Source organism: Balaenoptera ricei, chromosome 18 (assembly GCF_028023285.1).
Source record: "Balaenoptera ricei isolate mBalRic1 chromosome 18, mBalRic1.hap2, whole genome shotgun sequence".
Lineage (NCBI taxonomy): Eukaryota > Metazoa > Chordata > Mammalia > Artiodactyla > Balaenopteridae > Balaenoptera > Balaenoptera ricei.
In genome coordinates this window covers 63,822,263-63,966,441 of record NC_082656.1, presented here as the reverse complement: position 1 = coordinate 63,966,441, position 144,179 = coordinate 63,822,263, and positions in this window count along the sequence as shown.

The window sequence follows — 144,179 nt, the reverse complement described above, 5'->3', positions numbered from 1 at the left end:
TACTTCATGAAGTCTCATTGCTGTGGTGTGAGAGTGGAGGCTCAGCTTATCACCTTACTCAATGATACTACTCTAGTCTGGGATTTGTGTACCATCTATCAATACTTCCACAGGAAGATCAGCCCTCATTCAACCAGCCAGCACCACCCAGTGGGAGAAGTCTACTATTGCCTGCTTCTACCAAGAAAATGAGTAGGGTGGTCTGCTGCATGCTTAGCTTGACCAAATCATAAATAAGATGTGACTATTATTTTGGTGCGTAGATGTAGAATAGGGCTAGTATCACCAAAAGGTTTTCTGTTGTTAGGCCACCATTTTCACATACTTCAGCTCAGAAGAAAAAACTTTTCTTAAGGTTGTGTGTTTGTCTTTGTGTGTGTGTGTGTTGGTTTCAGGCTGCAGGATTCTATAATGTTCTGTCTAGGATATGTGGAAGGAAGAAAAATACCCAGGGGCTTTACTGTGTCACTCCTCAAGTCCCTAGGTCCCTAGGAACTCTACTTTCTTCTTTCCTACTTTCAGAGTCTTCCTATGCTTGTTTATTATGTTATATCCAGGACATCTTATTAGTAAGAGGGAGAACCTGGGAAGAATGGAGCTAATTTCTCTTGTTGGAACCAAATGTGTTATGTATTGAATTTTAATAATTCATTATATTGAATGAAATCTTCAAACTAAATTCAAATGACAAAATATTTATTTTGAATAAGGGGTTTTTGTTTTACTTTATAAAAATACTGTCAGGTTCCACATATTTTGCAAAACTAAAATAAAATCTCTCAAAATTCAAAGCTTGCAGTTTTGACACCTTTTCTAGCCTTGCCCAAATAGAAATATTACATGTGGGACTTTGAGAATATTAATTATGCCATTTTCTTCATTAATATTCTTGAGATCAACTCCTGCTGTGTTCTATGATTACTTTTCTGGAATTTAATGTCATCTATGTGAACTGATAAGACATCTTTAAATTTTTGTGTTGCCTTAAAGGTTTTGATATTTTATGGCACAGACATTAATACTACAATGAAAATGTACAGAGCTTTATTTAAATGTTTCAAAGCTTTTCAAAGAGTCATAAAAATGACAAATAAGTTCATACCGTGTTCATATTAATTTTTCTAATATTCCCTAAGATTTTAAAGCTAACTCAATTTTGTTTCAAATTTACATACATTTTTACATAAAAATTCAACCAATTCATATATTTGCTATTTACATGTATACTACTTTACTTCTAACCAGGAGCTGCCTAGTATGTCTATGCTCTGAAAACTTACCCAATTAAAATAATTGAAAAAAATGATGTGATCAATATATATTAATATATATGATATATATGTATTATATGTATGCTTACTTATCTTTCTGATGAAGTCAGATTATTTGTTAAAGAAAAAAGAAAGCAAAAAACATGTAAAGAGTGTGGGTGTCAAAGCTAGTTATTGGCCTTTCCTTTAATATAATGAGCAATATTGCACATAAGGCTTTAATGTTTTTATGTTTAAAACAGTATCTCAAACCCAGTGTCTCACCATCCTTGTCAACTTTTCCTCTCTCTTTTTGAAGTATGTGTGTATGTGAATGTGTACGTGATCATCTCTATTTTATAAGGATATAAATGGATACAATGAAAACCTGAATAAATTGATTAATGACTTGTCTCATTATTTCAAGTGACAGTATTTAAGAACTGTTGCAAGAAGCTTTTAAACTGTGATTTCTAGAGGAATTAAAACGGTCTATATAAGCCCACTGAATTATTCCATCTTAACATCGAGTACTTTACATAAAAACAAAAGAAGGAAAAATAAGAGAGATGAGAGATATTCATTATTGGGTGTAAGGAATAAAGAAAAAAATAGTATCCTATATTGGTCTATAATTGGACCCAAGGTAGAACATTTTCAAGATCTGGATCTTCTTCCTATCAAATAATGTAGCTAACAATGAAAGTAATAGTGGTGACTTTTTTGGGGCCATGTCTGATCTTCTGCAGGGTCTGCCTGTTTTCAGTGACTTAATCCCATGAAAAGAATCTGTGTAAACTATCAGAACATAACTCAACTCTGTGTGTGTGTGGTTCAGTACTCCAACAATACTCTCATAGATCAAACATTCTCCATAACTTTTCCCTATGAAAGCAGGGCCTCAGTTCCACAGAACTCTCTCTTTAATAATATTTACATTTGCAGTACTGTAAGGACTTTCTTACCCTCCTATCCTACATGAGCACTCACAATTCTCATTATTATTAACATATATGCCTCATCTTATTTGGGGTAACAAGTTTTTCCAATGCTAGGTATCAAATTATTCTCACGGACAAATCTTTGTTGTCCTGTACCAATCTCATTTATTTCTTAAAATCCCTGAATTTAAAATTAAAACTTCACAATATATTTATATTTTGACTTTTATATTTTTACCTTTTCAAAGAGGAAATAATTGTTAAGCAATATTTAGTGAAGAATGCCCCATATGCGTTAAACCTGATCACTTTTGCTGTTCCCTTAAATATTATCTTAAACATTAATAAATGTAATATAAGTAATTATATTCAGTTACATACCATTTAAACTATGGGGCTAGGATTCGAATCTAGTGGTCTTTAAACTTCTATTTCACATAAATCACATTATATCTGTCAAATAAATTCCCAAATCATAAAAAGCGCAGATATATTTCACAACTTTCAAAATCAGAGAATAAACACACCTTTTAAAAAATTGTATAAAGCATCTCTTTCCCTCTCAGTCTCTTTCTCCACACACAAACATTACATATTTTCTGTAATTGTGATTGCCTATTTAAACTTAATCTGATCTCTCCTTTGTCATTAAATACATTTAATGTATTCATATATACCAGTTGTTCTAAGTACCTAAGTATTAACCTAGATTACATACATTGTTTTTTAATAATAGCTACTCTAAATTAATGAGTTCTCTATTACAATTATGTAAACCAAGGTTGCTGCTGGAATTAATTTTATAATTTATGCATATTTTTATGTAACTAGATAGTTTTTCTTTTCCTCTCACACAAATAAATAAAACTTAATTTTCTCAATAACATATGGCTGTAGCTAATGTGGGAGAGAAGGACTTCAGTGTAATCAATCATAAATATTATCCTTGACTGATAGATGTCCCATAATAATAGTAGACATGGCAAAAAAGAAAGAAATTCTTTAAATAACTTTATTGTGTAAACCCATGATTTAGAGACTAATACAATGGAGCTTACTGTGCAACTTATTGTGAAATTTCATGATTTATTATGCAGTTCTTAGGGGCTTACTGAGTGTCCCTATTGTCACACTTCATGATTTACTGAGTAATACAGAAGAGCTTATCACATAACTTGATAGTGGAATTCTGATTTATTGTGAAATATTTGTTCCAATCTGTTTTTACAATGGGAAGAATTTATCTAATGTTTCCTAATTATAGACAAGCTTCATCAGACACTTCATTTTCAAAGCAGATAATATCTCTAAGAAAGCTTTGGATACATCTTTTGCAAGAGGAAAATTTCTCCCCTCAAAATGATCATTTATCCTAATTTCTGGAAGCTTTCAAGTCTGTAAGTCAGCCCTAAGAAAATGAAAGGTTGCTGCTACTTTATTTAATAATGTACTATGATAACACATCAACTGATGATATAGTTATTTCTCAAAAGACTAAAGTTCAATTTTTCTAAACACAATGAAGTCTCTATCTTTGAAAAAATTAAGTTTCTAATTATTTTTATAAGACTTGGCTTATCTCTTTTTCCCTCTTTCACTTGTCATCAATCAAAATCTTAAGGGATAATTCTAGAGTAAGCAGAACTGTAAATTTACAAATTTTTACTACAACTGTGAAGTGCTTTGGTAATATGTGTATTTGTGTGTGTCGGGCTCTCTGTTTTCTTGTTTTTTTTGCCTCGAATACATGAGGAAATTCTATAACATGAAACGATTTTCTGATTTGTAAACTGTGTTTCTTTTTGTTGAAGTTGTTTTTATATTTTACTTTATGTAAACTTAACAGCTGTTAATTATCTTTAATAAGGAACATGTGATTCAACCCTTGAATGAATATATAATTTTAATGTCTACTTTCACGTATCTGAAAACTAAACTAAGGCAGATGTAGTTTATTTTATTTAATCCATGCACAGGCATTGATGTAAAAGTCATTATAAATGTAGATAGTATCAAATTATGGAAATGAAAATATACTCAAATACAATGTTATTCATAATTTGTGGAATGCCCCCCAGACACCATGCAAGATACAGAGGCATAATTTAAAACATTTATATGTCTACAAGGAGCAAATCTTTCAGCACTGGGAGTAAAGAAAAAGAGAGAGATCTTCAGGGAAATTTTATAGCGAGGAATAAAAGCAGTAATTAAAAAGCAAACCAAAAATAATCAGATCCAAAGAATGGCATTAGTAACAGCTAATGAAGCCCCCAAAAATGCAGTATGTAGATTAACTACATAAGATATAGAGCCTATTAATTAATAATGGTATAGAAACTATAAAGTAGAACATGTATATGAAAGTTAGTACATAAAATAAAAATGCATGTATTAAAGGAAGAGGGGAAAAATTTAGTTTGATTTTTAAGAATTTGAAGTTATGACACCAGAACCCTACCCAGTAAAGCTGAAAATGGACTAAATAAAAAAATGTCTATAATTTCTTGAAATGCATTGTGGGATAGGGCAGTACTCAAGAAACAAGATGGTGGGAACAGGGATGAAACACTGACCAACAACACATCTGTGATCTCTCATGAATCCCTAATGAGAATATATTTGTGGTTTTAACCCAATCACGACCACATATTACATGTAGGAGTTTTTTCTAACAGAATGATTTCCAAATGCACTTACAATGCATATATGATTTTATTAGTTTGAGATGTTAATTTATTACTTGACATATAAGGGAAACTCCATTCCCCCAAAACACACAGATGCACACACACACACACACACATATTAGCTGACACTTTCACACATTCACACACAGTTCCTCAGCTAGAAACATTTAAAACATGAACTTTGATGTCTGAAATTCTCTACCTTAGTCAAGTGTTCAAGCAAGGTTGTATGGACACTTATTTATTCTACTTCATTTCTCTACAGTTTCTAGACATGCTGAAAGGAGCTGATATGCAGAGTACTCCCTATGTACTTTTTGTTGCATGTGATTTCAGTCTCATTTCATTCTCCTATCCCTCATTGATTGTTTATAATTACCTAAATGACAGACTAATACAGAATCGAAGAACTCTTTAGGAGCGTTTTGAGCCACGAGTACACATGCTACAAAGGCCAAACATGTTAAACCATTCTAAAATATAATTGCTTTAAAACCGGAGCCAGTTCAGGTCCCACTGAATGGCTCATTTTACAGCATCACTTATGATATGAATTCTGTCAAAGAATATCCCAACTCAATTTCAACATGTGATTCATCCTTTGTATACTGTGCATCAATGATATCATTCATCCTGTGCCAGTTATAGGAAAATAGGTTTCAATATAGGTTACCTTTTACTGTGTTTCTTTAATAAAGCTTTCAGAAATTATTTGTTTTATAATTTCAAATTATTGTGAATATAAAAGTAGGCTTTTAGTAGTGTGTTTATAATGAAAATAACTGCCTCAAAGGAATCATATGCTCAATAGCATTCAAGTGGGTTATTGAAAAAATAATGCCATTATTGTAATAGCAAACATAGTCAACTGCACAAATACCTTGTAATCTCATTTGCAGTATGCACAGTGCTCTATATCATGGATTTCTCTCACAGCAGAGAAGCCATGTAGGAGCTAAAACTTTAAAAGCTTTTCATGCCTGTATCGATAGATGATGCATTATTAGATGTGTATTAGAGAAGCATGTTTTCATGAAAAGAAATAAGTATTCTATTCAGCAGAAATGTCCTTCTGCTTCTCAGACGATAGAAGATGTTTGGCTTCCTGTGGTAGGCTTTTCAGCCAATTTGTTGGAGTCTTTCTAAGGACAATCAATATGAAACCAGAGGCTGGAGCATTTTAATACCTCTTTGAACCTAATCATTGCTGAAGTACTCAGAAATCTGCAAACTCACCAGCTCTCTTGTGGGCCCTTGTACAGTGTTGATAGTTAATTAATTATTCCCCAGTAATCAACTTTGCAGTGTAATGGCAACTGTTTATTTTATTAACTTTTATCAAATGTTGAATGAAATACTAACCTACACTATGTGTTCAAATGAGTTTTAAATTTTTTTCCAATTGTAGCAGAAATATATAGACACAAATTATAAAAATTTCCATCTGAATACAGATAGGAGAAAAAGGAAGTTTAACCAAAAGAACAGCCACAAGTACATTTAAAGATTCTTTTAACAATTCTATATATTTTGTATATTGCCTGAAAATCAGTAATAGAGTACATAACTCAATCTCTCAATAGCAAAAACCCAATTTTGCTATTGAGAGCCATGGCTGTATGACATAATAAAACAACATATTTTGTGAAGAAACAGAAATGTGTCTTCAATTTTATAAAGGAATATATTCACTAATAAAACTATGCTTGCTCTTTTAGATCTTACTAATCTAAATCAACTGCAAAGAAGTGTGCAGTCACATGGCTTCTTCTGATATAAGCGTATCATACACATAATTAAATGAGTAGATGGATGACAGTAGCCTCTGACACAGAAGTTGAGTCAGGGGAAACAGATATATCCTCAAGCACTTACTATGTGTCATGTTCTGACCTAGAGCTTTTTCATGTGCATGTCTTCCACTCCAATAAAAATGGCAACTTCTAATGGAATGATCTTTCTCTGTTTTGTTCATCACTCTTCTTATAGGCTCTTTCTTAGGATATAAGAATAAGAAGTAAATAAGTACGTAGATGATAGATTGATAGACAGATAACTGAACTAAATATTTTGGTGATTCAGTGATCTATGTTGTTTGGTCTTCACAACAACCCTGAAAGACAAACATTCTATTCAAATATTACAAATAAACAAAACTGTTTTCCTCCTCACAATAAATGTCAATCCAAGTTGTAAATTATCAACCCCAACCTTAGTATGTTCTTTTATGAAAACATACTTGTTTTGTTGTTACTATGTTTACACATATGGTACATGATCACATTCTACTTTAATAATATATTTACAGATATGACTATCGTTCATTGGACAACCATACTAATACTAGTCCCTCTCATATTTATAAGACATAAAATAACTCTACGTTATAAGTACTATTTCAATTGTCATTTTATATGGGGGAGAAATAGAGAGAGACTGAACCATGGAAAAGAAAATGTTCTGTAAATTGTCAAGGTCACAAGGATAGGAAATAGTGAACCTGGGATTTGAACTTATGAAATCTTTTCCAGAGCTTATGCTTTTAGTCACTATGGTCATTATACTCTACTGCCTCTCTGTGAAACAGATTTTTCAAGGTTAGGTAGCCAACAATGCAATGTTATCATACCAATTAATAAAGTAAAGAGAGGGCCATGATTAGAATACACAAAAAAAGAAGGATCTATAAAATAGATTATTTTTGAAAGAACATTTAATAACATCTGTACTAGTCTTATTTTCTTTCCCCTCAGCATCACTTCAAACAGAATATCTATGCTCTATTCAGAAATGTGAAGGGAAAAACCATAGTGTAATATTAGAAGAAATTAATTGCTTTGTTTCTTTTTCCATTGAAGAAGGTAAATATTGATAGGTTCTTTTTGGAAAGTAGAATATCAAAATTATCTACCAAACAAAAAGTTGGGGTGGTCACAGAAATGTTGGTCACCATCTCTTTTCCTATCAACAGAAAATCATTAATTCAAGCAGAAGAAAAGTTACCACAAATCATCTTTAGTAATAATATTGCACAGAAACATCTTTCCATGAAGGAGAATGTACTTTCAAGTTCTCATTTTGGTAAAATAAAAGAAAAAACATAATTCAAAATATTAAAAATCATTAATATTTTGTGCTGGAGTAATATAGCTAAGGCTAATTTAAAAAACCAAACTATATATAAATAATATAAAAGAACTGTAGCATATCATTGCCTTTTTACTTTCCTACCTAGGCACCTTACCATTTACAAAGTATTTTATATATCATTGGATTCCCAGTACTTGGAACAGGGATCATATACCTAGGACACAAAGTGTTGAGTAAATGAATCCCTGCATAAAATAATGAATCTATTCCAGCCATATACACTGACTTACCCATCATCTATTTCTTTCTATATTCCTAATTTTTCAGAAATTTACCTTTCATGTCACACACATTGCTTGGTAGTGAATGATATTAATTCCCAAAATATCTTTTCTCTCTAACTATGATATCTGATATTGTTCTCTCTCTGAGAGCCTGAAATTTCCCTAGAGGTAACATTCTCAAGTAGCTTTTGATCTGAATTTTATAAATTTCACAAAACATTTATGAGGGCTCAGAAACATTTAAAGCTTTTCTTGTCTGTGTGACTTTTGAAAATTTTAGATTGTACTTAAAAGAGCTCTTGAGAGGTCCTCACTATAAATGAAGGCGCACAGATGAATTTGAAAATAAATACTTTTACTAATATTATTAGTCTTCAGTGTGTTGCCAAACCATTCTACGTGAAAATTTCTATGCTTATACATCAGGTCTTTCTGAGTAAAAAATACAGGTAACATGGGTTAAAGGATAAGTGAGTGGCAAACAAGCCTTGGAATTTAAAGATAGAGACCTTCAAAGAATTGTACAGGTTTATGGCTTCTGAAGCCATTTGCTTACACTGGAGGAGGTAATCATCTCCTTTTCTCAAAGAGGATTTGTTTACATTAGAAAGCCATATTCTCTCTTTCTCCTTCTCCAGAGAGAAGGAGCAGCTACGCAAGCTTCTTTACATAAGAGCTGAGATGAATAATTCTGGAGTTCCGTTTACCTAGTACAACCCCAGCCCCTTCCTCCCATAAAAGCAGATAACATCTGCCCTCATCGCATTGCCCGGAGTAAGAACTGGAGCAAGAGGAATCAGCACTGAGGTATTCTGTAAGTAAATAATCAGTCTGATCAGTCTGCCTCTGAACCTGAAATCTGTGTTTTATATATATACACACACATACACACACACAATGTAGTTGTCCTTAACATACATGCTACATTTACACATGAGATCTCAACTTGAATTAAAAGCTAGAGAGTTCACACTTACCAAATTGTACTCTATCCATGATACATCAAAGTACCAAGTCTGCCTCAATATATGTTCATGTTTTTCTTTTTCTTCCTGACAATTGCTAGATATTGGATATTCAAGGACATTGTATCAATAAAATAACACATATCCATTCTCTACAGTTAATTTTCTGTGTTCCAGATATTCCCAAACATATTAGGAAGATTCCTAAGTCTTCCTTTTCTCCATATTTGAAAATATATCAGAAGCACAAGGCTAGATTACTTGCTTTCAAACTCTCAATATAAAGTTCAGGAAATATAAAGTAAACGAAACATAGCTACACAATATGTATATAATTACTTTATACTATACAATGTGTTCAAAACAAATATATGCAAAGGTGGTTTTAAGGGTCAGGAGGTTGACTCTTAAATATTCAAGGATAATTCTTCTTTGGGAAGTGACAAGTTTTACTTGCTTTGTGTAGAGAACAAAGTGCATCCAGAAGAAATAAGAGTGTGAATAAAGAGACAGAATATGCCATGCAGACAAGTAAAATATCGGCATGTGTATAACACATACACACATATATATACATACATGCACATGCATGAATATACACAAGAGCACACATATATATGTAAGCATGCACAGTACAGATAGTTTATGTGTGCATACATACATGTGTATGCCAACATGCATGCATACACACATGGGGCATTTCACTTGAACAAAAGCTCCAGGAGACAATGCATCTCCCTTGTTTTATTTGAACAGTGCCTGGTATTTTAGAAAATTCTCATTAAATATTTACTGCAGAGAGAACAGATGAAAACAAATATGACTGCATTAAGCAAGAACACAAACTCATATCATTTAATGCCACAGTTTATCTCTATTTATAACATAAAACCATCAAGAAGCTAGTGAAATATTTTAATTAGAAAAATGCTATAATCAGATTTATATTTTTGAAGCAAACTTTATTATAAACAAGATGACTATGTTAGAAGAGAGCATATTAGATACATAATAATTAGGAAACAGGATAAGTCAGTAGTATTTTGGGTGCAACGGAAAAGAAGCCAGATTTGAAATACCTTTGGAAATAACAAGTAAACTTAATAAATGTATAATGTTCAATCACAGAAAGCTTTGAACCAATGGGGAATGATCAGGGATACAGCTCCGTTCTCTGGAAAATCTGAACTAGAGAAATAAATATGGCCAGGATCTATTCATCTATACCCCCTTCCTCTATCTCTCCTTCTTGGTTTCTTCTTTACATGTTTCTTAATCCTAAATAAAAATGTCTGGCCTTCCTCCTTATACTGTGGAAGAAGACTGCTCAAGAAGCCCTTTTTATCTTTTGTGCTGTTTCAACAGGGACTACCTCAGCTACTTTCTGGTTTTATGTTAAAAAATCCCAGGGAAGTGATACTATTTGCTTGGCTTTTGTTAAATGCTGTCTGCTAAGCTAATCATCTGTAATCTGTAATTGATACGTGTAAATCACATTGCAACAGTTCTAAGCTCATGCTTTGAATATAAAAAATAAAAAGTGGAACGCTGTTAGTAGAAGGCTTGAAATGAATGCTGCATAAATAAACAAAATATTGACCACTAGTCTGGATATTTTAGTAATCACACCAATAAATGATAACAGTAAGCTCCCTAATGTAGACATATAAGAAATAAAGACAGCAAGATGAGCAATAAAGTGATGGACTAGTGAGCAACTAATCTAAGGAGATGAATAAAAAGTCTCCCCAATATTCTGTCTTGGGTGACTAGGAGGATAGATGGTTAATTACATCATGGACATACTGTTATTATGGGAAAACTAACTGGAGACGTCTTGAAGGTATTTGGGTACATACTTGGATTTCCTGAGTATAACCTTGCTTACAGGTCCTCTTTAGTTTTCTTCTATATTTGTCTAAGCAGAGATTCTGAAGAGGGAAAAGGGCTAGGCTGAAATGCTAAATGATAGGAGCTAAATGATGGGAGCAGAGGGAAATTTGTCTTCTAAGGTGACTATAATAAAAGGTGGAGAGAAAGAAAAGCAGGCTTAAAATCAAAGAAAAACAAGAACTTTAAGCATTTTAACATTCTAAAAATAGTCTAGATTAATATAGAAGGACTCCAGTAAGACGAAGACTGAAAATTTCTCCATGCATTTACCATTTAGGAGATCACTGTGGAAGCTGACATCAGCAGTATAATGAGGAGTTGGAGGAGGAGACAAAATTATACTGTGTGAAGCAGTGGATGAACTGAAGAGAGTACAGACTACTATGCCTGAAGCTTGGAAACAGGGAAGGAGTCACAACTAATGACAGACACAATTTCTCAAGAGTGCCTTTCTATTGAACCTATCTCACCTTTATGAGAGGTATAATACTCATGATTTAAACATCAGAAAATATAAAAATTTTAATATTTTGAAAATTTTCTCCCATCATTGCTTGGTTTAAATTTTAAATTTCTGTATTATTAAATATAGCACATACACATGCAGTTCATATAATTAAAATGCACTGCTCAGAGACTTATCACAAATCAAACAGTCATGTAATAATAAGAAAGTTCAAGAACTCCTCTGCAATCACTATCCCTCTATCCTTATCAAAGATAGCCACAATCTTAGATTTGTGTGTGTGTACATGTGCATGTGTGTGTGTGCACTGCCAAAGCATGCATGACTAAACTGAAGTATAATCTTACCTGTTTCAAATCTGTATGTAAATACAATTACAATGAAAGATCTCTGACAACGAGTGCAATCAGCTGGAATTTGTTGAGACTTGATTTATAGCCATATACAGGTAAATCTTTGTAAATATTTGATGTGTTTCAAAAATGCAGCTGGTTGTATGCACTATCTGAATATGAATATTAGGTTTGCTGATCACAGTTTTCAAATCTTCTATTTTTACTTATTCATTATTTTGTTTGGCAGTTTTCCCAGTTACTGGGAGGTTTATGTTATCTATCTCTCTGAATATAAATTTGTTAGTTTTTATTTTAATGTGACATTTTTGTTCTTTATTTTAAGTAACTTGAGATGCATATAAATTTTAAATTGTAATTGCTTCCTCACAAGTGGAAACTTTAACTATTATGAAATCTCTCTCTTTATCTTTAGTAAAGCTTTTTGTCTAAGGTCACCATTCTCTGATATTAACATAGCTTTCAGTTTCCTTTTGATTCATGTTGACATGATAAATTGTTCTTTACTTTAGAATTACTTTCCAAATTCTGATATATTAGATATTTCTGTAGTAAAGAGCATATAGCTAAATAAACTCTCATACTTGTAGCTCTAATATGGTTCACATGCTTTACCTTTTTCATTTTTATCTACTCAGATCACTTAAAACCTGTGTCCATACAACACAGTACATTACTTCATTTGGCCATCAATTCTTGTTGAATACCTCATTCTTCTTTGAAGGCATTCTTGTTTTTGCTCACATTAAAGCACTATTCTAAAGATAGATAACTTTGTGTCAGTGATGATAAGTGACATGGAGCATATACATATACATATTGGTCATTTGTATGTCTTCTTTGGAGAAATGTCTCTTCAAGTCCTTTGCCCATTTTTTAATTAAGTCATTTGTTGTTGTTGTTGCTTTTGCCATTGAGTTGTAGGAGTTCTTTATGTTGCATATTAACTTCTTATCAGACTTATGGTTTGCAAACATTTTCTCCCATTCCATAGGTTGTTTTTTCATTCTTGATTGTTTCCTGTGTTATGCTGAAGGTTTTTAGTACAAGGTAGTCTTACTTGTCTATTTTTGCTTTTGTTGCCTGTACTTTTAGTGTCATATCCAAAAAATCATTGCCTAGATCAATGTCATGAAGATTTTTCCCTATTTTTTCTTCTAAGAGTTGTGTAATTTCAACTGTTATGCTTAAATTTTTAATTCATTTTGAGTTGATTTTTGTGTATGGTATAAGATAAGGGTCCAATTTCATTCTTTTGCATATGGAAAGACTGGTACACTGAAGACTACAAAACATTGATGAAAGAAATTAAAGAAGACACAGGTAAATGAAAAGACATCTCATGTTCATGGATCAGAAGACTTAATGTTGTTAAAATGTCTATATACTAAAAGTGATCTACAGATTCAATGTAATCCCTATCAAAATCCCAGTGGCATTTTTTACAGAAATTTAAAAAAAAAATCTAAAATTCATATGGAATTCCCAAAGACCCTGAATAGCCAAACTAATCTTGAGAAAGAACAACAAAGCTGGAATTTTCCCATTTCCCACTTCCTCATTTCAAAATATATTACAAATCTATAGTAACTGTAGCAGTGTGGTACTGGCATAAAAACAAACATAGACAAATGAAACAGAATAGAAAGCCTAGAAATAAATCCATGCAAATAAGGCCAACTGATCTTCAATAAAGTTGACAAGAATACACAATACGGAAAGGGTTATTTCTTCTTGCATATAGTTTTACAAAGGAATGGCTATTAGTATTATAAAATTTCTTTTAAAATGAAGTTTAACTAAAGATTTTATGTAAAACTGAAATAAAACTAAAGAAATTTGTGTCTTGAATCTTTGCATTATGTTAAGTAACAATTAAAAATTTTCAACCTATTTGAATTACAATGTAAAAAGCATCTGTGAATAATTTGGAAGCTATTAAATGTCTATGTTGTTAGCAAAGATGTACCTCATCGAGCTCAGATTTTACATGATCAAGAATGAGTATACTCTATCTTATTTTTCATTAAAAATAATGTTCTCTCCAGAAAAAAATGGATACATGAAGATTATAAGATATATTTGCTAAGCTTATCAAATTATGAATAGCAATGATGATATTTAGCTTATCAAATTATGAATAGCAATGATGATATTTAGCTGTGCATAAGGATATTACTTTTAAATGTTTATTTGGGATGAGGGGGGTAGAAATAACAGGTTCTTTATAAGTTGCAGACATTATGTAATTTACCACATTGGATTGTGGGTGATCTGGGTCATAGTATTAAAACATTTTGTTTACAGATAATAAAATATACACAGGAATGCTAGAAACAGAGGCCAGTTCTGCTACGGCAGAATTCCTGTACAGACAATTCCTCCCATTGCCTACAACTAAAAACTCTGAACCAAATAATAATACAAAAAAATAATAACTATTTGAAGACTCTATGCAGGGGAATCAGTTTTGGAGAGGTGACTCACAAGGGGAAATAAAGGCCAAATTAAGACATTCTGTGATTAAAGAAATCTAAGAAGTCCTTTTATTTTGTTTTGTTTTGTTTATTACCAGACACAGTCTAGAAGTGCTATGAAGAACATTCCTTACGCTGCAGGGAAATTTCACCAGATGGAAATTCAGATCCTCAGAAAGAAATGAAGTGGTAACAACAATAATAGTAAATACCTAGATAATGTAACATATTATTTTTCACATTTAAATTGTTTAAAATATGTTTGACTGTTTAAAGCACAAGTTATAAAAGTGTCTGGTGACCTTTTCAACACATGTAGATGTAATTCGTATGAAAACTTAGACAAACATCAACTGGGGAAGGGATTAAAGAAACTATATGATTACAAGTTTTCTACATTGTATGTGAAGCACCTATTATTATAAGCCAGGTATATTGTTTTATAATTATATGTTATACAATAGTATATTATTATTATTATTATTATATAACCTATATACAGATCATGAAACATTAAGTAGTTACATTTTAATGTCTAGAATGACTAAAAAAGTACCAAAATAATGTGTCCACAAAGGTAATAGTTAAATTAAATGGAATATTGAAAATACTCAAATAATCCCCAAAAAAGGCAGGAAAAGAGCGGGAACGGGCAGAAAAACAAAAATAAAAAAGAAGACCACAGAAACAAATATTAAATGATACACCTAAATCTAACCTCATAAATAGTTACATTAAATTGTCTACACAATCAAATAAAGGCAGCGATTGACAAAGTGCATTTTAAAAAGTGTGACCTTGCTATATGCTATATACAATAGACACACTTTTTATTTAAATACACAGATAAATTGAAATGAATGGATGCAAAAGAATATACCAGGAAAACCATAAGCCTAGGACAACTAGAAAGGTTTTTTGAATATTAGATAAAGTAGGCTTCAAGACAAAGAGTGTTACTAGAGATAAAGAGGGATACTTCATAATGATAAAAGGAAACATTCATTCATAAATGCATGTGAGGTAATAACAGAGCCTTAAAGTATCAATATATGAAGCAAAAATTCACAGACAAATGGAAGGATAGTAGGAAATGGTAACATACATATTTCAGCAATTAATAGAATAAGTAGACAAAAATTTAGTAAAGCCATAAATTATTTGAATGAAATCATTCAAAAACTTGGATCTGATTGACATGTATAGAAGAGAGTGATCCATCCAACAACTACAGAATGTAGCTTTTTTTCAAGCGCACATGGTACACTCACAAAGATGGAACATTCTCTGGGCTAAAATGATTCCCAAGTATATTTTAATATATCAAAATCATATAGGTCATATTCCCTGACAACAGTAAAATTAAACGTAAAAGGAACGATAGTTTTTTTGAAACTCTAAATATATAGAAATTAAACAGTGTACATCTAAATAATTAATGGATCACAGATTATATCACAATGAGAATAACATACAGTTAAAACTGAATAATCATGAAAATGTAATATATGAAAATTTATGCAATACTACTAAGGTAGTGCTTAGCTGAAACATAGCTTTTACAGTTTAAAATAGCAACGAAAAATATCTAAAAGCAGTGGCCTAATATTTAGTCTTAAAAAGATGGAAAAACATGATCAAATCCCAAAATAGGCGGAGAAAAAGGTAGAGATAAGGAGAAATAATAGGAAAATTTATCAAAATCAAAGCTTATTCTTTCAAAAGAACATTTTAAATGGACAAAGCAATAGCTGGAGCAATCAAGAAAAAAAGTAGAGTGGAAATCACCCATATCAAGGATGAAAGTGGGGTGATCAACAGAGATTTTATAGATATTAAATGAATTATGAGAGAATATAACTACAAAAATTAAGACAAAAAGAACTACAAAAACTAAATATATTCATGAATTTAAATTTCTTACTAAAACATTTCCCCAAAAGTAAATTTCTGGCCCAGGTTATTTCACCACTGAGTTTTATCAAATATTCAAGAAAAAAAAGGGACCAACCTTACCACAATCTTACCAGAAAATAGATCTGAAGTTATCATTCTCCAACTCAATTATAATCCTAATGTTAAAATTCGACAAACACATTTTCTTGGATTTTTTTTTCTTAAGAGTGAGCAGTAGTTTTTCTTATTTTCTATCCATGTATCTTTTTCTGACCCCTATTGTCCAGCTGTTTCCTGTTCGTGTTTTTCAGCCTCTTCCCCCCACTCTGCTTCACTCTGGATAGTTACACTTTCAGCTCACTGATTTTTCTTCTGCAATGTTCAAAGTGCTGTTTAGCACATCCAGGGAATTTTCAACTTCGTTATTATATTTCTCAGCTCCAGAAGTCCCTTTTCTGTTTTCTTTTTCCTTTTTATGTTCTTTTGTATAGTCCATTTCTCAACTCTTTGTGGTTTTTCCTTTAAATACTTGAGCATATTTACAATTGCTCTAAAGTCTTGTACTATTCGTATCATCATCTCTGTGATATCTGGAACTATTTCTACTGGTCGATTTACTTCCTAGTTTGGGGTCATATTTTCCGGCCTTTTGGCATTATTGGATGAATTTTATGTTGCTGAGTCATGAATTTGGCTGTCTTCCTTTAAATACTTTTTTTTTCCCTCATAGGAAATTATTTATTTGCAAATCAGCTTAAGCTTTTTAAAGCCTGCGTTTAATCTTTGTTAGGTTAGTCTAGATTAACCTTTATGAGTAATTCAGCCCCACAACCAAAATCTGATACTCTGGAATCACTACTGAATATTCCGGGTGTTCAATGAGAGTTGTTACTTTGGCTGGTCAGAACTTAAATATATCTCAATGACTGGTCTTGTGGAGTTTCATCCAACGTTTGTTCAGGTTACAGTACAGCCAAAGATTTATGAGGATTCCTGTGCAGATTGCTGGAGACTTTTCTCTGTATAACTCCCTTTTTTGCAGTACTTTGCTTCACTAATTCCAAATACCTTAGTTTTCCCCATTTTTGATGTCTCTTTCACTCAATTAGAGACCAGTGTGGGCTACATTTTTGTTTCCTGAACTTTAGTCAGGAAAGTGACCCCAGGCAGAAATGCACAGCAATGGTAATACTCAACTGATTTGTTTCCATTCTGTCAGGAAAGCAGTTACATGATGTGCATTGTCTAATGTCTAGACAGTAGTTTTATTTTGTAATTCAATTTTCTAATTGATTTTAGTGGAAGGAAAAGTTAAGAACTAAGGAATCCATCATGGCTATAAAGGGAACTCCTCTGTTTTTCTTTTGACATTATTTCAAGGTGTCATGTTACTACTCTTCTAAACCTTTTAAAACTGCGAATACACTGTTCTAACTGGATAATATTATCAGTTATTTCCTTCCCCACTTGAAGTTATTTTTCTATCTAATGAGGCTCAATTACACCTCCCTCTCATGTTCAGAAGTCTTGAGTGTTCTCCTTTCATGTTTAAAATTAAACTTCAATTCTGTCCTCTGGTCTTTAAATTTCTACACTTACCTGGCTCCAGTCTCTTCTCCAACCATAGTCATTAGATGTTTCACACCTTGGTCACTATGCTCCAGTCATATTGGCCTGCATTCGTCCCTAAGAAGAAACCAAGTGGGTCTCTTTCTTCGGACTTTTCCACAAGCTGTTGTCAGACCTGAACCATTCTTTTCCTACATCCCCACAGTTCAGAATACTTTTTTACTTGTCAATATTGTAGAGAAGGGTAAAATAAGAAAAAGCACAAGTCTTAAGTACTACTCAATTAATTTTCATAAAGAGCACATATCTGTGCAACCACAATTTACACAGTATTACTAACACCACAGAAGCCTCTTCATGTCTCCTCTCCATCATTACTCCACAAAAATAATTATTATTCTGATTTCCATCACAATAGATCATTTTTCCTGTTTTTCAGTCTTATATAATACATACAATCATATGGTTTGCAAGCTTTTCTATCTAACTTCTTACACTGCCTGATTATTTTTAGTAGAGCATATTTCAGCTTAGTCAGTATGTTCTTAAAAATTCTTTCTTGTATACGATTAGCTCCCTTTTTAATTATTTCATGATTCTTTTTCTTCCTAGCCCTTTTCACTATCGGTCAGTCCTATCTACCTATTTACCTGTATTCACAGCTATCTATTTCTTTGGGACAGATATCTATGTATAACATAGTATCTAGACAGTGCCTGAAACTAGTAGTTACTCAGTGAAGATTGGTGGAGTGAATGAATAAATAAATTAATGCATATAATACAAAATTAATTCTCAAGAAGTCAGTATTTGAATCAGTACTATGTAATCCCCTGATCCAGTCACTTCTGCATTAAATTCCTTGTAGTTTGTGGCATTTAATGATGTCTAAATTTGTTTCCAGTTCTAGTACTAAGTTGCTACTTTATGACTTTTATACCTTGTGTTATTTAGATAAACTGGGAAATAGGGATATTAGGTAGGAGAATTCAATATCAGAGCTTATCTATAAGTCTTCACGTTTCTCTTGACTATTTTTCTTACATCACCCTTTCTCATTTGTCAAAAATGAATGTAAGACAGGTATGTAGCAACTCTGCCATGCTAGGAAAAAAAGTTAAAGAATTATAAGGCTTACATGTACACACTGGCCTCTGACTGCCTATGTATACTATGATTATCCACAGAAAAATGAAGGACACATGCTTGTTCAGTGAATTTCTATAAGCACTCATTCTGGGAAAAAAAATACTTGGTTTCCAAGTCTCTAGAATTAAATTTTAACGTATGCTAGAATAACAATTTAAAATGCAGATACCATATCATGGTATAAATATTAAAGGGATACTCAGGCAAAAGTAGAGTACATATAAAACTACTCTTTGTAAGAAAAGAATAACATGGGCCATCTTAAGTCACTCCATTCCATTAACCGACGTGTCATATTTTATGATGCATACAAAGCTAAGAGAATGAAGAAATTATTGTCTGTACTCTGAGAAAGTTCTCAAGCTGAATTATACTGAAGCAGAAAAACCATAAGTAGTCACTAGTGACAGTCTTTAAAATTTTAACTAGAAGGTATTGATATTCCAAGTAAGGATATCAAGTGATATAAGAATGTAATAGAACATAGCACTCAGAAATTTAAAAAAAAAAAGAAAGAAAAACTCCCAGCTCATAATGGAAAGAAAATTCTCATTCAATTTTTAAAGAAATAGCTCTATGAAAGATATTTTACTTTTATATATATATTAGCTTTTAAGATTTCACAATGATAGCATGTGACAAAATATGATCAGAAGGTAAAAATAATGTGAAGTATTTAAACATTACAAACCAAAAACTCTAGAAATTAAGAAAACAAACCCAGGCTCTTGAGTCTAATTTCATGTTGCCCTTTACTGCAGTCGGTACAATATAGTTAAGTATAAAACCTAGCAGAATAATGAAACTTTACTTTTAAAAATGTGTTCCATATATTATGAGATAACATACTTATTACTTTCTCTAGTGCTTTCTTAAACCTTGGATTTTAATCCCTTTGGTACTGAAATTTGGGTCTTCATCCAAGAATACAGACTTGCAGCTGTTGTTTATCCTGGACTATCCACTTTTATTTCTAACAGTCCATGCACAGCTGTGCAGCTGAAGGGATTAAAAAGTTAGAATATTGTTTTGCAGAAAGTTATGCACTGTCTACAGAAAGAATAACAATTTAAAACTCTTCAGAGTTTACAAATGTTAACTTCTATTTCCTGAGGTAATCCTGGTCCCATTATATATTCCTGGACTCTTAAGATGAGCGACATCTTACTTTTGATGTTGGAAATAAAGTATTTCTTGCCTTTAGCAATAATAAAATCTTTACAGAGAATGTTACATCCATAGACTCAAAGCAGCATACAAAATATAATTCTTTTAACCATGATCTAGTGCCTGTAGCACTTGAAAAGACTTAGGAACTAATATATAAGTTGTTCTAAATAAGAGACAGGAAGAAACAGAAAAAAGGTTTGAGCTCTTCATTTAGTTTTTGGATAATGTTTCTACACTTAGAAAGACATATGTTTCAACAATCAAGGCTTTCACAGGTTTGTTATTAAACACTTTGGTGTACCCAACACTGTTAGAAACCAAGCAAAATTAGTAAGAATGGCACCATCCATGACTGCAAAAGACTACATCAAAACCAGATAACAGTAATCAAAGCAGTATGGTAGTGGCGTAAAAATAGACACATAGATCAATGGAACAGAATAGAGTGCCCAGAAATAAACACACACACTTACGGTCAATTAATCTTTGACAAAGGAGGCAAGGAAATACAGTGGAGAAAAGACAGTATCCTCAATAAGTGGTGCTGGGAAAACTGGACAGCTACATGTAAAAGAATGAAATTAAAACATTCTCTAACATCATGTACAAAAATGAATTCAAAATGGATTAAAGACCTAAATGTAAGACCAGATATTACAAAACTCCTTGAGGAAAACATAGGCAGAACACTCTTTGACATAAATTGCAGCAATTTTTTTTTTGGATCCATCTCCCAAAGGAAAGGAAACAAAAGCAAAAATAAACAAATGGGACCTAATTAAACTTAAAAACTTTTGCACAGCAAAGGAAACCATTGACAAAATGAAAAGTCAACCTACTAAATGGAAAAAGATATTTTCAAATGATATGACTGATAAGGGTTTAATATCCAACATATATATATATATATATATATAAACAACATCAATAAAAACAAACAGCCCAATTAAAAATGGCCAGAAAACCTGAAAAGACATTTTTCCAAAGAGGAAATGCAGATGGCCAACAGGCACATGAAAAGATGCTCAACATCGCTAATCATCAGGGAAATGCAAATCAAAATCACAATGAGATATCACTTCACACCTGTCAGGATGGTGATCATCAAAAAGAACACACATAACAAATGTTGGCAAGGATGTGGAGAAAAGGGAACCCTCCTACGTCATTGGTGGGAATGTAAATTGGTGCAGCCACTGTGGAAAACAGTATGGAGCTTTCTCAGAAAACTAAAAATAGAACTACCACATGACCCAACAATTCCACTCCCGGATATATATCCAAAAGCGAAAACACTAATTTGAAAAGATACTTGCACTGCAATATTCATAGCAGCATTACTTATAATTGCCAAGGTACGGAAGCAACCTAAGTGTCCATCAACACATGAATGGATAAAGAAGATGTGGTGTACATATACAATGGTATACTACTCGGCCATAAAAAAGAATGAAATTTTGCCATCTGCAGCAATATGAATGGACTTGGAGGTCAGTATGCTAAGTGAAATAAATCAGACAGAGAAATACAAATACTGTATGATATCACTTGTATGTGGAATCTAAAAAATACAACAAACTAGTGAATATAACAAAAAAAGAAGCAGACTCACAGGTATAGAGAACAAACTAGTGGTTACCTGTGGGGAGAGGGAAGGGGGAGGGACAATGTAGGGGTAGGGGAAACGAGAAAAAGAGAGTTCTTATGGGATTATATGAAATCATATGTGTAAAACTTTAGAAAATTGTAAAGCACTATAGAATTTAAAGAATCTTTCATTCAGCTGAAAAAAAACAAAAAACAGATAACAGAAGTGGAATTCTATTTAGTAAAGGGATCCATTTCTGGCCAAACTAGAACTACCATCTAGCCTAAAACACCTGAGAATAAAATTTTTAAATAGCTTCCCACATTAAGTGGTGTATCATCTAACATTCTGCACGTCATGAACGGGTCATAAGTGGATGAATTAATCACTCAGCTTTGGGAGCAAACAGGGACACACTCCACTCCTACTCAGACTGTTCACTTCTCACAGGCACAGCCTCATTCTTTAACCCAAGCACATTTTACTAATTTTATTGGTGTCACTGTGTGCCACAAGATGAAAACATTTGGGAGAATATTGTATAAATCCTTCTATGATCTGTCATGTGAAAAAGAATCCACAGAGCACCCAAATGAAGAAAAACGAAGATACATCTGAAAAAAAATGAACAATTATGGAGAAAGGCGGAACACATATTGCCATGACTTGTCTACTACAAATCAGGATTTAAATGTGCAGTAATTAAGACAGCATGGTTATGGCACAGATATAGACACACAGGTCAATGGAACAAAATAAAGAGTTCAGAGACAGAACCGTGAATAGATGGAAATTTATGTCTGACAGTTGTAGCATTGCAAATCAGTGAGGGATATACTGATTAAACAAAAATTATTCTACAACATTGGTTATTCAAAGGAACATGAACGAAACCGGATAGCTATTTTATACTCCTTAAAATTCAATTCTATATAAACCAAATACTTAAATATCAAAGAAAAAGCCACAAAAATATAGAAAATAATATAGGAAACTATTCTATTTTGGTATAGGAATGAATTTCCTAAACAAGAAACAAAGAACATGCTAATCATAAAGGAAAATAATGATAATTTTATTACATTAAAATTAATAATATGTGTTTATAAAAGATACCATAAAGAGACTGAAAGGTAAACTAATATCAGACAGAGAATTAGAATCCAGAATATACACACATACACACACTCATATACATATCTAATACATATAGTGAATACAGAATATATATATATATAGTATACATGTGTGTATATGTGTATTTGTCTGTTATGTATATGTAAACTAAAACAAGAAGCGAAAATATTGGAAAAATGGTGAAAGACTTGAGCAGCCATTTTCAAAAAGAGGAATACAGAGTCCATAACTATATAAATAGCTCACTAATTGCATACATTAATCAGATATCATTCAAACCCAGCAGATTGGTAACAAAATAAAGATCAGAAAATGCCGAGTGTTGACGAGGCTGCGGAGCAAGATGAGCAGCTCATCCGCTGCTGGTAGAGGGACAACTTCGAACAAACACCGGGACACAGTTCGGCCATTCACGCCAAAGTTACAGATAAGCACATTCTATGACCCATCAATTTGACTGCTTTGTATGCACTCCAGAGGAACAATTGCCAACGTATATAAAATGGCTCATAAAAACACCCTTCAGAAAAGCAAACAACTCAAATATCCATCAAGATTAGAACATGTCAATATATTTTTTCATACAATGAATAAGCATGGCTTCTTCTCAAAAATAATACTGAGTGAAAAGAAAAAATATAGAAAAATACATTATTCCATTTATAGAATTTTTAAAAAAAATATGTTGTTTACAGATTCATACATAGACGGTAAAATTATGAAGAAAGGCAAAGGAATAATTTGCATATAGCACACGATTTTTTTTTCTCCGGTTGGGTAAGTGGTGATAGTGAAGGCGAGAAATGACCAGAAGAGCAAATAGCATTCTCAGGAGAAACAGATAATGTTCGTGGCTTTGTACTTTGGAACAAAAGCAAAGTCTCTCATGAGGTGTAGTCATTAGCCAATTTGCCAAAAAGATTCTGAATTCGAATCCTTTTGCTACTGAGACTAACATACACAAATAAACACATTAATTCTTTAAGGTGTAGGTTTTTCATAAATCTACTACAGTTTTCTAGGTGGGATTTTCTTTTAAAAACTGCTCTACTAAGGCTATTTAAGTTTTTATCTGTTTGTAGAAAACGATCTATTTCCAAGTGTGGTTATTAACTTGAAAGTTGGAAAAGGAAGCTATGCTGAAATAGGTACCTGTATTTTATCAAGAAGGAAAGTTTTTTTTCAAACTGTATGGGCAGCTTTAACCATTTCTTCTCTTGAAATTATTTCTCTATTTATCTGGAGTACAAGTGAGAGATGCACCTTTCTAAGCAAATACAAGTACCAACCCCACTATCATATCAGGAATCCCAGGGTAAAAGATCACTTTATCAGAAGATGCTAAAAATTATAATTGAGCCAGGCACTTTCAGGTGGTGAATGATTAGCTCTCCAAATTTTGAGTTGCACAGTATTCACTAGATAAGTAAGCAGCTTCCTAAACTATAAGCCCCTGGAAAAGATTTCATAAATCTAGGATGATGCCATGAAATCTGTCTTTACAACACGCATGTAACTGATTCCAAAGCAGCAACACTGGTCTACACACACACAGGAAGAATATATGCCAGGTATATTAGACACAAGAAGCCAGTGAGCGATATCAAAGCTAAGGGCAAGAGCTCCCTCAGTAACTACATGCCTTGGCTCTTTGTTTGGCATAATTGTTTTTTATACTTTTGATATATTTGGCTTACCTGGGTCTGCAGTACTGATTAGGTCTGCTAAGAAATCTTACCCCTGATCTTTCTTGGTACATCAGTCTAATCCTTCTGACACTATGGCAGTTCAGATCTATACCTTAGGCCAGGATATAAAATACTTTATATGGGGAATAAGCAGGAGAAAGGAAGTGTGTAATTAGGTGAGGCTGCAAGATTTGAGTTTAGCTACAATACTAAGAAAATTTGGAATTCTCTGACTTTGCCAGTGTTAGATTCATTTTAACTGTTCAGTGATTAAGCACAGTGGTTAAGCTGAACTCTCAGTGTTATAAAAAGTGCCTCTGGGGCAACTCTAAATGGCAGATCTGTTGGACTTTTCTTTCTGTGAGATTCAGAGCTCCTATATATATAATTTTCTTTGAACAAAGCTTCTGCACATAAAATAGAGGTTAAATCCCATGATGAAAAGCACACTGACCAAAGTGTACTTTTTAAAGGTACCACTTTATATAAACTATTTAATCTATACCAAAATCCTAACAAAACAAACTGAAAATGGTAAAGAAGCTTACAGAATATAATATGTCTAATAATTGGTAATGCTGATGTTCACTTCAAGGTTATTCGACCTCCATTTTCATGCTGTAACTACTAACTACTGTGCTTTGTTGCCACACAATTCATTGTGAAATACTTTTTTTTTTCAGAACTGAATTCCAATATGATACAAATTTTACTAAAATTCTACATTATTAGAAAATATGTAGCATTATGCCTGAAATATTCAGGAAGATGGTAATATATAGAGTGACCTATAGCAAGGTAAAGAGTAGCCTTTCTTAAAATATCCATATTGTTGAAGTTAATCTTTACTGAATAGTAAAGAAGAAGAAATAAAGCAACCAATCTAGTATTTTATAAGCAGTGAAAATAGTCTTCAAAAAGAAAAGCCAAATAAAGACAATATCAAATGGATAAAAGCTGAGAGAATTATTTTTCAACAGATTTTCAGTACAAGAAATGCTAAAAGAAATTCTTCTGGCTGAAAGGATTGAGTATAAGATTGAAGTTCAGATCTGTAACAAGAAATAAGGAGCAGCACAGAATAAATACTTGGGTAAATATAAAAGAGTATGCATATTAAAATGCATATCAATTTAAAACTTTACTGATATTTTAAAGCAAGAATTACAATATAATTTGGGTTTTATAGCATATTTATAAATAAAATACATGACAGAATCACTGCAAAGAGTGTGAGGAAAAGATAATTATACTGTTGAAAGATTTAAATGATTTTCATGAATTAGTATTATTTAAAGGAAGCTGTGATAAATTAACAGTGCATACTTTGACCTCTACAGCAACCATAAAAAAATCACAGATAGCTAAAAAATCTGTAGAGGACACAAGATGAACTACGAAATATATTCACTTTACCCAAATATAAGCCAGAAAGAAGGAACAAAGGAAAAAAGAGAATACAGAAACAGAAAAGACATAATCTAATGAATTGCAAATATCAATAATTATATTAAATGTAAAGATACTAAGTATACTAATTACAAAGGAGAGTTTCTCAGAATGGATTAAAAAAACAAATATTAACTGTAGCTTAGTTATGAGAAACATATTTTGGACATAAAAATATATAAGTTGGGGCTTCCCTGGTGGCACAGTGGTTGAGAATCTGCCTGCCAATGCAGGGGACACGGGTTCGAGCCCTGGTCTGGGAAGATCCCACATGCCGCAGGGCAACTGGGCCCGTGAGCCACAACTACTGAGCCTGCGCGTCTGGAGCCTGTGCTCCGCAACAAGAGAGGCCACGACAGTGAGAGGCCCGCGCACCGCGATGAAGAGTGGCCCCCACTCGCCGCAACTAGAGAAAGCCCTCACACAGAAACGAAGACCCAACACAGCCAAAACTAAATAAATAAATAAAATAAATAAATAAAGAAAAAATAAAATATATATATATATATATATATATAAGTTGAAAGTAAAAGGGTAAAAAGAAATAACCAATGCAAACATTAGATATAAGAAACTTTTGTGTTTGCGTTTACATCAGTGAAAAATATACGTCGATAAAGATTATTAGCAGAGATAAAGACAGAGATTTCATAAAGATAAAAAGAACAATCATAAGAAAGACAACATTAATAAATTTGCATGCTCCTGATGAGTTTAAAAATACATGAAGCAAAAAAAAAAAAAAAAAAAGAGCAATGAAGGGATAAATAGACAAGCCTATAATCAAATTTAAAGATTTAAAAGTTGCCCTTTCAGTAATTCCAAATACCTGTATAGAAAAATCAATAGAAGTGATGTCTGACACTGATTTGACCCAATCGATATTTTTAAACTATTACATCTAACAAGACCATTTAAAGGTTTTCATCCAAGAAAAATGAAAACATGATTCCCCAGAAAGACTTGTGAAACAATAGCAATCTTATCACAATAATAAAAATTGTAAAAATGCCAAATGTCCCCAAGAAAAATTGCGGTGTATTCATATAATAGAATACTATTAGGCAATAAAAGAAACGAAGCATAGATGTACTTGCAAAAAAATGAACTATTTTCTCTTTTCTCTCGCCTCTGTCTTTCACTCTCCCCATAGATAACAGATAGATAGATAATAGATAGATAGATGACAGATTGATGGATAGATAGCTATCTATCTATTGGTAGATAGATCGGTAACTCAGCACCATTTTCTGCCTTCTGAGTTCTCCTGGGATTTACATTTCACAGAACCTCTGCCAACAGGGTTCAATTTCATATTCTATAAATGACAGACAATCACACATGACTGATAGGACAAAAGAGAAGCAAATGTGACCCTACCTCCAGGAATGTATCTGCAAAGTATCCAATTTGTTTTTCAAAGGTACCTGAATGTCACAGATCTTTTCCTCTTATTTTTGCAACTTCTTGACCCCCTGAAAGAAAGAGGTGAACTCGGGAGGTAGAGGTGGCTTTCTTGACCTTTTGTTCCTTCAGGTCTTTCAGTAGTTTTGTGAATGTTGAATAACCTTAATTCCATTCTTTTCTGATTGAAGTAGATAGAGTACTTCCTTTTTTTTGACTGAAGCCTCACAGAAAGAAATCTAAAAGTATATTGTAAGAATTTCTGTCAAGATATACTTTTTATACAAACATTAAACTTATTTAATTTGATGAGTTTTATCAATCATGTACATGGAATAACCACAATAAAAATAAAAATAAATAGGGTATCTTTATCTTACTGAGAAAGCTTCATGTCTCTCTGTGGTCAATCATTGCACAATTTTGAATTCTAAAATCATAGAATGTGTAAATTGCCACAGCCACTATGAAAACAGTGCAGAGGTTCCTCAAAAAAGTGAAAACAAAACAGATATACAACTCGGCAATTCTGCTTCTGGGTATTTTTCCAAAGAAAACAAAAACATTAATTTGAAAAGATATATGCACTCCTATGTTCACTGTAGCATTATTTACAATAGCCAAGATATAGAAGTAACTTAAGTGTTCACTGATAGATGAATGGATAAATAAGATGTGATATATGTACACAACAGAATATTACTTAGCCATAAAAAGGAATGAAATCTTGCCATTTGTGACAACATGGATGGACCTGTGGGTATTATACTAAGTGAATAAGTCAGACAGAAAAAGGACAGATACCGTATCTTTAGAGGAAAACACAGGCAGAACACTCTTTGACATAAAACCCAGCAATATCTTTTCGATCCGTCTCCCAGAGTAATAGAAATAAAAACAAAACAAAACAAAACAAAAAAAAACAAATGGGAACTAATTAAACTCAAAAGCTTTTGCGCAGAAAAGGAAACCACATACAAAACGAAAAGACAACACACAGAATGGGAGAAAATATTCACAAATGATGTGACCAATAAGGGATTAGTCTCCAAAATTTACAAACAGCTCATGCAGCTCAATATCCAAAAAGCAAGTAACCCAGTCAAAAAATGGGCAAAAGATCTAAATAGACTTTTCTCCAAAGAAGACATAAGGATGGTCAAGAGGCACACGAAAAGATGCTCACCATAGCTAATCATTAGAGAAATGAAAATCAAAACTACAATGAGATATCACCTCACATCAGTCAAAAGGGCCATCATCAAAAAATCTACAAACAATAAATTCTGGAGAGGGTGTAGAGAAAAGGGAATCCTCCTACACTGTTGGTGGGAATGTAAATTGATACAGCCACTATGGAGAACAGTATGGAACTTCCTTAAAAAACTAAAACTACAGCTATCTTATGATCCAGCAATCCCACTCCTGGGCATTTATTTGGAGAAAGACATGGTTTGAAAGGATACATGCACCCCAATGTTAATTGCAGCACTGTTTACAACAGCCAAGACCTTGAAGCAACCTAAATGTCCATCAACAGATGAATGGATAAAGAAGATCTGGTACATATATACAATGGAATATTACTCAGCCATTAAAAAAATGTAATAATGCTATTTGCAGCAACATGGATGGACCTGGAGATGAAGTGAAGTAAGTCAGACAGAGAAAGACAAATATCACTTATGATATCACTTACATGTGGAATCTAAAAAAATGATACAAATGAACTTATTTACATAACAGAAAAAGACTCACAGACTTAGAGAACAAACTTATGGTTACCAGGGGGAAAGGGTGGTGGGGAGGGATGGAGTTTGGGATTGACATGTACACACTGTTACATTTAAAATAGATAACCAACAAGGACCTACTGTCAAAAAAAAAATTAAAAATATGAAAGATAAAAAGAAAAACAAATGAACAAATAAAACAAAAACAGACTTTTAGATACAGAGAACAAACAGGTGGTTGCCAGAAGGGAGGGGAGTGGGAGGATGAGAGAAATAGGTGAGGGAGATTAAGAGGTATGAACTTCCAGTTGAAAAATAAAGGAGTTACTTTGATGAAAGGTACAGAACGGGAAATACAGCCAAAAATACTGCAATAACTTTGTATAGGATCAGACAGTAACTAAACTTACTGTGGTGAACATTTTGCAGTGTACAGAAATATGGAATCACTATGCTGTAGGTCAATTATACTTCAAATAAATAAATAAATAGGTTTTGAACAAATAAATAAAACTACAGAATAACTTCTGTTCTTGAGCTTTTATAAGTAAAATCAGTATATAAACATACATCAAATAAAGAACAAGTCTAATTATTTTGGAAATATTTATATAGCAAGATGATTACCTGTTTCTTGAAAGTTTAAAAGAATATACTCATGATTATTCCTTATTTCTGAAAGAGATAACACTATATGCTGGTGTAAAAATGTTTCACTAAATAAAAGGTAGCTCTATGGCTGACCTATACTGTAGTTTGTTATCTTTATAAGCAATGAGGTTTTTCAGGCTTAAATATAGGGTGATGAATCATATTAAGTGTAGCTACGTTACAAACCTGCATAAGATGTAGAGGTACACACTCAGCTTCTCTTCACCTGCATCAGCTCTCTTGTATCTCAAAAAGCACTCTACAGATACCAAATATTCTCTATTTCCTTTTCTGAAGCAGGAGGAAATTGGGCCATAGTAGGCTTTTTTTTTTTTTTCCATGAAGCAGTTTATAGCTCCTGATTGTAAGAAAGTACTATATAGTGAGAATTAGTATTTTTTCTTTCCCTTATTTGCTACGTAAGTAATGATTTAGTACTTGGAAATATCTTGATGATTTATAAATAGCTAAATTTCAATGTTGATAGGAAGAAAAATCATGTTTATTGAAGACCTAATATATTTCAGGTACTGGAGTAGGTTAGCATAAAATATGTCATACATAATATTAAATATCTGTATTTCTCTTTTTGGGGAGTGTAATTGTGACATTGAAATAATGACTTTGACTTGATTTTCTAACTATGTTTAAAACTCTGGCCCAGGTACTTATTTAATTGTATAGATACATTTATTTTAATGTTGCTTTCAGCATTTAAGTTACAAATTATTTCATTAAAGTCATAATAATTTCATAGAAATATTTTATTACTAAGTGCTTCTTCACCCTAGAAGGTATGCACTTAATAGATATTTTATTGCTTTAAACTTTTATACACTGGTTTTTGCTTTATTAGAAATGGAATGAGAACACTAGTCTTTTCCCTAATGTCTCAGTGAAAAAGCTCAGTTCTAAATCCTACCATAACTGAGAAACAGAAGTTCCCAGAGGGGGACACAGAGGATTCTGGCTTTTCTAAAACCATTTTCAAGCAATAAGCCTAGAATAATATAAACTCTGTTTCTTCCTGAGGATGTTCTGATGGTTTTATTTTTTCTTATTCATGAAATTATTATATTAAGAAGTAAACTGAAAAGAAGTATTAAAATAATTACAAAAGTTATCTTAATATTCACTTCCCACACTCCCATTTTCCCATTATTAACTAGAATAGCTAATTCTTAAGCAGCTCATGCGGTTGTAAAAGCCTCAGAAATAAGTGGAAAAAGGAAGGAACACCCAAGTTTGGCACAGGTATTATTTTATCAGGGGAGGCTGAGGGAGATGATCCTTTGTAATATTTTACCCTTACCCTTTAGCGAGTACAACACACACAGAGGAATAATACATCCACCCCATATTATTCTGCTGCAAACATAAAGCCAAAAGAATATTTCTAAAATGTAACTGAAAATTCCCAAGCATCTCTGCATGCTCAAATTAGCATTGGCTAGAACCACGTTGACGGTCATTAGCAAATCTAAAAAGATAACTCAGTGGAAAAACAATTAAATACAATCCCCAAACTACCTCCCAGTGAAGAAGTAGGTGTGGTATTGGGTCTCTACATTTTTCATGTATTAATTTGTACCATAAATATATGTAAAAGCAGTTACACTTTTTTTGATATTATCTTTTCTTTCCAAAAATAAGCAACTTCCTTTGCCATTCCTTTCTGTGGTCAGTTTTTTGCTTTTTAACCCCCTCATTTATCATTACAAGGGGGGTTCTATAATCTGAGGTCTTTGCTTTTATTCAGGGATCAGACTCTCCACCTTGGGTTTGGATCCTAAGAGTTTTCTCCCATCTTTCTTGTGTCCTTCAAAACTGAGTTAGTATCACCAGGTTTTTGTGCTCAGAACGTAGAATTCCATATTGTTTTAAAATGCTTGTTTATACTTCATATTGTGCGGGCCCATGATCACTTCACATCACCTCTTTGATATCTACTTATCTCCTAGGTACAATTATTTTCATCTTCTGGGAAAGGTGGTACCACTTACAGCTTTTGCTTACATCCTTTATAGTCACTCAGATTTGAAGCTTTGGCTTGATCATTACTCTATCTGTGAATTACTATATACAGCCCTCAATAGATACAAAAATGGTTGGGTCTGTGCATCTTCTCATTTTGGAGAAAAATGAGAACTTCACTTGTTAGAAGAACAGATGTGTCTTTTTAGGTAGAAATACAGAGTTGTTTTGTTGCTGTATGAGAGTTAAAATGTGCGACAAAGTGACAATTTGTGGAAACTGAGTAACCAAAGAATAAATTACTGGAATTGAATCATGTTGTCAGTTATTAATTTATTGCCTCTCAGCTCTGAATGCACCCTTTAATAAATGCTCTGGTATAAACAACAGGATTTCTTTAATTATTTCTCCTTAGAAGTGAGCACACTATTAAGTTTTCTTAGTACTGTAGAGACATCTGGAGGGCTATTGTTTAAGACAGAAGATCTCCTGCTAATTATGGTTCAGGCAGAGTAGACCTGGTAGTAACCTTTCTGTAGGCATCTGAACACTCTGAAGTCTGTGCACTGGGCCAGGGCTCAGACACCCTATGTGGCCTACTCATTGTGAAGGTCTCTTGCCCTGACCAGTGCCTGGACTCCCCTGTAAACCTCTGCGCAGCCTTCAGGCAGCCTATGGCCTAAAAGGTCACCCACCAAGCTGCTGCTCCAACCAGAAGGACCCACACAGATCGCATGCTCCAAAGGCCACCTGCACCCACCAGTGCTCCGACTCCCGCTGCACATCTGTGCCACACATCATGAATTTCCTGCTCCCCACCTGTACTCTGGAGGTGGCCTGTTGTTTGCAAAGCAGCAAAGGACCAGCTCCAGCCTGGTCAACCAGAGAACTTCACAGTGAGCCAGATTGTATCTTCTCCAAATGAGTCTCAGCCCTTCCAAGTTTGCCCTTCCTTGGGTATCATACGATATTACGCTTCCATATATGCCATATTACTCTTTTTTATTTTTGAAGGAATTCCTTTATTTTTAGTTTTTTATTTATTTATTTTTGGCTGTGTTGAGTCTTCGTTTCTGTGCGAGGGCTTTCTCTAGTTGTGGCAAGCAGGGGCCACTCTTCATCGCGGTGCGCGGCCCTCTCACTATCGCGGCCTCTCTTGTTGCGGAGCACAGGCTCCAGACGCGCAGGCTCAGTAGTTGTGGCTCACGGGCTTAGTTGCTCCGCGGCATGTGGGATCCTCCCAGACCAGGGCTCGAACCCGTGTCCCCTGCATTGTCAGGCAGATTCTCAACCACTGTGCCACCAGGGAAGCCCCCCCATATTACTCTTTTATCATAGCTATTGATTATTTACATCCCTGTCCCCAACATGTAACTTACTATGTGGTTTCTATCTTCTGATTAGACCCACACTGCAATATAAGCCAAGTATAAAGTAATGCAAAATATACAAAGCCTAAGAATTTTGAATATAAGGAAATGGGGACTTTCTTCAGCTTTTTGTTATTATTATTTTTGTTTTTGTTTGTTAAAATTTACTTCCCTTATACAAAGATAGCCTGAAATGTGTATTTTGTATCAGTCCAAGTTTCATAATACTAATCGTGGTGGTGGCCAAACTTTGCTCCATCCTGTATCTGTGGCACAGGAGAGCCAAAGGTGCTTTACTCTTTGAGAGTGGGTTTACTGTGAAGTTCATAAAGATTTTATTGACCACTGAGGGACACAAATTTCATGTCATGAAGTCAGATAAAATTCCAGGTTCAACCCTCATTGAGGACAGAGCCTGTACAAATTGTCAGCTTGAGTCTCTACTTGAACAGTCCTCCTTGCAATAAAGCCCTTCCATTCACTCACATGGGGAAGGCTGAATGGAAAACCAAAACCCAACTTTATCATGGGAGACACATAAATTTCCTTATTATTTTGATCTTTGTCCTTTGCTTGGGAATATTTTTTAAAATATATCTTGAACAATGATGGCTACACATTAATATCCGAACAGTCCATGATGCAAGCAAAACTAGAACGTTTCTAAATTCGTAATATAGTTTTAATTATAGGACCATTAAAAAAGCCGATTTCTAGATGATAATAATATGAAGGATAGTTAAGCTAAAATAGTTAGAAATAAAGGTATAAAATGTAGTCATTATACTACCATCTTGACTTTAAAGAAATACTACTTTAAATTTCAGTTAATGAGAGAGAGCATTTAGCAGAATTTTTATTCTCTTCTACACTTCTAAAAAGTGTAATGAAATCCAACAGGTAGTAAAAAAAAAATGAATAAAAACAGAGAACCTTTAACATATTGCAGCAAAACATTAGTTGAAATATGGCATAATGGTATCAGTTGATTTTATTTTATATCAGGCCTCTGAAACAGTAATATTATCAACATTAACAACATAAAATATTACCCAATATGATTTAATAATTTTATTATTATCAAATTATTCACTATATAAACCCCACACATCAAAAGCTTACCCAAAGACTGGGGTGTTTGCCAAGGGGTGTCTTTGCTTGTGGTTGCCGTGGGGTAGGAGGATAGAGCTATATCCCTATGAAGCCTTGTAGATATCAGTTCTATGACTATACCTGTATATATGAACATGATCTGAAAATGAGCACCATTTTTCCTCTAATAATCTAATTCCTCTTCCCACTTTCTCTCCTATCTCACTTTAAGAAAATTCTCCCCAGATGTGTCTTCTTAATGGGATTTAGTGTGCATTTCTTGCTAAGGCAGTTAAAGTGCACAGTCAATGGATGGGGAATGATGTAGGCTTAGCAATAATGCCTTCAGTATTTTGGAACTTAAATGACTGAAACAAAGACCGGGGACCAGGGTATTCCTTCATTGTAGTGACAGCTGTAATGTGTGGACTAGTTTGTTTATCCGTGTGACCTTTTCTGTAGCTTCTGCTGCCTAATCCTCCAGAGTTCCTGTGGGAACTGCCACTTCCCCAAGTCCAATCTTCCATCATCTTAATGACTCCAAGAGACTCCAGTATCTTCCCACTAAATCTTCTTGCTTAAAATTACATAGAGGCGTTCTGTTGTTTGTGGCCAATTATTTAAGGAATGTTCTCTGCTCTTTTTGTCTGAGGATATCACATAAGTAGATCCATTCTTAAAGCCCCCACAAATGAAACATAGTCTAGAAGGTGAAATTAGATCATATTTGTGCTAATGGTTTGCTCCATGTTAATGATTCTCTGTTTTTATTTCTCCTTTTTACCAACTGTTGGATTTTATCATATTACTCTTTCAGCTGAGACTTCTGGGGTGATTTTATTTAGCTTCAGCCATTAATTTTTTAAACACAAGTTAATTTCTTTATGTAGTTGTCATATTTATGATTTTAATCTATAATCTCAAATATTCAGTAAGGAAAAAAAGATATAAAAAGGACAGATGCAATAACATCTTAAGCTTTAAGCAACATTAATTCTTTTCTACGCTCACATATTTGGCTTTGCAATTTTCCTTATACTTTCTTAAATTAGATTCTGTTATTACTTTATTACTTCATTAAGTCAACCCCCTTAAACATATATCTAGATATAGATATACACAGACGATCCCCAACTTATGATGTTTTGACTTAAAAATTTTCAAGTTTATGATGGTGTGAAAGCAATTTGCATTCAGTAAAAAATATACTTCAAATTTTGAATTTTGATCTTTTCCTGGGCTAGCAATACACAGGATGATACTCTCTTGTGATACTGGGCAGCAGCTCCCAGTCAGCCACGTGATCACACGGATAGACAACCAATACACTTGAGAACATTCTGTACCCAGACAACCATTCTGTTTTTCACTTTCAGTACAGTATTCAATAAATTACAGGAGATATTCAGCTATTTATTATAAGATAGTCTTTGTGTTAGACGATTTTGCCCAACTCTATGGGCAAAACCAAAACATGGTCTGAGCATGATTAAGGTAGGCTAGACGTATTAAATGCATTTTTGACTTTTGATATTTCCAACTTACAATGGGTTTATTGGGATAGAACCACATCACAAATGTATATATATGTAATTTATATAAATATTATACTTATTATTACAAGTCATATAAATTACATAATTTATATTTTATATATAATATTTAAAACTATACTTTATATTAAATATAAATTGATTGATTCATTTTTATGTTTGTAAAGATAACACAGAGGAAACACTAGTCAGTTTGCCCTGAACACACTTAAGTAACAGGGTAAAGTGATTCTGTTTGTTTTTTGAATTTTTTTGGTTTTATCTTAATTTTTAAATTTTATTTTATTTATTTTTTATACAGCAGGTCCTTATTAGCCATCAATTTTATACACATCAGTGTATACATGTCAATCCCAATCACCCAATTCATCACACCACCACCCCCAGCCCCCCACTGCTTTCCCCCCTTGGTGTCCATACGTTTGTTCTCTACATCTGTGTCTCAATTTCTGCCCTGAAAACCAGTTCATCTGTACCATTTTTCTAGGTTCCACATATATGCGTTAATATACAATACTTGTTTTTCTCTTTCTGACTTACTTCACTCTGTATGACAGTCTCTAGATCCATCCACGTCTCAACAAATGACCTAATTTCGTTCCTTTTCATGGCTGAGTAAAATTCCATTGTATATATGTACCACATCTTCTTTATCCATTCATCTGTCGATGGGCATTTAGGTTGCTTCCATGACCTGGCTATTGTAAATAGTGCTGCAATGAACATTGGGCTGCATGTGTCGCTTTGAATTATGGTTTTCTCTGGGTATATGCCCAGTAGTGGGATTGCTGAGTCATATAGTAGTTCTATTTTTACTTTTTTAAGGAACCTCCATACTGTTCTCCATAGTGGCTTTATCAAATTACATTCCCACCAACAGTGCAAGAGGGTTCCCTTTTCTCCACACCCTCTCCAGCATTTGTTGTTTGTGGATTTTCTGATGATGTCCATTCTAACTGGTGTGAGGTGATACCTCATCATAGCTTTGATTTGCATTTCTCTCATAATTAGTGATGTTGAGCAGCTTTTCATGTGCTTCTTGGCTATCTGTATGTCTTCTTTGGAGAAATGTCTATACAGGTCTTCTGCCCATTTTTGGATTGGGTTGTTTTTTTCTTTAATATTGAGCTGCATGAGCTGTTTATATATTTTGGAGATTAATCCTTTGCCTGTTGATTGGTTTGTAAATATTTTCTCCCATTCTGAGGGTTGTCTTTTTGCCTTGTTTATGGTTTCCTTTGTTGTGCAAAAGCTTTTAAGTTTCATTAGGTCCCATTTGTTTATTTTTGTTTGTATTTCAATTACTCTAGGAGGTGGAACAAAAAAGATATTGCTGTGATTTATGTCAAAGAGTGTTCTTCCTATGTTTTCCTCTAAGAGTTTTATAGTGTACGGTCTTACATTTAGATCTCTAATCCATTTTCAGTTTATTTTTGTGTATGGTGTTAGGAGGTGTTCTAATTTCATTCTCTTACATGTAGCAGTCCAGTTTTCCCAGCACCACTTATTGAAGAGACTGTCTTTTCACCATTGTATATCCTTGCCTCCGTTGTCATAGGTTAGTTAACCATAGGTGTATGGGTTTATATCTGAGCTTTCTATCTTGTTCCATTGATCTATGTTTCTGTTTTTGTGTCAGTACCATATTGTCTTGATTACTGTAGCTTTGTAGTATAGTCTGAAGTCAAGGAGTCTGATTCCTCCAGCTCCGTTTTATTCCCTCAAGACTGCTTTCATTATTCGGGATCTTTTGTGTCTCCAGAAAAATTTTAAGATTTTTTGTTCTAGTTCTGTAAAAAATGGCATTGGTAATTTGATAGGGATTGCATGGAATCTGTAGATTGCTTTGGGTAGTATAGTCATTTTCATAATATTGATTCTTCCAACCCAAGAACATGGCCTCCTATCTCTCCATCTGTTGGTATCATCTTTCATTTCTTTCATCAGTGTCTTATAGTTTTCTGCATACAGGTCTTTTGTCTCCCTAGGTAGGTTTATTCCTAGGTATTTTATTCTTTTTGTTGCAATGGTAAATGGGAGTGTTTCCGAAATTTCTCTTTCAGATTTTTCATCATTAGTGTATAGGAATGCAAGAGATTTCTGTGCATTAATTTTGTATCCTGAAACTTTACCAAATTCATTGATTAGCTCTAGTAGTTTTCTGGTGGCAGTTTTAGGATTCTCTATGTATAGTATCATGTCATCTGCAAACAGTGACAGTTTTACTTCTTCTTTTCCAATTTGTATTCCTTTTATTCTTTTTCTTCTCTAATCACCATGGCTAGGACTTACAAAACTATGTTGAATAATAATGGTGAGAGTGGACATCCTTGTCTTGTTCCTGATCTTAGAGGAAATGCTTTCAGTTTTACACCATTGAGAATGATGTTTGCTGTGGGTTTGTCGTATATGGCCTTTATTATGTTGAGGTAGGTTCCCTCTATACCCACTGCCTGGAGAGTTTTTATCATAAATGGGTGTTGAATTTTGTCAAAAGCTTTTTCTGCATCTATTGAGATGATCATATGGTTTTTCTTCTTCAATTTGTTAATATGGTTTATCACATTGATTGATTTATGTATACTGAAGAATCCTTGCATCCCTGGGATAAATCCCACTTGGTCATGGTGTATGATCCTTTTAATGTGTTGTTGGATTCGCTTGCTAGTATTTTGTTGAGGATATTTGCATCTATATTCATCAGTGATATTGGTCTGTAATTTTCTTTCTTTGTAGTGTCTTTGTCTGGTTTTGGTATCAGGGTGATGGTGGCCTCATAGAATGAGTTTGGGAGTGTTCCTTCCTCTGCAATATTTTGGAAGAGTTTGAGAAGGATGGGTGTTAGCTCTTCTCTAAATGTTTGATAGAATTCACCTGTGAAGCCATCTGGTCTTGGGCTTTTGTTTGTTGGAAGGTTTTTAATCACAGCTTCAAATTCATTACTTGTGATTGGTCTGTTCATATTTTCTATTTCTTCTTGGTTCAGTCTTGGAAGGTTATACCTTTCTAAAAATTTGTCCATTTCATCCAGGTTGTCCATTTTATTGGCACAGAGTTGCTTGTAGTAGTCTCTTAGGATGCTTTGTATTTCTGTGGTGTCTGTTGTAACTTCTCCTTTTTCATTTCTAATTTTATTGATTTGAGTCCTCTCCCTCTTTTTCTTGACGAGTCTGGCTAATGGTTTATCAATTTTGTTTATCTTCTCAAAGAACCAGCTTTTAGTTTTATTGATCTCTGCTATTGTTTTCTTTGTTTCTATTTCATTTATTTCTGCTCTGATCCTTATGATTTCTTTCCTTCTACTAACTTTGGGTTTTGTTTGTTCTTCTTTCTCTAGTTCCTTTAGGTTTAAGGGTAGATTGTTTATTTGAGATTATTCTTGTTTTTTGAGGTAGGCTTGTATAGTTATAAACTTCCCTCTTAGAACTGCTTTTGCTGCATCCCATAGGTTTTGGATCATCGTGTTTTCATTGTCATTTTTCTCCAGGCTTTTTTTTGATTTCCTCTTTGATTTCTTCAGTGATCTCTTGGTTATTTAGTAACGTATTGTTTAGCCTCCATGTGTTTGTCTTTTTTACGTTTTTTTCCATGTAATTCATTTCTAATCTCATAGTGTTGTGGTCAGAAAAGATGCCTGATATGATTTCAATTTTCTTAAATTTACTGTGGCTTGATTTGTGACCCAAGATGTGATCTATCCTGGAGAATGTTCCGTGTGCACTTGAGAAGAAAGTGTTATCTGCTGTTTTTGGATGGAATGTCCTATAAATATCAATTAAATCTATCTGATGTATTGTGTCATTTAAAGCTTCTGTTTCCTTATTTATTTTAATTTTGGATGATCTGTCCATTGGTGTAAGTGAGGTGTTAAAGTCCCCCACTATTATTGTGTTACTGTCGATTTCCTCTTTTATAGCTGTTAGCAGTTGCCTTATGTATCGAGGTGCTCCTATGTTGGGTGCACATATATTTATAATTGTTATATCTTCTTCTTGGATTGATCCCTTGATCATTATGTAGTGTCCTTCCTTGTCTCTTGTAACATTCTTTATTATAAAGTCTATTTTATCTGATATGAGTATAGCTACTCCATCTTTCTTTTGATTTCCATTTGCATGGAATATCTTTTTCCAGCCCCTCACTTTCAGTCTGTTTGTGTCCCTAGATCTGAAGTGGGTCTCTTGTAGACAGCATATAGATGGGTCTTGTTTTTGTATCCATTCAGCAAGCTTGGTCTTTTGGTTGGAGCATTTAATCCATTCACGTTTAAGGTAATTATTGATATGTATGTTCCTATGACCATTTTCTTAATTGTTTTGTGTTTGTTTTTGTAGGTCCTTTTCTTCTCTTGTGTTTCCCACTTAGAGAAGTTCCTTTAGCCTTTGTTGTAGTGCTGGTTTGGTGGTGCTGAATTCTCTCAGCTTTTGCTTGTCTGTAAAGTTTTTGACTTGTCCGTTGAATCTGAATAAGATCCTTGCTGGATAGAGTAATCTTGGTTGTAGGTTCTTCCCTTTCATCACTTTAAATATATCATGCCACTCCCTTCGGGCTTGCAGAGTTTCTGCTGAGAAATCAGCTGTTAACCTTATGGGAGTTCCCTTGTATGTTATTTGTCATTTTTCCCTTGCTGCTTTCAATAATTTTTCTTTGTCTTTAATTTTTGCCAATTTGATTACTATGTGTCTCAGCGTGTTTCTCCTTGGGTTTATCCTGTATGGGACTCTCTGCGCTTCCTGGACTTGGGTGGCTATTTCCTTTCCCATGTTAGGGAAGTTTTCGACTATAATCTCTTCAAATATTTTCTCTGGTCCTTTCTCTCTCTCTTCTCCTTCTGGGACCCCTATAATGCGAATGTTGTTGTGTTTAATGTTGTCCCAGAGGTCTCTTAGGCTGTCTTCATTTGTTTTCATTATTTTTTCTTTATTTTGTTCCGCAGCAGTGAATTCCACTGTTCTGTCTTCCAGGTCACTTATCCGTTCTTCTGCCTCAGTTATTCTGCTATTGATTCCTTCTAGTGTAGTTTTCATTTCAGTTGTTGTATTATTCATCTCTGTTTGTTTGTTCTTTAATTCTTCTAGGTCTTTGTTAATCATTTCTTGCATCTTCTCGATCTTTGCCTCCATCCTTTTTCCGAGGTCCTGGATCATCTTCACTTTCATTATTCTGAATTCTTTATCTGGAAGGTTGCCTGTCTCCACTTCATTTAATTGTTTTTCTGGGGTTTTATCTTGTTCCTTCATCTGGTACATAGCCCTCTGCCTTTTCATCTTGTCTATCTTTCTGTGCATGTGGTTTTTGTTCCACAGGCTGCAGGATTGTAGTTCTTCTTGCTTCTGCTGTCTGCCCTCTGGTGGATGAGGCTGTCTAAGAGGCTTATGCAAGTTTCTTGATGGGAGGGACCGGTAGTGGGTAGAGCTGACTGTTGCTCTGGTGGGCAGAGCTCAGTAAAACTTTAATCCGCTTGACTGCTGATGAGTGGGGCTGGGTTCCCTCCCTGTTGGTTGTTTGGCCTCAGGCAACCCAACACTGGAGCCTCCCTGGGCTCTTTGGTGGAGCTAATGGTGGACTCTGGGAGGGCTCACGCCAAGGAGTACTTCCCAAAACTTCTGCTGCCAGTGTCCTTGTCCCCATGGTCGGCCACAGCCACCCCCTGCCTCCACAGGAGACCCTCCAACGGTAGCAGGTAGGTCTGGTTCAGTCTCCCCTGGGGTCACTGTTCCTACCCCTGGGTCCCGATGCGCACACCACTTTGTGTGTGCCCTCCCGAAGTTTCCCCCAGTTCTGTCGAAGTCCTGCAATCAAATCCCACTAGCCTTCAAAGTCTGATTCTCTAGGAATTCCTCCTCCTGTTGCCGGACCCCCAGGTTGGGAAGCCTGACGTGGGGCTCAGAACCTTCACTCCAGTGGGTGGACTTCTGTGGTATAAGTGTTCTCCAGTCTGTGAGTCACCCACCCAGCAGTTATGGGACTTGATTTTACTGTGATTGTGCCCCTCCTACCGTCTCATTGTGGCTTCTCCTTTATCTTTGGTTGTGGGGTATCTTTTTTGGTGAGTTCCAGTGTCCTCCTGTCGATGATTGTCCAGCAGCTAGTTGTGATTCTGGTGTTCTCGCAAGAGGGAGTGAGAGCACGTCTTTCTACTCTGCCATCTTGGTTACTCCTCTCAGTGATTCTGTTTTGCACAGCAATTATATACAAATATTTGTGTTTGTTCATCTTAAATTTTATTTGAGTTTTGGAATATATCCTCGTTCCACTTAAAATGGATTAACAGACCAAAAATGATAGTGATAAAATATGACTACAGAATAATATATGATCTTATAGGGACAAATAAATTAGTAAGTGTTACACAGATTATCTTTCACACAGATGTCTATAGAAAAGATAAGTACATGCAGTGTTATTGCCAAGACATTTATAACATCAAACACAACATTAATGCCAACCTGTGCTGTCTGAGAGAAAGAACAATGTATGTTTGCCAACATTTCTTCCTCAAATGATACTATTAGATATTTTATAATATAAATGACACAGTATGAAGACCAATTGCTGTCATTTGGGCATGGTGGTAGGTATGCCACTTTACAGTTTAATAAATCCACTGATGTGCAGAATATGAGTCAGCTCTTGGCATGTGTGTATGTCATATATAAGGGAAACTACTCTACAAAGTTTTTATTTATCTTGAAACCCATCCTAGAGGAAGAGATATTTTTAACTGTGTCAGGCATTATGTTGAGCTGTAGGTCAACTCAAAAGAAATGCTTCAGGACCAGCGCTGACAGAGCATCAGCTGTGTTGGGGGCAAGGTAGGCCATTCCTGTGCAAATAGAAGTTAGAATGGAATGCCAGTTCACATACTATTTGGTTATTCCAAGGCAACCACTGGTGATCAACTGCATGCCTCATCTGGATTCAGTGTGGAAGGCAATATTTAACATTTTTAATACAACCAAATCATGGCCACGGCTTATGTACACATAGCACTGTGTCAAACAAACAAACAAAACAAAAAACCCAGGATTTACGTTTCCATATTGAAGCACTATGTTAAGGGAAAAAGGGATCACATAGTTTTTGCAAGGAGTGAGGAGATTATATATTATTTGCTAAGACCAGTTAATTTCTTTGAGTTCAAGTGGTTTCTTCCAAGGACCCATCTCACTGATCATTATCCAAGTAGGCTTATAAATAAATATCTGTTAGGCTTATAATAGATTTCTTTTGAAGAAAATTCAAACACACAATTGTGTTCCTTCAGATGGCAACATGTCTATTTGGATAAAAATTTTTTTAAATAGTCTCCTTTGAGATACCACTCCACACTCTCAGGGACCATTTTACTTCTGAACATTTAAACTGTATGAAAAAACGTTCAAACACTTTAACTCATACTTGAAAATGTAAAATTGTAAATTAGGTAAATCTAATATAGTAATAACAAGGGTAAGAAAAGTAGATGAGAAAGCTGACCTGCAGTTTTAGTTGTCATAAAGCTCATATAATTTGGAAATATTATTAAAATATCAACTATTATCTGGTAGATAATCATTTACCATAATAAATTCTAATATACTACATTTTATAATTTTAAAACTATTTAAAGTATTTTTTCTAAAACTGTTGATTCCATATATGATGAATGCCCTTTAAATGATTGCTTAAAGTTTTAGTAACTAGTGATTAAGCCAACAGAAATTATCTGGTCAATGTTTTATGGTGGAAAAAACTAGTCCTTTATAAAAAAGCAACCTGAAAACAAAATGACATTAATAAAGAAGCTAAAAATTACAGAACATTGGTGTCAACTCTGAGTTAAGAAAATGTGAGTAGCAATGATGCTCATCTGTTCTAACCAACTATAGACTTTTAGTTTCTGATTTACTTGACTTAACCCCTGGCCAAATCTTTGCCACCTAGAACTTTAATCATTAAATATGCCAGATAACACAATGGTTTTTATCACAATGACTAAATTGGTGACACCTAGTCTAATCATTTGTTTTCCAAATGTAAAGAAGCTGACATGCTAGCTTTTCCTATCCAGCAGGCAATTTAAAATAATCTGAACTTCAGAAAGTGATGTGTTTTTCTAAGATTTTAATATATTTTAAAATATTCTGCTTATAAAATGAACATTAGTACAGTACAAGAGTTAAGGGTACAGATTCTGGAGGAAAATTGTCTTGGTTTAAATTCTGAATCTATCATTTACTAGCACTATATTTTCTGGAAGTTCCTTAGCTAATCCATGCCTTAATTGTATTTTTGTGAAGTTAGAATCATAGCAACAGTATAATTAATCAGGGAAATTGAAAAATTTTGCAAAGATAAGAAGGTGGTATAAACAGATCTTAGTGGAGTAGTCACTCAATTGAAACACATAAAGTAATATTTGAATAAATATATCCTATACTTTTGGATATAATATTGTCATACTACAAAGATATCAATATTCTCAAATTAGTCCTCAAATTAATATTCTGGCTGGTTAAAAGCAAATCTCAATATTTTTCTCAACATTTTCTGTAATATATGTACAGAAGAATAATAGCCCTGAGGTCAACTGACAGCAAAAATGGAAACTAGCTTAACAGATACATTAACACATAATACAAAGCCATAATATACAAGAAAATCCTGCAAAAAAGCAATAAAAACAGGAGCTCTTACAGAAAAAAAATGAGAAACAGTACATAAACAAGCATCTGAAGCGATGCTCAAATTATAGTTAGGGAAACACAAATTAAAACAATAATGGGTTCAATTTATCTCTAATGAAATGGCAAAATGTATAAAACTAGACAATGCCTCATGGTGATGAGAATATAGAAACAGGAACACATACACTGAAGATGGAATTATGGACAGCTGCAGGCCAGGCAAATATGTTTCATTACCCAAGAATCTTATTCCTACTTATATCTTCCTGAAAAATTCTCATATAAGGATACATGTGAGGATGCTCATCACAATATTCATTTTTGAACCAAGGATTGGAGGTAATCTTGGATTTTTATCGCTGGAAGAATGGATAACTAAAGCATTATAAGTGTATGCTCTAATTATGAATACGTTTAAAAATGTCTGAGTGAAAAGCTGAGTCATAGAGAGTGTCATGACTTACCACTAAGAAACTGGACAAATGTAGTGATGTATAATATATATATGGAGTTAATAATAAGTAAAAGGTGAAAGGCATTTCATATTCAAAAATGGAAAACATAATAGAAAGCATACTATGATGTAGGATTATGATGGTAATTGTTGACGTGGAAGACGAAAGAATAAACACAAATTACACAGCATGTTTTTTGGGTACAATCGGAATTTGCGTATACGTATGGATATATATATATACATTGTCACCTACAAATTGGCACTTGCCATTGGCACTTGCCATCTACCTCTACAAGGATCAAATTATGAGCTGCTGTAGCTGCTGACCTTCAGCACCCCCTGAACGCAGTTCAAGGTGGAGATCAGGAATAAGGCACTCTGTGCTCCTGGAAAAACTGGCAGAACAGGTCTTCAGATAGTTAGATATTTTCAGATTTTTATGAGCCCAACTGTTGCATATCCTCGTATGTAGAAAAGCCTAAAATCCTTCATGGTGACATCTGCTCCTCGTGAAGCGCAGTAACCTTCACGAGACTAGCAGTAATCTTTTGCAAAAAAATATGTGCTTGATTGCATGTACTCCCCCTTCACCAAAATCACATATATACTGACTTTCCCCCCTACCTTCTTGGATCAGTTTTGCAGAGCTATCTGAAATGCTATACTGACCCATATACTCACTGAAGGGCCTTGGGAAAAATTAGGGAGTTGGATGCACATGATTTGTGGCTCAAAGACTTCAGAATTTTTATGTATAATGCCAGGGATTAGTCTCTTCTTTTTAATGAAGATTGTCATTTTTTAGAATTTAATTCATTTAGGTTTTACTGAGTCTTCACATATACAATATTTCTTAAAAACAAACAAACACAACCATCAACCAAACAAAAAGTGATCCCTCACTCCCCCACACAAACTTGTTTATTCAGCATTTTTCATTATTAGAGTCGAATTCACTGTCTTTTGTAACTTCTGCCTCTTGAACATTATTTACACCAAAGATAAAGCACTAATGATAATTCCGCATTTAAAAAAGGGCAGACCCTAGATAAATTTTACATTGGGCTCAAAGTATTAGACAATACATAGATAACATGATTCAGAAAAACTAAAAAATTATTATTATTGCTGAGATTTTTTAAAATAGATCTTTATTGGAGTATAATTGCTTCACAATACTGTGTTAGTTTCTGTTGTGTGAGATCTTTACTTGAAGGTTTTTGTTAATTTTTTTGGAATAATTAGCTATGTAATCATAATTTGTCATTGCATTAAGACTTTAAAAATTCAACTAGTGTTCATGAAATGCGTACTGTGCATGTCAGGGTAAAGCAGTACATAATAAGGTCAAAAAAAAAATCTCTTCTTGAGAATAGTTTGGCTAGAACATCTTCTAAGTCTCTTATTACTCTACAATGCTAATTCTACAGTGTAATTCTACCACAAGAGGATTAAGTCTTACTTGTTTTCATTTTATTGTACTTGCTGTGTGACCTTAGGAAAATGATTTAACCTATTTGAATATTAGTTTCATTATCTGTAACTCAGTCATGGTGAGGATTATTCTGAAAATATGTGCAAAGTACTGTGCACATTATACGTATTCATGACAGCATTTTGATATTGTCATTTAAATTGGACACTTTAAATTTTATTTTGCATCTTTATATAGTACATATAAAATTTAAAAAATAATGCATTATGGGGGCTTCCCTGGTGGCGCAGTGGTTGAGAATCCGCCTGCCAATGCAGGGGACACGGGTTCGAGCCCTGGTCTGGGAAGATCCCACATGCCGCGGAGCAACTAGGCCCGTGAGCCACAACTACTGAGCCTGCGCGTCTGGAGCCTGTGCTCCGCAACAAGAGAGGCCGCGATAGTGAGAGGCCCGCGCACCGCTATGAAGAGTGGCCCCCACTTGCCACAACTAGAGAAAGCCCTCGCACAGAAACGAAAACCCAACACAGCCATAAATAAATAAATAAAATAAATAAATTGTGAAAAAAAAAAATAATGCATTATGAAAACAATGCATAAAGTTAAATGTCTTTATCTAGTGAAGCCAGTACAATAATATTATGACATGAAAGTACTTTTAGTTTCTTAACTTAAATGATGACAACAGATTAAAGCCAAAATTGTATCATCCTTGATAAAACTAGTGAGGAATAAAGTTTAGGAAATGTGACAAGCAAACAATCAGCAAATAAACAAGAAAAGCATCAGCAAATGTATAATTCGTGTGTCCCAGCTACTTGTATTATTTTGTACTTTGTTATTCTCTATGTGAATAGATGTGTATCCTAATAAATATCCTCTTCAATGTTTCTATGTAGTGGCCTTCACAAAGGAAAAACAAACTTGAAGTGTTTTCAATACATTAATGGGGTCATGAGAGTTAGCCATGGAGCAAATATTTTATTATAAAAGCAAGTGAGTCATATTTATTAGAGTGCGGAATTAAATTATTATAATGTTTTATAATGGAAAAGGTAATTTGAAGATATAATCACTGTTTCAAGTTATTAACAAATTTTCATTATTATTCTTTATTCAATTGCCTACTCTAATTTAGTTTTCCAACTGCAGAAATGATTCTTAGACTTAAAAGCTTTCATTCCAAATCCAAATACGAGGGAGAAAAGAACCACAACAGCAAACTAAAAGCAGTTTCTTTTTTACTTATTTCTGCCATTCTTCAGCATGAATAGGCAGGATAATGTGAACTATTTTTAATAAGAAGACCAGATAATGATTTAGATGAAAAAAACAGACTGTTCTCTTAGTCATAAAAGTAGATCACAGATCTAATAGTTTTGTCCTTAGCTTTCATATACAGCAGGGTTATGCATTCATCTTAGTATTTTTATTGTATGACAATGGCTAAAATGAGGTTTTTTTTCTTATTGTCTATGCATTTTTTTTTCTCCTTACACTTTTGCATAGGATTATCACTCATTAAAGTAGAAGCTATCATGTTTTCTCTCTGTGTGTGTTTGAAAAAAAAAAAGTTGTTACATCTAAAAAAGATAGCTAATATTATAGAATATGTTCATTAAAGTTTATTAAAAGGATTGTAGACAGCAAAAGCCATATTTTGAAAGATGATAAATGAAAGTAAGATTAAAGTTATATAACTTGCTTTAAGTCACATAGCAAAGCTATGCCTACAATTTAGAACCACAGTTCCTGATTCCCAAACAAGTGTTATGTCCACAGACCACCATGCCACAAAAATGTGATAAACAAATCAAATTAAAACATATATTTTGTCTATCATGAGAAATATATTTCTGCATGAAAGATATTTTCAGAGATTTATTCATTTATTCAACAACCTACTATGTGACAGACTGCCATTGCTGCTGAGAAATAGACATGAATAATATGGACAAGTTCTTCCTGTCATGAAGCTTCTACAGTAGTGAGAAAAAGAACAGATTAAACAAATAAACACTATGTATTTCAGATATTGATAACTCCATTGGGAGAAATGTACTTTAGTACATTGGGGAGTTATGGAAGAAGGTATTTTCAGGAGGACAGTCAATGGAGAGCCCATTAATGCAGTGATATTTGAAGTTAGACTTAAATGGTAATATTTGGAGGAATCAGATATGTTTGTGTGGAAAAGGAGAGTCACAGACAAAATTGAATAGCTACTGCATACATATGGCTATAGTGCTTAAAGGACCTACTGATATACTTGATATTGCAGATATAATGAAGAATCAAAAATGATTCTATATTTTCGGTTTGAGCAACCGGACTGGAGCTGTGGATATGCAGAACACACAGAAAGGAATGATTTGGAGAGGCAAAGTACTGTGGAGATTCAACAGCTTTGGGGTGAATTTGTTAAGTTTCAGATGTCTGTGCAAATGAAAACATTAAGTAGGCAGTAGGCTGAGGGGCCAGGCACAGAAATATTTTTAAAGACAAGGAAATGAATTGAGATCACTTGAAGAGAAGATTTAGAGTGAGAAAAGATTAGGTTGCATAATTAAACCTGAATCACTCTAACATTTAGAGGAGAAAACTCAGGAAAAGAGATTGAAAAGGAGTGGCTCATAAGGAAAGAGGGAAGGGCAGGACAGTGTTATGCCTTGCAAGAGAAGACACTTCTCAAAAAAACAAATTTATCAACTGCATCAAATTCTGCTATAAAGCCACACAAGATTGAATATTAGCATGTATGCTGGAAATATGGGGGTTTTTGGTAATCTTGGTAAACCTGACAGAAGTACAATTGTTGGTGGGATTATGAAAATGAGAAGTTGAATTGAAGACTGAAATAGAGCAAGGTCTTGTTATGAATATTAGTAAAAATAACTGTATGGTATCTTGACAACAACATGGGATAGAGGAAGGTATGTTTTCTTTTTCAAATGGAAAATGCTAGACTGTGATTTCATACAGATAAAATTGATCCAGAAGAGAGAAAAGGAATGATGCAGAAAAGAAGATAGTCACACAAGTGAAATGCTCTGAAAGAAAAAGAAAGTATCTGCATTATGAAAACATGAGCCTCCCAAAGAACAGGGGTGTAGTATAAACGGTAAGACTAAACAAACCAGACAATATTATTAAATACAAGTAGTGATTTATTAGTACTGAAAAGATTCTATATAATAGATCCTACCTTTTTCAATTTGTTCATTCAGTCAGTCTTTCAATAAATATATTTTGGGTTAAGCTGTATGGAGAAGGAAGTGAAAAAATAGGTGCATGTCATGTAGTCTACGTTGTAATGGAAGGAGATATGCAATAAAAATAATATTTAATACCATATGAGCCTGTGATAAATGTTACAAATAAAAATAAAGCTCGGTTAAGAGGACAGTGATGGAACTGCTCTTTTATATGCGATGGTCAAAGAAGGCCTCTCAGTGGGGATGGCATTCAAACACTTATTAATGAAATGAGAAAACGTGCTGTATGTTATCTGGGGGACGGTGTTTAAAGAGAGAAAGCAGGACAATGAGTTGCCCTTAGTCGGTTTCAAGAACAGCAGAGAGGCTGTCGTGGCTGCAGTAGAATTAGAGTGGAAAAGACTGGTGGGAAATGAGATCGGAGCAGTGGCAAGAAGGAAATTCACTCAGAGTTTTATAGGTCATGCAAGTAAATGTATTGGAAACTTTTGAGCAAAGCAGAGAAACAATCTAATGTATATTTTTAAAGAATTTATAAGACCCATGAATGAGAATATTCTTTAAGAGGGAAAAGTCAAAGCCAGATGAATGGTTAGAGGATCCAGAGCAGATAATTAATCAGAGAAAAACAGCTGTAGGTGGAGGAAGTTATGAAATATAATGTCTTTGTAAAGCAATTTACAAATCGGGTCATCCAGAAGCCTAGGGAAGGATGGGTGGATTTAGGCCTATGTAAGTTTGTAGGGCATGAAGATTGACTATATATCCCAGTATCACCCTGTTTTTGTAATGTAATTAATAACAATGCTTCTTTTCACTTTTAAAAGTGTAAAATTAAGTATATGGTCAAAGTCAAGAGTGATAGAAGTCCACTACTAATATATGCAAATGATTTTTATAAATTAGAAAGCCAAAAATAGGTAGTTATGTGAATTGTTCTGTGTGTGTGTGTGTGTGTGTGTGTGTGTGTGTGTGTGTACTGAGTGTACCTTGAAAAAGGAGGTAGAGATCTACTGTAAATTTGGGGAATAACTTAGGAGTAATGGAACATGAATGTATGTGTATGTGTGTCTGTGTATGTAATTTTTAAATCCTTTAACTCAACATATAATCATAATTAAACATAACCAAATATATAGCTCTTATATTTTAGAGTTAACCTCATTAGGGAAATCTTAGTTTAAAATTATGGTAGTAAGTTCCCTCCAAGGTGGTTACTTTCGTTCAATTCTAAGAATATACATAAATTTAATAGCCTGATGACATGAATGAGAGTTCACTTTTTACCAGATATATATATATATATATATATATATATATATATATATATATATATACATACACACATATTTCTGATATTGTATGTTTGTGTGTATTCTGAAATTGTATCTGGGGCCCTCATATGAGACTACATGAAGTATAAAAACTTACAGTTCTCTAATTATTAACTTAGGAAGCTTCTTGATTGTTTGGCTTGCTGCTCTCCTATAGTAATCACAGTTAATATTAACTCCAACACTGAAATAAATCAACAAAGAGATTAAATGCTCCATATCATTTAAATTAGTAAATTTATGTATCAACATTGTGTGTATGTGATTATGTTTATAACTACTTTAGGAAGGAAGAGTAAATATGAGGAGCTATTTAATAGAATTATATTTGGCAGACAAGTTTAAAATTATTACTACATTCTTCAGTTGCATATTTTTGGCATATCCTGATACATATATAATTAATTTTGTGATCGTAGTGAAGTAGCTGGAGAGAAACAATATGCAAACTCAACTATGCAGTAAAGTCTACCTTATAAATATCAAAGACAGAAGTTAAACTCAAATGAAGAATAAATAAGCCTTTTCCATAATTGACTACATAATAAGGCTATATTTTTGAGGCAGCGTTTCTTAAAGATAGTTACAATTTTTTTCTCTGTGTTTGCCTAAAGCTACAGTATATCAAAATGCTCAGAATCACAAGAGAGATTCTTATTCAAATGAGGAAAGGCAAGTGATGCACAAAAGCAAAATACCTTCCAAAGAATATCGCTCTTTGGAAGCAAATTAAATTTGGTATAAAAATAATAAAGGGAAGGATAGGTCTGGAAATACATTAAAAACATTCATCATAATTATTATATGATGTTTGATATAAATGCACCTCATGTTAATATTAAATTAAATGGCACATCCTGTTTGAATATTGAAAAATAATTTTAAAAACAGAAAAAACTTCAGTAGCATATCACTCTAAAATTTCTGTTTAAGAAATTTATTATTTTTATAAGTAAGTCGCCAAAATGGAAGATGTATGTTCATATGACACAACTAACATGCTCGGATTTGTAGCATTTTTCCAGATTGAAAAGCACAGAGGAGACTTTCTAAATTATATGATCACAGAAGGGCATAACTTGGCTCTGATGCCTGTAATAACACTGATAATAAAATAAAGGGATTTCATTTTTGTAGTGACTATATTCAAACGAGGCAAAAACAAAATCTCCAGCTCATCCAACCAGATTCAATTCTTGGCTCTGCAATTTCTTTCCATGTGATATATGGGAAACTTCTTAACCTCTGATCTTGTCATTACAATGAAAGAATACCATCCACTTGACAATGTGATTTTGGGAATTGTAGTTCAGCCTATTATTTTGAGAGATATGTGGAACTTGTTCAGGCTTTTTTGATAAAAGGTGTCTATTTCAAATTGAAATAGAGTTACTAAGTGAGAAAATTATCCTGTAGGGGGGCAAACACTCCTGGAATGGTGGAATAAAAACCTCCTAAAATCTATTCTTGGGGCTTCCCTGGTGGCGAGCAGTGGTTAAGAATCCCCCTGCCAATGCAAAGGAGACGGCTTCGAGCCCTGGTTTGGGAAGATCCCACATGCCGCGGAGCAACTAAGCCCGTGCACTACAACTACTGAGCCTGTGCTCTAGAGCCCGCGAGTCACAACTACTGAGCCCGCGTGCCACAACTACTGAAGCCCGTGCGCCTAGAGCCCGTGCTCTGCCACAAGAGAAGCCACCACAATGAGAAACCCGCGCACTGCAACGAAGAGTAGCCCCCACTCACCGCAACTAGAGAAAGCCCGCTCACAACAACGAAGACCAAATGCAGCCAAAAATAAAATAAATAAAATAAATAAATTTATATTAAAAAAAAATCTGTTCCTCTATACAAGCAATAAGAACACAGGCAAGGGCTTCCCTGGTGGCGCAGTGGTTGAGAATCTGCCTGCCAATGCAGGGGACACGGGTTCGAGCCCTGGTCTGGGAAGATCCCACATGCCACGGAGCAACTGGGCCCGTGAGCCACAATTACTGAGCCTGCGCGTCTGGAGCCTGTGCTCCGCAACAAGAGAGGCCGCGATGGTGAGAGGCCCGCGCACTGCGATGAAGAGTGGTCCCCACTTGCCGCAACTAGAGAAAGCCCTCACACAGAAACGAAGACTCAACACAGTCATAAATAAATAAATAAAAGAACGTGAATTTCTTTAAAAAAAAAAAAAAAGAACACAGGCAAATTGCCTAAATCAACCTTTTCATAATTCTGGAAATTAACCAAAAGCTTGCAACAATTACAGGATCATTTATTCAAGAAAAAACAGCTGAATTTTGTAATGAACTGTGAGCTTTGCGCCTTTTTAAATGTCTATAGTCATCTTCCTCTCTCAGCTCCACAGCACCCTTGACAATCAACACAAAATAGTAGCTGTGAAACCAGCAGCTTAGAAGCCACTGGGGAAGGTGGTATGCAGAGCAGGTCTGGAGCTCTCTCAAAAGCCACATTACTAGAGTAATATTTGATCTGTATGGCTGCTCTCTGGAAAAGTCCCTTCTACAGGGCTTATTATTTGGCCTGAAACAGAGCTTGCTCAGTAAGAAAAACCCTATCCCCTGGGTTGTAGTTGTTTGTCAAAGAAATTGGTGGCCACTGTTTAACGTTACAGTTGCCTAAGGTTGCAATACCAGTTGGAACAAACGAGGCTAACCAAAAACTTAAAAGGAAGATCTGGGAAATTATACAACCACAGGCAGTGTTGAAAAGTTCTGACAAATTCCTTGGGATCTAGAAGGTCATGTGCATGTGCAAGAGTGCGTAAATATCCAAGGATGACCTAGAAGGTCCTAATTTTTTTATACCTTTGGCTGACTTGTGGCTCTATGCAAGCAGAAGGTGAAGACTAAGGCAGAGATATGAAAGGCCAGAGCATTGAAAGTATGTCCCAAGCACACACAAAGCAAGGGCAGGGGACTTATTGGTACAAGATCTTCAGAAAAATCTCTGTCCAATCATTAGTGACCTAACAGAGCAGAGACTTTAGTGGCTTCACACAACAAACAATGCATAGTTTAGAAATCTAGTCCAGGCAAGTCTCTAAACAAAGAGCTACAACAACTACAAATTTTGCTATGATGAGAACAGCTTTCCAGGCTTGTCATATTTTATTATTTAAAATATCCAGCTTTCAACTAAAATTTATGAGATATGCAAAGAAAGTTTGTTCCATACACAGAGGAGAAAAAATAGTCAATAAAAGTTCTCTGTTTGAGGAACCACAAAAGTTGCACTTATGGGATAAAAATTTAAATGTTATATTTTCAAAGAACTAAAGGAAACCACATCTAAAGTAAAGAAATAATGAGAATGATATCTCACTAAATAGAAAGTTAACAATAAAGTGATAAAAAGTGGTAAAAAGAACCAGATAAAAATTCTAGAGTTGAAAAATGCAATACCTGTAATGAAAACTTCACATGTGGCGTAACAGAAATTTGAGTAATCAGAAGAAAGAATAAGCATACTTAAAGACAGATCTATTGAGATTAACCAACCTAAGTACTAGAAAGAAAAAGAGAAAGAAGAAAATACTGATATACCAACAGCATACCAACATATGCATAATGGATCCCCAGAAAGAGAGGAGAGTGAGAAAGGAACAGACATTGTATTTGAAGTAATATTGGCCAAAAAATTCCCAAATTTGTTGAGAGGCATTAATCTACACATTCATGGGTCTCAATGGACTCCAAGTAGGATAAAGTTAAAGATATCCATACCTAAACTCATCCTTGTCAAAAGTTAAAAACAAAGAGGAAGTCTTGAAAGCAACAAGAAAAAAATGACATTACCTACAATTAATGCTCAATAAGATTTACAGGTAACTTCTCATCAGAAACCATGGAAGCCAGATGGCAGTGAGATGACCTATTCAAAGTACTGAAAGAAAGGAGACTATCAAATAAGAATTTTATATCTTTGAAAAGCAAAATTTTTCAACAATGAGAGAGAAATGAAGACATTACCAGAGAAACAAAAACTGACAAAAATTGTTCCTAGCACGCTAACCTACAAGAAATATTATCAGGAATACTTTGAGCCCAATACTTTTTTGAACAACACCCAGAACTCAGGAAACTGAGGGTTATAGTTTTACTATAACAAAAGGATAAAAACAGAACCAGTCAAAGTGAGAAACACATGGGTTGAGGTCTGGGAGGGTCCCCAACATGAAGCTTCTGCTGTCCACTCCCCATGGAACTAGGAGTATCACCCTGCTAGCACACTTATATGTAACAGTATGCACAGAGTATTGCCAATCAGGGAAGCTCTTCCAAGCATGTTGTTCAGAGTTTTTATAGGGGTTTCATACATAAGCCTGAATAACAGAATCATTGGCCACATGACTGAATTCAGTTTCTATATCCCACATCTTCTGTAAAGTTTGGCCTGATATCACATGACTCTAAGCATCAATCTTCTAATCACCTGATTGGTCTTTCTGGTGTGGCCAGCCCCTATCTTGAGTCATCTTGTAAGCATAAATTATCAGGGCTCACCATGAATAAAGAAAACATTCCTATAACTTGAAAAAATGCAAGGATTTAAAAGATGTCACCCAGAAACCAGGGACAAAGGCCAGCTAAATTCTTCATTATAGAGGAGGTAACATGACAATTCAATGGGAAAGGAGCTTCAAAAAAAAGTTTTTTGTCAACAAATGGTATTGGGACAAATGGATATCTTCACACAAAAGAATGAAGATGTACACCTTCCTCCCACCATACATAAAAATTAACTGCAAACGGATCATAGAACTACATGTAAGAACTTACGCTATAGAGACTTTAGAAGAAAACTTTGGATTGGAAAAGGGTTTCTTAGATATGACATCAAAATCAAAAGTGACAGAAGAAAAAAACCCAGGTAATTGGATTCTATTAAATTTCACAATGTTTGCCTCCAAGGATATCATTAAGAAATGAAACATCAAACCACAGGAAATACTTACAAATAATACATCTGTTAAGGGACTTGTATTTAGAATCTATAAGAAATCGCGATTCAATAGCAACAAGTAAGACAAATAATCCAATGAAACAGTAGGCAAAGGATCTGAATAGACTTCTCTCCAAAGAAAATACGTAAATGGAAAATAGGCACATGCAAATATGTTAAACATCATTAGCCATTGGAGAAATGCAAATCAAAACCACAATGAGATACCAGTTCATATCCACTAGGATGGCTATAACGAAAACAGAAAATGGCAAGTGTTAGTGAGAAGGAGGATGGGAGGTAAGTGCTCATGGGTACAGGGATTTGGAGGGAAGGAAAATAAAATTTTTCTAAAATGAGATTGTGCTAAGGGCCTAACAACTCTGTTAATACACTAAAACTATTGAATCCTATGTTTTAATAGGGTAATTTTAGTACATGAGTATTAAAGCTTTTACTAAATATCTGTTTTTTATACACAGTATACATACTCATTATAATACTATCATTAATATATATTAATATGTCATTATTAATATATAATAATGGATAATATATATTAAAATATACACACATACATATCAATACATATGTATATATATATACAAGTGCATTAAATTGGTGTTGAATCCAGCATGTTAGTTTAAATTTCAATTCTCATCGACAAGCTTGCACATAAGACCCTTGCAGATAAGAAGTCATTTAAATGCATAACCTTATTTTAAGCTGGCATATATGGCCATCCTTCATGAAGACACTGTAGCCTCACGACAAAGCAGAATAATAAAAGGGGGGTTTTGTTTACTTTTAAAATGTCCTGGAACCTAGTGCATTGTTTTTGATTCATTTCCTTTGCTGACTTCTTGGGTCTTATTCTCTGCGCTTCCTTTTCCCATTGCATTAAATGTAGCTTTCTATCATTGTTTCTTACTTAACATTAAAAGTTCCTCTTCAACAAACTTCACTTTCTGCGTACTGAGTCGAGCCTGTTTTTCTGCTTTGCTTTAACTTTCCACTAGAACTGAACCAGAACTTCCCAAAGCTTTTAGAGGACTGAACATAATTTGTTTTGTTGGATTGACCTCATTGTTTTGTTAAATCTCAATATGATACAAGAAGAGCCTGATACTTTTACTCCGGAAAGAATGTTCTGAATTTTTTTTTTATCAGCCAAGTATTTTTGGATTATAGGATGGATGCATTTGTGAACTGGGACAAGTTCATTCTTCAGGTTTTTAAAATATTAACTGTCAAGTGTTCTATGGTTGAATTAGAAATACTGGCTACTTAACAGTCCACTCAGGAATTTTTGTGTTTTTGACATGGGTCTATTATAAAAAAATGATACATCCTTGAAAGAAAACATCAGAATCGCAAAACTATAGTGAATGAGGAACACTGAATTCAGTGGCCACATTAAAAATAAAATAATAACATTGGAGTTCTTACTAGGACTTCACTATCTGACTACATTTAGCCTTTTAAGTCTGAAATGTTGAGGATCAGCAGAAAAGTTTAAAGCAAAGTCATGTGAATAGAGAGAATCCTATGGTTTATATGCACTGATATTATCTAATAAAGACAGTATAGAATATATTAGAATGAAACCACTGGCATTAAGTAGTAAGAGACTGATTTACAAATGACAATTAATTATTTGGTACAGATTCTTGTAAAGCAGGGCAAGTAGTCTTGCAGACATAAGTACTGTACTTACAGTAGATGCCAGTTAGCAAGTGGAGGGAGAGGAGATAATGCAGAACATTCACATTCGTAACACCATAGAAAAACTAGCCAATGCCTTTAGAGATAGGCCAAGTGGGGAAGAAGTTTTGACAATGAATAAACTATACATGCTTTGTCCATGGATACTGTGTTGGTGCAAGCCTCCCCTTGTTAGTGATATTATAATAAGAGAAAAACCAAATACATAATTAGAGGGCAAATAGGAGAGGGGCAGTACTTTATTCAGTTATCCTACTCCTTGAGGGTCAGAGTAAAATCTTCCTAATTTACAATTCAGTGACTAAACGTATATGTTTGTTTCCCCAAATACTGCCCAGAGATAGATATGCTTGACCTTTTGGGGATTCTTTTGGACAGAAAATTATGTCATTCCTGGTTTTGTTTTTATGTATTCATGTACCAATGACCCTGAAGATCTCTTAAATGTAGAAATGTATTCAATTTCATGTTGCTTATTGATGCATTTTGTCTCTTATCTCTACTGTGCCCCCTTCTGCTGCAAAAGATATCTGTGTATACAAATTACAGTCATATTTTGCAGTGTGAGTTTTTTTTGCTTTGTTTTGTTTCAGAGGTATGGAATTTAGTCTGCCCATAATACTCAAATATTACAATCTCTTAAATTAAGCTTTGATATCAAAAATACTGTCTCATACATGACATGAGCGTGAAATGTATTTACTTTCTGCTCTATGAGAACCACAAAGCAAGCACATTTTGTCCAAAATAGAAGTTCTAAATATTTTTGATTAACCTACACTTAAGTTAGGAACAAAAGTAATGCGACATGAATGTAAAGGAGATTATTAACCTACATATCAACTACTTGCTAGCAATTTATATGCACATGTATAAATATAATATTCAATATGTTTCACTCTCTGAAACTCTGTTTTCCCTATAATTCTATATTTGAGTCAAATAATTACCTTTAATATAGAAACTTGTGTCAGTTTATCTTGTCTAGTGGATTAAATATATATAATATATTAAAAATTCCTATTAAGTAAATAAAATATGAGGAAAAGAAGATATAAAACTATTTTAATATCACCTCAAGATATTTAATATATACTTGATCTCTAGCAATGAATGATTTTCAAGAATTCAAGCGATTAGTCAAAACACTTATTATTTTAAAAGGCCTCCAATACAGTACAAATATGTAAAAAGTAATGAAATAGGGAAGAACAAATCTGACTCCATATTAGATCTGTTTCTTTTACTTTAACCTTTGTGCTCTGTTGCCTATGCTTAGCCGTGTCAGCTCTGCACCTTCTGTAAAAGAATGTTGCCTGTATCTTGAAATATACAGGATAGCCTATTCTCAAGCCTCTGACCTTTAAAAGTTTAACACTTTTCCATTCATATGGAGATAAAAAGTTGCAGAACAGAGAATAACATTCGTTTTGTTGGGGGTTTACAAGAACATCCTGACCTGACCTAGGTGGAGAGCTGCAAGAAAAAAGTATTCCTGCACCAAGAAGTTTGTAACAACCCACCACTCCCCCTTCCCTTTTCAGTATAAAAGCAGCCTGAATTCCGACTGGGGTAAGATGGTTCTTTGAGACGCTAGTCTGCCAACTTCTCTGTCTGCTGGCTTTCCGAATAAAGTCGTTCTTCATTGCCCCAACAACTCGTCTCCCAATTTATTGGCCTGTCGTGCAGCGAGCAGAATGAATTTGGACTCAAAAGCAGTGAAAAATTATAACAATCCTATGTAAAAAAGGCAAACAATTATGTGCAACCTAACTTTGTTAGTTTTGCTTTATATATGTTACTGTTCTTCTCAAATACAGAGCACAGGAGTTAGATAATATGTCCTGTAATAGGAATTGCCCATGTTCAAATCAAGTTCCCATCACTTAACAGCCTTTGGCATGTATCAATGACTATCTTGTAGCACTAATTTTCTTATCCAAAATTTGTGTATAATACTAATAGATAACTCATCAGTCTCTAAAAGGAGTAAGATACTGTTTTAAACAGTGTCTGATGCAGAGCAGTTTATGAATATTACTATTGTTGTGATGATGATTATTATAAATTTTATTTCTAGTATATCACATAATTATTGAGAGTATATGATGATCCATTACTTTCTATTTCCTTAAAATTTAATAGTGATTTGTTGTTGTTGTTGTTCTTTGTTCAATAAATATCTTTACCGGCTGATTGTTTCACTGGATATGGCATATTTATTGGATATCTGTTTGACACATTTTAAAAAATTTTACTCCAATAATACGTGCCACTTCCTGTATGGCAAAGTAAGTTTTCTCTGAGTGTGTAGAGGATTTACAAAAGAAGGGTGCAGGGGAAGGAGTTGAAGGTGTATCAAGAACTGCAAAGGGTCTGAGTTTCTTACTCCACTGATGAACTAACAAGTTAGCTGGCCACAGTTTTATGGTTGTCGGCAGAAGATGTGTGGCTTCCGGTTCAGGGGCAAAGAACAAATTATTACAGCAATAGCAGTGGCCAGATTTTCAACATTTGTGTCCGTTTCCTTTGTCCCAATTCCCACAAAATAATTCAAAGTCCGCATGACACATAACACATAGAGCAGATTGTGTTACAGAAGAAGATCCCCAAGTTTGTGTAACTTGAATCATTTTTAGTGTAGAGGAAGCATAGCTGATATTTGTTTCTGAGGGAGATGTTATCTTTATTATACTTCAAAGTAAATAAAACTGTCATTTGTTACAGAGTAAGGCACTATCTCTATTTTTCAAGACTGCTACCTATACAAATATCACTGAAAAGAGTTTGAGGCAAAGGCAGTCGCCAGTGCCTTTTCTCACAAAAGATCCTCCTTGTTTGAAAATCAGAAGCAATATCTCCTGCAGATGGTAAACCTTGGAGGAAGGCACATGGTTGGCAAGATTATACTGGTTATTACCAGCAGTCTCAGAGGGCTTCTAGTGGGTGATCACTGGAATTAACACTCTTTTACTCTAAGCTTTGCTTATTTCAGAAAGCTACCTCAAAGAATATAGTTAAAGATTTAGAACAGTGAATTCTCAATCAATATTTCTTCTGATTAAGGTAAACATTCCACTGCTACCAATATATAGAAATGAGAAAGAAAACATAACATTACATGGATTTACCATATTTCTTATGAATGCCATAAGCAGAAGTCTCCTTGGAAATCAGAGTTGGCAACTGAAAACATGTTACTTAAAGTAGATGGGCAAATAAGTTCTAAGTTTCAACTTAATTACTTAAATGGATGTATCCTAAAGTTGAATATGAGAAGAAGTAATTTGGAGACTCCACTGGATCAAAAGATGTAATGAGAGTTTTCAGAAGAAACAAATACACAGTTGCATAATTTCTGTATCTTTATCTCATCTATTCCAGTGGTTTTCAGCTTGGCTTTAAGTTTACATATACCCAAGGAAGGTGATATCTGTCTAGAACTGTTAAAAATCCTAGATTTTATTTTACTTACCAGCTAACAACTTAGCTTGTTACAGTTTTATGAATGCTGGCAGACGGCATGAGATTCAAGGGTCTGGGATAAATTACAATTTATTTCTCATAATATAGCAGTAGCCAGAATAGCTGCATGATCTTGGGCCAGGTGTCTAAGTTCTAATACACACAGGGTATTAGAGAGCTAGATGACAACTGCACACACATTGATTTAAGTTATAGGAGATGAAATCCGAGTTTAGGAAACCCCAATCTTTTTAATGGGTGGCAAACAAACTTAAATTTTTCCATGGAGGAGATACTTTCTTTATTATATGGTAGAACAAACAAGCCTGTCTATTGCTCCCTAAGAAGAAACTGTGGCCAATTTTAGCGAACATTTACTGTAAAAAGCGATCTTAAGAATTTGGTCCATTATAAATAGTTGCTGATACCTATGCTCTCAAGAGGTACAGAAACATGAGAGACCCATGGAGAATCATCTCCCCAAAATATCAAGGGTCAAGACATATTGTTGCTATCACTGAATTTAACAACACATATTCCTAATGGTTCTCTGAGATAGTACATAACCTCGTCAGATGTTAACTGAATTACGACTGTGAATGTGGCTCCTTTACAAAGTGGCAAAGACAGTCGTGTGAATTTTTTTTTTTTTTAACCTATCAAATCCTGTGAACAAATATTAACTCTGTAGAGTTGGAAATGCTGATTATTGGGAGAAAGGTATGTAGGGGTCGAAACTAGTAATAAACACAAACAAATGAAATAGCAGAAAGACAGCAAAGGAGATTTTTAGGTGAACTTGAGTTTGAAAGTGAGATCTAATTATTTTCACAGATGTGATTTAAGGCAAGAGAATGAAACTCTGAGTTATCTCCCTCAGGTCTAGTGCTGACTAATGGCCTGTATTGGGAGACATCTTGACTTGTGTCTCTGAGGGAAAAAGGTTTTATTCCTAGTGATCCACAAGCTCTCTCTATCTAAAGACTCCTTGTGGATAATCTGGTGGAAACAAGTGACACAACATTGTCTGATGACTCAATTTACAGGTAGTCAACTACAGCTATCACTTAGCATGCAGTTTATAAGCTGGTTTTTATTCTGTTTATTTTTCACATGCCCAAAGAGAATTATGACCAATTAATAGGATAAGGCATAAAAAGGCTAAATGACAAGCTTCTGCACTCTTTGTGGACATAAACTGAAATGACATATTGCTAAGACAGCATCCTGTGTGTGATATAAAACAGGTTATGGCTATCTGCTCAGTTATATCACAGCTTTGTACACTCCTTTTTGAAATGTGGATGTGAATGGAATTCATTTAAGGAAATGAGATTGGAACCCAGTCATCCTTGAGTGCATGTGAGTGCCACTTTGGTGGCCTGAATGTTGCCGATTACTCATTTTTGGAAGGACACAAAGGACATTAACATAAATTCTACGGCACATGAAGACAGAAGTACATTTAAGGACAGAATATATTAAACTGACAGTCTTACAGAACAAATATTTCTGGGTACAGTACATTTCCCCAATGACATGGTTTTCATTAATATTTAATGACAATGACATATATGGTGGCTTGATCAGAACTAGCCCCAAATTGCCAAATGTTTTTGCAGAGGTTAGAAATTGATCTTGGAGTACTGTGCTGAGTCAGGGAAAATAATGGCCCTAGAGGCTTGACATCATGATAAAAAAAAAAAAAAAAAGACACAATCTAGGATATAGTTTGGCCAGGAAATAGGCACAGAGAGCAAACACAGCTCAAACTGAATAAATAACTAACTGAATGTTGCCTATAAAAAAACACCATACTGTGAAAATGTTGGAAGTAGACATATCCTCATCCATGAATGACTACTGAATACTGAAATTGGTTTAGAATCTCGTGTTATTGAAGATCAGGGAGGGCATGTGGTAGAGAACAAAACAACAGAACTGAGCTTGTGGAAAAATTAAGGTAAGCAATTAGGATTTTACTAGAAATCTTTAATGGCCTAGTTACTATAGTTAAAAGTGAGAATTTATTCTCCTTGCTTTGCAAGCGGCTGGACAAATAAGGGAACATTACTGTGTCATCCATAGTTGGAAGGGGGCGTAGATAGGCAGTGTTCAGTAATGACAACTGTAAACCTGTGGATGTAAAAACTTGTCGTTACGTGTCTGAAATATGATTAGGTTAAAAAACCAGGTAGGATGTGGAAATGGCTGAGCAATGGCCTTTAGTTACATCCTTAGTGATTTGGGATTTGCAGTACGTGTGGAAATTTTATTTCTGTTAGGAAAGAATGGGAAGTGAAACTGTAACTGCAACTGATTTATAATATATCAAACATAAATTGATATAAGGTATCACACATAAATAGCTATATGATGCAACAAAGGGTTGCAAGCTGATTGATATAATTAAGTAAAAATGAATATTATACAAGGATGATTCGCCAGGATAAGAAAATATTTTGAAGCTGAGATGAAGCCAGATTTGAGGTAATACCTACAGAAACCAATTGGAAAAAGAAATGTGTTTAGCCTTAGAAAAGTTACACACTCAATTAGATATCTCCATCAAGACATATAGAATGGTTAAAATAACTGTGGATGATGAAGGAAAAGAGTAACTGAGATGATTAAAGTATTTCAAGAGACCTATAGAAAGATACGGTTGTAATTAGCATGCTTTGTAGAGGGACTTTCTACTCCACAATGGATAGCTCAAGTCCTAGTGACCAGTGAGGTCTTTGTTGACTTTTTTTTGCAGAAAATATTGTGAGAGAAATAAAGAAAATATATGTGATAAATATGTGCTAAGAAGACGTTGACCGAGGTCTATGTATGGACTGGAGAAGAAGGTGTTAAACTCTTGACAAAGTAAAATGGCTAAATCATGCTAGGATTTACCACTTTCATGTCAGTTTCATTGTGTTGCTGGCTACTTAGTCTGGAGATAAATCAAGGTGAATTTGGTTGTCACTGATCAATTAAACATGTTTAAAACCTGTTTTTTGTCTTGTTATCATTGCTATAGAAGAACCTATATAGCTTTTCCCTAGGAATGTGGAAATGTTTTATTCTCAGAATCAATCTCACCCCTTGTCTCTAGTAAATACCCATCCCCACAGACACTCTTTATTAAAATTGGATACTGTTATATTCCCCAACTCCAAATCTCCTCACTCTGCTCAGTTAAGGGTGCTCTCTACTAGATTTAAATCAGTGTTTCTAAATAAAAGCTCATCAGTTTCGTCATATCCTTACCTAGATAGCACCAGTGTTTATCCAAGAATGAGGGTCTAGAAAGACTTTGGGATATTTTCTGCTAAGGCTTCACAGTTATAACTCCCCTACAATATCTGGTCCTAAATCTTAAGCTTAAGGATACAAGTATCATTTCATTTCCAAAGCCATTCTCATATTCTGTTGTGACTGAGTAACTTAGCAAACTTGCAGGGGAATAATAATACACAGTTACACTGTTAAAGCGGCAAGACATCTGTCCTGCTGAGATCTGTAACTCAAAATTTAGGCAAAATGTACTGGGATTTGGTGATCTAAAAGTATTTTGTAAGAACAGGAGAGATATATGTAGTGAATCTCCAGGATATGTAGGCATAGATTTTGGCTGGCAGGCTACCAGGGAGTCACGGAATACATGCTGGTCTTAAGCACAGGGGCTCCAAGGTAGTTATAGATCTGGTAGGACAATCACAATCTCCTCTATATATTCTTTATATAAATATAATATTTAGTATTGTGTTGTGGAAAAATATGCTGACAATATGTGTCAAATATTTAAAAAAATGAAACCTAGAATAATGGTTGACCAACAATTATTAATGTTAGAATAGTTTCATTCATACCTGCATTATGCTAGCATTTCTACCATTCCAGTGATATGTTTAAAAATACATGTTGCAATGAGGAAACTTAAGCATAACAAATGCAATTAATTTATATGAAATTCATTTTTAAAGTTTTCTGACTCTTCTCAATCTCTGAGGTATGAGAATGCATTTTCTAGGGACAGAGCTAGCCTCTCTCCAGCTATTTTCACAATCCACATCACACAATCTCTCAAACAGACATATAGAAAACCAGTAGTCATACAATCAGAAATCTTAAACATGTTTTATAACATCAGTAATTAATAACAATTGTTCTTAGGAGATATTTAATTCCTTTCTATCTTGAATCCCTTAAGGTTCAATATAACTTGGAAAATATAGCATATTGTATTTATACATACTATTTGAAGTAATGAATGTGCTTGATTTTAAAAATGTCAACAGACACAAGTAAAGGATACATGGATATATCACAATTCATGACACAATAAAACAAAATATACGCCTAGATGGAAGGACAGTGTTTCAGCTTTCCCAAATCCCTTACTGGCTTAGATAGCTGACATATAATGAGGTTTCGCAGACCAGGAGAAACACTTTTGACAACTCAGTGCTCACTATGCTCACCAAGAAAACAACACTAAGGGAACGAGGGTTCAGTTCCCAGGTGTCCCCTAATTTTTACTGCAATCATCCCAAGGGACTGAAGTCCTATTCCTCAAGTGCATTCCATAATTCAGTTTGGTCCACAGTTCACAAACATAGATCTTTCTTTTTTCAGTCTTACAGCAATGTATTGAAGATATTATGATGATAATACATTAACCTAAGTTATTTTCTCTTATAAAGCACTTCTTCAAAATTTAAAGGAGAAGAAAGCAAGATACTCTCGGAACTCTTGCTATCATTTAACACCTAGCTTTTAGATTCTGTATCTGGAAAAACTCCAATAATTCTATGTGATATAAATTTAATAGTTTCCTCTGTGACGTTTTACCTAACATTCAGCCTCATTTATTCCCTTTTTTCTGATCTCTGAGCCATTGATAACAGAATCATATTATGTGATAATTAGTGTTTCTAAAACATTAAATTGTCATTTCTTGAATGCATTTGCAAATCTTAGAATTCAGAATGTCTACCACATTGCCTGAATTTTTAATTTATGAATGCATTAAAAAACAAATGACTGAAATTGAATTAAATTTAATTTTTCCATTTTTAAAGGACCAATTTGCTCACTAAATGTCCTCTCAGCTTCCCTGTTACATTTTAAACTTATTTTCATAAAATAGATCCTTTCTGATGTTATTTATACTGTCATAGTCTGCCTCAGATAAGTAATGTTTCAGTAATATTTCCATAAGATATAACAAAGTTTAAAATGTTAATTCGAAGAACCCTCTTCATATGGACACCATCCTACATTTTGGACCTTTCTCGTTTGTCACCATTTAAACACCCTATGCATTGTCACATTTCTAATTCTTTATACTCATCATTTCCTGGGCAAGCGGCATCTACCTTCTACCTCTTTGCTGTCTTAATCTTTTACCTATTCTGCAAGAATTCTTTCTTGTTTCTCATGTAGTCTCCTACCTCATTTTTATATTGATATTATTTTACTCATAAAAATCTTGAAGTACTTTTGTAGTCATTTTGATACTCTGCAGTGTTTGGGAGATATAAAAATACAGGGAGTGAGACAAACACATCTAAACCTTGCCAATTACTAGTCATCTGACCCTATGAAAGATATTATCTTTGTCTGCTTCAGTTTTCACACCTGGAAAATACACACAACAGCAGCTATTTATGTGATAGTAAGCACCCAGTAAACATCTGTTCATGGTTGTGCTGAGAAAAACGTTTGGCATATGTCAGTGAATGTTAAGAAATATTATCTCTATTAAGTTACTTAAAAAAAAAAAAGATTCAATGTTTTTGAGATGTACTTAAGAGGGATGATATAACCAAGTAGTACAAGCATGCCATCTAGTTAAGCACACAAACACATACACATACACACACACACACACACTGGTAAATAGGTGAGGCTTTATAAGCTGTATGAGTGCATTTCATGACAAGCTTTAGAGCCAAACAACACCCTTGATTCCAACCAGTGTCTCCTGTAATCCCTTCTTATAGAGAACTCTGGGGTCATCTCTCTCAGTCATTTCTGTTACTAAACTAGTGTTCCATTAGGGTAAAATGATAAAATTAGAAAAAAAATTAAAATAAAAGAGAAAATAAAAGTATCTTATATAGACTAGATAGACAAATAAATAGTCTTAGGGAGGGAAAACTTTAACTCCAGTCATTTTGTTACCATCTGAAACAACTCCCTGGATCTAATTTGCGAACATTTACAACCTAGATTGATTCAAGTATATGACATAATGCCATGAAATATCACTTATATAAAAACATTTAATGACCAACAAAGGGAAAATTTTCTATGATACTGTATACTAAAAATAAAGGTTATAATAATTTTAAAGGACATTAAACATTTCCATGAGTTATTAAGAGGAGTGTGGTTCCTTCTGTATCTCAGAAAATCACTTCCCAAAGTTACTTATGGGATTTGTTTATTCAGTCAAGTCTAAAGAATCTGAAAAAAATATTATGGCATATACTATCTTGACTTCACCATACATTTTAAAAATTCACTCACACAAAAATACATTTAATAAACGTAATATAAAAACATTTTACGAGAGAAATTTGAATTCAAGAACAGTAACGGAATCCACAATGGTAATAGGAAACTTATTTTAATTGATTTTGGTATCTAAATTGTGGATAAATTCCTATCTTCAAGATATAATTTTGTGTTAATTAAATAATAAGAATTGATTTGAATACATCCTCCAAATGCACAACATATAATTTTATCTTTCCAAAGCGAATGCAACTGCTCTTATGGGACATACAACAGTTAGGATTCTCAGTTTAGTCACTAGGTCACACGCATAGAATCAACAGTCATTATTTTATGGATTCATAATGTGCTATAACATAAAGAATCATCTACGTCATTAAAAGTTGACGTAGAAAAAGTATCCAATACTATTTTATATGAAATTAGTTATAGTTTAACTAATATTGTACATATATTGTTTAGAATGCTTCTTAAAATGTAATAATCATTGAAAAAGTAAAATAAATATTTGATACAGATTTTGCAAAGTTTTACAAAATTTTTCAGAAATCACTCTAATACCATACACTCTCAGTTCTAGTGTACTGGTGACATTATTACGCTTGTCTTTTTGTAGCCAGTTGAATGTGTTTATCTCCTAAAATGTGAACATATTTTAACTAATTGACATGCTTTTCACTTTTATGAACTATGACTTTTTACATTTATCTTCTTCGGTATTAGTACTTAGCCCTTGATGTGTATAAGTTGATATTTGTTACTGAAATTATTAATGTCTTTCATGCTACTTATAAAAGTTTTCACAAATCGATTTGCTTATTTTTCAAATTGTTCTCCAGTTAAAAGTATGTTTTTAAAAGCTTAAAACAAATTTATACACATGAATATTAGCTATATATTAACCTATATTCATTTATAATACATAAATTCTTATTTCTGACATTTTACTCTTTGATTCACCTGAAATATAATGTGGTGTATGTTATGTGGGAAAAAAAAGTATAACTTTATTACCTTTCTCTCAAATATCTTATCATTCAGCCCAACATCAGAAATTTACATTATTTATTCTCAAATTTGCGCTACTAACCTTATCAGATAATAAATTATAATAAAAGGTGTTAAAATAATTTATCTAGTAATTTACCTGTGCAAACTTAGAGCAACAGATTTTAACTGCTTTCATTTCATGGTATATTTTAATATGTGTTTGTACAAAATTTTGCCTGCTTGTTTAAATACCCTGGCTATTCTTACTCATAATCATTGGATTATGTCAAATTAAATATAAGATGATATTTTAATTTTCTGAAGAAGGGATTAGATGTGTATTAATTATAAAAATAATATTTGTGATATTTGACATTTATAATTTTAACAAATCAGTACTTGTGTACTATGTAATTTACATCTACATATTTTAAATGTTAATTTGTTTGTTTTATTCCTAGTATGAATGGAACAGTGTTCTAAAAATATTAGATTATCTTCATAACTATTATTGATATTCAAGCATTTGGATTTTTCTTGTATTTAGCTACTCCACTGAACACTTACTGATTTCACAATTGTCACTTAATATTTCATGGATCATATTCTTATAAAATTATATAATACAAGCTATGTATTTATTCCTTTAGCTATAACATGTTTTTTTTATGTTGACTGTCCAGGGAGTCCAGTACTTTTCCAGATAATCCTGGATTAAACCTGGGACTTCTTATGTTTTCAATTTCATAACTTTTCTCATCTTGCTTCTGTTTCACTGACTTCCTTTCATCTTCAACAATTGTTAAGCCTCATCCCTCAAGATTAGTGAATCATGATATCTTTCCTTAGAGAGTTTACAGACAACGTCATTTTATATGGAAAATCCAGGACTAAGTGCATGCAGAGACTTTCACAAGGAAAGCATAGGCTAGGGACATTGTTGATTGGGACACTTCATGTAAGATTAGGATAGTTATCTAGAAGAGTTTAAAAAAACAGTTCGGGGCTTCCCTGGTGGTGCAGTGGTTAAGAATCTTCCTGCCAATGCAGGGGACACGGGTTCAAGTCCTGGTCTGGGAAGATCCCACATGCCGCAGAGCAACTAAGCCTATGCACCACAACTACTGAGCCTGTGCTCTAGAGCCCGCGAGCCACAACTACTGAGCCCGTGTGCAACAACTACTGAAGCCCATGAGACTAGAGCCAGTGCTCTGCAACGAGAAGCCACCGCAATGAGAAGCCCACGCACACAGCGAAGAGTAGCACCCACTCGCCACAACTAGAGAAAGCCCGCGCGCAGCAATGAAGACCCAATGCAGCCAAAAATAAATAAGTAAAATAAATAAATAAATAGTTCAATAAAAGAAAATATGAGACCAGGTGTGAAGATTTATATTAGCTCACACACATTTATCTACAGAGGACAATGACAGTGAAGAGGCTGTCTCCAAAAACATGCTTAAATATCAACTTAAAAATTCGTTTACTTCATATAAAATTGCAAACTACACCCAAACTGACACTCTTGTTTTCCATTTTCTACCCTTTAAGCACTTGATTCTTTTATATATAATCAAATCATATATTATCTTTAATGTCTGTTGTCTGCCCCCTCCCCCATCAAAGGATCTTTGTCTGGTTTTAGTTTTTTCTCCCCTCCAGAAATATTTCCAAATATCTAGAAGAAGCTTTGATTATTTTTTTGCTTTGCTGAACACAATTTTGGGCAGTTGTTAATCTATCTGCCTAAGATGCATATGGATTCTGGTCCCTAAGAAGTAAGAAGCTGGTAGGGACAAAGCAGAAAATATGGACTGGGGCACTAGAATCCATGATGATTGAAGAAAGTTCTGGTAACCAACCACATGATCTGCTCAGAAGGGCAGGCAGCCTGGTTACCTTATCTAGGAACTGAGGAGGGCTGTTATTTTACATTTTGTTGAAACATTCATAAATGTGATAGTTGTTCAAAGAGGAACAAATTTTCTTAAGAACACTGCTGATACCCAGTGTGTGGCCTGTGGATGAAAAGACTCCTTCAGTACCCCTGGGAGAGGTGGGTAGCCTGGAGATTGTTGAGCTTTAATGAAGATAAGATATGAAGGGCTGGCCTGTAGAAAAATGCTTACTGGTAGAAATACCCATGTTGAGTCATGCATGAAAAAAAGAGATGTGAGAAGAAAAAACAGTATTCCAAACATAAACAAGAAATAAGGATTTTACAATATAATTCTACCTTCAGCTACGACGACTTTGCTATGAGTTCAGTAGCACTATCTCACAAATACCCATTGTGCTGGAAATTAAAATATTCTACTAATATAAATGCGTATCTGAAAAATAACTTTTGTCTGGTACCATTTTAATATGATTACCATATGTTAATGAATAGCTTCTTATTAGATAACAAATAAGAATAAAATTAATAGCGGTAAGGAAGAAAAATTGCAAATTATTTTTTCAGACAAAATTCTCTGTTTTTCAGCATCTGTGTCCTTGAAAAATGATGCTTTGATGTGGCCATTGGGCTGACAGATTAAAAAAAAAAAAAAGAAGGTAAACAGATGTTTAAACAGATAGATATTTCATGTTGTTTTTGTTTTGTTTAGTTGGTTTTGTTGTTTGAAATTTATCAGGTATAATTTCTTGTTTCTCTTTTTTTAAGTAGCCAGATTTCCTTATGTGACAGTTTTCCCTAGGATAAAGTATCTTTCTTCATTATCATCTCTACCCAGAGATCCATTTATAAAACATAGTATAAAACTCAAGCTCTATGTTGAATACTCACAGTTCTTTCTGACTTATATGAGTTAATAAAGACTCAGTAGTGGGAGCTGGAGGAATCAGGCTCCCTGACTTCAGACTATACTACAAAGCTACAGTATTCAACACAGTATGGTAGAGAAACAAGACAGTTTCTGGCAGAGAAACAGAAATATAGATCAATGGAACAGGATAGAAAGCCCAGAGATAAACCCACGCACATATGGTCACCTTATCTTTGATAAAGGAGGCAAGAAGGTACAGTGGAGAAAAGACAGCCTCTTCAATAAGTGGTGCTAGGAAAACTGGACAGCTACATGTAAAAGAATGAAATTAGAACACTCCCTAATACCATACACAAAAATAAATCCAAAATGGATTAAAGACCTAAATGTAAGGCCAGACACCATCAAACTCTTAGAGGAAAACATAGGCAGAACACTCTATGGGGTGGGGGGGTGACATAAATCATGGCAAGATCCTTTTTGACCCACCTCCTAGAGAAAGGGAAATAAAAACAAAAATAAACAAATGGGACCTAATGAAACTTAAAAGCTTTTGCACAGCAAAGGAAACCATAAACAAGACAAAAAGACAACCCTCAGAATGGGAGAAAATATTTGCAAATGAAGCAACTGACAAAGGATTAATCTCCAAAATTTACAAGCAGCTCATCCAGCTCAATATCAAAAAAACAAACAACCCAGTCCAAAAATGGGCAGAAGACCTAAATAGACATTTCTCCAAAGAAGATATACAGATTGCCAACGAACACATGAAAGAATGCTCAACATCATTAATCATTAGAGAAATGCAAATCAAAACGACAATGAGGTATCATCTCACACCGGTCAGAATGGCCATCATCAAAAAATCTAGAAACAATAAATGCTGGAGAGGGTGTGGAGATAAGGGAACCCTCTTGCACTGTTGGTGGGAATGTAAATTGATACAGCCACTATGGAGAACAGTATGGAGGTTCCTTAAAAAACTAAAAATAGAACTACCATATGACCCAGCAATCCCACTACTGGGCATATACCCTGAGAAAACCATAATTCAAAAAGAGTCATGTACCAAAATGTTCATTGCAGCTCTATTTACAATAGCCAGGACATGGAAACAACCTAAGTGTCCAATGACAGATGAATGGATAAAGAAGATGAGGCACATATATACAATGGAATATTACTCAGCCATAAAAAGGAACGAAACTGAGTTATTTGTAGTGAGGTGGATGGACCTAGAGACTGTCATTCAGAGTGAAGTAAGTCAGAAAGAGAAAAACAAATACTGTATGCTAACACATATATATGGAATCTAAAAAAAACAAACAACAAAAAGGTCATGAAGGACCTAGGGGCAAGACGGGAATAAAGATGCAGACCTACTAGAGAATGGACTTGAGCATATGGGGAGGGGGACGGGTAAGCTGGGACAAGGTGAGAGAGTGGCAAGGACATATATACATTGACAAACGTAAAATAGATAGCTAGTGGAAAGCAGCCGCATAGCACAGGGAGATCAGCTCGGGGCTTTGTGACCACCTAGAGGGGTGCGATAGGGAGGGTGGGAGGGAGGGAGATGCAAGAGGGAAGAGATATGGGGACATATGTATATGTATAACTGATTCACTTTGTTATAAAGCAGAAACTAACACACCATTGTAAAGCAATTATACTCCAATAGAGATGTTAAAAAAAAAAAAGACTCAGTAGTGCTAAATAACCTTTCTTTACCCCCTAATCAAAATTGGCTATGCATTTATAAAATTCTAATTGTTTATTATTATTTTCAGGGACTTCAGTCTTTTTATTATTATTTTGCTCAAAGATCCCTGTGAAATTGTACATTCATCTCCCAATTCAGATCACCTATGGCCACAAGTATATAAGACCCAAGGACTCTGGTTATCTCCTGTAGTTTTATACAAAATTGCTTTTGTTGCTACAAAATAGGAACGAGAATATAACCTCTGTCATTTTGGTAAGCTAAACAGTGAAAGATAAGATTACAGTGCTTGAGGAGATTTTTGTCTTGTAACTAGTCACTGTCAAAATGAACTCTCACAGTGTGTTGCCTCAAGAAAATAAAAATTCTATCTTAGAAAAGAGACACTTCAGTAAATGCGATGATAGGGAGGCCTGCCTCGGGAAAGGTGCCAACCATGCCGACATTCAGGGTAACAAGTTAATGGAATACACTTTATCCCCACCTTGGGTCCTGGCACATTTCCAGTAACATTCAATTCCAGGAATTGAAGCTCTGGACAAAGTTCTGAAGCCAGCTCATGCATGTGGGGAATTGGTCTCATCCGCCTCCAGCGATCATGTGGGGTGGAACTATGTGCAGGGATCTATGGATATGTCTGATTGTGAGGGTTATGTGTAATCTGGAGCAGTTTATCAGTGTGAAGAAAGAATGTTTCCTGCCATTTCAGTAAACTAAGAATGTTGCACCACCATCAAGCTATCAGTCACTGCAGCCGACCGGATAATGTGCCCCGAGGGAAATTTGGGATGGAAAAAATAGGATACTGGCCCTACATAGTTAAGATGCATATCAAAGGAATAATTTCAATGATCCCAGACTCTTATATCCTCCCATTCATAGAAAAGCACTAAAATCATTAACTTGTCTATTTTTTTGTGATCAGCAGTAATCTTTGATGTTTCAACTACATTTTTTTTTTCCCAAAAAACTCCTCAGTATCCTAGCCCTCCCTTACTTCTTTGGAACAGTTCCTCAGAGCTATCTGAGGGGCTGTCTCCCAGGATATAGTCCTCAGTAAGGTCCCTGAATAAAATGTGACTTGCAACTTTTAGGTTGTGCATTTTTTTTTCAGTCGACATTGGCATACATGTTTGAATCCTGCTGATGCTAAATTTATGTCTATATAGAAGGAAAATTATTTTTAAAAGTTCTAAATATAGCATATGATGCTATTGAGTACTACGTGGGGGAAGGAACAAACACTATACGTCTGTTGGTGAAATACAGTGAAATCAAGTGTGATATGTGTTATAACTGCACAAATGCAGATAAGAAAGCAACTACCTAAGCTCAAGAAAACCAAACCAAACCAAATCAAACCAGGAAAGCTTCATGAAAGCTTTACAAATCATTACACATTTCTTCCTCTTTGGCTGGGTTTGTAAAGGGATGGGAACATTGTCTCAGTTAAAAATAAACAGGATTTGATATTCTTTGTGGTCTATAATTAGTGTTTTACTACTAGGGAAAGAACTAACATTTCTATCGTCTCTTGTACAAGTGTGCTATTGCTGCCAGAACAAACTACCACTAACTTCGTTGTTTAAAACAACAGAAATTTATTATCTTACAATTCTACAGTCAAAGTTCAACTTGGATCTCTCTGGGCTAAAAGCAAGGCGTTGGTAGGGCTATGTTCCCTTCTGGAGGTTCTTCAGTAGTATCTGTTTCCTAGTCTTTTTTTTTTTTGGCTTCTAGAAGTCATCTGTGTTCCTTGGATTGTTACAAGTTCATCCTTTGTCTCAAAGCCAGAAATGTTGCATGTTTATAATTCTTATTATTCCAAAGGCACGTCTCTCTGTCACTGACCTCAGCAGAGAATGCTCTTCTGCTTTTTTGGACCCTTGCTATAGGGCACATCCAGATAATCCCCAATAATCTCTCCAACTCAAGGTCCATAACCTCACTTACACTTGCAAAGTCCCTTTTACCACATAAGGTAACATATTAACAGGTTCCAGGGATTAAGGTGGGAACATCTTGGAGGAGGGAGGAGACACTATTCTGCCTACCACATCTCAAAATAATATTATCTACAGAAAACTTAGTTCTTCATATTAAAAATTGGTGATGTGTCTTAAATTGCTTCAGACACACCTAGAATTATATGAAACATTTTTATTAGTGTCTTTTTCCATGTATACTACAACCATTTTAATTAACAAAGTGTAAAACTTGAAATATAATATAGAATGATCCACTCTTGAATTTCCTTAAAAAAGACTTATCTAAGACTAAATACAAAAAAGCATGAGCCTCAGGAATAGAGAGATCTTTCACAAATATTAACCCTAATCCTACAGAAGGTGGAGGTCTGAATTTTCCATGAAGAGGGTAAGCAGAAACCAGTCAAAGTCTAGTTGCTTTCGTAAGCTGGTTTGAGGGGTTAAAATTCCAAAAAACTCTAGTCACAAAGCAAGTCCACCCTCACTGTGATATAAGAGCTAAAATTATGGTTTAAGGTTATGTGCTGCCTTGACATCTGGTAAAATCAGAAGGGGCTTGAATGGCCTCACTACAAGTTCCCCTCCCCACTCTACTCCCTTCATAATGTCCCCTAACCAAACAATCGTCCCCTGCCAGACCAGGTGCAGTTCCTGCTTATCCCTGAGTAGTGGTCTTGAGCTCCCTGCCACCCTATGGAATTATTCCAACAAGTCAATCAAATCCTCCCATGGGAACCAGGGGGCATTACCCTCTTGACACTACAAAGCTTGCCTCTTACAGCCCATGGTTGTTCACTCTGTTCCTGAATGCAACACCTGCATGACCTTGAATGATGTGGTATGGTCCTCTCCTGAGGAGCGTATACAATTAACAAACTGCTGTCAATTTCATCCATCCAGTGCTGTGTTACATATGTTCGGACATCTCCACGACCCTAGGGGTGCTCTCGGCAACCAGGGGTCCCCAGCAGTGCCACAACCTTGTAGGTTGAATCTTTGACCCTTTTAAAGGGCTCCCATCTCAATAAATCAGACCCACCCCAGATAATGTCCTCTTTGATGATTTTAAAATCAACTATTTTGCCACCTTAATTACATCTACAAAAATCCTTCCCTTTTGCCGTGTAAGTAAGTGATTCCCCGCGCTATTCACAGCCCCACCCACACTCCAGGCTGGAGAACAAGCAGAGAATGTGCACCAGGTGGGGAAATCAGTGACCTTCTTAGAATTCTGCTTCTAGATCTCATGACAAGTTCTTGTCCGTATGATTGACTAGTTTCCTCACCATCAGCAGCAGTCTCTTTTCTGGAGATAAAACTTATTTACATGAGGCTCTAATCTTGTTTTACACAAAACGTTTAGAATACAAAAACAAAGCAAAGCAAAACAAACAAACATAAAAACAAAGTCAATAAAGGAGACAGATAATATAGAAGTTGAGATTAACAGATAATGACTTCAAAATAACATTGTTAAATATGTTAAAAGAGCTACTGGGAAAAAGTGGATGATTTACAAGAACAAATGGGGAATTTCAGAAGAGAAATGGAAAGTATAAAAGGAACAAAAAATACATCAAAATAGGTGTCTTCTGCCTGGCAGTGTGAATCTAATCCTTACCTAAATGCTCAGACTTGGCCTAGGAAGATGCTCATTCTTCTCCACCTCTACCTTCACTTCCTTTCAAAGAGTTAAAGTATTTAAAAATAAGATTTGAGTTACACACTTTCCGTACCAAACAGTTCCTGTCAATAAACTCTAAGTGTTTGTGGAACACATTCATAACACTACTTCCATTAAGTCAATATTCTATTTTCCATCTCAAATTACACTCCTTCCCCCACCCTTTTGTTCATCCAAGTTCACTAGACAAAGTTACAAAATGAGTTCCATGTAATAGCAAATATTCCATTGGCAATAATTTGTCACAATATTAAGAATGAAATCTATTTCCCACAGTCAGAGAAATTTCCTGAATATTCTGTTACCACAGAAAAATAAATCTCAATAAAATGAACTGTCCACTTTAATTTTGTAAATAAAATTTAATTAAGTGTTGTATTATCTCCCCTTTCATATGTCTCACCCAACCCATACATGTGGGTGTTCCTTATATAACTGATTCAGATCTATAATATTCTACTACAAGATCTTCTACTAGCTTCCTAAAAATTTTCAAAGTGGAAGTTTCCACTTAAAGGCTCTCAAGTATCTTACTTTCCAATGGTGCAATGAATCACAGAATATATTAAACTATTGCATCATGAGCTCACATCTACAAAATTTACAAAACATGAATAAAGTCAGAACTAAATGTAACCATTTCTGCAGTTTACACCCCAAATATAAATTTCTTACATAATACTATTCCCAAGTGAAATTGACAATTCAAAAACTCGGAATTCACCACATAGTCTATCAATATTTCTGTTGCCAAGTGAGTTTCAATATTCTCTGGGGAAAGAATGTAGATAGAAAAAAAAAATTAAAGAAAAAGAAGAAAAAGAGAAAACACTTTGTTTCAGTTCAATGAGCTGTGACTTAATTCATACTAGTTTTCAGAGTCTAATATCTGCGATGTGATTTAGGGGAAATTTTATCCTCTTCAGAGATTAATTTTGCTGTCATGTGATTGTCTCCAAATCAAAAAATAATTATAATAGTAAGAAAATCCAGGATACTACAGGCTTATCCTGCTGTTGATTCCCATGGTGTGCTTTCTCGGAGAAGCAATAACGTGTCTGTCAAGATAAGAACCTATGAGTTAGGTATTTACCTAAATAGTTTACCGACATTATATTCTGATAGCTGAGTTAAAATGTCAGTTAAGATATCAGATAAAGAGAATGTGGCATGGAGATGTGAAGCAACTTTCCTAAGACCATACAATTAGTAAGTGCAGTCAAAATACACTGTGGCTCTAGAGGCTAACCCCTCATTCTGTTGCTTCTCACCATAGCCTCCTCTCTGTGGTCCAGTGAATGAGAGAGCTTGACTCTGTCCCTTCTTTGGAGCGCTTATGAAAGGAGACAGCAAAGATTTTTCCATCCAAAAGGGAATTCTGTATTTACAAAATGGTTTATTCCATTTGACAAATATTTCTTAAGTGACCACTATGAGCCAGGCACCGTTCTACTAGGCTTTGGGAACACATCAGTGAACAAAACAAACAAACAAAAACACCTTGTCCTTTACTACGCAATGATTGATAAGATAGATGGACAAATAAGTAAATAATATAATAAATTACCTAGTAGGATATGAAAATTCCTATGGAAAAATAAACAAATAAAATGGTGAAAAAGAGGATCCAGAGTACTGAAGAAACTATTTGAATTGTAACGTGTATGTGTGTAGCAGTGGGGGTAAAGGGATCAGGCCAGGTCTCATTGATATGGTGATATGAGACCAAAAACTTCTACTATGTCTCCATTAATATCTTGACCCCCTGCTGGCTTACAGCAGGGAGTCATGCCTCTTATTTTTAACAGCAACCATAACAAAACTTGTCACAGTTGGAAAATACCTAGAGGGGGAAAAAAAGAACAGAATTTTAGTTCATTATATTCTTCCCACCTATTCTACTAGATTCTTACTGTGAAAAAAATAATATCTGAAATCAGCCAGAGGACTTCTCTATAGGCCATCTAGAAGTAAAAGGGTTAGTCATCACAGCTTGAGCCTGGTAACAAGTCAAAAGAATGTGAGTCCCCATTTTCTGTGTTAGAGTGCTTCCAGTACAGAGGACTGATAATTTATAGAAATTACATCAGGAAGCAAGAGGTGAATGCTTTCCATAACACTCTCCAAAGTAAATACGCTTTCTCCTTATCACTACCTCAAGCTGAGTCATTGATGGTAACACCCCATGCATTATATATATATATATATATATATATATATATATATATATATATAATATATCCTCCAGACTATAGACTATGTCATCATTTCTTGAACTTGAGCATTATTATCAATGCAAAAAGAGAAAACACACAATTATTTTATCTTGTACATTTCAAAAAGTTTACTTACACCTGTATCCAGAGGCTTAGTTATATAAATCTCTATAAATAAAAGATATTAGACATAATATATTATGTATTCTCATCTGGATATCAGGTACAGGGAAGTTTAGGTTATATATTAGAAGATGACTAGAAATAGGAGCCAATATACCTTTATTTGCTATACAAAAACCTAAAGCTTAATATAACACTGAATATAATACTGAATGTAATACCCACAAGAATATTTCTGCCTTTTCAGTATTCAAGTGTGTTTGTTTTGCCTAATCATAAATAACAGGGACTAGATTGGTTCTTAATCTGGGTTTCAATGATTGCACAAATCTGTTGAACAATGAGGTGAATTCAGCTCAATTCAATTTGAATGAGGGACCAAGAAGCCTTTTTGGTAGTTGAAATTGCCCTAATCATAAATAACAGGGACTAGATTAGTTCTTAATCTGGGTTTCAATGATTGCACAAATCTTCTGAACAATGAGGTGAATTCAGCTCAATTCAATTTGAATGAGGGACCAAGAAGCCTTTTTGGTAGTTGAAATTGCCCTAATGCAAAACACAGGTGATAAAATGATCTTGATCCTACAATAGTGAAATTTCAGCGTGCCGGTAGAGAAGTAATGTCGCAGGTAGCGTGGTGTTCCAGATCTTCTGAAGCAGCAGGGAGCCTCAGGAATTGAAAGCAAATCTTGGCTGACATGATGGCCAAGGGATTTAGCAAACACCCACCGGCTCCCTAACAGACTTTAATTGAACATATATATTTGAAAAACATCTGGGTAAAAGCATTTATTTCTTGGACTATGGTAACTTCAAGAATATGTTACTTTTGTTCTTAAGAATATAAATTCTAATAGAGAAACCATGACCACACTTGTCAGGTCAATACAATAATAAAGAGTAAAACTAAGTAATTTTCTTTCTCTACCTCACGAGTGTGTGTGTGTGTGTGTGTGTGTGCGCATGTGCACATGCGCACACACGTGCCAGTGCTCATGTGTTTGTGAGGTGAGGAGAGAAACCATTGCAAATCAATTTGTTCATACTTGCTACCAACGTTGTGAATACCAGAATTTCTTAGAAATACAAGAAGAAATTGTGTTTTTATTTAATTGAACCGGGGGAAAATCATGCACCAGGGCCCCAATATGCATACTCCATATATCACATGTCCTTATCGATTTAGAAGTCTGTATATCATCAGCTTCACAAGTAAAGACATCAAGCAGAATAGCCTACATTTCACTGACCTGAATTCACTGGATGCCCTGACATCAGATTAGCCTGCACTCTCCTGAAAAGGGAAACCATTCCATCTCTCAGGCGTACACAGAATATGTATCATAATAATACAGCACATTATTTTTTCAAGGAGCTAATTTGAAGAAATCTGCCATTGAAGTATGGATTTATATAGTACTTTTGAACAAATGTAAAAGTGGACATTAGTAATATGTTCAGACTGATAATTTATTCCAACATTATTCATTACACTTTAAGCCAAAAAAGGTTGTATAGTTTTCCAAAAATTTTGTTGGAATAACGTGTTTTTAAATATCATAATTTGCTTTAGACTTTCAAACTTAAATAACTAAATAAATGAAATATTTGCTAAATGCTTTATATTAACTTTAGTCACACAATCTGAATTTAATTTCATGCTTCCAGATAATTTAAAATATAAAATATTGTTTCAACATTAAAAGGCTATGCTAATCTTTCTTGAATTCCTTAAAAATAAATAAAATTATAAGAGAAATTGGTATTTCTACATAACCATTAATGGGATTAGAAACTGGAATAACTTTTTGGTAGATTTGACAACTGTGATAATATGTATGTGTCTAATTCTATGAATAATTTGACTTTTAGGAATTTATCCTGCAAATACACTTACACAAAATGGGATGTTTATGGCAATGTTTTTTTGAATATGGCAAAAACTTATGTGTCCACCTGGTACTAGTTAATTGTTATTTTATATCCAAAAAGAACACTAAGCTGACATTAAGAATACTGATTAGATACATATATACAGAAATACACATTGAACTGGGAATACTTCCACTATTTTTTAAAAATAATTTTCAGAGTTTACTTTTTCACTCACATCTCTCTTACTCTTGGAAGCTAGCTTCTAGCCCCACTTTTCTGATGAAATAGTTTTGTCATAAGTTAGTAATGTTGAAGAAAGTAGTTCACGTTATCTTAGGGTTTGAATTAGCTAGAAAAGATTTATTATATTTTATTTTTCCTATGTGGTAGAAATGGTTTTCTTTTTAACAACATATTTTAAGGTGTGGCTCTGATTAACAGTTCATTGACAGCTTTGGTGAGTAAACCAAACACACTTTTTGTGGGCTTGGTGGAGGCTTTGATGGAGTAACCTAGATCAGCTTTACCTTCTCCCTTAAGCAACCAAAAAAACTGTAAAAAATATTAAAACAATACTTTTTAGACAATGCACAATAGGTAAAACATGACTATGATCCCTGTTAAAAGTTTTTGGTTCAACAGAATCACCTACCTTCATTTAACATATTTAAATTATTTTTCAATTAATAACATTTTACAAAATACTTTTGTTATTTGACAGTAGTCAAATGACTCAATTAATGACTAAATGTAAATATTTTTCTTATTTTTTATTATTGTAAACTCTAAGTAATCTGTCATGTTCAAAGTTAACAATGTTTCTTATATTCAGCATAATACTGTGCATTCTGAAATATTATGGAAATAATAATTTATAGAGCATATTAATTAATAGACTGATCTGACTTTATTTTTTTGGTCAAGGTAAACACTATTATACTGCTGGAAGAAATTAAAACTAACCCTGTCTCATTTTTGTCTCTTAACACTGGTGACAATCTGCTGACTGCTAAACATTCTATCTTGGGAAATATTTGCTGTATATTGACTGCAGTTTCTAAGAGATTACATGGACGTGGCTAAGCTAGTAATGAGTCTGGTATAAGTCAGTAAGAGCTTCCATTTTCTCTCCAATAGCCTTAAAATCCCAATACTTGTTGTTCAATACATTATAGGAGTATCCAGAGGCAACTCTTAAAATTTGATGAATCTCAAATTTTTCATTACTCTCAACCACAGTTAATATGTTGATGGATAGTGAGTTTTATTTTTAACTTAATAATAACTTTGAAATAAAAAAATTGTTCTGAACTTTGCCTATTGCCTAAGATTTTTTCAATTTAAACAGTATAGATTCATGTGCCATAATTATACGTCATTTTTTTCTTACTCCAAAACTCATCACCTGCAATGCATCTATGTAACATTGCATGTGCTATAATACAAAATAGATACCCAAGACTATCTTGAATTGCTGTGTTCTAGACTGTAGAATATAGCCATTTTTAATCTCCCCTGAGATAAGTGTATATCTCATGTATAAAAAATCTAATCATATTAATTGTCTTTACTGTCATTATTTTATATAGTAAAATTCAATGTCAGTGCTGCCCTTGCTAGCTATGGAGAAATACAAGCACTATAATTAAAAATGAGTTTATTTTCTAGCATACTAGGCAGAAATGTAGTCCCCCAAAGGAAGATAAAAGTGGAAAAGCAAATTAAAATGGATTTGAGCCAATACATTGCTAGATCAATATCTGGCACTCATAGACCTGCTTAGCAAAGGTTCTATAGCTATTCAGCAATCTTATTACTTCTACCAAATGACTAAATGCTACCCATGCATATTTACTGAGAAAGCAAAGAATAAAATCAGAAAGGACAAAGACGACAAGTAACTCTCAAAAATTGTTAATACTCGCGTAACAAGAAACCTCGCTATCAATCCAAATTATAATGAAACCCCTAAATTACATTTTTTTAATTAGTAGGAGTTGCCAGGATTTTTTTGTACCATCTTCAATGGCTATTTTTGCTATCTGAAAATTCATTCCTCTACTGCCTGATTATGCTGCAAACACAGGTGGGAATGACAGCGTCCTCAGCGTTAAGGGTAGACTTCTGATTGGTCTAAAAAAATGATGTTATCTCATCCTATTTCCACAGTGATTGGTTCACCTCTCAACTACATATCCAACTAATATCTTTAGTGAACAGAATTCTCCTGTCCACAGTAAAGGTCCGGATTATGTGTGCAAAGAGTAACCTATCTCTCTAATGAATGTTTAGTGAAAGAAAACCTTACTCCTGCCTTATGGAAATTGCTGACATCACTGAATGGCTGAATAAAGCCTTGTTTGTAGTCTTCCTTACTTCTAAACTTTTCCATTATGTGAGCAAATAATTTCCCTTTCTTCTTTTAGCCAGTTGGTTGAAGTGGTGTCCTCTAACAAGTGCAATTGAAAAATAAATGTTCCATGTACTTGTTGAGTAATACTTATTACAAGAAAATCATTTTGAATATCTAATGAATATTTTGGAACTTCACTGTCTTTTTAAGGACTCGAATATTGAAAATGATTACAAAAAAATTCGATGAACTGCAATGCTTCAGACTGGATTATCTCACTTATAGCTGACATTTGTTTTGTTTTTTCAAACTTTGAAGCATCTGGATGTTGCTTTTGGACCTCAGAGCTACATCCTTCTGAGGTGCACCTACATGTGACACAGATGGATATTTTCTCTTTTAATCAATTGACTTGGGTAGATGTAACTCTGCAACACTCTCCCCAATTAGATATAACTAGATGCTCTACTCTGACTGAAGTTTGCATTCATTTTCATATTCATCTGCTGTTCATGTCTGTCACAGCTTTAAAGTATTATAACGTATTTAAACTATTGTAAGATATTAAATTCTTTAACATTTTAGCCAGACTTACCCTCTACTGCTCTATGTTTATGCTAATTACATAAGTGGGATTTGACATTGAACTTTTTAATAAAACAATGCCATGGCATAGTATTCTCAAAAGGAATGAGACTGTGACATATGATATGAGAAGTATTATTTGTGGTGTAGATTTTTCAGAACTTTACATAAATTTACTGATTTCCCTCATTTGAGCTCCAAGCCATGAGTTCTGACATTATTTATAGGGAAGTGTCATAGTGGCAGACAAGAAAAATTATTGGCAATTATTAGATTTTAATTTTTATATCATTGAGCTAGTTATAAGAAAGGAACATTGTGAGAATTACCATGAAGTTTCTGTCTGGATTTCAGAGACTAGATTAATGTTTACAAACTTAAGGAAAGTAGGCTGGAGAAAGGGAATTACAGAGCAGACAAGCTATTTAGGTATCAGGGAAGGCCCCTGAAAGGGAAGCCAACCATCCAGGACAACCTGGGGTGGGTGTGTGTGTGTGTGTGTATGTATATACATGAGAGACTTAAAGTGAACCAAAGACGGAGGCAGAGAAGACAGAAAGAAAGAGAGAGAGAACCTAGAATGATACATTCCTTAGCGCAAGCTAAAAGTAAGAATAACAACCTACGTTATCTAGGCATAACAAGGCAGAGGGAACCCATATGGCTTCTTCTCTGATACCAAAGGCAGAGAAGAGCATCTGAGAGGGGTATGGAAGACCTAGTTGATGGCTATAAATACAAAAAACATCTTCCAGCAGTGAAAAGTATATGGCAGTCACCATATAAAATAATAGATTTCAGCAGTTCTCTGAGTCTCTGGGTCTTGACACCTTTCCATGGCAATATTCTTAGGTTGGTTCCCTGTAGTTTATATATATATATAAACTAACAGAAAAAACAAGAAAAGGCTGCAGAATATCCAGGCCTCAACTTGAACCAGGCTATGCAAAAGATGAAAATCAAAAGAAGAGGGAAAAAAGACAAAAATTAGTGTTCAAAAATTCTGCCCCAAATTTCAATATTTGTAATATTATCACTAAAGAACACAGAGATATCTTCCCATTAAACCATCTTGAAATGAGGTAAGGAAGATACATTTCTGCAGTGCCAATGATTTCTGACCCCAAAGCAGTGATAAAATGGATCACCTTGCTGTTACCAAGTGTCTCAGTCCCTGCTTTGTCCTCTGAAAAGCACACAGACGTGGGGGAGGTGGAATTGGATGGAATAAACTAATTGTTTAATATTGGTTTTGTTACAAAGTAAAGGAGCTGCAGAAAAACTTTCAGCTGGTGCAAAGTGCCAGCTTAAAATGCCTTACTTTAAAAATGTTCCAAGACTAGGACTAGCCTAAAGAAAAGAGGTCATGTGCTTCACCAAACATGGATCCTGATGGAGTTTCCAGGAAATTGCAAGGTTCACAGAAGTTTTTGGAAGACATTAGAGATGTAGGGAAGTGAGCAACTGTCATACATAAGGGTCTGGGAAGGCAGTGGAAAGGCAACAAACATAGGTAGAAAGAGACAGAAGACCACAGTAATTAAGAGCAAGCACTCAGGATTAGGCTTCCTGACTTCAAGTCCTTACTGGCAGTGACCTTGAGACAGTTACTTTTAACCTCCCTTCTCATTTTTAACTGGGATAACAATAATGACTACCTCCTACATTGTTTTGTAATGAATGGTGAGATACACGTAGAAAGTGATAGGACTGTGCTTGGCACATATAAATGGGTAAAGATATTTATTATTAATATTTAACATAATAGGAATCAAGATCAAACAATTTTATTTTGACTTTGTGATTTACTGATAGTATATACCTGGGCAATTAATGTACATTTTCTAATCTTTATTTTCCCAGTTTGTAAAGTCTGGGTAGTAACATAACAGATTTCCTCAATGTCTGAAGCTTAAATTGAAATTTTAATACATGACTGGAAAATCGCACATAATCAGCATACCCTGAAAGAAATTTTTCACTTGAAGTTCTCTCTCTATATATTAACACATTCAAAGTGCACTTTTCCCTTCAGTATTAAGCAGAGTGCATTTAAAAAAATTTTTTAATAGTCATCATTGGCTAAGTAGTTTGTTGCATGGAGTCATCCTATACAATAACAAAAACATTTTAAAACACTACAGTCACATACTATACTGAGAAACAATAGTTAAATTTCTGATAATTTAAGTGTGAGAATGAAAGGATTCTATTTCCTAAGTATACTCAATGTAAATAATTTTGGTGAAGACTGAACAGGAAAAATCTAAAAGGCTTCAGCTCATTGAGTCTCTAAGGCAGTGCCTTGCAGTAAGACCACAATGGTATGTTAGGGAAAAATAATGGAAGGAGAAAATAAATAGTAGAAAAATCTTTAGTCTGCATTTCTTGAAAATATTCCAGAAATAGATGAGTCATAGGCAGATTAATTTTTGAACAATAAAGATCACATTAAAAAAGAATTAATTAGCATAAAAAGGAGACAAGTTCATTTCCTATCTAATTTATCTACAATTTTTGAACTAAACATATTTCAGGCAAAGTAAGAAACTAGATGTAGAAATAAATTGTTGTATTATACTATGGTCAAAAGTAGAATGTCAATGATGGATTTTCTTCTGGCATGTTATTTTTTAACTGTACTAGAGATGTGTTATAACCGATTAAAAATACTGACTATATCTACAGTAGTAAATAATATTTAGAAAATTATTGAAGGCTGGTTTTCATATTTTTATGATGAATATTCTCTATTAAGTTATTAGAATGTGAAAATTATAAACTATAATTTAATAAAGACATTACTGACTTGGAAAATTTTATATTGTATATAGTATATGTTAAGATATCCAATACTAACTTATAATTCAATTTTTATGTACATTGAGTGTATAAGTGTATAGTTACTAGTGTGAACATATATTACACAATAAAAAATTACCACTTATTGACGATACCACCCTTTTTCCTTGTCTCGTTTCTATCACCTAGCAAAATGCAGTTTGCTCCAGTTCATTTTTTAACAGATTTGACACTTACTCAACAGTCTTCCTTTCCATTGCACATCCTGTCACAACCTTGAGACATTTTAATGTAGAGATACATGATTCTTTCAATTTTCTACACTTTCAATTCCTTGGTTTCATCTCTAATAAATTGTTCTTCTATTCACACAAGTCGCCCATTCCCATGATTTCTTGGGCATTATTACCAACTATATTTGCTCCTTGTCCAAAATAATTAAGTTACACATCTTCTGCTTCCAGATTGTATGAAATTAAAAAAACCTATTTGGCCTTTAATTTCATTGGACAACACAGCACTGGGTCTATAACCCAATCTGAAGTCTTTAACCTCAGTGCAATCAATAGCCCATTTCTCTCTCACATAATCATCGACACTCTGTCAACCAGATTATTGAATTTTATTTTTAAACTTTATTTTATTATTTTTTCTATACAGCAGGTTCTTATTAGTTATCTATTTTATACATATTAGTGTATACATGTCAATCCCAATCTCCCAACTCATCCCACCCCCCCCACCCCCCACTTCCCCCTTGGTGTCCATATGTTTGTTCTCTACATCTGTGTCTTTATTTCTGCCCTGCAAATCAGTTCATCTGTACCGTTTTTCTAGATTCTACATATATGAGTTAATATATGATATTTGCTTTACTATTTCTGACTTACTTCACTCTGTATGACAGTCTCTAGGTCCATCCACGTCTCTACAAATGACTCAATTTCGTTCCTTTTTATGGCTGAGTAATATTCCATTGTATATATGTACCACATCTTCTTTATCCATCCGTCTGTTGATGGGCATTTAGGTCGCTTCCATGACCTGGCTATTGTAAACAGTGCTGCAATGAACATTGGGGTGCATGTGTCTTTTTGAATTACGGTTTTTGCTGGGTATATGCCCAGTAGTGGGATTCCTGGGTCATATGGTAATTCTGTTTCTAGTTTTTTAAGAAACCTCCATACTTTTCGCTATAGTGGCTGTACAAATTGAAATTCCCACCAATAGTGCAAGAGGGTTCCCTTTTCTCCATACTCTCCCCAGCATTTGTTGTTTGTAGATTTTCTGATGATGCCCATTCTAACCAGCATGAGGCGATACCTCATTGTAGTTTCGATTTGCATTTCTCTAATAATTAGTGATGTTGAGCAGCTTTTCATGTGCCTCTTGGCCATCTGTATGTCACCTTTGGAGAAGTGTCTATTTAGGTCTTCTGCCCATTTTTGGATTGGGTTGTTTTTTTAATATTGAGCTGCATGAGCTATTTATATATTTTGGAGGTTAATCCTTTGTCCGTTGATTTGTTTGCAAATATTTTCTCCCACTCTGAGGACTGTCTTTTCATCTTGTTTATAGTTTCCTTTGCTGTGCAAAAGCTTTTAAGTTTCATTAGGTCCCATTTGTTTATTTTCGTTTTTATTTCCACTACTCTAGGAGGTAGATCAAAAAAGATCTTGCTGTGATTTATGTCAAACAGTGTTCTTCCTATGTTTTCCTCTAAGAGTTTTATAGTGTCCGGTCTTACATTTAGGTCTTTAATCCATTTGGAGTTTAGTTTTGAATATGGTGTAAGGAAGTGTTCTAATTTCATTCTTTTACATGTAGCTGTCCAGTTTTCCAAGCACCACTTATTGAAGAGACTGTTTTTTCTCCATTGTATATCCTTGCCTCCTTTGTCATAGATTAGTTGACCATAGGTGCGTGGGTTTATCTCTGGGCTTCCTATCTTGTTCCATTGATCTATGTTTCTGTTTTTGTGCCAGCACCATATTGTCTTGATTACTGTAGCTTTGTAGTATAGTCTGAAGTCAGGGAGTCTGATTCCTCCAGCTCTGTTTTTTTCCCTCAAGATTGTTTGGGCTATTCAGGGTCTTTTGTGTCTCCATACAAATTTCAACATTTTTTTGTTCTAGTTCTGTAAAAAATGCCATTAGTAAATTGGTAGGGATTGCACTGAATCTGTAGATTGCTTTGGGTAGTATAATCATTTTCACAATATTGAGTCTTCCAATCCAACAACATGGTATATCTTTCCATCTGTCTGTGTCATCTTTGATTTCTTTCATCAGTGTCTTACCGTTTTCTGAGTACAGGTCTTTACCTCCTTAGGTAGGTTTATTCCAAGGTATTTTATTTTTTGTTGCAATGGTGAATGGGATTGTTTCCTTAATTTCTCTTTCTGACCTTTTGTTGTTAGTGTATAGGAATGCAAGAGCTTTCTGTGCATTAATTTTGTACCCTGCAACTTTACCAAATTCATTGATTAGCTCTAGTAGTTTTCTGGTGGCATCTTTAGGATTCTCTATGTATAGTATCATGTCATTTGCAAACAGTGACAGTTTTACATCTTCTTTTCCAATTTGTATTCGTTTTATTTCTTTTTCTTCTCTGATTGCTGTGGCTAAGACTTCCAAAACTATGTTGAATAATAACGGTGAGAGTGGACATCCTTGTCTTATTCCTGATCTTAGAGGAAATGCTTTCAGTTTTTCACCGTTAAGAATGATGTTTGCTGTGGGTGTGTCGTATATGGCCTTTATTATATAGAGGTAGGTTCCCTCTATGCCCAATTTCTGTAGAGTTTTTATCATAAATGGTGTTGAATTTTGTCAAAAGCCTTTTCTGCTTCTATTGAGATGATCATATGGTTTTTATTCAATTTGTTAAAATGGTGTATCATGCTGATTGGTTTACGTATCCTGAAGAATCCTTGCAACTCTGGGATAAATCCCACTTGATCATGGTGTATGATCCTTTTAATGTGTTGTTGGATTCTGTTTGCTAGTATTTTGTTGAGGATTTTTGCATCTATATTCATCAGTGATATTGGTCTGTAATTTTCTTTTTTTGTAGTATCTTTGTCTGGTTTTGCTATCAGTGTGATGGTGGCCCCGTAGAATGAGTTTGGGACTGTTCCTTCCTCTGCAATTTTTTGGAAGAGGTTGAGAAGGATGGGTGTTAGCTCTTCTCTAAATGTTTCATAGAATTCACCTGTGAAGCCATCTGGTCGTAGACTTTTGTTTGCTGGAAGAATTTTAATCACAGTTTCAATTTCATTACTTGTGACTGGTCTGTTCATATTTTCTATTTTTTCCTGTTTCAGTCTTGGAAGGTTATACCTTTCTAAGAATTTGTCCATTTTTTCCAGATTGTCCATTTTATTGGCACAGAGTTGTTTGTGGTAGTGTCTTATGATCCTTTGTACTTCTGCGGTATCTGTGTAACTTCTCCTTTTTCATTTCTAATTTTATTGATTTGAGTCCTCTCTCTCTTTTTCTTGATGAGTCTTGCTAAAGGTTTATCAATTTTGTTTATCTTCTCAAGAACCAGCTTTTAGTTTTATTGATCTTTTCTATTGTTTTCTTTGTTTCTATTTCATTTATTTCTGCTCTGATCTTTCTGATTTCTTTCCTTCTACTAACTTTGGGTTTTGTTTGTTCTTCTTTCTCTAGTTCGTTTAGGTGTAAGGGTAGATTGTTTATTTGAGATTTTTCTTGTTTCTTGAGGTAGGATTGTATTGCTATCAACTTCCCTCTTAGAACTGCTTTTGCTGCATCCCATAGGCTTTGGATCATTGTGTTTTCGTTGTCATTTGTCTCTCGGTATTTTTTGATTTCCTCTTTGATTTCTTCAGTGATCCCGTGGTTATTTAGTAATGTACCGTTTAGCCTCCATGTGTTTGTGTTTTTTACGTTTTTTCCCCTATAACTGATTTCTAATCTCATAGTCTTGTGCTTGGAAAAGATGCTTGATATGATTTCAATTTTCTTAAATTTACTGAGGCTTGATTTGTGACCCAAGATGTGATCTATCCTGGAGAATGTTCTGTGCACACTTGAGAAGAAAGTGTAATCTGCTGTTTTTGGATGGAATGTCCTATAAATATCAAATAAATCTATCTGGTCTATTGTGTCATTTAAAGCTTCTGTTTCCTTATTTATTTGCATTTTGGATGATCTGTCCATGGGTATAAGTGAGGTGTTAAAGTCCCCCACTATTATTTTGTTACTGTCGATTTCCTGTTTTACAGCTGTTAGCAGTTGCCTTATGTATTGAGGTGCTCCTATGTTGGGTGCATAAATATTTATAATTGTTATACCTTCTTTTTGGATTGATCCCTTGATCATTATGTAGTGTTCTTCCTTGACTCTTGTAACATTCTTTCTTATAAAGTCTATTTTATCTGATATGAGTATTGCTACTCCAGCTTTCTTTTCATTTCCATTTGCATGGAATATCTTTTTCCATCCCCTCACTTTCAGTCTGTATGTGTCCCTAGGTCTGAAGTGGGTCTCCTGTAGACAGCATATATATGGGTTTTGTTTTTGTACCCATGCAGTGAGCCTGTGTCTTTTGGTTGGAGCATTTTGTCCATTCACATTTAAGGTAATTATCAATATGCATGTTTCTATTACTATTTTCTTAATTGTTTTGGGTTTGTTTTTGTAGGTCCTTTTCTTCTCTTATGTTTCCCATGTAGAGAATTTCCTTTAGCATTTGTTGTAGAGCTGGTTTGTTGGTGCTGAATTCTCTTAGCTTTTGCTTGTCTGTAAAGCTTTTGATTTCTCTGTCAAATCTGAATGTGATCCTTGGCAGGTAGAGTAATCTTGGTTGTAGGTTCTTTCTTTTCATCACTTTAAATATATTGTCTGCCTCCCTTCTGGCTTAAAAAGTTTCTGCTGAGAAATCAGCTGTTAACCTTATGGGAGTTCCCTTGTATGTTATGTTATTTGTCATTTCCCCCTTGTTGCTTTTAATAATTTTTATTTGTGCTTAATTTTTTTTCAATTTGATTAGTATGTGTCTCTGCGTGTTTCTCCTTGGGTTTATTCTGCCTGGGTGGATATCTCTGCACTTCCTGGACTTGGGTGGCTATTTCTTTTCCCATGTTAGGGAAGTTTCAACTCTAATCTCTTCAAATATTTTCTCAGGTTCTTTCTCTCTCTCTTCTCCTTCTGTGACAGCTATCATGCGAATGTGGTGCGTTTAATGTTGTCCCAGAGGTATCTCAGGTTGTCTTCATTTCTTTTCATTCTTTTTTCTTTATTCTGTTCCACGGAAGTGAATTCCACCTCTGTCTTCCAGGTCACTTATGCGTTCTTCTGCCTCAGTTATTCTGTTATTGATTCCTTCTAGTGTATTTTTCATTTCAGTTATTGTATTGTTCATCTCTGTTTGTTTGTTCTTTAATTCTTCTAGGTCTTTGTTAAACATTTCTTGCATCTTCTTGATCTTTGCCTCCATTCTTTTTCCGAGGTCCTGGATCATCTTCACTATCCTTACTCTGAATTCTTTTTCTGGAAGGTTGCCTATCTCCACTTCATTTAGTTGTTTTTCAGGGGTTTTATCTTGTTCCTTCATCTGGTACATGGCCCTCTGCCTTTTCATTTTGTCTGTCTTTCTGTGAATGTGGTTTTCTTTCCACAGGCTGCAGGATTGTAGTTCCTCTTGCTTCTGCTATCTGCTCTCTGGTCAACTAGATTATTTTAAACATGCTCAAAATATATTGTCTGCTCTACATTTTTTTATAAAGAAAAAAGTTTGTAAAATCATGTTATGTACTTTTCCACATCCCACTTATATACTGTATATCCTAATATAGTCTCTATTCCCATAACTCCACTGAAAAACTCCCAACTTCACCAGTGCACTCCTTTATGGTCTGTTCAATGAACATTTTGAAAGAACTCATCAGATACTTCCACAGAACTAAACATCCTCTTCTTGGCTTTTAAAACACAACACCATCTAGGCTTTCTTTTAACGCTGCCAAAGTTTTCTGACCCTCTCTTGAAGAATAAGATTATCATTAAATATTGGAGTTGCTCAATGCTCAAACTATATGATACCCTTAGGGATTTTACCACACAGCGTTCACCTGGGCCTGTCTGCATCATCCCCACGGTTTTTAGAGGAAAAAGAACCAATGCAAAGAGGAAGTTCATGCCTGCTGTGGGGCCCCAGGTAATCTAGTCCCCTATCTCTGACTGAGGAGTCTCCTGTCATCTGTCAGCATGTATGAAACTGTGACTGTCTGTGGTATTATAATTTATAGTACGAATTATGTATTTGTGTATGGTGTTAGAGAATGTTCTTTTTTTATCTTTTTATTTTATATTGGAGTATAGTTGATTAACAATGCTGTGTTAATTTCAGGTGTACAGCAAAGTGATTCAGTTATACATATATGTGTATCTATTCTTTTTCAAATTCTTTTCCCATTTAGGTTGTTACATAATATTGAACAGAGTTCCCTGTGCTATACAGTAGGTCCTTATTCTTTTACATGTAGCTGTCCAGTATTCCCAGCACTACCATATGATCTAAAAATCCCACTCCTGGGCATATATCAAGAAAAACCCATAATTTGAAAAGATACATGCACCCCAATGTTCATTGCAGCACTGTTTACAATAGCCAAGAAGCAACCTAAATGTCCATTGACAGAGGAATGGATAAAGAAGATGTGGTACATATATAAAATGGAATATTACTCAGCCATAAAAAAGAATGAAATAATGGCATATGCAGCAACATGGATGGACCTAGAGATTATCATACTAAGTGAAGTAAGTCAGACAGAGAAAGACAAATATCATATGTTATCACGTATATGTGGAATCTAAAAAAATGATACAAATGAACTTATTTACAGAACAGAAACAGACTCACAGACTTCAAAAACAAACTTATGGTTACCAAAGAGGGAAGATGCGGGGGAGAGATAAATTAGGAGTTTGGGAGTAACATATACACACTATTATATATAAAATAGATAATCAACAAGGACCTACTGTACAGCACAGGGAATTCTACTCAATATTCTGTAATAACCTATATGGGAAAAGAATCTGAAAAGAATGGGTATAAGTACATGTATAACTGAATCACTTTGCTGTACAGTAGAAACTAACACAACATTGTAAATAACTATACTCTGATATAAAATAAAAATTAAATTTAAAAAATATAGTGAAATATGTATTTATTTGGTTTTTATCCCCATTCCTGGCACAGATCTCCTAAAACCCTTGGAATTTCCTAAGTGGTAAGAGCAATAAAATGTCTTTTGTTATTTATAAGGAGTCCACTTTTCAACCACACCTGATTTTGTTAATAAGGTGACTTTTGGAAAGCCCCTAAGGATGGAGGCTGGTTGCCATGGGAACCAATCATGTGATTAGAGGATTGGATCTTTCAGTACCACCCCTGCACCTTCAGGGAAAGGAGAGTAGCTGAAGGCTCATTTACCAATGTTTCATTATTTATTCAATCATGCCTACATAATAAAGCCTCTACAAAAACCCAAAAGGACAGATCTGGAGAGCTTCTAAGTTGGTGAACATATGCAGATGTGGGGAGAGTGGTGCACCCAGAGAGAGCATGGTAGCTCTGTGCCCCTTCTCACATATATCTTACCCTATGCATCTCTCATCTGGCTGTTCCTGATTTAAACCTTCTTATAATAACCAGTAATCTAGTCAGTACACTATTTTCCTGAAATCTGTGAGCCTCTCTAGCGAATTAATTGACCCAGAGGAGGGGATCATGGAACTTCTGATTTACAGCCGATTGATCAGAAGCACAGGTGACAGCCTGGACTGGCAATTGACATGTGAAGGGGGTGGGGATAGTCTTGTGGGACTGAGCCCTTAACCTGTAGGATATGACGCTAACTCCAGGTAGACCGTGTCAGAATTGAGTTGAACTGTAGGACACCAAGCTGCTGTCCCAGAATTGCTTGGTGTGGGGAACCCCCCACAGATTTGGTGATAAGTTCATAACTGAAGTAAGTTTTGAGAGTTGAAAAGACACACAGGGAGTGTTTTTGCCTTATATGGTCTTACATATTAGTCTGCAAGTAGGGTAAAATCTCAGATACCTTAGAGTCGTTGAAAAAAATACAACTAATAACTGGCATGACCTCTTGGAACATAGGCCTGGAGAGTTTGACCTATCTGTAGCTGTTTAAACTAGTCTTCATATCTATATGAAGAAAAAATACATATACACACACACATACATATATACACACACACATTAGAATAACAAATATTACTTGATTTTGAAGGTAGATAGAAGTGGCTGTAGTAAGGAACACAGTTTTTTTTGGCATTAGAAATATTGCTGGGGCCTTAACATCCTAATTAAACATAGGAAATAATTTTAATTGCATATTCAGGTATACTTAATTTGTAAAGAATGTTTGCTTTAAATATTGTCTTGAAACTAAAAGTAACTGATTAAAAAGCAGAGTAGACAAACAATGTTACTTCCAAAAACGCACATAATTTTATTTAATAGTCAGAGGAAACCTTTCCTTTTACCAACTTATCAATGCTCATTGAGCTGAGGATGTATATCATAAACAATAATGAAATTGATAATTTTGTACAACGAATAGTCAGTTGTATTACATTTATAGAATAAGAAATAATTTAAAGTAATATTTCCTAGCATGAATATAGGTTTGGAAGAATCGGTCTTAGCCAAGTAAGTCTGAAACACCTGATTGGTGGTCAGACGGATCTGTGTTTATGTGTATACCTCTTCATCTACACACATAGGCTGGCGGTTCCTTTTTTTTTTTTTTTTGTCTTCTTTACCCTGTCCTACTGTTATGCATGTTACATTGATAAAACAAAGCATGTTTGTTTAAACTTCCATTGATTTTTAAATCAACACTGATTTTGAACAGAGCTACCCTCTCAAGCTTCAACTTAATTTATATTGATTTTTTTAACTTTGTGAGGTACAGCAACCTGTATCTTTCTTATTATAGGCCGAAAACATAAAATGTATTTGATATAATACTATAATTTACAATTTAATTACAAACAATTTTTGATTTCCCAAATTAATTCTTACCATTTATGTAAAATTATATTTTAGACAATTTGAAAGTATTTATAAGTATTTTTATGCTATTATGGGCACTGAACTTCTTCAGGAAGGAAGCCTGGCAGTCTGGCATTTAAAAGGGATATTGGACTAAATAGAAACCCTCTGAAGTTATGGGTTTAAATTAAACCATATTCAAGGATTATGTTTTTAGAAACTTTTTTTTCCTTAAAGGTCTAATTCGTAACTGATAATAAAAAAAATACCATTGAAAATGTATTCCATTGCCCTCCACACATATGAAAAACCCAGATCCAGTTATATACAGGATTTCTACTTTATTGCTTAACATGCCTTGGATTACCAATATAAATAGCTGGGACCAAGGATCTGTTGCTAGTAAAAATACTTATTAAATTATTTTCATAACATTTTATTTCATCTATTAATTGAGAGATTGGGATTGACATATATACACTACTCTGTTTAAAACAGATAATTAATGAGAACCTACAGTATAGCACAGGGAACTCTACTCAGTGCTCTGTGGTGACCTAAATGGGAAGGAAATCCAAAAAAGAGGGGCTATATGTATATGTATAGCTGATTCACTTTGCTGTACGGCAGAAACTAACACAACATTTCAAAGCAACTATACTCCAACAAAAATTTTAAAAAAATTCCTTCTACATGTGAGACAAATTTTTATAAATAGAACACTTAAAATAGTGTTTGTCTTCCTGGAATTTGCAGTTCAGTAGTAGAGATTAATATAAAATAATATTTTATTTTATTAAATAAAACAAAAATATAAAATTGTAAGCTCAGTAAGTGTTGAGAGGGGAAAAAAAGTTAAATAAATATAATGTAACTAATTTGGTTTAGATCATAGATTTAAGCTTAGATAGTCAAATACCAGAATAACCTGCAGCACCTTGTAGCTGTATTGTCTCCTATCTTAAGCAGCTATTAACGAAGGAGAGAGGGATATTGATTCCAGACAGAGGAAATAGCATGGGATATCATTGTTTAGGGGGGTGTTTTTCCGTGTACATGATCATTATGTCTTTAAAGGTAAAGAATCACTTGGAAAAGATCAAAAGTGGATGATGGGAGACCAAATTAAGGATTACCTTTGTAAATAATAAGTTAGGCAATGATAGTAGCTTCAATATGGGAAGTGGTGGTGAGGATGGAGTAAACTGATAGCAATAGATGGGGTGTGTGTGTGTGTGTGTGCGCGCGCGCACACGCACTCATGTCTGCAGGTATTAGTAAATGTATTAAAACAACACCAAAAAACTGATCAATTAGACCTAAAAGGTGACAGAAAAAAAACTTAATTCAATTTCTAGGTTTGTCTAACTGACTGTTTAGTAGAGCTGGTAACTGAGGTGGAGTAAGAAGATAAACTGGGAGAGGGATGATTATAAATTTACTTTTGTAAATTCTTGGTTTGGATTTTTTCTTTTTAATATCCAAGGAGAGCTATGGGTCTACAATCCCTTATTTCAGCATTTAAAATTCAAGGTTCCTTGAAAATCAGATGTTTTGTTCTCATAAATAAGTAGCAACTTGTTTGGCAATAAAGTGATCTAAACCAACATGAAGCTATATCATTTTCTCCATTAAGCACACTTAACGTAAATATTTAAACATTTGGGGTTGCTCCATGTACTGGTTATAATTTCCATAATGCCCAACGTGTAGGCCTATCTAAAATCTGAAAGTTACTTAAGTTTTAGGCTCAAGGAGCTCAAATGGTTTCAAATAAAATAAAGCAAAGATGTCTATACGGTTCAGAATCTTTATCAGGACAAGAAATGCAAAGTGATAGCTCATAAACAATTATTATTATCCCTGAAACAAGGTGTATGGGGCATAATAGGGGAATGGTGACATCTGAACTTATATAGCAAAGGAATGAAGTCAGAAATAATATTTTTGATATGTAAATTAGAATATTAGTGTGTTCAGATTGTAAAGTATTACTGAAGTATTTTTGCATAGGAGTTGTTGTATTTCCATTCCATATAGTTTCAATACCAAACCCCAAGTGGTACTTATTTTAAAATATTTTCTTTTTATATATAAAGATTTCTGGATTTTAAAAGTTGGGAAATCATTTTTTACAATAATTTCTTGAAATTTGAGCATTTAAAAATGTATATATTGACATCTCAGTGGGTTCAATGGAATTCGGGGACCACCTTTATCATTAAATTTATAAAAATATTCATTATAATTTATTATTTGGTTTTCATAAAAATACTCATTTTTTTTCAAAATGATAGGTGATACCATGACATATATCACCATTATTAATACAAGTACATAAATATTATTTGTAAATTTACAAATCTGTGGATTTGTAATGAGCCAGTTTGCAAAGAGGGCAAAGGTATTTGGCTGATGTCAGCATTCCTGGCAGGCAAAGCTGTACCCAGGGCCCTCACTGTACAGACTTCACTATGTGTGCCCTAGGTGTATTCTAGGCCCTTTTAGACTAACGAACATACATGGAATGCGATATGGGAGTGGGGTTCATTCTCTCTCTTGGAATGTTCCTAGTAGCAAGTCCAGTTTGCTAGCTGAGGCGGCTCTCCTTTTCCGGAACTTGAACTTGGTGCATATGGGTGATCTAGGTGCACCCTGTCCTGTGGGATAATGATGAATTTGGGCACTCACTGGTCTCTTCAACACTCTTGCTTATAATTATTTCTCGGGTCTGAACAAATAAAATAAGTTCCATACCTCCTTCTTCAAGTTTATTTTCATTCTATTAACCTCTCTGGAGCTTTTCCTAGCTAGCTTCCTGCATAATGCAAACTCAGCAGATGTAACAAAAAATAAGGGTGCTCTTATTCTCAATGTGGTTTGATGAATTTTCTAACAATTAACTAGATTATCAGTACAAATATACACATACATTCAAATATATTTATATATCCTCATTCTTACAGGAGACATGATTTAATGCCAGATGAATGATTTATAATCTAGGTCATGGCACTTACTCTGTGTAGACTTTGTATGACTAGTTCATATGTCCCTCATTTTCACATTTTGACTTCCGGCACTCCTTTTATGGGTCAATAATCTGAGCAAGTATGTGCTCAAAATTAGTCCTTATAGTTAATATTAGCATTTATAGGTTATCAGACACTAGAAGGAGCTGTGTTTTTTCATTTTACTTTAGAGACTATAATAATGTCTAGAATAGAGTACGCATAAGGTAAAATTAATGATTGAATGAATAAAATCCTATTTATAAGTATTACTTCTGAAATGTGTTCCTTTGGAGACTTGAAAATAAACAAATTGAATTACAGGTTAACAGAGGACTAAGCTAATTCAAAGTATCATATTAACTATTTTAAGCTTAGTGTATTCTATAAACTTGAAAACATGTCTGAATGATGTAATATAAAAAGTATCATTTAATGAACTACATTTATGAAGAACAGAGGAGAAAAATTTTAATCTATGTATGATATTTATTTCTAAGCTTTAAGTTATGAAAGACTTCAAGTAATGTTGGTTAAGAAAGTTTCAAAGAAAAAAGCATTACATCAAATAAGCAGCAGAAAGTGTATATGAACTTGGAAATTTGGACTAGAAAAACCAGAATTCAAGTATTTTTCTCTGTCACTTATGCTCATACACCAGCATTGCAATGCGTAGGTTAAACAATTTCAGGTCAATAAATGAATATAGGTTTTAAAAGGTTTACAAAATTTAAAATAATGAAAACATGTAGAAAATTACTAAACATGTGTTATACATAATGCTCTCATGTATTCATCAATTATGTGTATCAAAGTACTCCAAACTAGGCACTGTATTTGGAAAATAAAAACATAAAGATAACATTTTATAGTGGTGATACTAACATGCAGAGTGGAGACAGAGAGAGCGAGGGGGGGGGGGGGGGAGAAAGAAATGGAAAGTTCAATGAATACATTATAATACACTACGTTCAGAATAATAAAAGAGGAATGGACAAAATGTTAGTTTGAATGGTGTTTTAAATGTAGAAAATATATGGAAGATCATTTCAAGCAAGAAAAATAAGGTACAAACATCATTTATATTGGACAGTGTTTGCCAAAATCTCCACAAAGACACATTCAGTTAAATACATGGAGTTAAGCCAATAAAGTTGCACACTGAAAAGATTAAAGGACACTGAAACTCAAAATAAGTAATAAAAATTTTCGCATTGCTGGCTCACTTTTTACGTTTAGCCATTTGATATACCTAGAATTAATTGTGCTGTACAATGTGCAGTGCTCTTTGAACTTGAGTTACTTTCTGATTGTGGCTTCATTGTCCATAAATCATTTGATGTTTATTCTATTTTATTGATCTTTGATGCACCAATTTCATATACTAATTTAATCTATGCCTTTGGATTTATTTGGTGACATTATATTTGCTCTGGTGCTTAATAATGTATTTATAGACAAGAGTGACATGGTTTAATTACTGGTGTTTTACCATAAATTTAAATATCTGGAAGAGCATACTCCTTCTCATTCTATTTTGTGGTTTCTCTGGGTAGACATATTTGTTTAATTGATCATACAAATTTTAGGTTAATATTTTTAGTTCTGGGGAAAATTAACATAATTATATATGGACCATGGTCATATTGAATTTAAAAGTAAATTTAAGATAGTTTGAAAATTTTATGATTTTGTGTTTCCCTAACATTTGTCTTTGCAATTGTTCACGTCTTGTTTGCATGCACTACTTCTTTAAGAATGTTTGGAAATTTGTTTCATAGAGTTACTGCATATTATTGCATAATTTACTCATAAATATTTGATCTTTACTGCTCAAGCAAATTAACCTTTTCATTTTATTCTCTAAGATATTTTTGTATTATATGTCAGATAGATAGTGATTTTTGTAACAATTTTTGTAAGTTATGTGTTAATGAATTCTATTATCTGTGTGGATTTCTTCTTTCTTTTCAATTTATTTTCTTGGATTTTCTACATATAAGTAATTATATTTGTTCTTTAATGAATATTTATTGAGTAGTTAATATGTGCTGCATGCTTATAGTATACATCAGTAGACAAATTCATCAAAAATTCCATTCTTCATGGATTGTAGTTTCTAGTAATGCAATTTAATATGTAAAAAAGTGTTGTATAATTTTAGATAAACACAAATATGTATTTACTATGAAAAGATATGCCTGGGAATGACAAATCAATAATAGCGGTAATTCTTGGGAAAGACAGGAGGAAATCCGATAGAGAAGAACTATATATAAATTTATTTAATTATATTTATAGTATTTTATTTCTTGCAATAAGGGTATTTGGATATTATTTTTTCTGTATACTCAAAGTGCAACCTCTTTACCATACTGTTCACATGTTTGGAAAACAGGCATCAGAATGAAGAATTAAATGACTTTATGCAAGGATTGTGTTTTGGAAAGTATGCAGTAGTCATATACATATAAAACCTGATCAATTATTTTTCCTATTGTTCAACAAATCCCTTAATAGCTTTAATACTAATAAAAATTATAAGTTTCAGAAGTAATTGGTTATATATGTGCATATATATAGCTTTTCTAGCATATATTAATTTTTACTTTCATTTCATTTCAAAGAGGTAAAAAGCAAGATAATTTAAATATCTTCTAAGCAACTAATATGAAATCACTGAATCAAAATGGTTCCTTCTTCTTTTAAAAATATTTTTTTAACATTATTTATTTATTTATTTTTGGCTGTGTTGGGTCTTCACTGCTGCACAGGGGCTTTCTCTAGCTGCGGTGAGGGGTGGGGGGAGCTACTCTTCGTTGCAGTGTGCAGGCTTCTCATTGCAGTGGCTTCTCTTGTTGCAGAGCACGGGCTCTAGGCGTGCGGGTTTCAGTAGTTGTGGCTCGCGGGCTCTAGAGCGCAGGCTCAGTAGTTGTGGTGCACGGGCTTAGTTGCTCCGCGGCATGTGGGATCTTCCCGGACCAGGGAACGAACCCGTGTCCCTTGCATTGGCGGGCGGATTCTTAACCACTGAGCCACCAGGGACGTCCCATAATGGTTCCTTCTTTTAATGAATAAAAGTAAATCTATACATTAAGATACAACTACATATTTATTCAAATTTGAACTCAATGCAATTAAACACCATAAAGATTTATCAGAATTATGTGGAGTATATTTTGTTTAGATAATACATTTCTAAATTGATATTGTTTTATCAATTTTTGGATAATTTAACTTAGAGAAAAAATTATAAATATGTGTGCAATTTGTTTTTCAGTTGAACATATTAAATATGCTTTATTGGCCTAGGAAGAACAATTTGGTAGCCAGGCAAATATTTTCACTCCCTATTTCTGAAATTCTTCTACAAAGAATGCAAACACTAATGTTTAATATTTTATCCTTTATACAGTGGTATATTTTTTGAAATATAGCATTTATTACCTCACCACAAACAGAAGAACAAATATTATGATGATAAGCACTCCCTCATGTAAAAATAAAATTCCCATACAGAATTTAAGACAGAATGAGACATAAAACAGCTCTTGATTAACAAGTCAGGATCCCAGGGTCCCAGTTTATTTATCCAGCCACATGCTGTAGTTAAGGTTGTTGATGTTCATATGCAAAGAGTATACTCCATGCCACAAGGCCTGCGCTTGGCTGGGCCACATGATAGCCATAAAACCCTGTTTATGAGTATAAAACTGGCACAGAGTGTGTACTTAAAGGAGAGGAGGTGGTCTATTTAGTGGCTCTCTTCTGTGCCGGTATCATAATTTCTGCTTTCTAAATGTTAATTCTTTCATCAAAAGGAAAAGCAAGATGAAATAATACAAGAGAAAGACTATTATTGGAAAGAGAGAACATTTCCTCTGCTGTGTGTGTGTGTGTGTGTGTGTGCGTGCGTGCGTGTATTCCTCCCACCATACACCTCCTTCCCAAAAACCTATCCTATGTATGTCATTGCAAACCCATTTTCCCCTACCTTTTAGAATGATAAAGCCAATGATGGTGGAGTTTCCTCCTTCTGCAGGACAAAATTCCTCTGTAACTTTTTCCTTCTAATTTTAAACCCAAGGGATTACTTACACTTATTTTCCATCATGGTGGATTAATTAGAAATATGATGTGAATTACCACCCCTGTATCCTTTAGCTCTTTTAAGGACGACACTCATCTCAGCCTCCCCCTCCCTCACCCCTTCCGTGAGGTGATATGTTGTTATTTCTGACTTAGTATCTTGGCTGGTGGGAAGGTGGTTTCAGAGGCTTCTACCTGAGCTTTCCCACTGCTATTGCTCTTACCCCACATACCAACTGAACATGGGGGTTGCATCAACTGTCAAGTATTGTGATCCCTTATGATTGGCACTTGTAAGACCTGAGTGAGGTCTCTATCACCTGGCTTCTGTATGTTCATACTGTAAGATGGCAGTATCAGGTTTCTCTCTGTTATAGCGGGAGGTTACAGATACACCAGGGAGAAGGATCTAATGATCCATGCAGTAATGGATTAGAGCTGGAGACAGCAGGATGATGGTAATATGGATGGGATTCTAGAAGAGTAAAAGGACATTAGGTGAAAACTAAGGAAATCTGAAGAAAGTGTGGACTTGGCTAATAATGTATCAATATTAGTTCATTAGTTGTGACACATGGGCCAGGATAATTTTAGGTATAAATAATATGGGAAACTGAGTGTGTGGTATATGCGAAATATCTGTACTACATCTGTAATATTTATATAAGTTTACAGTTATTCTAAATTTTTTAAAGTTTATAAAAACATAGATAGCATCCTTTGAATGCTTACTCTGTGTCATACACTTTAAAATTCAATTCCCTAAAATGTGAATAATAAAAAGTACCTAATGAACTTATCGTGAGGCATCAATGACCAATGTACATAAAGACCCTGAGATATATGGGAGGAGCCCAGGAAAAATATGGATGGTTTTCACTAATTATATTACTGAAACATCACAGGAAGGTTTTGCTAATACTTGTTATGCCGTTTATTGATCATCACAGGGAAAACTTAAGTGCCAAAGGATTGGCTAAAATATGATATTCTCAGAGGTAACACAACATAGTACCATGTTCATTTACTTCAAACACTAACAATATTTGGCAAGTTCAATATATTTAATTACTTTGTTTATTACCTCTTCTGTGGCATAAAGACAAATAATGTCTCCCTGCCTTTTGAGGTCTCACATGTAAAGACATTTAGGAGGTATATGTTAAAATAATGAATAAGAACCTAGACATTTCCCACTGCTCAATATGGCTCTAGTTGACAATATAATACATACTTCCGATAATACTTCTGAAGAAGTATAATAGATAACTTCTTTCCTTTTCTTCATTGATTAGCAGGTACAGACTTTTCCTATTATTTTAGTAGTGTCCTGAATTTCAGCATTTCTTCTATTTGTGTAACAAAAGTCCATATTTTCCTGGACTAGTCTAACCAAACAGTGGGATTCCTGGAAAATCATCATACATTTATGAAACCCAGTTAAAATTATTTCCCTTTTATATTTTGGGTGGAGATGGCTTTTAAAAAAGTCATTGCTGCCTTTCTGCAAGCCTTCTCCACTATGCACCTTTGCTCTCCCACCTACAAGTCCCTTCCTGAATGACAGTCAAGCTCTTTTCCATCACAGATCTGTGACACTCTTCACTCTTGATTACTGATAAATCACCTTCCACATTCTGATAATGTGTCCCAAGTTTCTAATATGTTCTTGAATAAAAAATAATAAATTTAATGTAATAATTCTCCCAAATCAATTTATTATTTATTGCAACTTCTGTGGATTTATATCATAGAAATAGAAGTTCTAGTACAAATATACAAGATTTTTGCTACAATATGGTTCCTACTAGCAAAAATTTAAAACTGCCTGGAAAAAAAGGGGAAAAATCATCAACACTGAAAAATATGCATAAATAATCAACATCATTGAAGATTTTAAAGCAAATTAAGGGAGTTCTACTAGTGGATTGGAAGGAAATTCAAGACGTGTTTTACAGTAATATATGCAAAGTGAACATTCAGTTTTATAAAAATGATCATAGATTAAAATATATGTAAATATTTTTATGAATATATGTTCATGTGTGTATTTATTTGATTATATGAGCATGGTTAAAAATATACGGAGAAGGCAGAGAAAGCAACTATGTGTAGAAAGAGTGAGAAGGAGCAGAAAAGAGTAGATGAAGAGAGAAATCAAGTGGATAAAGAAAAAAATGAGGCTATTAAAGTCACATGCATGGTATGTTTACATTTATGATTTGTCACATGTATTTGAGAGTATATTCATAAAGAGGCCTTTATTTATTTTTATTAGTTTTTTTAACATCTTTATTGGAGTATAATTGTTCTACAATGGTGTGTTAGTTTCTGAGTTATAACAAAGTGAATGAGCTATACATATACATATATCCCCCTATCTCCTCCTTCTTGAGCCTCCCTCCCACCCTCCCTATCCCACCCCTCTAGGTCATCACAAAGCATGGAGCTGATCTCCCTGTGCTATGCAGCAGCTTCCCACCAGCCATCCATTTTACATTTGGTAGTGTATATATGTCAATGCTACTCTCTCACTTTGTCCCGGCTCCCCCTTTCCCCTGTGTCCTCAAGTCCGTTCTCTACGTCTGCGTCTTTAGTTTTGTTTTCTTTTGCTGCACTGCACAGCTTGCAGGATCTTAGTTCCCTCACCCAGGATTGAACCCGTGCCCTTGGCAGTGAAAGCGCGGAGTCCTAACCACTGGACCACCAGGGAATTCCCTAAAGGCCTTTAAAATTTAAAAATTTAAGGGAAAATGAGTGCAAATTTTTCTCATAATTCTATTCATTACTAATTGATTAATTTATCCCCACCTGTAATTTCTCCAACACTGATCTCTTTTTTTTTGTGCTGGTAGGCTTGATATTTCTTAGTGCTTCTTTAATGGCTTCCTTCACATAGTTGGGAATGTTCCTATAAATGAGTAGGCTTTACATAGTCTCTGCTTAGCTACACTAAAGGATAGAAAGACCTGTTCTTCCATTTTCATTATATAAAACCCAGAAAAGATCTCCAATTGGTCTCACTTTGGTCATATTCCACCCTTGCACCAATCAACGTTGTCTTAGGGATAGTCTCTTATCATCAATACAGTTCCTCTCACTAACTGTGGTCCAGAGACCAGTAATATTGATACTTTTCAAAGGTTGTTTAAAATATAGAGGCTCAATCTGTGTCCAGACCTACTGAATCAGAATCTTCATTTTAAAGAGATCTCCAGATTATGCGTAAGCACATATAAAATGTGTGACGTGCTTTAAAAAATTTAGTAGCATATTAGGAGAGAAATTATCTCAATACAGTTCATTTTTATCCTTATCTTTCTCTTCCAGCTTCCATTTTTATGTCTGTTCCTGCTAAACAGCTAGGGAAATGGGTGGGGTGCTGGGAATTGCTGGATGTTGTGTCCTGATGCTTCTAATCCCCATAGTTCTAGAGCCCCCAAATAGCTTAATTCCTAAAATCTATTTCTGTGCATTACAGTTCAAAATTCAATTATTTGGCACATTCTTTTTCAAGAGCCTTTCATAACTAAGAAAACATTGACTGTCACTCAATGATTTGGGATTTATCAAATTGAGAAAATATTCAATATTCATATACAGAATTAATTGAGCCTGGCCACTGCACAAACATGATACAGATCTGTACAAGCAGGTATGCACACTGAAGATTCAAAACAGCTTACTGATTTGTGATTCCAAAGTCATAATTTGTAAAATTATATAATTACTTTTGAATATAATGCTCCTAAAGATAATCTATGAATCTTTATTTGTTGAACTACCTGAATCATTTATACAGATCTCTTCCTCAGCTTACAATGGGTCTACATTCTGATAAACCCATCATAAGTTAAAAATATCTTAAGTCCAAAATGTACTTAATAGACCTAACCTACAGAATGTCATAATTTAGCCTATTCTACCTTAAACGTGCTCAGAATACTGACATTAGCCTACAGTTGGGCAATATCGTTTAACACAAAGCTTATTTTATAATAAAGTGTTGAATATCTCATAGAATTTATTGAATATTGTACTAAAAGTGAAAAAGAAGATGGTTGTAAGTGTATTGGTTGTTTACTCTCATGATCATGGGGCTGACTTGGAGCTGTGGCTCTTCGCTGCTCAGAATTAAGAGAAAGTATCTATGGCATATTAATAGTATCTATGGCATATTAATAGGTGGTGGGAAAAGATCAAAATTCAAAATTTGAAGTATGGCTTCTACTGAATGCATATCACTTTTGCACCATTGTAAAGTCCAAAAATCATTAAGTCATACTATCATAAGTCAGGGAACATCTATAATTCAAACATATGTTTGAGAAATATTAGACTCATCTGACCATCAAGACAATTAAATTCTCAAGGAGAATTAACTTTCCTGTGTTAATCGCAAGGTTTCTTTTATAAAAATGCTTACAATACATGATTTTCAAGAAAGCTCTTATGTTTTTAACATAATTCACATCTAAAAGAATTTTGACTTAGTGCCTAGAAAGCAATTTAGCAAGCATTTTCATTTTTGAAGGGAATACTAAAACTCTCCCACAGCATTAGTTCTTGAGAAAGAAAAAAACCCTGAAAGAAACAGATTACTGCCAAATTTATTTTATCTTATTTTATTTTGGTGAGAAGTACTTTCCAAGACATTGAACTTTGAAAAGATAATTTACAGTGATCTTTATGTGATAGAGAAAAATGCTCTCATTATTGTACATTTAATATACAAAACCAAGGGGAAAAATACCATGCTCAATTACCTATTATAAAACATGAAGTCTTTTATCCAAGTAAACTAAAGTTCATAAAAGCCAGAATGTAATGGTTAAAAGAATATTTACACGCACTTGTCCCTTAAACAAATATTTTTAAATTAGGCTTGTTTTTTCTAGGTATAGTTTTAATTTATTCTAAATTTTAAACAGATCACTACTTTCCTTTATATCCTAAGTATAAAAAGTTCATCTTACAACAAACATTATTGCCTAAGAAAATTGCTTTGACTTACTTTACAGGACATATAAGATATATATATATATATTTTTTTGCATTGGTGAATACCAATGCAAATATTTTTCTTATTTATTTCTAGGTTTTTTTTTTTTTTTAAACATGAAGGTATAGATTTTAAAATAAGAATTGCCCTGGTAATTGATACAGTACATGTATTGTTTCACTAAGTAGAAAATATTACCATTCGCATTTACTGATGAGTATACTGGAATTCAAAAAGATGAGCTAAGGTTCACGGGCCCAGCAACAATTTCAAAAAACCAAGGTCTAGCTTTAAATCTCATATTCATGACACAGTTGAGGCTATCTCATTGTCTATATAAGAATTTCGCATACAATATTTCATTTCATCCTCTCAATAACTTTTCTGAGTAATGCCTTACAATAGGCCTATAGAAAATGACCATGTTTATAAAGCTTTATTATTGTTCCAAGCTCATTAAAGGCAGATAGTCAAGTGATGTACTTGATGATGACAGAAGAGAAAAGATGCTAACCTAATCCATTTAAAAATAATACTATAACACATGCCACTACCATACAGACCACTAACTTTTCCCTAATATTTATTTTTATGACCCACTGTGCTAAGTACTTTACATTTTAATTACATTGTATTATTACCCCATTTCAGAGATGAGCAAACTGGACAATGGATGGTGAGTAATCTTTTCCAAAATCACACAAGTGCAGGACCTAGACTTTGATTGTAAGTTAGTCTGATGCCATAAAATAACCTACTGTCTAGCAATTGGACTATTATGTACTCATGTGATCAATGACTGGTTTATTATAAGCAAGGAAATTATAGTACCAGATTTGTAGAATACAAAAAACAATTTAATTGCAATAATGAGTTTTAGGAGGATATGATTAAAGGAAGAAAATTCAGTTAGAGGGTTGTTTTAGTAATCTAGTTAAGATTATACTTAGACTTCTGGTTTGGGTAACAGGGTGAGTAATATTCTCTTTCATAAATTAAAAAACTCAGCAGAAGGAGAAGATTTCTGTGGAATGATAAGTTTGGAACAATCTGACTATGACGTGCCTTATCTAGAGATCATCTGTATGGAGATTCCAGAGTAGTTCTGGACTTCTTCATTTAGCCTAAACAAATCTGGGAATAAGCATAAAAAAAGCTGGTTACTGAGGCTTAGAGTGGTAAATATATCCACGGAAGGTATTTCAATTTTCTCAATGTAGAGATATCTATTTATACATATCATTAAACATAGAATATTACTTGTAACCTATGATAAAGAACTGTGGTTATTATTACTAAAAATAACATAAAGCATAATTTGCAATTTTCTTTTAAATAATAGCAGCCTTAATAAATAAAATGCTGAAGGTCATCAATGATTATTCCTTTCTGTGTCAAGTGGTTTAGTTCAATTTATTTTAACAAATACTTATTGAAGGGCTCTTGCAACTTATGTTGCTTTCATTAAGTGATGGTATTACCAGGAAAAACTCTCTCAGATATTTCAGTAACCTAGAAGAACTGAATTTAAAACAATTCTACAAGAGAATTCTACAATTCTATTGTAAGCAAGGAAAGTATAATATCAGATTTGCAGACTACAAATATCAATTTAATTGCAATGTAAATAATGGGTTTTAGGGGGATATAATTAGAGGGAGAAAATCTCCTTAGAAGGTAATTTGGATGGTTTTAATGGGGGCACTGATATGTTCATATTTACATTTTATAAGGTTCTGTGATATAAGGTAAATGAAGTCAAGGGTGGCAAGTCCGGATATGGAAAAAAGAATTAAGGGATTATTTTTATAGTATAATACTAGAGCAAATAAAGTTACCGAGAAATATATTAAAAACAGAATCCAATCTTATGTTAACTTACTAAATTTCATAGGTGTAAGAGAAAATATCTACAAGAATCACAACTAATTTCTTGTTTAGATATCTGAAGAGTGATGATGTATTTAGTGAAAGAGGAAAGTGCAGCCCATATTAAAGAGCATGATGATGACTTTTTTTTTTAACATTATGTTTTTACAATTCCAGTGGGACTATCAAAGTAAATGAAAAGCAGGCAGATAGATGTAAAAGTCTGATTTTAACAAGATTTCTTATGAATAAGATAAATACTGGGAATATCTTCAGAGTAAGTATGCCTGGCAAAGCCATGAATTGAATTTCTGTGCTTGATATTCTGTAATCTGTTCAAAGATTTGTCCCATGAAAATCAATCTGAGGAAGAACAAGATTGTTTTCCAACACCTTTCTGTAATTTCTGAACTATTATTTCCCAATTGAAATGGATTAAATTCTCAAAATTACTTATCTAACTGTGTTCACTGAAAGCCATATAACGAACATCACCTTCACCCATGAAACATTAGAAATATAAAAAATGTGTTTTCCTTACTTATGCATGAGATAACAATTATGAGATTAGGAATGAAATATCAAATACTCTCAATGAAAATAAATTAATTAAAATGAGAGGAAGGTGAAAATAAAATTTAACAAATGTCTACATTTACATATAAAATTTGACATGTAAAACTTCAGTAATTCCTATATTATTTTATTAGATATTCTAAAAAAAATTCAACGTGACTACAGAATGAATATCCCTAAATGTTTAACAAATATTTTTAGGTTATAAATGAAATGCTGATATCAAGTTTTGAGATAGACTAGACAAGTCATAGAAAATAAATTATAATAAAAGTAATATTTTATATATCTGTTATGTTAAAATAACAAAATTTATTTATACCTCGTTGCCAACTAAAAATATATATGTAATTTCAAACTCAACTGCCAGCTATAAATGTATATGTTCAAAGAATGTCATTAAAAATAGGCTCAATGAATCTTTAATCCTCTCATTTACTTTAAGAATATAAAATGGTTAAAACAAATGTTGGGAGGAAAATTCTTTAGAGAAATGTATTTCTGTGCTATGAACCTCAATCCTTTCTCTCCTCCCTATCAGGGAAGAAAGACTTAATCAACTTCATCTCAAGCTGAATGACAGATTATTCTACAGGACCAGCTGGGAGGCATTAAATGAGTTTTCTGCCAGTGGGAAGACAAAATGGTGATGTCTGACTCATAACCCAAGAAAGCTAAAGAGGCCCTTGGAAGCAAGATAAAATCTGCATTGGGATTAATTTGGACTCCCAGAGATTGAGTAGGAGAAGGAATAAATGAATGGTTCCCAAGGAATTCTAGGTAGAGAGGTCACTAGAGAGAGCACAGGCCTAGAAACATATAAGTTCTTGTCATGAGAAGTTTTGCCAATGTGCAGGAAGACTGAGAGAAACAAAAGTCAGGAATTGGGAATGATCAGCGGACAAAGATGATCATTACTTTTGTCATGAGAGATTGAATCAGAGAAGCCTAGCAGGAAAGCTCTAAAGAAACCAAGAAAATGTCCAAGTTTGGAGCTAAAAGTAACAGCTTTGGCCAGACATTCTGATTTCTGATTTTAGAAGAGTCTGAAAAGTATTTAAGTTAACTGTAGGATTCTCTAAGTGTCAAGAATAGCCATGAGCTGAATAGCCGTGGACATTCCTAAGTGTACATTTAGAGACAGAGGAAAGCTATACCTACTAAGAAAGATTAAAAAGGACAGGAGCAAGGGGTGGAGGGGTGGAGAGAGGGAGAGAGAGAGAGAAAACAGGCTGACAAGAGAAGGAAAAAAATGACATTGTAGCTACTACAGATTATGTCTTTTCAAGCTATTGGTTATATATTTTTTCTTAGCACATTTTACTTTGCTTCTCTTCAAATTTATTAGGAATCTATTTCCTTAAGAATAATTCTACCAAAAATAAAGGAAAACTCAAGTGTAGGCTTGTTGATAAGGGTGGCATGCATAATACATGAGAAAACATAGAGCAACTAAATAAAAAGTATTTAGAAAAATCATAGAGAATTATGATCTGCTTTTTCAGAACCTTCAACAGTGTGAATAAGTGTTTCCTCCCCACATTAGGTGTTTAAATACATCAACTCCTTTAGTTATCATTTTAAGCTAAATATTGAGTATCAGAGTCATAAAAAGTTTGATTACTTTTATTAAAAGTGTTATTAACAGCACAAATAAATAACTAGTAAGTTAATAATTAGTAAGTTAATTTCTTAAAAAACAGTTTAAAATTTCCAGGCAAATGGATTTTAAATATTTTTTCTACGATTAAAGACCCATGTTTTCAAGTGAAATATTTTTTAAATGTTGAAATATAAGCTATAACAGATAACCTAAATATAATATATATGTAAAAATATATAATAAGTAAATACCTTCTCATCTCCTATTTGGTTTTATTGTTACAATATCAATACTTCAATTTATTTACTAATGTTGAGTTTCACTGGAAAAGCAGTAATTTACAATGTTGCACACAAATCAAGAAAAAAATAATAAAAGAATCCTGTTTATAGCTTATATGACAAAAATTACAACAAAGCAGATAAACAAGGATTGCCAAAGACATGATATATACTTTTTTACCACTATCTGTAGATGTATTTTATTTATTCAATCAATAATTAATTAATTACTTAAATCACTCAACGAATATGAAAACATATATATGCCAGGCACAAGGGGATAAAACAATGAGCAAAATAGAAAAAGTTCTTGCCTTCCTGTTATTCCTAATTGGAATAACAGAGAGATATTCGTATACTCTTAGTGTATAAGCCTATTTAAATTTTTATGCAGGAAAATATAAGATTTTATCAGTAAGGCAATAGAGACCCTAAATGATAAAAGAGAACAGTTAAATGTAATTGATAACTTCAGGATATTACATCCAAAAAAACCCAGAATACACGTTCTTTTCAAGTGCACATGGAACATTCTCTAGGATTGACCACATAATAGGGCACAAAAAAAGCCTCAACAAATTTAAGAGTATAGAAATTATTTCAATCTTTTCCGACCACAACAGCATGAAACTAGAAATCAATCACAGAAAAAGAAATGAAAAAAAAATTACATGGAAACTAAACAACACGCTACTAAAAAACCAATGGGTCAATGAGGAAATCAAAAAGGAAATTTAAAAAAATACCTTGAGAAAAATGACAATGAAACCACAACCACACAAAATCTATCAGATGAAGCAAAAGCAGTTCTTAGAGGTAAGTTCATAGTGATATAGGCCTTCCTTAAAAAACAAGAAAAATCTCAAATAAACAGCCTAACCTATCACCTAAAAGAATTAGAAAAAGAAGAGCAAACAAAACCTAAAGATTAAAAAAAAACAGAAAAAAATCAATAAAACCAAGAGCTCATTCTTTGAAAGGGTAAATAAAATTGACAAACCTCTGGTCAGGCTCATCAAGAAGAAAAGAAAGAGGACCCAAATAAACAAAATAAGAAGTGAAAGAGGAGAAATAACAATGGATACCTCAGAAATACAAAGACCCATAAGAGAATACTATGAACAATTATATGCCAACACACTGGACAACCTAGAAGAAATGAACAAGTTTCTAGAACATAAAGTCCACCAAAACTGAATCAATAAGAAATAGATAATTTGAACAGATTGATCACTACAAGTGAAATAGAATCTGTAAAAAAAAAAAAAAAAAAATCCCTACACACAAAAGTTTAGGACCAGATGCCTTCACAGGTAAATTCAACCAAACATACAAAGAAGAACACTCCAAAGACATTCTATGATGCTACCATCACTTTAATACCAAAAGCAGACAAAGACACTACCAAAAAAGAAAATTACAAACAAATATCTATGATGAATATAGATGCAAAAATTCTCAACAAAGTATTAGCAAACCAAATCCACCAACACATAAAAAAGAGCATGCACCATGGCCAAGCTGGATTCAGCCTAAGTTCACAAAGATGGTTCAACATACACCACATCAACAAAAGAAAAGACAAAAACCACATGGTCATCTCAATAGATACAGAAAAAGCATTTGATATAATTCAACATCCATTCATGACAAAAACTCTTATGAAAGAGGGAACATATATCAACAAAATAAAAGCTATTTATGACAAACCCACAGCCAATATAATACTCAAAGGTGAAGAGCTGAAAGCCTTCCCACTAAAATCTAGAACAAGATAAGGATGCCTACTCTCACCACTTCTATTCAACATAGCATTGGAAGACCTAGCCACAGCAATCAGACAAGAAAAAGAAATGAAAGGTATCCAAATAGGAAGGGAAGAGGTAAAATTGTCATTATATGCAGATGACATGATACTATATATAGAAAAACCACACAGAAGACTCCACACAGAAACTATTAGAACTGATAAACCAATTAGCAAGGTAGCAGGATTCAAGATTAACATATAGAAATTGGTTGCATCTCTTTACACTAACAATGAAATATCAGAAAAGGGAATGTAAAAATTATCCATTTTAAAGTTGCATCAAAAAAATTAAAATACGTAGGAGTAAACCTGACCAAGGAGGTAAAAGACTTATATGCTGAGAACTATAAAACATTAATAAAGGAAATTGAAGATGATTCAAAGAAATGGAAAATATCCCATGCTCTTTGATTGGAAGAATTAATATTGTTAAAATGACCATACTACCCAAAGCAATCTACTGATTTAATGAGGTCCCTATCAAATTACCAATGACACTTTTCACAGAACTAGAACAAACAATCCTAAAATTTATATGGAACCATAAAAGACCCAGAATTGCCAAAGTAAACCTGAGGAAAAAGAACAAAGTAGGAAGCATAAGCCTCCCAGACTTCAGACAATACTACAAAGCTACAGCAATTGAAACAGCATGGTATTGGCACAAAAACAGACACGGATCAATGGAACAGAATAGAGATTCCAGAAATAAACCCACACACCTATGGTCAATTACTCTTTGACAAAGGAGGCAAGAATGTACAATGGAGAAGAAAAGACAGTCTCTTCAGCAAGTGGTGCTGGGAAAGTTGGACTGCCACATGTAAATCAGTGAAGTTAGAACACACCCTCACACCATACACAAAAATAAACTCAAAATGGCATAATAACTTAAATATAAGACACGGCACCATAAAACTCCTAGAAGAGAACATAGGCAAAACATTCTCTGACATAAATTGTACCAATGTTTTCTTAGGTCAGTTTCCCAAGGCAATAAAAATAAAAGCAAAAATAAACAAATGGGGCCTAATCAAACTTACAAGCTTTTGCACAACAAAGGAAACCATAAGTAAAATGAAAAGACAACCTACGGACTGGGGGAAAATATTTGCAAATGATGCGACTGACAAGGGATTAGTCTCCAAAATATGCAAACAGTTCATACAACTCAATAACAACAAAAAACTCAATCAAAAACTGGGCAGAAGACCTAAATAGACATACAAATGGGCAATAGGCACATGAAAAGATGCTCATCATCACTAATTATTACAGAAATGCAAATCAAAACTACAATGAGGTACCATCTCACACCAGTCAGGATGGCCATCATCAAAAAATCTACAAACAATAATTGCTGGAGAGGGTATGGAGAAAAAGGAACACTCCTACACTGTTGGTGGGAATGTAAATTGGTACAGTCACTATGGAAAACAGTATGGAGGTTCCTCAAAAACTAAACATAGAGTTGCCATATGATCCAGCAATCTCACTCCTGGGCATGTATCCATACAAATCTGTTAATTAGAAAAAATACATTCACCCCAGTGTTCATTGCAGCACTATTTACAACAGCCAAGACACGGAAATAACCTAAATGTCCATCAACAGATGAATGGATAAAGAAGATGTGAGATATATATATATATATAGATACACACACACACACACACACATATATGTGTGTGTGTGTGTATATATATGGAATACTATACACACATACAGTGTAATACTACTCAGCCATAAAAAAGAATGAAATAATGCCATTTTCAGCAACATGGGTGGACCTGGAGATTATCATACTAAGTGAAGTAAGTCAGAAAGAGAAAGACAAATATCATATGATATCATTTATCTGTGGAATCTAAAATATGACATAAAGGAACTTATCCATGAAACAGAAGCAGACTCACAGACATAGAGAACAGACTTATGGTTGCCAAGGAGGAGGGGGGTGGGGAGAGATGGATTGGGAGTTTTAGATTAGCAGATGCAAACTAATTTATATAGAATGGATACACAACAGGGTCCTACTGTATAGCACAGGGAATTATATTTAATAATAAACCATAATGAAAAAGAATTTTTAAACATGAAAAAAAAATATTCTATGAGAAGGAGTAACATTGGAACTTGCATAAATTAGACTCAGAGAAGAATTTCCTGTAAATTTTTGTTTGAGCTGATGCTGAAATATGAGTACAGCTCAACAAATTAAAGGGATTTGGAAAGAGAAGAGTAAACAGGATGTGTGCATACAGGTTCTGGCTTAGTTAGGGTTCTCCCAGAAGTATTCCTGTAAAAGTGTATTTGTGTCACGCACAGAACACTGGTAGGGAATGGACACCATTAATAAAACCTGTGCTATGGTAACTACCACAGCGAGAGCCCAAAGCTTAATCCTGCTGTGAAATGGCATTAACACAGAACTCAGAATAATCCCACCAAGGAGCAAGAGCTGGCATAGTTAAAAATTGATTGACCAGAATCTGTGGATGATGGCTGCTCCTGGGGTTGTTCTAATTATTTTCAGACTTGCAAGATGCTAGAGTAGAGTAACCATCTTTAGTTCTGGAAAAAGCTTTCGGGAACAAAATTACATATACTGGAAGTTGAAATTCTGCTGGATACACTGAAATGTAAGTGAAAGACCCAAGGCAGGATGGGGACATAGTTCATTAGAGGAGCGTAATTAGCCAGGCTAATAAAGTACTTTTTCATGTTATAAGAATAGGAAATTGTTACCTCGTAAAAGCTTTGTATATATTTTAAGAAAAATGTATATGTTAACTGGAACAATATCATAATCATATTACTATTTTTAATACCAAAAAATTCAAGTTTACAGAGACTAGGTACAAAACAGACAATGACCAAAGTAGGTCCCCACATTGCCAACTCTTGAAACAAAATGATAAAGAAAAATAAAGGCAACCTATCAAAAACATTCATTATTTATTAACAAAAATTTCAAAACAAGTCACTACTGTGTGAATACAGAGTGCAGCTATAAACACATTGACTTTTTCTAAAAGGACATAATGCTAAAATTTTGTATTTCATTGATTTCATCCTACATGGAAGGGAAAACCAAGTGACTATTTATAGATTATTTCAGTTTGTAGTATTTTTTACTAGACTTCTGTAAGAACTAAACAGCATGAACTAATTAAATAATCCATCTCTGTCTTTTCCACAATGTCTGGTTTTAGTATGATATCTGGATAAACTGCAGAATGAAATTCCAATGTCTAATTTAATAATTAGCTATAGATTGATGCATAAAGGAAAAAAAATAAGATAAACTGGCACAATATGAAACATGTTGTAGAAACTCAGCAGACAGTTGATTAAAAGCACAAAAGGAACTATTAGTCTACTAAAATAAATGGTGTATTCATATCTGAGTAAGACGCAATATATATTTAAAAGATTTTGGACAATTATTGAGTATCTTCCTCTGCCCAAGGTACTGCACTAAACTTTGAATGCGTAGTTCCAAAACCTAAAATTCATAAAATTAATCCAACTACCGATGCATATATTTTAAAAAAGCACAGTTATTCTGGCAAGTTACTTAAAAAGCACTAAATGTTGGTTACTGATAAGCATGCTAACCAAGACAAAATATTGGTAAAAAAATTTTAAAATATTTAGATCAATAAACATGGAGAGGTGTGAAGAGCAGAGATTTTGTAGAAAAGCAGCAGTTCCAACTTTAGTACAAGGATGGGGGCTTGTCTATGTCTATATAATTTAGAATTCATGCCTTTTTATTTTCAATGCTATATTGCTATGATGTCAAGTACTGTAATTTAGGTAAGTAAACAAAAATTGTAAAATGCAAATATCTGGACAAATTTTTAATGTGTAAGTTTTTCATTTTTATCACTTTTCTTCTCCTTAAAAGTTAGTATATATTTTCATTAAAATGTCAGGAATTATGTCTTTTGTATATATGGAGCACAAAATATATCTGAATTAACTTATTATTTTTTCAATATCAATGGCAAATTCCTTACTTTGTATATTTCTAAGCAGCATATGAGATGTGTTTACTGGAAAGGATGTTTAGAAATAATTTTTAAGTATTATTTAATAATGTATCCAACCATCATTGAGAGCACTTATCTTCAAAACAGAACAGATAAGTACAGAGAACTAATAAATGGCCTTAATCATTATATTAGTCAGAGTTCATTCAGGGAAGGAGAGACACTAAATATTGTAGGAAAAGGGTTTCTTATAGGAATTAAATCGGACATAAATGTGGGAGCTAAGGAAGTGAAGATTCTGAAGGGTTAGTTAGAAGCTCAGTGAAAGACACATCAGTCAGTCCTTTTGAAGTGCTGATATGAGCTTGTATGGAAATAGAACACAAGAACAACTATCTGTTAAAACTGGACCATGTCTTCCCCAGTGGGCAGATCATTTTTCCTGGAAGAAAATATGGGCAGAGGTACATGTCTGTAATGCTTCATGGGCTTTGGCTAAGGTGTTCACGTGTCACAGTAGGGAAAATAGTGACAAAGTGGTCAGGGGAACAGGTATTTGAGTAGACCTTCTTTAATTGTCAGAAATAATGAAGACATATATGCCCTGTCTGAATACATGCTAAAGAACAACTTTTCTGAAGAGCATTTATTTTAACAAATTTGTTTATCTGTTAAAATAAATGCTCTTCATGGAGGTAAGTCATTTGTTAAAGTGTATAATATCTATTTCTTGAGGAAATGACATAGAAAAATATATCATTTAAATTTGTGACCTAATACTCAATTTGGAAAATTATTCAATGACATCAGTAGAAGCAAAAATCCATTCAGTAGAAATATGGGAAACAAATATTTTCTATATAAATCCAAAACATATGAAATTTAACTCAATACTCTATATAAAGTCTTGGGAAAAAGTCCAGCCAATGAACCTTTTTAAAAAAATTCTTACATGTGATTCATTTGATTATTTACATATTATGACTTCTCAAAGTTCTATATTCTCATAAATAATCTTCAGGATTTGAGAGAAGAATCAGATCAAATATAGTAAAGATTCTCCTACATTGGACAAATTTTCTATGTTACAGTGGATTTCCAAGGCCTTTCAAACCCTATTTTAATTCAGTGTGTCTATATAATTTATAATCAAGAATAAAAATAAGTGTGACATACACACATTGGTGTCAATTACAGAAAAAAAGTTAAAATAATATTTAGTAGAAATTTTCCTTCCTTAAAATTACTATATTGAAACACTGAAGGGAAAAGGCATACCATTTTAAGCAACTATTTTTATTAGCAACAAAATTAGCTGATGTTTATTTACGTATTTATTTTTATTTTAGCTTTATGCCCATGTTCTCTTTAAACTATGTTTGATTGCCTTTTAAAGAAATCATTGACTTCAGACTAAGATTTGAAAAAGGTCAACCAACTCTTAATTTATTAGCTGGCAGGTTTTTTTTGTTTTTTCTATACTACAAGATAGGTTTATTTATCACTTCAAGTGGTTAGATGTTGAACATTATTCCAGGAAGATAAAGATCAGTATTATTAATTTTTTAAAAAAGCACATCTGGTTAACATTCTAGAAAAATAGACTTGAAAAGTCATTCTCTAAAGAATAATTTAGAAAAATCCAAATCCAAATCAAATCACAATAATTGATTTCAACACAAATAATAGTTTAACTACATTTGAATTATCAAAAGTTGTGTTTTGTCTCTATCTTTTTTGTCTATTGCCTCAGAAAGTGATGTTTTTTCCTCCAGGATTCAAACTGACCTTGATTAAGTGTATAAAATGTTATTGTCTTTGGAAATGATGAAATGGTGAGTTGAGTATTTTGGTCACCAAATGAGAGACAATTTTGATTAGACATTACAAATTAGGCTGTTGAAATAAAGTAAAATACTACAATGAATAAAAGACCTAGTTAGGCTATATAAAAAGGGAGAAATTTCTGGTTCAAACTCCTCCGGATATAAGAAAAATACACCTACATATGAATCAACCTTAAGGGTCTTCTGGGACAAGATCAAGCAGAATAACATTTGTATTATAGGGATCCCAGAAGGAGAAGAGAGAGAGAAAGTACCAGAAAAATTATTTGAAGAAATACTGGCCGAAAACTTCCCTAATATTAACAGACATCCAGGTCCAGGAAGTCCAGAGAGTTCCAAATAAGATGAACTCAAAGAGAAAAACACTGAGACACATAAATAAAATGGTAAAACTTAAGGATAAAGAGAGACTCTTAAAAGCAGCAAAAGAAAAGCAACTTATTATGTACAAGGGAAACCCCATAAAGCTATCAGCAGATATTTCAGCAGACACTTTACAGGCTAGAAAAGAGTGGAATTATCATATTCAAAATGCTGAAAGGAAAAAACTTCTGATTAAGAATTTTATACTTGGAAAGATGATCATTCAGAATTGATAGATATTAAGTTTTATAGATAAGTGAAACTAAAGGAAGTCATCACCAGTAAATCAGCCTTACAAGAAATGTTAAAAGGACTTCTCTAGGCTAAAAAGGAAAGGCACTAATTAATAATAAGAAAATAAATGAAAGTAAAAATTTCATTAGAAAAGGTAAACAAATAATAAAGGTAATAAATCAATCACTTATAAAGCAAGTATAAAGGGTAAAAGACAAAAGCAATAAAATAAATTAAAAACTCAGTAATTATTCAAGGGATGCATTAAATAAAAAGATGTAAAATGTGTCATCAAAAATACAAAACATGGGGGGTAATAAAAATATAAAGCTTTGGAATATGTTCAAAATTAAGTTACTTTCAACTTAAAAGAGATTGTTATATACATAGAATGTATATGTGAACCTACAGTAACCACAAAGAAAAAAACTTATAATAAATACACAAAAGACAAAGAGACAGGAATCTAAACCCAGCACTAAAGAAAACAATCAAAGATCCTTGTATATGCTGTCTATAAGAGACTCACTTCAAACCTAAAGACACTCACAGACTGAAAGTTAAGGGACAGAAAAAGCTATACCATGCAAATGAAAATGAAAGAAAGTTGAGGTAGCAATACTTATATCAGACAAAATAGACTTTAAATCAAAGACTATAACAAAAGAAAAAGAAGGGCATTACATAATGATAAAGGGGTCAATCCAACAAAAGGATATAATACTTTTAAACATTTATGCACTCATCATATGAACACCTAAATATATAAAGCAAATATTAACAGAAATAAAGGAAGAAATAGATAGCAATAAAATAAGAGTATGGAATAGTAATACCCCACTTACATCAGTGGAAACATCAACAGGACAGAAATTTAATAAGGAAACAATGGTCTTAAATGATACATGATACCAGTGGACTTGATAGATATATACAGAACATTCTATCCAAAGGCAGCACAATACACATTCTTTTCAAATGCACATGGAATATTCTTCAGGATAGAACACACGCTAGATCACAAAACAATAAGAAGATTGAAATCATATCAAGCATCTTTTTTGACCACAATGATATGAAACTAGAAATCAATTAAAAGAATAAAAGTGGAAGAAAGACAAACACATGGAGCCTAAACAACATGCTACTAAACAATCAATGGGTCAAAAAAGAAATCAAAGAGGCAATCAAATGAGACAAATGAAAAAGGAAACACAGCTTTCCAAAATCTATGGGTTGCAGCAAAGCAATTCTAAGAAGGAAGTTCATAGTGATACAGGTTGACCTCAAGAAACAAGAAAAATTTCAAATAAACAGTCTAACTTTACAATAAAGGAATGAAAAAAAAAAAGAACAAAGCCCAAAGCTAGTAGAAAGAAGGAGTTAATAATGATCACAGAGAAAATAAATGAAATAGACACACACACAAAAAGTAGAAAAAAATCAATGAAGATAAAAGCTGGTTCTTTGAAAAGACAAACAAAATTGACAAACCTTTAGCCAGACTCATCAAGAAAAAAAAGAGTGGGCTTCCCAAAATAAACTAAGAAATGAAAAAGAAGTTACAACCAACACCACAGAAGTACAAAAGATTGTACATAAGAAATTACTGTAACAATTATATACAAACAAATTGGACAACCTAAAAGAAATGGATAAATTTCTAGAAATATTCAATCCCAAGATTGAATCAGGAATACATACAGAATATGAACAGACCAATTACCATTATTGAAATTGAATCAGTTATTTAAAAAAGAAAAGCTCCCAACAAACAAGAGTCCAGGATGAGACAGCTCTGTAGGTAAATTTTACCAAACATTTAAGGAAGAATGAATACCTATTCTTATCAACTATTCAAAAAATTTGAAGAGGAAAGAATACTTCTGAACTCCTTCTGTGAGGCCAATTTCACCCTGATACCAAAACAAGACAAAGATACCACAAAAAATAAAATTACAGACCAACAGCCCTGATGAATTTAGATGCAAAAACTCTCAATAAAATATGAGCAAACTGAATTCAACAATACATTAAAAGGATCATACATCATGATCAAGTGGGATTCATTCCAGGGATGCAAGTATGATTCAATATCTGCAAGTCAGTCAACATGATATGCCATATAAACAAAGCAAAAGATAAAAATCACATGATCTTTTCAATAGATGCAAATAAAGCTTTTGACAAAATTCAGCATCCATTCATGATAAAAACTCTCAACAAAGTTGATATAGAGGGAACATACCATAACATAATAAAGGCCATTTATGACAAACACACAGTTAACTATATATAGAAAACCCTAAAGATTCCACCAAAAAATTTAGAACTACCAAATGAATTCAGTAAAGTTGCAGGGTGCAAAATTAACATACAAAATATGTTGCATTACTATGCACCTATAATGAACTATCAGAAAGAGAAATGAAGATAATAATCCCATTTATGATTGCTTCAAATGAATAAAATACCTAGAAATAATTTAACCAAGGAGGTGAAAGAACTGTACTCTGATAATTATAAGACCTTGATGAAAGAAATCAAAGATGGTACAAATAAATGGAAAAATATACTGTACTCATCCATTGGAAGAATCAGTATTGTGAAAATATCCATACTATTCAAAGCAAGGTACAGATTCAATTCAATACCTATCAGTAAAGCTGTCTTTTTTCACGGAACTAGGACAAATAATCCTAAAATTTGTACAGAAATACAAAACACCCCAGATAGCTAAAGCAATACTGAGAAAGAGCAAAGCTGTAGGTATCAAGCCCCCTGATTTCAAACAATTCTACAATGCTATTATAACCAAAACAGTATAGTATGGCACAAAACAAGACACACAAATTAAGGGAACAGAATAGAGAGTGCAGAAATAAACCCACACTTATATATTCAATTAATCTACAACAAAAGAGGCAAGAATATACAATAGATAAAAGACAGTCTCTTCAATAAATGGTGTGAGGAAAACTGGATAGACACAGGGAAAAGAATTAATCTGGACCACTTTCTTACACCATATACACAAATAAACTCAAAATGGATTGAAGACTTAAATGTAAGACCTGAAACCTAGAACTCCTAGAAGAAAATATAGGCAGTACACTTTTTTGACATTGTTCACAGCAGTGTTTTCTTTTTTGGATCTGTCTCCTCAGGCAAGACAACAAAATAAACAAATGGGACTACATCAAACTAAAAACCTTCTGCACAGCTAAGGAAACCATCAAGAAAACAAAAAGGTAACCTACTGAATATGAGAATATATTCGCAAATGATATATCCAATAAGGGGTTAATATCCAAAATATATAAAGAACATATATAACTCAATATAAAAAACCAATTAAAATGGGCAGAGGACCTGAATAGGCTTTTTTAAAAAGAAGACATAGAGACTGGCAACAGGCACGTGAAAAGATGCTCAACTTCACTATTCATCAGGGAATTGCAAATCAAAACCACAGTGAGATACCCCCTCACACCTGTCGAAATAGCCATTATCAAAAAGACTGGAAATAACACATGTTGTGAAGGATGTGGACAAAAGGGAGCACTTGTGCACTGTTGGTGGGAATGTAAATTGGTACAGCCACTACGGAGAACAGCATGGAGGGGCCTCAAACACTAAAAACAGAACTAACATATGATCCAACAATTCCACTTCTGGGTATTTATCCAAAGAAAATGAAAACACTAATTCAAAAGGATATATGTACCCCTATGTTCATTGTGGTACTATTTATTAGCCAAGACATGGAAGCAACCAAAATGTCCACTGATAGATGAATGGATAAAGAAGATGTGACACACACACACACACACAATTACTTAGCCATAAAAAAGAATGACATTTTGCCATTTATGACAACATGGATAGATGTAGATGGTATGCTAAGAGAAATAAGTCAGAAAGAGAAAAGCAACTATTATAATTTCACTTATATATGGAATCTAAAAAATAAAACACGAACAGACAAAGAAAACAGAAAAAGTCATAGATACAGAGAACAAACTGATGGTTGCCCGAAGGGAAAAGTTTTAGGGAGCAGGCAAGATAGGTGAAGGGGTTAAGGGCTACAAACTTACAGGGACAATGTAATTATAATAATATTGTAATAATATAAAATTCTCTCTGAAAGGTAGGGTATGCATCTAGAATATTACCATTGCTTATTTTTGGATAGTGAGCATATGATGCTTTTTATGCAATTCCTCCAAAATAATTTCACATTATTTTTCCAAATATTTTCTCTAATAATTTCAAAAGAATGTACTTAGTGTTATGAAGACCTACTGTGTATAAAAACACACCTTTGTGATCTTCATAAATGACATTTTCTCCCATTTTGTCCAGCCAGCTTTTACACTGACATGAAATCTTATAAATTTAAAATCCAAAGTGCCACTTTGCTCTTGGTGGATGTGAAGAAATCCCCCCTAATGATGCAAAGATTCCAGGCTGAATGGGGATTCTCTTTTCAGTTGCCTCTATTAGCATTGCATTTATTGTCTCCTGCTGACTCTGTGGCATAATGCTGATATTTCCTTCAGGCTTTCATTTTAATATGAGCCAAAGGGGGGCAATTGTGCTTTGCAGTGACTAATGAACCTCTGAAATACAGCAATAAGACTGAGTTTCCAAAACATGTGCTGTGTTCTTACTTGTGGGATATACACAATCATCACCATTTCCTTGTTCAGAAGGGCTAGTGCAACATAAATAATCATGCTTCTAGGCACAGCGCTCCATTGAGTGCAAGCTAAATGTATGAAAAGTCATATGCATATTTATCTTTTAGATCTAATCAAATTTGTACTGGGAAAAATATGTAGATTGATATGTAAGAATAATGTTTAAACATTGTTTTTAGCTTTTATTTGTTTTGATTTTGTACAATAAAACTGTCAAAAATATTATTTTATGTATTCACTGTCTAAAAATTTTTTTGCACCAACAATAGAGCAAGATAAATGATATTGCTAGAAGCTAGTTTATTTAACTTTGCATTTGGCATAGAAAAGTAGCATGTGAGCTCTGTGGATTGAAATCTGAAGAACGGAAACATTTCACTAAATCATTTCTGTGAAATACAGCCAAAGAAACCTGTTATTAACTCCCATTAGCAATACTGAAATTTACACATGAAATTAGCCATGCATTTATTCATTTGCTGAAAAATGAGAAAATAACTCTATAGAGATAACACTAGGTCCACAATAAGGACACTGAAAATTTAGTCAAACTAGTAAGTGAAAACAATGAGCCAAAGTAATGATCTTTATTCAAACAAACTGTGTGACATGAGCTACACCACAGATTTACTACATATGAACCATTCGATTTCAAAATCTCAAATATTGTGGCTAAAAGGTAACTTTTTACTTATTGATATATTAGCATATTCTAATCACACTGGCAATAATATTAAACTTTAGCCAAAAGCAAGGTAGTATTTTTCGTGCTAGCTTTCTAAGCAATTTTAATCGAGGGACTTAAAATTTCCATTAAATTCACTTTAGCTGCCTCTTAGGACATTGGAGCCTTAAATGGCAACCTACCAAACTGAAAACTGCCAAATAGAGGTAGCTTCAGAAGGCAGAGTACACTAGAGGGCAATTTGTTATATTAGAAATGCCATCCTTAGGATTCAACAAACCACAGTGTCTCCCTCTCTCTTTCTCTGTCTCTTTCAGGTTTTTTTTTTCTTCTTTTATTCATTTTATAGTAAAGTGCCATTTACATTTAGGAAAATTTACCCTTTTTAGTATGCAGTTCTGTGAGATTTTGCAAATGTACAGAGTCAAATGACAACTGCCACAAGCAGGATGTAAATCTGTTTAAAACACATTTGTAATTTATGCACAATAGAATATTATACCACTCATGTATATGGTAAGAACCTTCCAACAGTATACTTCCAATTCCTCCTATATATAATTTGAGATGTCATTGTGATGTATTTTGCTATACATATGTTATGAACTGCATTATACATTAATACTCCTTTTATTTCAGAAACAATTATTTTTACAATGATTAAAAATAAGAAAAATATTTTTTATCTTCACCTTTATTTTTCACTATTTCTAAGGCTCTTCATTTCTTTGTGTAGATCCAAATGTTTTTCTGCCTGAAGAAATTCTTTAACATTATAGCATAGATGTGCTGCTAATACATTCTGATTTTTTGTCTGAAAAGTTTTCTATTTTGCTTTTAAATTTGAAATATCTTGGTGGGTAAGGAATTCTAACTTGATACATTTTTTCTTTCAATACATTAACAATATCACTCTAATTTTTTTTCTGGTCAGCATAATTTCTGACAGAAAGTCAATAGTTCTTATCTTTATCCTGTTTACGTGATGTGCGTTTTTTCCATAGGTGCCCTCAAAAATTACTCTTTAATTTTAATTTCCATAAGTATGTAAACATGTTTAATTTTAGGGTGTGTGTGTGTACTATAGATCCTACTTGGAATTTTAAGTATGTGTTTCTTACAGATATCACATATACGTAATTGTTTTTTTGGAAAAATAATCTCTGCTGTTACCTCTTCAACTATTCTTCTACTGTATCCTCTTTTTCTTCACTTTTTAGGATTCTAAGTGTATATATACATAGAGAGTTTGATATTGTCTCACAACATTTTTTAAACACTCTTTTACTCTCTCTTTTTTCATTTTGAGTACTTTTTTTTGGACTAAGTTCATGGTCACTAATTCTTTCCTCATCTGTATCACATCTAATGATGAGCTTGACAGTTTTCTCCTAGCATTTTCATTCATGTCTTTCTTCTGAGTTTTCTTATTACTCTGTTAAAATTATTTACCTGGCACCTTTCCACTCTATTCTTCAACAGATTCATCAGAATCATTTCAATGTCTATGTCCAATACTTCTAAAATCTAAATAATCTCTGATTTTTGTTCTGTTGACTACTTTGTCTTATGACTTATTTTGCATTTTAAATGTCTCCTAAATTTTTATTGTATAACATATATCTCATGTACAACAGGAGAAACTGGGTAATAGTGTTTTACAGGCAATGGACTCATGTCATCTCAATTCATGTGGGAAATTGAGTTAATATTCGAGACTGAGCTAAATTTGGATTTCAGTTGCTGTTACCGTTGCAAAGGTTGCTCTCAGTGTACTGCAGGTTTCAAATTCATCTGATGCTGCCTTGTACATCTGATGAGTTTGCCAGAGGACTTTTTTCAATGTTTGAGCCCATTCTAAGCTTTTTGTTATCTCATTGGGGTTTGCTGTCTGCACTCTAGAATACCAGATAAGGACTATCCAAGAAAGGAAAATTATAATTCAAACCAATACCTGAAAGTAGGTGAAAAAAATCCTTAAGACAATATTGCCAAATTGAATACAACTATTAAAAATATAATATGTAATAATAGATTGATTTTATTCTGTGCATACAAGTTTGGTTTACTACCAGTAAATCTATTATGGAACTACAGTGTATTAAAAGATTAAACTGAAATACCATTTAATCTTTTCATCAGAAGCAGAAAGTACATACCCTAAAGTACAATGCTGATTAATCATAAAAGCTCTTAATAAACCAAGAGTAGCAGAAAACTTCTCTACACTGAATTATGGATACCTACTTCAAAATCTAGTGTAATTATCATATTTAATGTTGAAATGTCAGAAGCATTTTTAAAATCAAGAGCACTAGAATATACCAAGTCTCTCCCATTTAATTTTTATTGAATGGTGATTCTAGACAATGCAGTAAGACAGTGAAATGTAATAAACATCCAAGAATTGGAAAGAAAGAATAAAAAATGTCATATTTCATTGATGACACAATTATCTTCATAGAATACCCCAAATAATCTGGTGCTAGGACAATGAATTTTCTATTGTATTTTTTCTCCTGTCACACAGAAAAATAAACTCAGGAAAAATACTAAAAGCTTACATATAAAAAATAAAGACAAAACATTAGGAAGGTCACAGAGAATATATTTATCATTTTGGAGGAGGGAGGGATATTTTAAGCAAAATTAACGATGCTTGATAAAAAATGTATATAAATAAAATTGCATGAAATAACATACTTCAAAAAACTTGAAGCAAATATGTTCAGTGAATTTAGCTAAAAATAATATTGTAACAGATAACTGCTGGTAATTTAATTAAAAAAACCTAAATAATGGAATTGCAGGTATTTTGTTGCAGAAGAAACTTAAATGGACATAAAAATTTTTGCTCTACTTCATAAGTAATAGATAGAAAAAATACAATTTGAAAACCACGAGATGCCATTTTAAGCTACCTGTTATGTTATGAAATATTCATCAATTTGAGTTTGATATTTCCTAGTAATAAATTTCAGGCTACCCTTTTTGGAGAAACAAAACAAACAACAGAAACAAACGTGAGTCTGTGTTTATCTCTTTGCATTCTAACAGATGGCACATGATTTTTATTTGTCCTTTTTCAGTTAATTTTACTTTTATCACTTGATTAATGTAGTGTCGCTAGGTTTGACTCTGTTAAGTTACTACTTCACCCCATTGCTATTAATAAGTAATTTATGGGTATATATTTCTGAGAGTAAATAAATGTCCTATATCTTAACAAAATGTCACCCATTGGCTTTCTCACCCATTGAGTATTTTTTCATGAAATAATTATTACAAAGATGGCTTTCAAATAATGACTTCTCAACTCCATTCGTCTACATGTATTTTTTTTTTTATTATATTGTATTGAAGAGCTTTTTCTTCTACCCTGCTTATTTATTTATTCATTTCTATCAGTGTAGGCTCATGGATTATTTTATTCTATGGATTATGATCTTTTAATTGTATCTATTTTAATTTAATGTCACTTCAATCTGTCTCCTTTATCACTTGACAGTTCATCTTTTTTTCAACACATTCTTACTTTCTGATACAATAAGATATTCTAGGCTCATGTTGTACTTTTCTTGCCCAAACCTGGAATCAACATTTTTTACAAGGAATCCTGGTCTTTTATGGGAGGATTGTAAATAGAATTTAGGATCTGAGTCTTAGGTATGTTTTATTACTACTGGGTGGCATTGCTGCTGAGCTCTTCAGAGAACAAAGCTAGGAAATAGATATATGTTTACTTACATACCTTTCACACCCATCCACCTACCCCCCGACACATGTCTGTTTGTCCGCCTATCTACCTATCATCTATCTATCATCTATCCCTCTGTACAAACACTATGAGTTCATACTGATAGATACAATTCAAATCCAAAGTCACATGTGTTCTTCTAGTCTTCCCTTTCATATCTGTAACTTTCTTCTACAACAGTAGGTAACCTGGCTCTGATTATTCTCAATATATTTACTTTTTTGTTTGATGTTTCAGTCTCTTTGCCTAAATTTTTCTAGTTATCCTTCTATTGGATGAAGATTTTCCTCTCAAGAAATGCTTAAGGATAGTCTTCTTTGAGTCCTTTTATATTTAAAACTGTTTTCTGTTCCCTAGATAATTGGGGGACGATTTCAAGAGGATACCTAATCCTTTGTTTACACATCCTTTCCTTAGGTGCCTTGAACATTCTGATTCATCTGATCCATTCATCCATACACTTCACTTTGTATGTTGTGTTTAGGAAGGCTTCTTATCCTGGTGTAATTCTCTTTTCTGTGTAAATTATTTGAACTTTATTTTTTGGTGGGGGAGGGAGATGGAGGGCTGGAAACCCTGAGGATTGTTCATCATTAAAGTCATCCTTTATTTCTTTATTATTAAAATTGAATAGTTTTAATAGCAATTGTCTGAGTCACTTGTTGCAGGTAAATTGTCCTATGTACTTGTAACCCCTATCAAGTCTTCATTTCTAGAAAATTTTTTAGATTATAGATGTAAACATTGTTCTTTTTCATTGTTTAATTTTTGTACTATAAGAATTTCATCTATAATTGTTTTTCTCTTTGCCTCTCTTTCATTTCAACCAATTTTTGACACTTTTTACTCTTTTATTTTATATTTGCTTTCTTATTCTTTTTCATTCAATGTACTTTATTAAACTTTCATTGGAATTTATTCTTCACTGACCACCTTGTAATTTTCATTTCAGACACAGCTAAATTTGGTATTTTTCTTCCTGATTTCAATATTTCATTTTCCTGCTCTTTTGTCCATTTCTTTAATCATTTTGAATTTAGGATTCATGGTGATTTTTAAATACTTGTTCAAGGACATTTACTTCATTTTGGAGTATTGTGTTTAATTTCCTTCTGATTAGTGTTATTTAGGAAGGAGGCTTTCATTGACCTAAATATTTAACGTTTTCCCTTTTTCTTTGTATAGTGCATAGGACTAGAATAAGAGTCAGCAAACTACAATCAATGGGCCAAATTAGGCCTGGCACCAGTGTGGTTAATAAAGTTACTGGAATAAAGTCACATCTATTATTTATGTTTTTTCTATGGCTGGCTTCATACTATAACAGCAGTACTGAGTAGATGTGACATAAACTATATGCCCCACAAAGCTGAAAATATTTATTATATAGTCATTTAAAGAAAATGTTTGCCAACTTCTGGTATAGATGTAAACCCCTACATTTAAGAGTTGGTACTTTGGGGTAGTTTATAAGATTCTTAGTTCAAGAGTGCCCTCTTCTGTTAGTGTAAGTGCATGCAGCTCTTTTAATGGATGGTGTTTCCAATTTAGAAAGCTGCTATATTTGCCTTTTAGTTACATTTTTGTTGATTTCTAATAGCAGTTCTCTAAATAAATAAAATAAGCTTGCCTTTATTTCTCATTTATCAATAAAGATATTGTTTATTAAGTCACCTCCAAATGAGGAAATTAATATACTCAGTTATTCTTTCATGTCTCCATATCAACTAAATATGTATATTTTTATTTGTAAAAGCTAATAAATATTACACTAAGGCTTTGACTGTAATTTTCTTTCTTAGCTTTAGTTTTACATTAGATTTATCCAGAGCTTGCCACAGACATCTCACTTATTATTTCTTCATTTATTGGTTGCCTGGATTTTGTCACTAAGTTGTGTTTTACCTCTCCAACCTAAGCTCATGGGCATTAGATTCCTTGAGTCCTTGTATAATTAAGATTTTCTCTCTTGCCTTTACAGTTTTAAGACTATTGGGCTGAGACTAGCCCTCTTAGATACACTACTTTTCTTTCAATATATTGTCCCATCTGGCTTTGAAAATTGCTATAGAGAGATTTCAGAATCCAGACTGAATTTCCCCTATCTTAAGTGAGCTTCTTTTTCTTTGTGTTTACCTATAGATTCTATTATTTATCCTTGAAATTCAATGATTTAAGCCAGGTTAGGTTGTTTTTCTAAATCAGTGTGCACATCTGCTCTCAATGTATGAATTCATTTGTTAATTCATCTCAAGAAAACATTCTTTCATATATTGGAATCTTTGCTTTCCATTAGTGGAGCTCTCTACTTTAGAAACCTCAACTCTCGAAATGTTTTATTTTCTATGTCTGTTCTTCATATGCATTACATTATCTATTTAATAGTTCTAATCTTTCTTCTCCTTTTTCTTCTGGACTCACTATAATTTTCTTAGCTTTTTCCCCAATCTCAATGATTTAATTATCACCATGTCTATTTTGTTTGTAATTTATGTATTATGTATTAGTTGTTCAATCCTGCTTCCTCAATCTTTGACTTTTTTAACTCTTCCAAGTTCATTTTTGCCTCATCAGACTTCTTTTTTACAATGATCTTATCTCAGAATTTTATATTATAATGCAAAGCATGAGGTGAATTTTAGTATATTTCCTTAGCTATTTTTTCTTCTAAAATTGATTTTCCACCAATCCCTCATATGCTACATTCTCTGCTTTTATTACCCCCCTATATTATGTTAGCATGGGATACTTTACATTTAACTTCATATTTCTCTATGGAGCTTCCTGTGACATTCCATTGGGCATGATATGGCAGAGCTGAATTTTCCTTGACCCTGTTACATGTGTTTTAAATGTGTGTATGTGTGCATTCAGAGAGGACTATTTAGAAATGTATTACAACTTTAAAGATTAATATTTAATTAATTAAATTACAAGTAAAATGATTTATTCAGTAAGCTTTTAAATCCAGGTTACAATATATAGTCAAGCAAGTATTAAGAATTACATTTAAGGGTACTTTAAGTAACAAAGTCCATTTACAAACTTAATAAAATTTCTTTGAATATTTTAAAGTGCATTTACAGTGTTAATATACTAAATTCTTTTTTCATTTCCTTAGCATATTTCAATTAACATAGAAATAAAACATTCCTGAGTAGTCAAATAACATAAGTCCAACAAATTAAACACACATTATACATTGTTAGTTGTTTTATATTTCCATATTTTGTAGAAATTAGATTTCAGCTATTATCATAAAGCTACTTTAATTGAGTATATATTTAAAATAAAAGTGACAATTCCTACACACGCTCCAAGTAAAATATTAAATATTAAATATATCTTAGAATACCAAAATGTGTATATTCCTTAATATAAATTTTTAAAATTTAGTATCTCAAATACACATATGTATGTATGTATTTCTAAATAACTCAGGAATTATTTTTGCTTGCAATATTGGTTGACTATATGTTTCATATAGAATATGTAGCCATTATACTGATAGATTCCTGTTGATGATACTCATAAACTGTGCTAAATTAAATTTATAGTTTTAAGGTTTTCCAAGTGTCCCTTAATGATAAAATCTTGCAAAATTATAGAATATCACAACCAGGATATGGTCATTGAGAAAGTCAAGATAGGAAATAATTTTTCAAAACTAAGAGAAATTCAAGATACAGACTTTTTCCATCAACACAGGGTCCTTCATGTTGTACTTTTCTAGCTACACTTATTTCCCTCCTACACCTACCTCTTCCCTAACCCCTGACAACTACTAATCTGTTCTACATTTCTCTAATTTTGTCACTTCAAAAATATTATATAAATGGAATCATACAGTATGCAACTGCATAATTTTGAGGAATGGCTTTTTTTCACTCAGCGTAATTCTCTGGAGAGTCACACAGATTTTTGTGTTTAACAATGGTTAATTCCCTTTTATTGCTGAGTAGTATTCCAAGAAATGACCTACTATAGCTTGTTTTACATCTCTGGTTTTTCCAATTTTGGGTTACTGTTAATAAAGCTACTACAAACATTCAATTACAGGTTTTCATTTCTCTTTGGTAGTGCCCAGAGTACTTGTTGGGTGATGTAATAGTTGCATGTTTAGTTTTTAAGAAACAGCCAGCCGTTTTTCAGAGCACCTATACCATTTTAGATTCCAGCCAAACATGTATGTGCTAAGGTCTTTCTCCATCATAACCTGCATTTGCTGATGTCCTTATTTAAGTGCACACTGATCACTCACGTGGTTTTAATTTACATTTTCCTAATATGATGTTTAATATATTCTTCTTGTGTTTACTATCTGTATACCCTTTCTGGTGAAATGTTAAATAATGCCTTTTGCCCATTTTCTAATTTGTTTTTACTGTTAAGTTTAGAGAGTTCTTTAAATATTCTAGATACTAGTCTTTTGTTGGATATGCAGTCTGCAAATATTTTCTTCCAGTCAGTAGTTATTGAATCTGCTGAGAGGGTCTTTTGCAGGACAAAAGACTTAAATTTTAATGAAGTCAAATTTATCATTTTGTCCTTTTACGATCAGGCTTTTGTTGTCAAGTATAAGAATCTTCCCTATTCCTAGCCTAGATTATAAATTTTTTCTCTTATATTTTCTTTTCTTTTTTTAGTTATACATTTTTATATAAGCTCAAGATCCAAAACTTTTGAGTTAATTTTTTTATAAGAAGGGAAACTTAATTCAAGATTACTTTTCTTCCCACCCATGGACGTCCAACTGCTCCAGCACCATTTGTTAAAAATGTTATCTTTTCTGCATTCAATTTCTTTTGCATATTTGTCAAAAATCATTGGGCATAATTGCCAGGGTTTATTTTTGTATACTCTATACTGTTTCATTTATCTTTGTTTCCAACTTTCCTCAAAACAACCTGGACAAGGTCTTAATTACCGTCGCTCTATATTGAGCCTTGAAATTGGGTAGATTGATTTCTCCCACCTTATATGCTTCTTTTGAAAAATTGTTTTAGCTATTCCAGTTCTTTTGTTATTCCATTTACACTTTAAAGTAACCATGTTTGTATCTAAAAATATCTTGCTGGGATTTTGATAGGAATTGTGGCATATATATAACTATATATCTATATTTCTCAATATGGAAAAAAATGATAGCTCTACTATATTGAGAGTTCTCATTTATTCCCTCTCTCCTAGGCTCACAATTTCCCTTATTATTAACACCTTACATTAGTGTGATACACTTGTTACAATTGATAAATATGGATACATTATTTTTAATGAAAGTCTATAATTTACATTAGGTATCATTTTTGTGTCTTATTGTTTTACCGATTTTGATAATTGCATATCATGTATCCTCCATTACTGTATAAAATAGAGTAGTTTAACCACTCTAAAAATCCCTTGTGTTCCACCTATTCATTGCTACCAGTAATGAACAAGTTCCTGTTGCTTGACATCCTCATCAGCATTATATATTGTAAGTGTTTAAGATCTTAACCGTGAGAATATATTAATTGTTGTGCAAAACTTATTTTATCGCTACTCTTTCAGAAAATATAGCATAGATGTGAAAATCAAGTTTGTTTCATAATGTTGTTAACTTCACCTATCATAGACCTATTCTGTTGTGGAACTTAAAAATGCACTATAGGATTGGAAAGTACAAAAAATGAACTTAACCCTAAAATAACTGAGAAAGATGCTTTAACAAATTATTTAAATTTTCCTTGTATATCTACTGGTAGAATGTTTTTGGATATGATTATTGAGAAAATCTCAAAATGTTTAGATGCAAAAGAAGTATATTTTAAGTTTTTCAGAGAGGCAAAGATTGTCTCCTAGAGAGTAGACATTAAAAGTACAGGAGTTTCTATCATCACAACCTGGATAATATTACCCACCAATGAAAGATTATGTGAGGAGTGGGCAGGTACATAGGAACTGAGGAATGTGAGAGAAACATGGGACCACAACAAGAGGATCTAACTAAGAAAGATTCCAGATGGAGAGGAAGCTCAATTTAGAAAGCCACATCTGTGACTCATATGTTTCTTTTATTAACCTTAATGCCTACTATATTGCTTGATAGAGTGATAATGATGATTGGTGTAACACTGTAAATTAACGGAGTCAGCAAGTGAGGCCAAAAAAAAAAGAACTGTTAGAGAGAGGATCAGTTGTCTCTCTAAGTAATTTTGGAATTGAATTAATAAATAAATAACAAGTGGAATGACAATTTTGAGATCAGTTTTCCTGGTAACATAATATTCTAGATTTCCAAACAGGGGTTTCTATTCTTGACATCAGCAGATCCCAAAAGATAAATCATCAATGCTAACTTGTTTGAGAAAAACAAAAGTTGGGAATTTGGCACTCCAGAAACAAGGACAAAGTGTCATTAGTTTCACGAGTTTTATAAGTTTCTTTTTTTTAATGAATGTGATAATAAACATTGGCATGTGGAAATAAAATAAATGATCTTTATTGAATTGTGAAGTCTAGGAAGACACATATTTTTGTACTTGAACATTTCAAATTTGAAATTTAATTTTAACTCTATATGGATTTCTAATTATTTGATAAGTAGTAAACCTGGACATCACATAGGACAAGAACTAGCCTGGTTAAAGCTTTATTTTGCACGATTTGTAAAATGCAAGATGTGGACTATTATCTTTTTTCTCCAGTTTACTTATCTAAATATGTGGAGATTATATCAGATAACTCATTTTCTAAATGATTTCCACGGAATACCATATTCTTGCAAAAGTGCCTTAGGGGTTACTAAAAAGTACTGGCCATAGACATGAGGATTTGAGTCCAAATCCCTCTCCAAACAGAGATACTAAGTTTTAGTTTGTTTTAGTTTGCTTTATATATTAGCTTTACACATAACAGCGCATCTGAAGAAAGGTTAGGCCATTACTAATAGCTGTACACCACTGAACCTCACTGGGTAAGACAGGGCTAGCATGTTATGAGGATTAGCATGAAAGGAGGATTGAAGTCCTGGAGAGTACACTGATATATCAGTATTATACATGGAAAATGTATAAGCTAGACTACAAGTGGAGTACATCCCCCATGGTAATGGAATGTGTCAGTGGAAGAATGTGTTTAGGTATGAGTATCTCATATTATAATAAACTTTCCTGGCAGACATGTTTTTAATAAAATTATCAGTTTAAAGAGAGCCAGCTTTAGGATTTAATGCTCTTATGGCCTTAATGACTTAAGGCTGTTTCCAATATGAAAAGAAAATGCATTAGGAAAATTTGACTCTACATTTGTAATATGAAAAGTCTTTTCTATAAATGTGAACTCTCCAGTGGGAACTCAATAGTATGATGATTTGGCATAGATAATGTGCAATTTGAAAACACAAGGCCTTTGATTCCTAACCTTTCAAATCTCTCTTAGAAATTCTACAGCTTTTTGAGTCTATTAGTGTCTCATTTTTTCTCCTGGATTTTTTTCATAATTTAGCTTCAGATGGCATAGAAAATAGAAAATAGAAGCATGAAAATTCAGACAGCAATGTTTTTTGATTGTAATCAAAAAATTCTGGTTAGAAAAAATACTTTGCAGTTAGTAGAACTAAGTTTGAATCTTGGGTTTACCATAAATAACCTTACGAATTTTGTCAGATCTCTTAAAACCACTGAGATTCATGTAAGAATTGGAAAGACAATACTGTTCTCCCATAGCTTGCTGTGGACACTGGTATAAATGATGTATATTGATCTTAATATTTTCCTCAGCTTGACTGAACTTTACACATGCTTCTTCCTGACTCTTAGCTGATGACCTCCCTCTCACCCTCTTACAAAATCGAGATAGCTTAACCATAGAGGTTCCTCCTCCCTTTCCTTAGCATATTTACTTTAGAGAATGTGTGACTGCAAATTCTTTCTCTGCCCCTTTGTGATGTAAATGTTTTTAAAAACCTCTGATAGTTTTATAACTCAGAACTGTCTTTCTCAAGGACTTCGGAGTCATCCATTTGAAAGATTATCAGCAAGTAACATAGCAGCTTTATTTCCCAGTCTTTGTGGGAGGGCAGGAGGCTAAAATTCAGAGTGGCCCTTGCTCTGAATTGTAAAACAACTTCCTATAGTGAAAATAAGAGAAAGTTTACTTTTTCTTTGGGTAAGGCTAATTATGAATCAGAGATGGCCTATGGTCCCTCACCCCATCCTAGCTTTTAAAATCTCTCTAGATTTTTTATCTCAGTGGAGTTGAGCTCAGACTTTTAGTATCTCTCCCCTATTGCAATAGCTTTGGATAAAGTCTTTCTTACCTGTTGAAATTTGTCCAGTGATGTTTTTGCTTTGACCATACCTACAACATTGCCTGTTCTCTTTCCTGTCTCTTTAAAAAAACTCAATTTTCCTTGCCTGTGCAAGGAAGTATAAAGTTATAACACAAGTTCATTAAATACATTGTTATAAAGATATAGACTTTGTAGAAGTTTGTCAGTATCCACTGTTATTCCTTTGGAAATAAACCAATAAAAATCCAGAAATTCAAATCCATAAAACCATTGTTTAAGGAGGACATAGTTTTTGGTAACTAATATGAATTTTAAACTTTCATCATGAGAATATAACCCAAAAGGCAGAAATCTGAGATAATGGGTTGCCAAGAGTTGATAGACATTTGATCTCTGTTTGAATACCTTATTTTCATAAGTTTATTACTTCTTGGAAGTCAATTTCCAAAGCATAAATCACTCATATCATCCTCCTCCTCCTCCTCTTCCACATCATCATCATCTTCATTTAACAGAATATTCACTTATTAGTGTAACAACTCTATTTTTAAAGTATATGCCTTATTCAGTCTGACTTAGGAAATGAATTACATCAGTGAACAGTATTTTGGCATGTGTGTGAAAAGCTCAATTGACAAGTTTACTCACATATAACAGGATAACGTGAGTTGGTGTATATGGGTTGGCAGCCATCCGTAGTTCAGTGTTTTTAAAAAGTTTTAAGAGTGACTGGGAAGAGATGAGGCTATACTGACCAGCATATTCACAGAGGAGCCTGCAAGGAAGAAGGTACTGACAAAAGAGGTTCCACTAGAAGAAAAGACAGATATAAAAGCAGACCTGAGGAACACATCAGGAATTTAACCAGAGGAGACAAAGGAACTAGAATCTAAGAATTTACACACAGGCAGGGAAAATTTGCATTTGGTAAAATCTAAGATTTTTGTTTTTCTGAATGAGTTTGACCCAGCAAAAATCCTGTTTCATTCTGGCATCTGAAGGTACCTGTATTCCATTACTACCATGTAACCAAATGTATAAAGGCATCGTGTGTAAATTTTCAGAAACACACACTAGTTATTTAAAGAATGCCTCTTCAAAAGAGAGACCTATGTGAGTCATACCCCTCTTACACAATGGCAATCTAATGTGAAGGTAGAAGTAACATATTTTTCCAGACAAGCAAAACTTCTGAATATTACCATATAATTCAAACCTTCTTTGAAAGAACTGCTTAAAGTTATACTTTCAGAAAGTAGTCAGAAATATTCAAATGAACCTCAATTCAAAGACATTGAAAGTTTTCCACTGAATATTAATTACTTTTGTTTAGCTAGAAAGCACTGCTTCAATGAAGCATATACTGTCATTAAACATAAATCGATAGATTAAAATAGTATCTTTAAAACTTGCAATATCTGTTTATTATATATCTTAAGCTGTACTTGGTCATTCCTATCTAGTAATAGCTCTCATTTTCCATCTTATTTTTTTTTAATAGATCTTTATTGGAGTATAATTGCTTCACAATACTGTGTTAGTTTCTGTTGTACAACAAAGTGAATCAGCCATATGCATACATATATCTCCATATCTCCTCCCACTTGAGCCTCCCTCCCACCCTCCCTATCACACCTCTCTAGGTCATTGCAAAGAATGGAGCTGATCTCCCTGTGCTATGCAGCTGCTTCCCACTAGCTGACTATTTTACATTTGGTAGTGTATATATGTCCATGCCACTCTCTCACTTTGTCACATCTTACCCTTCCCCCTCCCCGTGTCCTCAAGTCCATTCTCTATGTCTACATCTTTATTCCTGCCCTGTCACTAGGTTCATCAGTACTTTTTTTTTTTTTTTTTTTTTTTTTACATTCCACATGTATGCGTTAGCATACGGTATTTGTTTTTCTCTTTCTGACTTACTTCACTCTGTATGACAGACTCTAGGTCCATCCACCTCACTACAAATAATTCAATTTCATTTCTTTTTATGGCTGAGTAATATTCCATTGTATATATGCGCCACATCTTCTTTATCCATTCATCTGTCGATGGACACTTAGGTTGCTTCCATGTCCTGGCTATTGTAGATAGTGTTGCAATGAACATTGTGGCACATGTCTCTCTTTTTTTTTTTTTAAACATCTTTATTGGAATATAATTGCTTCACAATGGTGTGTTAGTTTCCACTACACAACAAAGTGAATTATGGTTTTTTCAGGGTATATGCCGAGTAGTGGGATTGTGGGGTCATATGGTAGTTCTATTTTTAGTTTTTTAAGGAACCTCCATAATGTTCTCCATAGTGGCTATATCAATTTACATTCCCACCAACAGTGAATCTTAAAAACAAAAATAAACCTTCTCCTGACTGAACTTCTCCCTCCATACTCTGCCCCTTTGCTTTGCTCTTTATGAAGCAAAACTCCCTTTCAGAGTTTTAATTTTTACTCACTTTCCCACTCCTCTTGTTCTCTATATGTTTTAAGAATATTTTACCATCTATGGCAAAAAGTTTATCCAAATCCTTTGCTCAATTTTAATACGGTTATTGTTTTATCATTCAGTTTTAAGAGTTCCCATATACTGGATACAAGTCCATTATCATGATTTGAAAATATATCCTATTCTGTAGTCTTTTATTCTTTTTTAAGCCCAGTTTAATGGAAGAATTTCCTTCTCACCGGCTCCTGCCAAAGTTACTGATTACCTTACACGTTGCTAAATCAGTGGTCAATTCTCAGTTTACTCAGTTTACTTTTATTTTTTTTGGGGGGGGTTATATATTTATTTATTTATTTATTTATTTATGGCTGTGTTGGATCTTCGTTTCTGTGCGAGGGCTTTCTCTAGTTGCGGCAAGTGGGGGCCACTCTTCATCGCGGGGCACGGGCCTCTCACCGTCGCGGCCTCTCTTGTTGCGGAGCACGAGCTCCAGACGCGCAGGCTCAGTAGTTGTGGCTCACGGGCCTAGTTGCTCCGCGGCATGTGGGATCTTCCCAGACCAGGGCTCGAACCCTTGTCCCCTGCATTGGCAGGCAGATTCTCAACCACTACTCAGTTTACTTTTGATGAAGTGCCCTAGATTCAGTCTCTCATTTTCTTCTCTAACTACACACATTTTCTTAATAATCTACTCTGACCTAATGACTGTAATTGACATTTATATTTTTCTGTCTTTCAAGTTATCATCTCTAACTGGCATTATTCTCTTATTTCCAGAGAGAAAAGGGAGAATCTCAGAGGAAGATATAACTTTTGGAGGAACGGCTAAAGTTGTATCCCAGAGAAGGAGAGAGAGGGTCAGAAAGTTTATCTAAAGAAATAGTAGCTGAGAACTTCCCAAATCTGGGGAGAGAAATGGACATTCAGATTCACAAAGCCCAAAATATCTCAAATAAGATCAACCCAAAGAGTGTGTATCAAGATACATTACTATCAAATGGTCAAAATTCAAAGACGAATAGAATTTTGAAAGCAGTAAAAATGATTCATTACATACACGGGAGACCCCACCAGACTTCCAGTGGATTTCTCAGTGGAAATATTGCAGGCCAGAAGGTGGTAGGAATATATATTCAAAATACTGAAAGAAAGAAAAAAAAAAAACCTGCCAAAAAGAATACTATATCCAGCGACACTATTTTTCAAAAATGGAGAGATTTTCCCAGACCAAAAAAAAAAAAAAAAAGCTGAAGTAGCTCATTACTACTAGACCTCTCTACAAAAGTGTTAAGGGGTGTTCTCCAAGTTGAAATAAAAGGTTGTGAAAGAAAACCACAAAAGTATGTGAATGCATAAAACTCGCTGGTAAAGGTAAATATATAGACAGATACGGAATACTGGAATACTGCAATGGTGGTGTGTAAATCACTTCCAATTATTTCCCTAACATCTCCATTTGACATCTGATTTTCATCAAAACTAATATCTTAATATTTCTCCCAAAAGTAGCTTTCTTGACAACTTCCTTATCTCAGTTGATGATAACTCTGTCCCTTCAGTTACTGAAGTCAAAAAAATATGGGGTGATTTCCATGTTTCTGTTTTACACCTTGTATCTAATCTATAAGCAAATCTACAAGCCTTTATTTTCCATATATATTCAATTCAAGCACTTCAAACTCCTCTACCTCCTTAACCCTGATTACAGCCACCATCATCTCATAACTCGATTACTGGAACACACTTCTGCCTGGTTCCCCTAATTATAATCTTGCCTCCTTATTTTCTATTATGACCATTGAATCAGATTTTATATATATATGTATGTATATGTGTGTATGTATGTATGTGTATATATATGCCAAAGGCTGTCACTCATTTAAAAATTCTTCGATGGCTTCCTATTTCATCCAGTATAAAAGCCAATTACCTCTCTTACTCATCCCCTTCTACTCTACACACTGAGACTACTCTATTCAAACACACTGGAATTTTACATTTTCTTGAGCACAGCAGTCACATGCTCACCATAGAGACTGTGTGCTGGCTGTTTCTCTTTCCAAATCTTTCTTTCACTAGATGCCTATTACCCTTCTATAGTCAAGTCTTTTTTCTGATATCTCTTTCACTGGAGACAGCCCTATTTACAATGCAATCACAGTTCTTCTCACCCTCAAAACACTTCAATCCCCATTATACTGCAAGAATGTTTATCTTTTCTGTATGTCAAATGACTTTGTGATATATGTAATTTATTTTTGTTTACTGGCAATATATGCTTCTCTGCTCAGTTAGAATTAGAATAACACAGGGCCAGGAAATTTTGTCTGTTTTGTTTACTGATGCATCCCAACACTTAAAACTGTCTGATACACGGCAGACCTTCAACAACAACAAAAAATATGTTAAATGAATACTCAGGTTCAAACTGGTTTATTTGTATATATGCTATGACACTTCAAGTTCTGGTTATTTTTACCCCTTGTTGTTCTGAGCACTATGTAAAAATTCTTCTGTTTCAGATGAGAAGGACATAGGGTACTTAGAGAAAATTTTAAAAGAGAAAAAACCTGATTAAATATTTCAAAAATAGTACCCAATACACAAAATTAAAGTAACTATAATTACTCATCAAGGATGTGGAATAATGACTTAAAATCAATATTTCAGCCTAGGAAGGAAATTAGAGACGTATAAAATGATCTTTTACCTCCAAAGTTACATTTCTAGTTCTCTTCAATTGTAGTTATATTATGTATTCAGTACTTCTCAGTAATTTGTATTTATTTCAGTTTTGATACACCAACACAGAAATATAATTAAGCAAATTTAACCTGCACAAAAACCTATACTCATTTTTTAAAATGTCAACAGAATATTCTTTTGTTTTTCAAACTCTGTGACAGCTAGACTCACCTGTGCTACTACAATTACCACTACAGCAAGTAACAACAGCAAAACAAATAGCATAAGACACAAAGCACCGTATCCCATTTATTTCACATGACCTTCAGAATAAACTAAAGGTTTGTTAAAGTAGATGTTATTACTGATGTGACAGTTTATAGAAAAAAGAAACAGTACATGTTGTTTAAAGGCCTATGATGAGTTCATGTGGTTAGGGTGTGCTGAAATTAAGACACAAACAACTCCTTTGTATTTGCCAAACTGCACGCTGGCTTGCACTATTCGTTAAGGTGCAAATATTTTTTACAGTACCATTTTTTCTTTTCTGTAGGGGTCAAGAACATAAGTCTTCCTTTATTTTCTAAAACATGTTGTGAGCAAAACTTGAGTGTTAAGAAGGAAGACAAGTCTAATTGTGCTGTTGATATCTACTTTGATGTTGATTTTAAAATTTATAATCCATGTGATATCACTTTAGTTCCTGATTTTAGGTTTTGAAAATAATCTACGTCTGTAAATTCTAACCTACAGCATATCCTCCATTTGTCAGCTCCCATCCATCTCCACTCCCATAGGAATAACACAAGTGACCAATAACTCTTCCAAGGCCTCCTCCATGAGTCTCCTAACTGCCTTCACTTTTTCCATTGTAAACCTCTAATAACTGACAAAATGCAATTCTTTTTTTAAAAAAAGCAACTAAAAAAATAAACAAGAAAATTAAGACATGAATGAAATTGTATTTCTAGTGATTAAAGATTTATATTACGATCAATATCTAGTCAATAACTTAAATAAGGATTTAGCTCTTTTTAAAACTGTCTAAATTTAGAATTACTATGCCAAACAAGAAGTTATTTTAAATATCACCTTAGAGTTTTTTATGATCTTCCAATGTCTTAAGTAGCTCCAAACAAACCTCCCTTGAATTTTATCACTCCTCTTTTTATACAGAG